General features: G+C 43.3%; 1 protein-coding gene across 3 annotated transcripts; it reads left to right on the top strand.

Annotated features, from left to right (window-relative positions):
- Window positions 1-41871: 41871 nt before the first annotated feature.
- fam53a (family with sequence similarity 53 member A) lies at window positions 41872-92182 on the top strand. 3 transcript variants are annotated; one of them, NM_001008137.1, is made up of 5 exons: window positions 41872-42019; window positions 60085-60324; window positions 66935-66989; window positions 67616-68418; window positions 89259-89888. In NM_001008137.1, the coding sequence occupies exons 2-5, from the start codon at window positions 60247-60249 to the stop codon at window positions 89562-89564; spliced, it is 1242 nt and encodes a 413-aa protein (NP_001008138.1). In that variant the 5' UTR covers window positions 41872-42019; window positions 60085-60246; the 3' UTR covers window positions 89565-89888. The 3 variants fall into 3 exon arrangements, with proteins under 3 accessions (NP_001008138.1, XP_012815950.1, XP_012815940.1); XM_012960496.3 differs by lacking the exon at window positions 41872-42019 and adding an exon at window positions 42958-43038 and having other exon boundaries at window positions 89259-92182; XM_012960486.3 differs by lacking the exon at window positions 41872-42019 and adding an exon at window positions 46354-46453 and having other exon boundaries at window positions 89259-92182.
- Window positions 92183-144179: the final 51997 nt, after the last annotated feature.

Here is a 144179-nt window from a genome sequence, read left to right as displayed (position 1 = left end):
CTATATTGTGCTCAGAAAACAGGGTCATATTTTGCAACATGATTAACTAGAGAGGTACATTTCCCGAAGAAAATGTGAGTGGTGCTTGCCGTGGCAAAACTCGTGCCCCAATATTACAATGTTTCCATCAGTTTGGTTAATTGCCTCCTGCTGGGGCAATTAACTGCCAGCCCCCTAGAAAAGTCATTGCACCCCATTCCCGAATAAGCCACACGGTTTGACACCTCATTCATGGGTCTATGACAAACGGCGGTTAATTGCCCCCTGCTGGGGCAATTAACCGCCCACCCCCGAGTAAAGTCATAGCAACTCATTCCCGAATAAGCCGCACGGTTTGACACCTCATTCATGGGTCTACGACAAACGGTTGTTAATTGCCCCCTGCTGGGGCAATTAACTGCCCACCCCTCAGAAAAGTCATAAAACCCCATTCCCGAATAAGCCGCACGGTTTGACACCTCATTCATGGGTCTGCGACAAACGGGGGTTAATTGCCCCCTGCTGGGGCAATTAACTGCCCACCCCTCAGAAAAGTCATAGCACCCCATTCCCGAATAAGCTGCACGGTTTGACACCTCATTCATGGGTCTACGACAAACGGTGGTTAATTGCCCCCAGCTGGGGCAATTAACCGCCCACCCCCGAGTAAAGTCATAGCACCTCATTCCCGAATAAGCCGCATGGTTTGACACCTCATTCATGGGTCTACGACAAACAGTGGTTAATTGCCCCCTGCTGGGGCAATTAACTGCCCACCACTCAGAAAAGTCGTAGCACTCCATTCCCGAATAAGCCGCACGGTTTGACACCTCATTCATGGGTCTACGACAAACTAGTTATTCGCCAAAATCCCCATTATAAGTCAATAGGGTAAATTTGGGGACCTCTCTTGCCCCGGGGGTAAAACTTATACCCTTGTGCGGGGTATCTTCTGACACAGGTTGCAAACCTCTTCAAATGTGGTAAATTTCACGTATCTAAAAAATTCCCTCTCTGCGCTACAATCCGTTAAAGTTGGCCTCAATGTTAAGTCAATAGGATTTTTGGCCTGCAGGGGCAATTAACCACCAACCCCTTAGAAAAGTCATAGCACCCCATTCCCGAATAGGCCGCACGTTTTGACACCTCACTCATGGGTCTACTACAAACGGTGCGGGACAAGTAGCGTGCCGAACTTTTGTACGGAAGAAGAAGAAAAAGAAGAAGAAAAAAAATAAGCCTGTGGGATAATAGTAGTGATGCTTTGCTTCGCAAGCACCACTAATTAGTAACAGAGTACTTAAAGAACTAAAGTCTATAAAAGACATGGCTAGAAATGTTGTATTTTATATACAGAACTTACTGTACCAGGCCAAGGGCTCCGCAGACCTATAACAGGCCTTTAATGTTTCCCACAGAAACTCCCTAACTTCTGATTTTGTTAGGCCAGCTTTTGTGTGTCAGTGGCACTGCACATGCTCAGTGTGCTCTGGGCTGCTGTTGAGAAGCTGAGCTTAGGGGGTCCTCAGAAATGATCAAAATATTAGTTGAAAGTTATTTCATAACTGTGATAGAAGCTGATGCTACAGGTTCAATTGTAAATCATATATGCACAGTATATAGTGAGTCGGCCCCTAAGCTCAGGTTTTTCACGGTGAGGGCAGTGAGGCTGTGGAATGTCCTTCCTAGTGATGGGGTAATGGCAGATTCTGTTAATGCCTATAAGAGGGGACTGGATGAGTTTTTGAACAAGCAGAATATCCAAGGCTATTGTGATACTAATATCTACAGTTAGTATTACTGGTTGTATATATATAGTTTATGTATGTGAGTGTATAGATTGGTAAGTATAGGTTGTGTGCTGGGTTTACTCGGATGGGTTGAACTTGATGGACAATGGTCTTTTTTCAACCCTATGTAACTATGTAACTATGTAAGTGACAGCAGCACAGAGTATGTACAGTGAGTCAACAGAAAAGAAGATGGGGGGCTACTGGGGCATCTTTGGGGGCACAGACCTTCCCTGCTAAAGGCCTGTGGGTGCCTTGGGTTGATTCAGAAACCCTAAATTGTATCTTAGTCTGGTTCTAGCAATCCAGATGAAGGTGCAATAACTTCTGGAGGTAAATCCAATTGCTGCAAGAGAAAGAACAATATGGCAGACCAATCCCAGGATCAGCAGTGTGCCAGATGTATTTCTGCCAGAAGCATTGTGTTTTCAACAGGGTCGGACTGGGGTGTGGAGGGCCCACTGGAGCCCGCGCCCATTCTTCAACCAATAAATGTATTTGTAGCTGTAATATTGGTGTGTAGGCGCCATCTCAGTGCATTGTGCCTGAGTCTGAGCTTTCTGACCCAAAGACCAGTAGTACAAGAAAAAAAGGTGGCAACCATAGGAGAGTGACCCTCCCCATGAGGTGAAGGAGGGTTCGACGACCATTGCCATTTACAACCTTTTGGCCTAGGGGTTTAAGACCTGACTCTTGTCGGCACTCCCCCTGCCCGACTGTTCCTTCCCTGACACATTAAACTTACGGGCGCTCAGGGGACGACATCGGGTGGGGGACCCTGTGGGGAGTTAGGGGGGCCCTGTGGGGGGGGTTCAGGGACGCAGCCGGCGAGGGCAACTGCAGGGCCCCTGGGGCGGGAGCCACAGTGGGCCCTGCACCCCCTGGTCCGACCCTGTTTCCTCCTACGCTCTATAAATATACAGGCAGGTCAATAGGCTCATGATGAAACTGACCCTAGTCTTATAGGGACCTTAGACTGCAAGCTCCACCGGGGAGCCCCATGTATGATGGGAAATCTCTCACTAATAACCATTTTATACCCATTACTACAACTTTAATTTTATGTATTTACTCCTTTTCCCCTTCCCTTTTCCCCTTGTTTTGCTCACAGAGTGGCTGGGAGCAGTAAGTCATTGTAGGTCAGCGGAATGTTATTTGAAGCAAAGCCTTCTAATGAGTTACACAGAAGTACAAAGAATTTTCAGGCCCAGTAGGAGCTTAAATCATTTTCCCCAGTTTATGGAGGCAGCTGTACTGTTTTTTTAGCAGCATGACTAAATTAAAGGAGATGTTTCTGATTTTCTATGCGGCATTGTGTGCTCCTGCATGCTCCACCAGAGCGCGGCGCGATCCCTTTAGAGGCCGCCAAGCGTGTCCTCCTACCAACGCTTGTATTCACAGCAAATTAAGGATGGTAGAAAATTCCTGGTTGTTTGTAGAAGAAACACTGACATATCTGTGATTGTGTTTTCTGGTAAAATAGGTGTTATCAATCAAGGGCAAGAAAAATCATATCTTGACAGCCCTTACGTAAGTGCAAACACATGTAACGGACGCAGGCGGGACAAACTCATAAGAAAATAGAAAATAACCTCATGCACATTGGGTCTATACATGGATTAATCACCTTTTGTATTTATTAAAGTCAAAATAAATGCACGGAACCTACGGAAGCACTGGGCTTTACAGCATTTGGGTTTTGCATTTCTCACTTCCTGTTACTGTATTCTGCTGCATTCTACTATGGCAAGAAACATCAGGAAGCAGGAAGTTTTTAGAGTATCGCCCCTGTATTTCACATTTACAGGTATGGGATCCCTTATCCGGAAAACCATTATCCAGTTCCGAATTACGGAAAGGCCATCTCCCATAGACTCCATTATAAGCAAATAATTCTAACTTTTAAAAATGATTGCCTTTTTCTCTGTAATAATAAAACAGTACCTGTACTTGATCCCAACTAAGATATAATTACCCCTTATTGGGGGCAGAACAGCCCTATTGGGTTTATTTAATGGTTAAATGATTCCCTTTTCTCTGTAATAATAAAACAGTACCTGTACTTGATCCCAACTAAGATATAATTACCCCTTATTGGGGGCAGAACAGCCCTATTGGGTTTATTTCATGGTTAAATGATTCCCTTTTCTCTGTAATAATAAAACAGTACCTGTACTTGATCCCAACTAAGATATAATTACCCCTTATTGGGGGCAGAACAGCCCTATTGGGTTTATTTAATGGTTAAATGATTCCCTTTTCTCTGTAATAATAAAACAGTACCTGTACTTGATCCCAACTAAGATATAATTACCCCTTATTGGGGGCAGAACAGCCCTATTGGGTTTATTTAATGGTTAAATGATTCCCTTTTCTCTGTAATAATAAAACAGTACCTGTACTTGATCCCAACTAAGATATAATTACCCCTTATTGGGGGCAGAACAGCCCTATTGGGTTTATTTCATGGTTAAATGATTCCCTTTTCTCTGTAATAATAAAACAGTACCTGTACTTGATCCCAACTAAGATATAATTACCCCTTATTGGAGGCAAAACAATCCTATTGGGTTTAATTAATGTTTCAATAATGTTTTAGCAGACTTAAGGTATGGTGATCCAAATCAGAGAAAGATTCATTATTCAGAAATCCCCATGGTCCCGAGCATTCTGGATAACAGGTCTCATACTAGAGAACTAAACAGCTCATTAGAGTGCTGTCTCAGATTAAACTCTGAGCGCCCAGGCAAAAAATGGAGCAGACCGAGTCTTGGGCTGAACAGAATTTCTGATTTCAAACACATAATCAGCATAGAGCATTATAAGAGGTGTTGGGTTGGCAGAACCCCTGGGATCATCCCAAGCAAGACTCTGGGATCTACAACCCTCTAAGAACAAGAAGTAATTGTATTCCCTTATGACATAGTTCCAGTATGGTAGTGTTTGATGGAAGATTAATCCGAGATGAAGCATTCCCACAGCTGGACATATGCCATTAAACCCTTATACATTCACGTTACCTCATGTCTTCTTCCAACAATGGACTCTTCTTTCTATCACTGGAAATGGCAAATTACTCTGTGTTTTCACTAAAAATGCTCAACACGAGTTGGTTGAACTTGTTCCTATCATGTAGGATTCCTTGTGTATTTGAGCCAGATACTCCCCCAGTGTACGAAGAGGTTTTAATTATGTATCTCACAGACGTATAAGGCGTTCTTGGCTCAGAAACAATAATACATAGGTCCATATGGAAAACATCGGGCTAATGATCACCTAATTATTAAATTGCTCCCAGGTGCCAGGTCCACCTTGAAGTTAAAATGTACAATTCCATCCCTCCCTGAAGATCTTGGGGGGGTTGGAGTGGGTAGGCTGAAAGTAAACATTATGTACTCATTTAGATTCGCAGCGAGGATTATTTTCGTTCCTGATTAACAGAATTGCATGTTGTTTGTGTAGTCAGGTAGGGTAACTGCTCAACAGCCAGCGCTGGGCTGCAAACAGAAAGCAATTCTATAGATAGGAAACACAATTAGCCCTTGTGTGTAAAGGGTCATTGTTCTTACAAAACTCAAAATAATTAAAATGAATTTCATAAAACTTCCGAGATGATATTCTAGAACCAGAGGAACAGACCTCATATCCTTCTGTATGGTCTATTGCCTTCCAGTAAATGTACAACTACTGCACTGCCCCTAGGCGATACCATATTATAAACACAGATTGTATTAAAACACCCTTTCAGACTCTAATAGTAACACAAATGAGCAATGGCAATGTCATAACTAGCAATGGGTGAAATAATTTGGAAGTTATGGATTTGTGGCGAATTGGCCCTGTCACATTTTGAAACAAATTCCAGTTTTTACTGGTGTATCGTTGGCTTTGGAACAGGAAAGCATGGTTGTCTCATCAAAACGCTCCCCACAGGATAATTCTCTGGAAATAAGTGGTGTAGGCTGTTGACTGGGCCCCATGGCAGTTTTCTGATTCCATTATACTAGTGATCCCCAACCAGTGGCTCAGGGGAAACATGTTGCTCCCCAACCCCTTTGATGTTGCTCCGGGTGGCCTCAAAGTTGGTGCCCATTTTTGTATTTCTGACTTGCTAAACAGAGCCTCTAGTAGTCTCCCAGTCCACATTGGGCTACTAATTAACCAATCTACATCCTTATTGGTCACCTACTAGGAAAGTTTTTGTGCCTGTGTTGGTCCCCAGCTATTTTTTCACTGAAATGTTGCTCACAGGTAAAAAAGCTTTGGGATCCCTGCATTATACCATATGGCCCATTTAAACAGATAAAAGTGAGTGGGACCTGTTATAAATAGCTTACAGGAGGTGGTCCTGCTATCTAGAAGGACCACTACCTACATGGTCTGATAAGATGCCAATTAACCAACCAGATTTAACTGGCCCCTGTACCCTTAGCTTTATACCATGTGATACACAGGCCCAGATTTGTGGAGAGGCCACAAAGGCCCGGGCCTAGGGCGGCAGAAATCTGGGGGCGGCATGCCGCCCCGCTGCACAAAGATCTAAAAATTTGGGTTCCCATACGGAGCAATGGGGACTTCTCCCCACTGCTCCGTATGCAAGTTTGGCCTATGGCGCATGCGCGCTTGCAACCCCCCCTCTCCCCCGCTATTCGTGCATGCGCGCTCGCACCACCCCCTTCGTGCACGCACGCATGCGCACTCGGGGGGGGCGTGCGACCGGAGACGGCCTCGGGCGGCAAATTTGTAAATCCAGCCCTGGTGATACATACAAACAGAATCACATGGGAAGGGGCAGGGCCTGTAGTAATAAGTAGTAGTGGTGGCGTTCTGTCATCCCGTGTTCAGCGTTTTGTTGACATCTGAATACAATAATGTCATGTACGTGAACGGTGTCCCCTCATTAGGAAGCTGCTGATTGAAAAGGATTTTTCTAAGTCAACAGGTGGTTTTGTGCCTCTGGCAAAAAAAGTTTTCAGTCAGAGAACAGCACAACGTCTCGCATATATTCACATATTTCACCGGCCTCTGAATATAATGCTTGGAATGAAAATATGCAATAAATGTCATTTTGACGTGTCACAATTTATCACTGTGACAGCGTTTTACTGCTCCTGAGCCAAATGATGGCGCCTTTGCTGTAGTATCACACTTAGGGGCACATTTACTAACCCACGAATCCGAACCGAATTGGAAAAATTCCGATTGGAAAACGAACATTTTGCGACTTTTTCGTATTTTTTGCGATTTTTTCGGCGCCTTTACGACTTTTCGGAAATTGTCGCGACTTTTTCGTTACCAATACGATTTGCGCAAAAAAAGTGAGTTTTTCGTAGCCATTACGATGCGCTCGTATCTTGTTGCAACTTTTTCGTATTGAGCGCTCATAAGCGGCGGGCGAAACTTTCAGACTTAGCATGATTTTGGAAGCCTCCCATAGGACTCAATGGCACTCTGCAGCTCCAACCTGGCCCAAGGAAAGCCTCCCATAGGGCTCAATGGCACTCTGCAGCTCCAACCCGGCCCAAGGAAAGTCTCCCATAGGGCTCAATGGCACTCTGCAGCTCCAACCCGGCCCAAGGAAAGTCTCCCATAGGGCTCAATGGCACTCTGCAGCTCCAACCCGGCCCAAGGAAAGTCTCCCATAGGGCTCAATGGCACTCTGCAGCTCCAACCCGGCCCAAGGAAAGCCTCCCATAGGGCTCAATGGCACTCTGCAGCTCCAACCCGGCCCAAGGAAAGTCTCCCATAGGGCTCAATGGCACTCTGCAGCTCCAACCCGGCCCAAGGAAAGTCTCCCATAGGGCTCAATGGCACTCTGCAGCTCCAACCTGGCCCAAGGAAAGTCTCCCATAGGGCTCAATGGCCCTCTGCAGCTCCAACCCGGCCCAAGGAAAGTCTCCCATAGGGCTCAATGGCACTCTGCAGCTCCAACCCGGCCCAAGGAAAGTCTCCCTTAGGGCTCAATGGCACTCTGCAGCTCCAACCCGACCCAAGGAAAGTCTCCCATAGGGCTCAATGGCACTCTGCAGCTCCAACCCGGCCCAAGGAAAGTCTCCCATAGGGCTCAATGGCACTCTGCCGCTCCAACCTGGCCCAAGGAAAGTCTCCCATAGGGCTCAATGGCACTCTGCAGCTCCAACCCGGCCCAAGGAAAGTCTCCCATAGGGCTCAATGGCACTCTGCAGCTCCAACCCGGCCCAAGGAAAGTCTCCCATAGGGCTCAATGGCACTCTGCAGCTCCAACCCGGCCCAAGGAAAGTCTCCCATAGGGCTCAATGGCACTCTGCAGCTCCAACCTGGCCCAAGGAAAGCCTCCCATAGGGCTCAATGGCACTCTGCAGCTCCAACCCGGCCCAAGGAAAGTCTCCCATAGGGCTCAATGGCACTCTGCAGCTCCAACCCGGCCCAAGGAAAGTCTCCCATAGGACTCAATGGCACTCTGCAGCTCCAACCCGGCCCGAGGAAAGTCTCCCATAGGACTCAATGGCACTCTGCAGCTCCAACCCGGCCCAAGGAAAGTCTCCCATAGGGCTCAATGGCACTGCAGCTCCAACCTGGCCCAAGGAAAGTCTCCCATAGGGCTCAATGGCACTGCAGCTCCAACCTGGCCCAAGAAAAGTCTCCCATAGGGCTCAATGGCACTCTGCAGCTCCAACCCGGCCCAAGGAAAGTCTCCCATAGGGCTCAATGGCACTCTGCAGCTCCAACCCGGCCCAAGGAAAGTCTCCCATAGGGCTCAATGGCACTCTGCAGCTCCAACCCAGCCCAAGGAAAGTCTCCCATAGGGCTCAATGGCACTCTGCAGCTCCAACCTGGCCCAAGGAAAGTCTCCCATAGGGCTCAATGGCACTCTGCAGCTCCAACCCGGCCCAAGGAAAGTCTCCCATAGGGCTCAATGGCACTCTGCAGCTCCAACCCGGCCCAAGGAAAGTCTCCCATAGGGCTCAATGGCACTGCAGCTCCAACCTGGCCCAAGAAAAGTCACCATACTGAAACTTGAATGAATCCGAATCTTTCGTACTCGGCGCGAAGGCTACGAAAAAGTCGCGACTTTTCGCGCAAGTTTTAATGCTTACGAAAAAATCGCCAGATTTTGCACAACATTCGGAATGGCAACGAAAAAGTCGCGACAATTTTCCGAAAAATCGCAAAATACCGATCATTATGAAAAAAACGCAAACGGACGCCATCAGAACGATCGTGAGTAAGTAATTGTGCCCCTTAGTGATGAAATACTGGGACCAGGGGCAGTTTCAGATTAGGGGAGAAAAAACATTGGTCTTGACTCCTTAAAGGGGTACACATTATAATAACCCAGTGTTGGAACTGTTGGAAATATGGAACCCTCCGTGTTAATAGTGGAAGATACTGGGAAACCTGTTACCTCTATCTCTCTACCTTGGGTCCCAAGGGACAAGCGTTAAAGGAGAACTATAACCCAAGATAGAATACTTAACCAATGGATAGTTTATATAATAATAAGCGAAGGGAAACTGTACCACCAGAACTTAACCAACAGATGGTTTATATCATATTACGTGACTTATTCAAGTATCTTGAATAGTATCAGTAAATATTGCTCTTTTACATCTTTAACCCTGAGCCGCCATTTAGTGATGGGCTGTGTGCTCCCTCAGAGATCAGCTGACAGGAAGTGATGCAGCTCTAACTGTAACAGGAAGTGTGGGAGTAACAGACAGAACTCTGCCTATTCATTGGCTGATGGGGCCTAGCATGTATGTGTGCCTTGGTTTGTTTGTGTGCACTGTGCATCCTATGATCCCAGGGGGCGGCCCTTAGTCCTTAAAATGGCAGTTTTCTATTTAGGATTACCCAATGGCACATACTACTAAAAAGTATATTTTTATGAAAATGGTTTATTTAGATGAAGCAGGGTTTTACAGATGAGCTGTTAAGCAATATATTTGTATAAAGACTTACATTATGTGGGGTATACTTTTCCTTTAAGCACCCTCTGCCCCTACAATATATTTTATAACCATTGTTAGATAGCGTCTGTATATGCAAGTGCAGCCCTGTAGCTGTTGTACTGAACACAGGTTGGGTATCTCTAACTTGGGTCTCACCCAGGACAGAATAAAACATGAGTATAAGGCAAAGTACCATTAATTTCCAGTTACTGGAGCCTAACCTAATTTACTTTGTATACTTTGCCTTTAACGTTTCTCAATACTTTTCCCCTGCTCATTAATCTTGAGTTTTTCTAACAAATCCGCTATGGAAATATTCTATCAGCATCCCAAATGCCATGTTTTGCTGTATTTGAGGCAAAGTACTGATAATTTATAGTACTGCTTCAAGAAAAAACACTTATTTAGTTTTTTTTTCTACAAATGACATTTGAACTTGATTCTAACGATTTACACAAGGGGCTGGCGTATAGTGATGGTAATTAGATTACCTTAGAGCTAATATTTTGATTTTCTTAGAATTTTCCCAAACGTACGTTCCACTTAGCAGGGCCTAATTAATCAAAGTGAGTTTGCTACCATGCTATGCAATCGGATTGCACTATGGCAGGACTGACATACGATTCTTTGTGGCTAAAGTAGACTGCAATTACTGGCCGCTAACTGCCCATTTGGGTGGTCTCGAGGAGAGTGCATCACTTTGCAGCATTTCTCAATCCTGCTTTGTTTCAATGTAGTGTTCTCACCCATCACAAACCCATGTAACTGAATGGTCCAGTGCAGCAGGTCCTTTGTAATCACATCCAGGGCCCTGATTTTTACATGGTTGTCATAGGCAAAAGTACAGAGTTTTGTTGGTCCTTGCACCCATTGGTGAGTCTAAATGACATGAAAGGTAGGGAATGCCAAGGTGCCTGTCCTTTATAATTACAGTAAAATGTAAAATGTAGGCAACGCTATATTCCTAAGAGGCACACAGTGGCAAAACTAATGAGTCCCCCCTGCAAATATTTTTTCTCCGGCCCTCCCCCCTCCAGTGGAAATCGTGAATGACCCACAAGCTAAAAATCACGGGTCACCCAAGATGCACAAAAACATGGATGACCCGTTTTTTTCCACATTGTGGGTCACCCGAGGGCCCCCCTTCATAGGAAGCAGACCCAAGCCCTATCCCGCAGCCACATAGTCTGCTTTTTCTCTAGGTAAGCCACAATTATGCAACTGGAAACATGCAGACCTGTGCATAGGTACCCCCAGGATCCAGCACATTCAAAAGCTCCTTCAACCAACTTGCATGTCAACCAGCATCCCCTTCCAGCTTGCACCTCACAAACACACTCCCACAATTTACAGGGCCTCCTAAAGGTTTGTTGACCTCTTTCCCCACTATGGCAGCTCTGCACATTATGTAACATAGTGGTGCAATGGTTGCCTTATGGCAATAAGCTGTTGGTTCTGCATTAAGTTTGTATGTTCTCCCCTTCTCTGTGGGGGTCTCTTCTCAACTCCTGACACATACTGGAAGGTTAACTGGCTCCTAAACTGGCCTAGGTGGGGCTGTGATTGGGAAATTATATTGGAAGGAATGATGTGAATGAGAAACTAGTCTGTAAAGGGTTGCAGGACTCTGCCATTTAGCCAGAGATGCAGTAATCCTGAATTCTGGATAGGGGTGCTAAGGCTAATGCCACATGGGGTTGGATTCTCGCCTTTGTTCAGCTGATTCACGGACATATGCTTTCTCCTGTATCTGAACCCAGAGTCACTACATCTATCGGTGCCCAAATCTGCACCCAGGCCGACGCAGTGACTCTGGGTACGGACACAGAAGAGCACGGTCATGATTGGTGGGGCTGTTTCTCAGCCTGTGCTTATATGCAGGTCGGGAAACAGCCCAGCTTGCCATAGTCTAACTATCTGCCCTGTTGCTATACCCTCAGTTAAAACAATAATTATTTCTGACAAGCCTTCTTCTCCATAAGGACCACTATCTCCAGATCAATTGGCTCTTAGTGTACCAAGAAACAAACCATTGCTTTTACTATCACACAAGTGTCACTAGGCCATACCAAATACCTGCCTAGCAGCAAAGTGGGGGATATACCAAAGTTGAGTGCTACATAGGGCACCCCAATGCCAGTAGTGTATAGGAGCCTGTCTTAAGCGTTTACCTTTATTATTCTGACTGCACAAGTGAAAGCTGCCCTCCGGTTGCTATGGGTTATGGAACCCAACTCCCATAGGTGGGGATAGTGATAAACCATATTTTTGCATCTCTCATAGCTTAGTGTAAACCTGTATTTTCACACGCCTCAAGCAATTTGGACCCCAGAGCTTTTAAAAAGAAACATCTGTGTAGCAGGCAATTAGAAGACCCTCATCTCTCGCAATTTTCCCATTGTGCACGTGGAGAAACTCCCTGACTGACTAAAGTGCTTCATCAGAGTGCAGTTCTGGTATCTATTTCCAATAAACTTTGGCGGACAATTTAGCTGTATGACATATGCTCCTCCACTTCAAACACTAGTGCAGCAGATTTCCACTTACAACTGTCTGGTTTCTCAGACCATCGAGCAGATTGTCCCAAAAATCAGGCAGATTGTCCCTTTCTGTATCCAGAGTACAGTAACACAATTATGTGTGTTCCATTATCTGCATTAGGGTGAAAGTATCTTTTGTTATGTAGAATAAAATTATCTTAGTGATTTGCAGAGCTGTCTTTGGGAAGGAGAAATAATGGTGATTGAGATGGGCCCTGCACTAAATTAGGCCCAAAAGAGTAGCATTTTCAGGTAGGCAGAGTGGATAGCAGATGCTGGAGGACAAGATGGTGACAGCAAGATAAAATGTGACAGCTGGACAAAATGGCTCTATTAGAACAAGACAAGATGGCTACTACAGAATATGATGGTAACAGCAAGTTGGTGACAGCAGAAGAAGATGGCTACAGTAGAAAAAGATGGTGACAGCAAGACAAGAGGCAACAGCAGGACATAATGGTTGCAGTAGGACAAGATGGGGGCAGAAAGGCAAGAGATGATAGCAGGACAAAGGGTTACAGTAGGACAAGATGGTGGCAGAAAGGCAAGAGATGATAGCAGGACAAAGGGTTACAGTAGGACAAGATGGTGGCAGAAAGGCAAGAGATGATAGCAGGACAAAGGGTTACAGTAGGACAAGATGGTGGCAGAAAGGCAAGAGATGATAGCAGGACAAAGGGTTACAGTAGGACAGACATCCCCAACCCTTTTTTACTCGTGAGCCACTGTCAAATGTAAAAAGACTTGGGGAGCAACACAAGCACCATAGAAGTTCATGGAGGAGCCAAATAAGAGCTGTGATTGGCTATTAGGCAGCCTCTATGCACCCTATCAGCTTACAGGGGCTTTATTTGGTAGGAAATCTTGTTTTTATTCAACCAAAACTTGCCCCCAAGTCAGGAATTAAAAAATAACTACCTGGTTTGGGGGCACTGAGAGCAACATCCAAGGGGTTGGGAAGCAATATTGTGGGTGATGGGAGTTGTAGGTCTTGGTTATATAAACAATATGGATGTCTCTTTAGTCCTGTGGCCCATTGTAACTAAAGAGGGCCCTGGATTGCCACATCCCTGCAGTATCTTTGCTGATTCATGACATTTCCTGTATGTATAGGTTTAGAATTTGCTTCTTTGTAGTCACGTCTGCAGCACATTCTGGGTTATCAGGTCCATCTACAGGCACTTGAGCCACAGCAAAAAGAAATATTTCAGCAGCTGTCAAGTTATGTCTGCATCTCTCAATTACAACAACCATAGGTGTGTCACGCGGCTCTGTGTTTAAATTTCGGGCTGTTGCATTGTGTACTCTGCTAGGCCTCTCACCCCCCCCCCGATGACTGACAAAGAATCACTGTTAATTCTTGGCAAATTTTCCTTTGCAGCAATATGTAAGGTATGTTAGTACTCCCCCGGCTGTGATGGGTGATGCATTTATGTAGGCAGCCATTGTCTGCTTGTTTTGCTTTGCACATTTATGAGGATTACACTATCGCTGCACAAACAGATCAGCAAAAACCTGTGAAAACCAAAGGTTTCCTTTTAAAAGGGATTCTCTAAACTCATAATGAACCCCCTCCCTTTTAATCTCATGGAGGGACACAGTTATATTAGTACCAGGAAATACTATTCCCCCAAACAATGTAGGTCTATATAAATGTATTGCATAAACAGCTCATATGTAAAGCCCTGCTTCATCTAAATAAACCATCTTTATGAAAATTGTTTTTTTTAGTAGTATGTGCCATTGGGTAATCCTAAATAGAAAACTGCCATTTAAGAATTAAGGGCCGCCCCCTGGGATCATAGGATTCACAGTGCACACAAACAAGCCAAGGCACACATACATGCTAGGCCCCATCAGCCAATGAATGGGCAGAGTTCTGCCTTTTGCTCCCACACTACTTCCTGTTACAGTTAGAGCTGCATTACTTCCTGTCAGCTGATCTCTGAGGGAGCACACAGCCCATCACTAAATGGCGGCTCAAGGGAAAGGATGTAAAAGGGCAATATTTACTGATATATATATTCCAGTTTGGTGAGATTCTTTAATAGGTCACTTAATATGATATAAATGATGTGTTGGTTAAGTATTCATTCTGGGGGTATAGTTTTCCTTTACACAAGGGTATGGTTGCACTCCTGGGGTGGCAGGGGGTGCAAGTGTAGCAGTATAAAGTGCACCCCTTATGTCCTATGCAGAGAAGGTGAACCCATGACAATAGTCAACACAGACTGCAAACTGCTTCTTAAACCCAACGAAAAATCCTCTGCAAAGGACAAAGATAGTCAGTGAGACTATGGCACCTTGCTGCCCCTGGCACCTTCTGAATAATGCAGCAATGTGATAATAGCGTGGCATGATTAGTTCCACTCCTTTTTCAGGGACATATTTAATACTAAGCTGCCCTAGGCACAGATCCTCTCACTTTGCCAATCAGTGCCAATCACAGAAGTGGGAGGTTCCCCTTCCTTTTTGTTAGCTCCGCCCAAGTGTCTACCAGCAGACTGGGGGGTATTTTTTTTTAAGCTTTTATTGCCTCTCTCTGCATAGGCCATATATAAAAGGATGGCCCTGTACATTTTAGGAATGCAAAGAGCATTGCTACTACTGGGGTGCCAAGGGCCCACCAGAAAACCTTAGACCTTAGGCCCAATCTCCCCTTCTCTGTTCACTCACTTTCTTTAATTTCTCAATTACTTCTTTTTACATACTATTATCTATCCTTTCCTCCATTTCTTCTCATATAGAATTGAGTAATGGCCATGGTATAGGCATACAAGGCATATGGTAGGGTGAGCAGGAGGGCCCACTGACCCCTGGGCCCCCCGGGAGTTTTCCTGGTATCCTGATGGGCCAGTCCGACACTGGCTACTACCTGTGGTGGGACAATCGGCAAAGTGCATAGAACCAGAGAACTCTTTGGTAAAGGAGGCATGGAAGTAGGCTGGAATCAGATATAGGTATTGGCTGCCGTATCTTACTCACACGTGGACGATTGTGAATACGTGCCGAAATGTGGGTCAAATGTCACTTGAAAACTGTGAGAAAAAACACAAAGATGTCGGGTTCCTGGGGCCTTCAGCTTCAGAAAACAAAAAAGCAGTATTCCTGCAATATTCCTGTAAATGCAGAGAATGGGTGGTAACCTGCTGACAATGGCGGGCTCGTGCATTGTGCCCCGGCGCAGTCACGTTTATGGTACAGGAGGGAGAGTGAATAGGGCTCGTTCACATGAGTTAAAAAAAAAAAAGCAATTGTAGGGCAAGTCCAGTGTAGTAAATTCCTTGAAAGTTGTTCCTCCGGTTAATTACATTTATGGGTTTGCCCCTTTGAACATGGATTTTTTGGCTCTCACACTGGTACCTGTTTGTAAGCTGGCACTGAATTCTAGTTCAAATCATTTCCCCTATTTGCCATTGTGCCCACCCAGTCTGTCTGATGAATCGGTAAGTATACCTACGGCACAGGGTCGGACTGAGCCACCGGGCCACCGGGAAAAAACCTGGTGGGCCCCAGCAGCCCAGACCCGACCCTTGGGGGCGCTCCCAGGCCGGCTGTTTTTCTCCCCTCACGCATTAAACTGACGTGCTCAGGGGAGGACATCTGGTGGGGGCCCCTGCGGGGGGGTTAGGGAGGCTCAGCGGGGGCCCCTGCAGGTGGTTAGGGGGTTCAGTGGGGGACCCTTAGGACTGCGGGGGACGCAGCTGGCGGGGGCACCTACAGGGACCCTGGGGGGCGGCCCCAGCGGGCCCTGTACCCCCTAGTCTGACCCTGCTATGGCATAGGGAACAAGAAGGGGTGCGCGGCAGGGGCCTGGGTTGCAAGGGATAAGTGGGGGAAGCGGGACCTTGTGAGCAACCGACAGCATGGAAGGGGGGGGATTGCCGCACATTGGGCATTGGGCACAGTAGCGCTCCGGACTCTGGGGTCTCTCTTAAAACCAAATCTTTATTGTTTCATTAACGCCTTAGAGATTTGGTTTTAAGAGAGACCCCAGAGTCCGGAGCGCTTGGTGTTCATCGCGTTTGAAATTGGTTTTCCCCTCAGCTACAGGTTCGGGGCCCCGAGCACCCGGACCACCCAGGGATTCCGGTGAGCTATTTTGACTTGTACTGACTATGCTTAACTTCTGTGTTCCTTAATAGCACTTGTGAAGAGTCCGGGGTTTTTACACCCGGACCCAACTATTTGGATTGGTACGGATTCCATTCTTATAAATTGGAGCATTCATTATTATATACAAAAATCTTTTTTATTCATATCAATATCATTATTATTTAGGATATTGTTTTTTCTGATCTTATTGGGCACAGTAGAACTTGGCCTGGCGCTGCCCTGCAGCTACCGCTACTATCTACCTGGCAGTATTTCCAGGGTTCCCTCTGCGGGCTGCATCAATAGGCGACTAACTCAAACGCAAATATCATTTTAACGTTGAGAAGTGCAAATGACGCAATTCCTACCTACAAATTTGCATTTATTTTGATGGAATTAAATAATCTGCAACTCAGAACTTGGCCGCAATGATTCTCTAACTGTGAGAAAAAAAATTGCATTGTGGGTCAGTTTTGCAATTTGCACTTTGCCCACTGCACTTGCTATCATAAATGTGTCCATTAAATACCCAACTGGCGAAAGGGAGAAGAGAACAACTTCTCGGCACCTACCGTGGGTGTAAGGAACTATTAATGCAACTTTGCACCTATCAGCTCGCCAGATATCTGTAAATAAGCCCTCCAAGATTATTGCTTGCTAAAGCTAAAGAAGGATTATATCATAATTTTACCCCTTGGGGAGTCATTATAATGTATTAGCTTGGCAGGAATGCAGCATGGCAGCTTCTCCTCCTAGCAATAACTACTGTATGTAAGTAAATAACACCTAGCCGTACTGAGCCCAGTAACGCACCCTTCTATGGGAATATAACAAAAAGCTCAGCCTTTTAGTTAAAAGGGTGAGGCCTAAAAGAGGATTACATTCTGTGTGTGTTTATTTAATTGGTACTATTTATATTTGTCCTCAAGAAAAGCGACATTCCTGGCTGTACTGTATCTTTTGCTTCACAGCATTGTGGATAAATAGAATAAAGATGCTTTCTGCTCGCTATGTAAGCACACAGCTTGCTATTCTGGCTGGGGACAGAACTCTTTCAGTCACTATAACAAGAGGTGTGATAATAAGCCTCATTAACAAAGTACAGCTTTCAGATGGAAAGTGCCATGTTTTTTTCCCACAATTCAGTGCTTCCCCCCAGAATTCCAGAGCCAAGTTGTTGCACACATCGCAATTCTGGCAATGCATTAAAATGAACGCTATTGTGCATGCATGTTTTTGTGAATGAGATGCAATCTACGACCTTTTCCAAATGGGAATTGTGTCACATTCATTGTACCAGCTCACTTATAGTCCTCTGCAGAAAGATCTTTTGGGAGGGACCAGTGTGATCAGTCCCTCCTCCCCTGCCCCCCCTCCCGGCTCTGACCGCGTTGGTATATTTAAGGTAGGAAAGGAGCCAGGGAGGAGGGACTAATGTACAGCAGACCCCATGATCCGGGCCCCCTGTAACCACGGAGTGTGCTGTATATATATAATTACGCCACAGATGGGCCCCTGATCACACACTATAGCCTAGGTAAGCCTATGCATGAATTCGCACCTGGGCCAAACACCTTTAGATCTGCTCCTTTGGCAGTTCAAAGCACAAACAGTCTGTTCAACAATATAGGCCAATTTGCTAAAAGTTGTAAAGTTTCCAGCAGGTCTAGTAACCCATAGCAACAAATCAGTTGAGATACTTCAACTAACCTTTCTTATCTACCCTAAATGTTTTTGTCACACTATAGGGTTGATTCACTAAAGTGCGTTAAAACGTGCGCTATTTATAGCGTGCGGTAAAAATTTTATCACGTGTAAATTTTCACAACTTAACGCACAATTCACTATAAGCATACTTGCGTTAATTTACGCGCAATACTGAATGCGGTATTGGACGGTACATGCGCTAATAAATGCCCGCGTATAAATAGTCGCCGCATATAAATGGTAGCATATAAATGGTAGCATATAAATAGTCGCCGCATATAAATGGTAGCATATAAATAGTAGCATATAAATAGTAGCCACATATAAATGGTAGCATATAAATAGTAGCATATAAATAGTAGCCACATATAAATGGTAGCATATAAATAGTAGCATATAAATAGTAGCCACATATAAATGGTAGCATATAAATAGTAGCATATAAATAGTAGCCACATATAAATGGTAGCATATAAATAGTAGCATATAAATAGTCGCCGCATATAAATGGTAGCATATAAATAGTAGCATATAAATAGTAGCGTATAAATAGTAGCCTCTAGTGATGAGCGCATCTGTTCCGTTTTGCTTCGCCGGAAAATTCGCAAATCTTTCAAAAGATCCACGAAGCGGCGAAAATGTCGTGCAGCAAAAAAATTTGTCCCCCACGACTATTCTTTTTTGATGCCTGCGTCAAATTTTGGACGTGCGGCAAATTTTTCGCCGTTTCGCGGATCTTTTGAAAGATACTGTAGTGAATCACACGCTAATTGTCGCGTCTATTTTAACGCAAAAAAGCATGCGATAATAATTAACGCACTTTAGTGAATCAACCCTTATGTTTCTTCCTGCAACTTCGGAAAAATGAAGCAACGAGTATGCTTTTCCACTGCCGATTCACCTGCGGTAGCCAAGATTAAACCACAGGCAACTAATCTCTCTGTGGGGCATTAGCCTTAGTCTTCTGATGTTTTACAAGATTATTGCTCTTGCTGGGAGTTTTTTTCAAGGCTTATTCTATGTTGAGAGAATTATGATGGTTTTCCTTCTCATACTGGATGACAGAAATCTGCTGCTGGACCTCCAGAACTTCCCGTGTAGACGGAAGAAGACAGAGAGGGGCTACATTCTTTATAAGCTTTTCCTGATTCTCCATGGGAGGCAAAGCCAACAGGAAGACATGGATGCAAAAACACTTATCTGCAGCCTTGCCTCAAGCCTGTACCACTGTGATAGTAGAGCTTTGTGTCCCTAATGGCAGGGGAGAAATATAGGCATAATAAAACCCAACACAGATATTCAGCTCTAGCAGAACTTTAAAGGGGGTTGTTCACCTTGAAATGATGTAGAGTTTGATATTCTGAGACAGTTTGCAATTGGTCTTCACTTTTTTTTGTTTTTTTTTAACTATTTAGCTTTTTTTTCAACAGCTCTCCAGTTTGGAATGACCTTAGCAACCAGGCAGTGGTTTAAATGGGAAACTGGAATATAAATAGGAGAGTGGTTAAATATAAAGATAATCTGACGATGTCTGATGAAAACATTACACGGGTTACAACTAATAAAATAGCCGCTCATTGTGCCAGTATGTTGGCACATTTTTGAATAGAAAGATAAGTAATTAAAAGTAGTAATAACAATAAAATTGTAGCCTCACGGAGCAAAGGTTTTTGCTGCTGGGGTCAGTGACCCCCTTTTGAATGCTGGAAGAAGAAAAAGGCAAAACATTTTAAAACTATAAGAAATAAAAAATGAAAACCAACCCGAAAAGTTGCTAAGAATTGGCCATTCTATAACATACTAAAAGTTACCGTAAAGGCAGACCATAGGGCTGATTCACTAGTGCGTTAAAACGAGCGCTGTTTATAGCATGCGTTAAAAATGTTATTGCGTCTTATTTTTCGCGTCTTAACGCACGATTCACTAAAAGCATACTTGCGTTAATTTAGACGCGATGCTGTGTGAGTTATTTAAGTGGCAAAGACTATTTTCGTGCGGTTTATGACGCAACGCACGCTACTTGTCCCGCGCGCTAATTAACGCACGAGCGCTACTTGTCGCACGCACGCCATATTAGCCATACACAGCATTACGCTTGTTAAAGTACTTTTATGAAAATGCCCATTTCCCTGCAAACTGGCGGCTGCGTCACTCTGGGGCCAACACAGACTTGAATAAATCCCACTGCAAAGTCCATATTGTGTTGCCAAAAGCTCATTAACTGTACTTTTCTATAATTACCGCCTGCCCCAAGTAGGGGTTCATTTTCGCACAGACAAATGCGATATTTAGCGCATTTAACGCTTCATATGTATTTGTGAATCATGCGTTACTATTCTTTTCATTTGCTAATTTATGCAATGCGTTAAAATTAACGCATTTGGTTGCGTGCTATTTAACGCATGCGATATGCAACTTAACGCATGCAACAAAACTTTAGCGAATTGTGCGTTTTTTTTCCGCGTCAATTTTAAAGCATAAAAGCATGCGATATGCGTTATTGCACCTTAGTGAATCAACCCTCATGTATCCATATAACATCAGGATAATTTAGTCTCCATGGTTAGTTTCTAGTGAGGGTCATGTATAACCTTTCTGTACCAACTAGTATCTAACTCAGTGATCCCCAACCAGTGGCTCGGGGGCAACATGTTGCTCACCAACCCCTTTGATGTTACTCCCAGTGGCCTCAAAGTAGGTGCCATTTATACGTTTCTGACCCTGAGACAAGTTTTTGAAGTTTTACTCCAAGCAGAGCCTCCTGCAGGCCAGCAGTCACATGGGGCTACCAAATAGCCAATCACAGCCCTTATATTGCACCCCCAAATACAACAGGTGGTTTCCTTTCATGTCAGTGCCAGGCAACAGAAGGGTATAGAGCGTTTCTCAACCAGCTGAAATACTCTATACGTGCCTCAAGCTAAAAAAAAATAATCTGTTTTCTCCAGTGCTTATCTGCACTTCTCCATGTTCGTCATTTGTTTTCCAACCCAAATATAAACCTTTTCATGTTACTCAGAGTCGCAATGGACCCTGTGGAAGAGAAAGTGGAGTAATGGCACGTAACGTATTTTTAAACTGTATAATTCTTGGAAAATGAGATGTTTATAAAATACTACAACACCCCTGAAGATCCAAACACTGGGTAAATAGGTTAAGTAACCATTTTTGTTTGCTATTTATAAAATAACATACAGGGGTTTTTTTTTTCCATGGAAAGAAAATGGTTCATTAGCAGTGCTGGTTTAGGAAGCGCGTGTACGGCTCTATACAAAGGTTAGCAGTGTAGCAGGGAATAAAGATAGCATTATTGTCTGTATCAGGAACAGGCTCTGGTGTCTTTCATCTTCAGACAAACAATCAACCAATCGCCAGCTTATTTTCCCAATTTCCAACATACAAACCCATTTATAGTGGACGCTCTGTCTCAAATTAGGCAAAAATCTGAAGCTAACAGGAAATTAAGCGTCCCAGGGAAAAAAAAGAAGAAATCAGGAAATTCACTCAAGTGGTTAAGCCTGAGGAATGCCACCGCAATTTACACACCAAAGTCCTGATATTGACTGAGAGGTAGAGTTTCTGAGCCTCCTTTTACTGAGCACCTAATGAACATTTAATCTCCCAATTCTAAGCCGCAAGGGGAACAGTTACGTTTCTACTCAAATGCTGTTAGAAATAATATTGCATGTTCCCAGTAAATGTAAGCACGGGTAAGTATTTATTTATTGAGACAGGCATAGGTCGAGGGGGAGGTGCTCACAAATGCTTTTGATATGCTTCTGTACTAGAGCAAAAATAAATGTCTTCTTCTTCTCTCAGCTTCTAATGCAAAACAACAGGTCATGACCAAAGAGGCCTTCATAGAGCTAAGGCTTTGGGCACACGTTGTGCCTTTAGTGGTTTTGCCTGCTGTGGTTTTTCCACCTTCAAAATGCAACGTGCAAATGTCCTCTCACTGATATCTATGGGAACCATGGGAAAAGCCTGAAGCTGATGATTTTCACACAATTCAGACCTGAGAATTTGTTTGTGGGAATTTTTAGGTGGGGATCACATAAAAAATGCACATGCTGATGCTTTGACACAATTGCCATAGACATAGTAACATAATAACATAGTAACATAGTAAGTTAGGTTGAAAAAAGACATATGTCCATCACGTTCAACCATAATGCCTATATATAACCTGCCTAACTTCTGTTTAGGGGAAGTTAAAGGTGATCTTAGGTATCTGGATGACATTTGGACTCCAAATATTGTTATGAGCCATAACCTTAAGGACCCTTTATATAAAGTGACAACATTATCTCCTTTTTGGAAAAAAAAATTCTTTAAAAGCAGAAGATTTAGTAGTGTGATGTCTGGTTGACTGGTGATAGTGTAGCTTCTGATGAAGTGGCAAGAGCCATGAAACGCGTTAAGCTGGGGGGTTATATTTCTACATGTTTTTAATGGATTGATCAAATAAAGGATATATATTTTTTACTGAATAAGCAGCCCTGCGTGCTCCATCTAACAACTAAAACCTTTCTGACTGCTGATAGTACCCTGAAATGCTGTATGGAACACTTGTCAAAGCAACCTGGATCTGATACAGAGAACCCTAGCAGAACAGCCTTTGCTGCTTGACGGCTGCTGGTCCCTTGGGCTTTTAGTCTGAGTGCTGCCACCTTAAAGAGGTGGTTTAGGCCTTGGACGGCCTAGAATGAGCAGTAGGAGACTAATCCTGTAAAGAAACAGGACATACACAAAACATAGACAAGTAGGAAAAGCTCTTTTAGGGACATAGGTAACAACATCTTGGAAGAATGCAGGAGTCAGGTCTAGAAAGGTACAGTATATACAGAAAGGTGTCAATTTGGACTCCAAAAATTGTTGTCCCTTTAGGACCTTTTCCATAAATCACCAACATTGTTGGAAATACCTGTTTATTTATAAAATGCTTCTTTAAAGTCAGAAGGATGCAGTAGTATGATGCTCTGGGGGCCCCGTAATAGAACGAGGAAGGCGTTGAGGGTACGGGGCCATGACAAGGATAGGAAAAGGCCCAGGAAATTGTTTGGTGCTAGGGAGGATGGGTAATGTAGTTCTGGCAGGGATTGGCTAAAAGGGAACAGAGAAGGAGATAAGTGGGGAGGAGCATAGGGGAAAGTGGCCATTTTGCATTAACAAGCTCCCAGCGTCCCTCCCTGATTTGAAGAGAAAAAAGGAGTTGTAGTAAGGAAGAGGCGAAGTAGTCGCAGCCGAGGATTCCAGTGCCCAAGGAGAGGTAGGTGGAAGGTTAGGCCTGAGGCTAGGTATTACAGCCATAGGTCGGTGGTAAATGAGGGGGGTTATAGAAAGGGAGTTTTAACCTCAAGGAACTGATTGCAGTGGTGGGCAGGTACAGCTTCCGCAAAGCAGCCTTCAGCAGCTTATTGTTATTCTGTTATCAAGAGATTAAATATGTTATTTAATTACATTAATATGTTATTGTTAAATAGGGTTGTGTGGAATAATGGAAAATGTTATACTGTTGCAAATAAATGGGCTGTGGCCTTTTCTATCCACAAAATGTTGTCGTGTGAGTGTATTTGACAGGGGTAAAAAGGTAAAGGGTAGGTGTAATGGGTTGAAATAGAGGGCCACAAATTTGACGCTGCCCTTGTCAGGTTGACTGGTGTTAGCACCCTGAAATGTATGGAACACATGTCAAAGGAACCTTAATCTTTAATGGACCAGGAGAGCCCTAGCAGAACAGACCCTTTACCAAAGGCTGCTGGGCCCTTAGGCTTTTTGGTGCAGCACACAGTAAATACCTCACTTCAGCAAAGACTGTAGAACAGTGATCCCCAACCAGTGGCTCAGGGGCAACATGTTGCTCCCCAACCCCTTGGGTGTTGCTCTCAGTGCCCCCAAACCAGGGAGTTATTTTTGAATTCCTGACTTGGGGGCAAGTTTTGGTTGAATAAAAACAAGATTTCCTACCAAATAAAGTCCCCTGTAAGCTGTTAGGGTGCATAGAGGCCCCTAATAGCCAATCACAGCCCTTATTTGGCACCTCCATGAACTTTTATGGTGCTTGTGTTGCTCCCCAAGTCTTTTTACATTTCAGTGTGGCTCACGAGTAAGGTTGAGCAGTAAGAGACAGGGGTGCATACAACTAATAGACAAGCAGGCAAAGCTCTTGTAGGTAAATAGGTACCAGTATCTTGGAGAAACCGAGAAGGAAGCCTGAATCAGTTCTAGAAAGGTATAGTATACATAGGAAGATATTGGTTTGGCCTCCAAAAATAGTTGTGCGCCAAAATTGTTGTGTGCCCTTTCCATAAATCATCAACATCATCTCCAACAGCCACATCTACAAAGATACAGGTCATCCAGGTCTAGAAAGGTACAGTATATACAGGAAGGTGTCATAAGCAGTATGTCCACTAGTCATAAGTAAATAATAACTTGCATGAATCCAAGATGTCCAACATCATAGATGGCTTCCAATGAGAAGTAACTAGTAGCCAGTTCTAAAGACAGATGGCCAGTATAGAATGTCAGCTCTAAAAACTCTAGGGCTAAAGACAGCAAATATCCAATTATTTCAACAGCATAGTAATAATGTCAGAACGGTTAATGGGTAGTAAAATATTTAGGACTAAAAAAGATTTGCAAATGTTTACCAATTTTACTACATTAACCCTTTATAGCATGTTAATCCTTTTGGAACTATACTAAAAAGTGGCAGCATATCAGCCAAGTAATATATCTTCTAAAAAGCAACACAAGGGATACAAATCTTTCATTGCCGAGCAGAACAAGGCTACTAAAGTCACAAAGAGAAACTTAAGTCAAAGATTCTGCCAATCCCAGTCTCTAATTTGGTAATATGGTCTAATGTTTTATTAGGATCTGTTTTATTTACCCTTAATACAGGAACAGGAAGCGCCACATATTAAATAAGTAGCACTGAGCCAAATTACCCATAATGCCTGTGAGAAATAAAGTGAAAGCAAAGCCATATAAAGGGGTGAGGCTAAAACAGGGGTTTAAAGCTGATGCATTTTCTGTTATTTATATATCTCCTCAAGAATATCTACATTCCTTTCCTTTCAGAGGAATTTGCGGTTCTGAGGAGCATCTTCGTATGTAAATATCACAGAGATATGTGTGTTTTTGCTTCATACCTATTGCTTTGCTATATAAGTTAATAGGTTACTACTGTATTCAGGCTTTTGACTTCTCTTGTTCACTTTAGGGCATTGTTGCAAAAAGCATGACTATACTCCTGTAGATACAGGTATTTGTATATTCCCATTTAATTGAGGCAAATGGACCTTATTTAATGGTGCACCATTGGTGCTGCCTTAATAAAGGAGCAACAATCCATGCCTTGACTGTCTTCTTTTTTAGTCCTTTTCTTAACGGTTGAAATGCTTAGGGGCATAATTATTAACAATGGTTGCTGTGGGTAAATAAATATGAGTTTATATATATATATATATATATATATATATAATACAAAGGAAATCTGCACTCACCATTACACGAGCACTAGCCGGGTGCTGACCAAAAAATGTAGACAATAGTTTGATAGAAAGCACTCACGGCATGTAGAGATAAAACAAAAGTTTTTTGTGTTATTAGCTCATCGCATCAACGCGTTTCGATCGAAACGCGTTGATGCGATGAGCTAATAAAACAAAAAACTTTTGTTTTATCTCTACATGCCGTGAGTGCTTTCTATCAAACTATTATATATATATATATATATATATATATATATATATATATAGTATGAGTTCTGGACTGTCCCAGAAAGGCTAAAGTTAGGGATTCTCATACATTTTTAAAAGTTATCAGAAGGTAAGGGTACTTCTGTCATAGAACCTGCTGTTGCAGAACTAATTAGAGCTGTGACCATTCTAATTGGCTACCTGGCTACTGGTTGGTCTAGCACTGGAACATTCTTGTTGGCTATAGGTTGGTATAGCCCTGTAAACATTCTAAAGCTGGCCATATTTGACATGATACTGCCAATTAACTCTTGACAATTAAGCAGCTTATTGGCCCACCTTTAAGACCAAAATGATGTACTGCTCAACCAATATTGATTGAACTGGAATAAGGACTGGTTCAGATCTCTACTGAGAATGCACACACTGTGTGATCTGATAGTCAGCAATATTATCCCATAAGCCTAATTTGGGCCACCACCGGGGTGGAAATAGCAGCCAAGAATCAGCTTTTTGGTGTAGATCTTCCAGTGTCTTTGTATCTTAATTCTGACCATTACAATTGCCTAGCCCTGATAACATTTTCATGGGCTGATGTACATACTGTCTTTTCTGATGCAGTTCCTTTTCTAACATGTTTTTAAAGACATAATATTTTCTACTGTACTCTGCTGTAATATGGCCTTCAGCATCATGGTCCTGATGGGAAACCAGGTCTTACTTTAATCTACCCTTGATTTTCTCCATCTATATTTTCTTCATCGTTAGGCTTTGTTGTAATACTATCACATTTCCAGTGTTGGGTTACATTTGAATTATCACTGGTAAATATTTTTATAAACTATATTGTGGATAATAAAAGTAGGGCAGGAGGATAGTTGAAGTTAAGCGTGCCTTCATGTGAGCATGATTTCCTCCATAAAAGTTCTGCAGGTACCAGAGCCGAGGAAGCCTGCCTGGGAATCCAGCCAAAACAGGGGATTAGAGGGATGATTGTGATGAGTCTGCAGTGGGGCATGAAGACCTGGTGTGCAGAGATATTTATACTCAGAGATGCTATATCCAGCAAAAAGGTCAGCTGAGGAGAGTACTTTCCAAGGCAGACATATAAGACTGTAGCAAAGATACAATGATAGTGCGGGGAAAGTGGTATTTATAAATAAATAAGCATAAATGTAAGAAGAAGGAAGAGGGGTAAATAACTAAAGCACATGGGCATTTCTTATAGACACCCAGTAAGTTCTGTTCAGGTGTAGCATTAGGGTTGGTTATATTTTGCAAAAGGCATTTCTGGATCATTGCTATGTAAGAGCCTTTCAGGCAACAGACAACAAAAGGTACAATGGCACAAATAGACAACATGATGGATGTGAAGAGATCAATGGATAAAGTTTCTTTTATAGAGAGCACGTTTACAACATACAACACAAGGAGAGTTCTGGTGGTTTGGTTTAACAACGTAAAGGTTCTTTTTAGGTGCCTGTAGCTCAAAGTTGGCTTCCCATGGACACAATGAAAAAGACAGCAATTACAAGAACTCACAGAACAGAAGAACAATTAACACACAGGACTGTCCACCCTCTTTGATTAATTAAAAAGAGTCCCCAAGGTTGATATATACTAGGTTGACTTGTAAATCTGGATAAACTACTGGTAGCAGGCCCCAGTGACTGTGGAACATGGTATAAATGAATGGCTAAAGGCAAACACCCCTAGATATGCTGAATATCTCAACGTCTTCTTCTCATATTAGAGTTAGGTGATATGGATAAAAGTGTCATACATGTAAAGTTAAGGTATTCCCTAATATCCTTATATTACAAACACAGGGTATTATTAACTATGCATAAATATCTTCTCTAAAGTCTTTTCTTTGTATGTATTTCTTTCAAGGTCTTCACAACATTCAATCCACAATATATCTCCCGAAATCCGTAACCCTAAAGAGTTGTGCGCATAATTCTTTTATTTTTCTTCTGTTCCGAAACAGATGGTGGTTATGGGATAGAAATGCAGCGACGGAGGCTGCTTGTAACCAGATCTGTGTAATGTTCCTTTGTGCTCGGAGCCCTGGTCACTCATCAGCAGAACTTGCACAATTACTGGTTCATCAACAAATGAAACCTGGACTGTTGCCAGAACAATTATCTTTCACCCTCTGTTGGGGCCAGAGGTGGCTGAGAGAGGGGACAGAGAAGTGCCTGCCTGGGTTGGTTACTGTGGCACGATGCCACTTGTTAGCAGAGAGGCTACAATGGAGATGAAGTGCAACTTACATGAAAGTGCCACCCTTAAGTTGCCACCAGCCCTTCTTCTCTAACACAAAGCATTTGTCCAGTTAGGAGATTGTATAATTGGAACCTATGACTACTGTGGCACGATGCCACTTGTTAGCAGAGAGGCTACAATGGAGATGAAGTGCAACTGACATGAGAGTGCCACCCTTAAGTTGCCACCAGCCCGTCTTCTCTAACACAAAGCATTTGTCCAGTTAGGAGATTGTATAATTGGAACCTATGTTAAGGATTTTACAAGTTTCTGAGAGGTGGTTTCTGATTCTACCATTGAATAAACTGCCTTTGTCTCATTTTCTTTCTCATAAGCACCTTTATACCTGCGCGTCATTCGTTCGTCACTGTGATGAGCAACCCAACTCACATGCCCTGATGTCATTGAGAATGTGGCTAGACAGAAAACTGGTTGAACATGTAAAAGCAGTAATGTAAACAACTCCATTCATTTGCTCGTGGCCTGTATAAAGAGGCTCTGTATGCCAGGACATGCTTGGGCTGCCCAGTACGCCGGTTGGTATAGTTGTACATTTTGGTAATATAAACACCCAAAAGTCTTTTAGTCACAGCTGTGGTCAGTCACTGAGCATATTGTGGTGTCTTTGTCTTATATAACACAAAGTCATAACTGTTATTATTTTATATGAATGCCCAGGGATGTCAACCTGTCACCTTACAATGACCAGCATGTTTGCCATCTGCCATTTTTTCCTGTATGTACCAATCACCTGGCCTCTGTCTGGGCAGGGCACAATCTGTGGTTTCTCAGTTGGCAGGTACCACTTATATTGCCCTGTCTAGGCAGGATATATATAGATATATAGTTACTTACTGGGTACATACCACTCACTTTATCCTCTGTCTGAACAGGATACATCTGCAGTTTCTCTGTTTGTGTGTACCTCTTACATTGCCCTCTGTCCTGGCAAGTTACAACTGTGGTTTACCAGTCAGCATGGTCCACTTACATTGACCACAGTGTGAGCTGGATTCATCTGTGGTTACTCAGTCAGCATGTACCACTTAGACTAACACAGGGTACATCTGTGGTTATTCTGTATGTACCATACCCTTATTCTGTGCCTGGGTGGGATGCAGCTGTTCTTACTCTGTTGGCATGTTCTACTCACATTGTCCATTGTCTTGGCAAGTTACAACTTTAGCTTACTGGTTGGCATGAACATTGCCTTCTGTCTGAGCAGCATACATCTATAGTTACTCACATACTGATGTGCCACTTAGATTGCCATTTGTCATTCTGTATGTACCACTCACCTTATCCTCTGACTGGACAAGATTTATCTTGGGGTTCTCAATCTGTATGTACTACTCCCCATATCCTCTATTTGGGTCAGGTACAGGTATAGGATCCCTTATCTGGAAACCCATTATCCAGAAAGTTCCGAATTACGGAGAGGCCATCTCCTATAGACTCCATTATAAGCAAATCATTTTAATTGTCAAAAATTATTTGCTATTTCTCTATAATAATAAAACAGTACCTTGTACTTGATCCCAACTAAGATATAATTACCCCTTATTGGGGGCAGAACAGCCCTATTGGGTTTATTTAATGGTTAAATGATTCCCTTTTCTCTGTAATAATAAAACAGTACCTGTACTTGATCCCAACTAAGATATAATTACCCCTTATTGGGGGCAGAACAGTCCCATTGGGTTTATTTAATGGTTAAATGATTCCCTTTTCTCTGTAATAATAAAACAGTACCTGTACTTGATCCCAACTAAGATATAATTACCCCTTATTGGGGGCAGAACAGCCCTATTGGGTTTATTTAATGGTTAAATGATTCCCTTTTCTCTGTAATAATAAAACAGTACCTGTACTTGATCCCAACTAAGATATAATTACCCCTTATTGGGGCAGAACAGCCCTATTGGGTTTATTTAATGGTTAAATTATTCCCTTTTCTCTGTAATAATAAAACAGTACCTGTACTTGATCCCAACTAAGATATAATTACCCCTTATTGGGGCAGAACAGCCCTATTGGGTTTATTTCATGGTTAAATGATTCCCTTTTCTCTGTAATAATAAAACAGTACCTGTACTTGATCCCAACTAAGATATAATTACCCCTTATTGGGGCAGAACAGCCCTATTGGGTTTATTTCATGGTTAAATGATTCCCTTTTCTCTGTAATAATAAAACAGTACCTGTACTTGATCCCAACTAAGATATAATTACCCCTTATTGGAGGCAGAACAGCCCTATTGGGTTTATTTCATGGTTAAATGATTCCCTTTTCTCTGTAATAATAAAACAGTACCTGTACTTGATCCCAACTAAGATATAATTACCCCTTATTGGGGCAGAACAGCCCTATTGGGTTTATTTCATGGTTAAATGATTCCCTTTTCTCTGTAATAATAAAACAGTACCTGTACTTGATCCCAACTAAGATATAATTACCCCTTATTGGGGGCAGAACAGCCCTATTGGGTTTATTTAATGGTTAAATGATTCCCTTTTCTCTGGAATAATAAAACAGTACCTGTACTTGATCCCAACTAAGATATAATTACCCCTTATTGGGGCAGAACAGCCCTATTGGGTTTATTTCATGGTTAAATGATTCCCTTTTCTCTGTAATAATAAAACAGTACCTGTACTTGATCCCAACTAAGATATAATTACCCCTTATTGGGGGCAGAACAATCCAGTATTTAAATGATTTTTAGCAGATTTAAGTTATGGAGATCCAAATTATGGAAAGATATCCTTATCCGGAAAACCCCAGGTCCCAGGCATTCTGGATAACAGGTCCCATACCTGTACATCTATAGTTTATCATTCTGTACGTACCCCTTACCTTATCCTCTGCCTGGGCAGGGTACATCTGTGGTTACTCAGTCAGCATGTACCACTTACATTGCCCTCTGTCTGGGCAGGGTACATTTGTTTCTCATTCTGTATGTACTACTCACCTTATACTCTATTTGGGTTGGCTGGGTACATCTGTAGTTAAACATTTTGTATTTACCTTATCATCTGTCTTGACAGAGACATTTGTGGTTACTCATTCTGTATGTACCACTCACCTTCTCCTCTGCCTGGGCAGAGTACATCTGTTGTTTCTCATTAAGCATGTACCACTTATATTGCTCCCTGCTAGGGCAGGGTACATCTACGGATGTTCTTTCAGATAACAGACATGTATATGAGCAGGCAATTTCACTACGTACGTGCATTCATATCAAAAGTAACATGGTCACAGAAAAAAAACCATATCTTAAAACCAGGAAACGTAATTCCCCTTTAAGCAAAATACTCACCATAGCAATGACCCAGTTTTGAGTTTGTGGTAACACTCACCAACCATCGGTCTCTCTACAAATAGACTTTAAAAGGAAAGAAAAAACTAATTTAAAAGCAGTGGCTATCTAAAAAAACAAAAGAATAAAAGCCTATTGAGTACGAGGGTACGTGCAGGACAGTAGGTGCGCTAAGTATTGCTAGTTATGCACGTGGGCGGGAGGTGCCATGTTGCTCAGCAGTATACCCCCTAAATTGCAGTTCTCAGGGAGTTGTGCTTTATGTTGTGCTTAATAACAACCGCCGAGCCCATTCAGTAGGTTATAAATTCATATATTTTATTGACAGTTTTCTGCAAACATTCACATTCCCCCCCCCCCCACATATTTCAGCACATGGCTAGAAAGATATAAGTTATTTTGTGCCGGGTATGCGTTTCATGCCAATGTCAGGGGCCCTATGCAAATGGCTAGCAATGCACATCTAATATTACACCCACGCACAATCTCCTCTTTCTCTGAATCACTAGAAAACCCCCCGATGCCTAATAAACCTTGTAGGCCTTGGGTACACTAACACCTTCCCTTTTTATTCTGCCGGCCGACCTGGACCCTTTGAAGTCGTACAGAGCAGTGCCTGTCTCCCTGCTCCAATGCTGCTGCTACACCTCTGTGAATGGCCTTGCTGATGAGAGGCCTAGCTCTGCTTCTCTGGAAACTTTCATTGCATTACTGGGGGGGGCCGCTTGTGATCAAATTTCTTTCCCTCGTAAAATACTGAAAAACTGAAGAGCGTTTCTGTTTCTCAATTAAAAAATCTTAAGGGGCTCACTCATCAGAAAATAGTCAAGCCTGTTTTTGTGCCCGAAAATAATCAGAAATGTTTAGGGAGGTGTAAGACGTGCATTTACAGATTTGAGCTTGCACGGGGAAATTTAATAAAACAGGGTAAGCAGTAGTTATGACATGCTTTATGGTAAAGATTCTAGCTATCTTTATAATAGTGCCTTTTGTCACAGTGGTCACAGATTATATCGGAGGTCCTTTGTTAAAACTGGACAATTATTGATTCCCTAAACAACAGCTTTCAGATTGAGGGGACCTTTTAGAAACATTGTAAAATAGTTGCACGTAGGGATACAATTCATTAAATCATTGATAAATCATTGGGTTATTTAATGCTGGGGAACCCTGGCCAATGCCATTCTGGATATGGCATTATTTCCAGGGTCCCCAATGTGGTTTGTGTCAACAGGTGCAACAGACTTGCAGCCAAAAAGACACTAATGGCATTTTAACATCAAACCGGAAATTTCACAATCCCACTATGTCTATGACACTATGGGCCCGATTCACTAAAGTCCGAAATAAGGAGTGCTATTTATAGCATGCGTTAAAAATCTTATCACTTCTTATTTTTCGCTCGATTCACTAAAAGGACACTTGTCATAATTAAGAAGCGATGTTCTTGCCGTTATTTATCTTACAATGACATATTTTAATGAAAAAAACTATGCGATAAGCGTTATAGGGGCCGATTCACTAAAGGTCAATAACGCTTATCGCATAGTTTTTTTCATTAAAAAGCATGCAATAATTAAGTACCGATTCATCAAGGGTGAATATTAACCCTACTTGGGGCAGGCGGTACTTAAAGAAAATTGCGGTTCGTGAGCTATTGGCAACACAACATGGAGTTTGCAGTCGTATTTTTTCAAGTATATGTTGGCCCTAGAGTGATGCAGCCGCCAGTTTTCAGGGAAATGGTGGTTTTCAGAAAGTAATGGTTACGTGCGTAATATATTGCGCTCTGCAAGTGTCCTTTTAGTGAATCGAGTGAAAAATAAGAAGTGATAAGATTTTTAACGCATGCTATAAATAGCACCCCTTATTTCGGACTTTAGTGAATCGGGCCCTATGACTTGTGTCTGGAAAAAAAACACAATTACATTCATTATAATGCACTGAGCACTATTGCGGTAGGTGCACATCGTTGTGTGTCTATGATTATACCGGAATTGTGGGAAAAAACAAGGCACCATGGGAAAACAAATGAGGAACTGGGTCTGAAAATTGCACTTTGCACACTGTGCAGCATTTGTAAATGACCCCTGGACTGAATGAGCCATAAAGCATTCTTAAGCTGTTGCTTTCTGGCAGGAGGGAAGATGACTGCAGCACTGTATGTAATACAAAGAATAATTTTTATAATGGTCTCATATAATGGACTCAACTACTATAGTTTGTCTTCTTCTTTCTTTTGCTTGGGGTTCTGGCCATGCTTGGATTAAACATAGTTACCCTAGTGACCCATGGAGTTTCCTGAAGCTGCCATAGTGCCAGTCTATAAGACCCTGTGGTCTTATAAAGATTTAGCCAAAAGAACACCTTTATATATTTATTTAATTTTGATTTATAAAATCGGGCTGCTGCCCATACTGCATTTAATCCACCATTTTTTGCGGCAGCTTGGAGAAAGTGCATTAAAGGAAAACTATACCCCTCAGAAAGAAGACTTTACAAACAGATAGTTTATATCATATTAAGTGGCCTATTTAAGTATCTCACCAAACTGGAATATATATATCAGTAAATATTGCCCTTTTACATCTTTTCCCTTGAGCCGCCATTTAGTGATGGGCTGTGTGCTCCCTCATAGATCAGCTGACAGGAAATAATGTAGCTCTAACTGTAACAGGAAGTAGTGTGGGACCAAAAGGCAGAACTCTGCCCATTCATTGGCTGATGGGGTCTAGCATGTATGTGTTTATTTTTGTGCACCATGAATCATATGATCCCAGCGGGCGGACCTTAGAACTTAAAATGGCAGTTCTCTATAATAGCACATACTACTAAAAAAGTATATTTTTATGAAAATGGTTTATATATGAGCTGCTTTATGAGATATATTTATATAGGGAGCATGTTGTATTGAGGAGGCAGAACCCCATATTAGCAACGCTACTTTGCATTTATCTATTGATCAACTGTAAAAAAGTTTCATCAACCATATATACAAAACATTTGTTTGGGGGGGTTTAGGATATCGTTTTCCTTTAAAGTCCATATTTTCAGCTGCACATTTGCTCTTGCTAAATACTCTGGTGTTGATTTGAGGAAAAGAACACAGAATTCTGGGCCAAAACAATAGAACATTGGGAAAAAACAGGGACAATAGTACATTCACAGACATTTTTATATGAATATTACCATTTCCCCACAGTATTCCCCAGTGCATTTCTGTTTCTGAGGGGGTTAATCCAAGGGCACACAATACTGCATATTGTTAATCCTCATTGTGATAGGTGCGCCCTCGTGCAATGGATACCCATTCACCACAAGCAACACTGTTTATTATTTTACTTTGATCTTCAGAACCTTCCTGGAAATGTTACCCGATTTCAGGGGTGTTTTGCTCCCTGTAACACTAGCCAGCCCTTGCCATTAACACAATGTGCCATAAGCCTGTAGATTCTATGCCTGTCACACAGAGCCCATTCACGTTGGTGTTGTTCCTCGCTCAGGTTCCCAACTGTAGGCTCTGCACAGCTCGTATCTGCTTTCCCTTTGTGTCCTCACACGTTTCATGCAGTTGCTCTTTACACTAAGAGCCCTAGTTATTTAGGAGTGGGTGAGTGTGAGAAGTGACTAAGCCTGAAACTCGTTTGGTGCAGTTTTAATTCCCCTTTAGTGACGAGTGAATTTTTTTGCCAGGCATGGATTTGCTGTGAAAATTCACCACAACAAAAAATTCAGTGAAAAAAAAGTTGCGGTCATGTCAAGAAAGTCACGTGCATAAAAAAAGCTGCATGGTAAGCGCATTTTGCAAATCTTTCACCGTTTCGCAAATTTTTCAGCAGTTTGCAAATTTTTTGGCAAAACGAAATGGGGCAGATTCGCTCATCACTTTCGTTTAATACTCAGTTATGAGGCTGAATACCAATAGTTCAGATGAATTTAACAATATTTATGTTGAAACCTTTAGCATTTGTGCAAAGCATGAATCTTTTAGCTATCTAGATTGCTGATAAAATAATATGACATTATGTTTTATTTTTATAGTGCTAAAATGTTCTGCAGAGGTTGTACATCAATCACATCAGTCTCTTCCCCAGTGGAGCTTACAATTTAAGGTCCCTATCACATTTATACACTATGGTCACTTCAATGAGGAGCCAGTTAACATGCCTATATATTTTGGTGTGTGGGAGGACACCAGAGTGCCCAGTAATGATGTGTGGGTATATCCAACACCCATGGAATGCATGGGTTGGGAGGGTTAAAGTCACAAAGTGGCACGGCTTTAGCGTTTGGTCTTAATGTCCTATATATATTGAAATGGGTGAGTGCAGAGGGGCTCTTGTTGTTGTCTATATGTACTTTGTGGTCACAACCTCATTGCACCCCCGCCTAATGGTTTCAAATTTAGTGGTTGAGCACAACTTTCCCTTTTTTGCTTTAGCTTTTGGTATTGCCAGAACTGCCATCTTGAGCACCTTGAGTGTTTTACCTTTTGGTAAGCCCTCCATGTTGGTTATGTCACTGAGAGCACCTCCCACTCCATGACATCCATTTGGGGTTCAGTTCAAAGTAAGGTTCACGGACTGAGGCGGATGTGGGTTCCCAAGGAGCATGTAAGGGTCTCACTAATACCTGGAGGAAACCCATACAAGCACAGGGGGGCATACAAGCTCCTTGCTACCAGTGCTCTGGCTGGATTTGCGCCACTGTGCAGAAAATGCTCCAATTTCTACATTAATGCTGCCTTAATAATAAATGTATCGTTATTGGCCCTTGTTTGGTTTTACTCACTCTGATGACAGTTTCAGCTTTATGTAATCCCCCATTCTTTACTGACTGTCTGGATGAAATTTTCACCCTTTCCATAGACTTACTGTAGTTCCACAATCATATGATAGAACCCTGTGGCTTAGCCGTCAAGAGGGGGTTTTGTTGCATAGGATATGGACAGCAGGTAATGAAAATTTGAATTATACAGACAAAGCTTCAGTAGGAACAGGCCATAAGCTGTTCATTTGAGCAAGGCTGAAACCTGGCGAAGATTTTCACTCATCACTAGGATGGCCCATGCACATCAGCTAGAATACATAGAAGCTTACGCCCACCAAGCAAGCTGTAACAGGTGATCAGGGGGTGGAATATTTGCTGTTAAAATCCTTAACAATGTGGGAGAAGGTCTTCTCTGAGTCCTTGATAAACATGGAAACTGCAGATTGCCAGTCACTGAGGCTTAGCTTGCAACAGTGGGGCTTGGCTTTTAATTTCTAATCTTTCTGTTCAGTTCCTTTCCTATTTATATTCCTGTCTCTTATTCAACCCACTGCCTGGTTGCTAAGGTGAACAAGACCCTAGCAACCAGATAGATGCTGAAATTCCAAACTGAAGAGCTGCTGAACAAAAACTTAAATAACTGAAAAAACACAAATACTAAAACATAAAAAGCAGTTGTAAGTTGACTCAGAATATCAATGTCTATTTGGCCAAGTGTGTCCAAGTCAGCCTGTGTGTGGCCACCTACACTTGGACCACTGTAATGGATTTTATATCAGCATGAAGCAAGCCATATACTTAAAGATCACCAAGCAATTTGATTTTTGCCTGTTTTGATATTGTTCTTATTTGTAAGCAAATACCAGCCATACATGGGCCATGTATGAGTGGGCCACATCAAAATATTTTTAGGGTAAACAGCACAAAACGGCACATATATGTTACACCCTACTTGGCCCCATCACAGGGTTTACCATAGAGGGCAGTTTTCTCTGTAGAAATGCCACTTTAACTTCTTACAAAACATTTGGTTGGGGGCCAGAGGCAGAATTTACAGATGGCGAATGCTTAGCTGAAATGCATATGCCTGCAAACCTCAAGAACATCAGCACTTTCTCAAAGACGCTACTGGCTTTATTTTCCAGACTAAACACTGCGGTGCTGATCTCCATTATTGGCCACGAGTCAGCACTAAACATCAGCTATACCGGTGGCAGAATGCAACCTAAGAGTTTGTAATGTGAGGCTTTCCATGACAGTTGCAGTGTCGAGCTTGCAACCCTTCCCTTCCCCTACTTCCCCTACTTACCCTACACCCTTTCCCCCTTTTCCCTCCAAAAAAATACCAACTGGCCAACCTGGTTGGAAAGAAGGCCGCAGTTATTCATTTACCATAAAACTCAAATAACATAAAACATAAATCAGTTAACATGTGTAACATTAGTAACTTGTATACCAAACTTTTACAGTAACCAACAATCCTAACTCACCTACAAGAGGACTAACCCCGAGCCCAAATATAACACCTGGTTCCTGCCTTCTATCTTCCCATACCTAAACCAAGGCTGACTACCTTCTGATCAAGACCCCAGGCCTACTGGGCTACTCGCTCTCCTCGTCAAGTACCCCCCTTTATCCACCCCCTGGGGAACGGAGTAAGGTACCCTCTGTTAACTGCATCAGCAGGTAGCATTTACTGGTCACCTTTTAAAAGCAAACATCTCATCGGTTGCTATGGGTTACTGCTCCTGGGCAAACTTAGTGCCTTTTATTACATATGGGGGAAAGAACCCACCTCTTTGGGGGATGGCAGGCCATTGCTAGCTGCTGAACTTCCTGTCGTACGAAGCCAACTGAAGGAAAGATTACGTGCCTTCCGTGACCCATCCCCTTACCCTGCCCGGAGGCTGCCCTCCTAAACCTGTCATGCCCTGCTTCCCTACGCTGTGCTTCGGGTCACTGAGCCCCAGGATCTCAGCAGTAATATCACAATGGCTTATCCAGCAGTTTCTGCCAGCCCACCCCCTGCCTGACCAATTTTGGCCATATAAGCTCACTTTTATAAACGTTATTACCCATGAAGCCCTGGCCTTTAGGCTGATGGCAGACGTGGCAGTAGGGCGGATATTTTCAGCAAGCGGAAAAACGCTTGCCGAAAATCCACCCCGCTACTGTAAAAATCACCACCACAAAAAGTGGCAAAGTAAATGTGCTCTGGTAACAGGCACCCTGCCTCAACAGAATGGAATATGAGAGCAGTTATGAGGCAAGAGAACAATATAACTGCCAATGATGTACCTGCTATTTTGTTCTACTAAAGGAAAATAATACTTGCAACGGCTGTAATGAGTGAATGAATCTGAATGTGTTTGTCTTGCTGTCTATACACATATAGATATATACAAGAGGCTGTGTGCACTTTGTGTTGGAATTCCTGTCTGCTTCCTTGCAGAGCACTAACACTGAAATGTAGAAGAGCATTTTCTGTCTGTCACAGAACAACATGGAAGGTGACTTCCTCCCCATCCCCCTCCCTGTCAGCTTAGCTCACCCCTGGCAGCCATCTTAGTATCCCAGAGACTGACTGAGGGATACTCTGGGAAAGAACGTCAGGCTATTTGAGTTTAAGCTGCTTCTCCTCACATGACATACATAACCTCTGCTTTTATCCATAAATTAAACTATGTTGAAAAAGTTTGAATTTTGCTGTCCTCCATTCATTTGGCCTCTTATTTACAGAAATAAAAATCTGAATTGCATTAAAATTGCCGCAGAATACGTTCCGGTCAGATCACAAGCAGCAGCTGGAGGACTTTGACCTACAAAATTGCCAGAGGATCAGTCATTTGGTGCATAATGAGTTGAGGGGATTTCCTGTGTTTAACAGCAAAATAGTTGTTTTTCAACCTGTGTAATTGCAGCAGTACCAGAACAACACAAAGGCCGACATTTGAAAACAATTTTCAGGGACATTTGCTGCTGGCCAAAGTGGGCACGGCCTATAATACTTACCATATACGCCTGGCATTATGGGCACGAAAAGAAACAAAATGAATGCTGCCACTGAATTTCAGCATCTCACGTTCATTTCAGTTTCTGTCCTAAAGGGGAAATAAAGGCCCCATGCAAAGTTTAGGGATTCTGTTAGAAGCTCTTATAAGAAGCAAGTTAGGACCTCTTATCTGGAAATCTGATATCCAGAAAGCTCTCATTATGGCCATTTCCCAGAGGCAATTATTTTTAAAAATAATCATACTCTGTAATGATACCTTGCATTTGATCATAACCAAGCTAGCATACAGGCTGCATGAGAAATCAGTATGAATGAAGCCTAATCATTACGTCATTTTTTTTTTTACTGCCCTCAGGCCCTGTGTACCCAATTTCAATTGGCTCATTTTGCAGAGAGATGACAGCATGGCCATTGATGAATTGATTTCTAGTGAATAGGTAGCCAGGGGCACTAATGGAAAAAAAACTATGTTGTAAAACTTCCAACTTTTAATGGATTTTCACAGAATCCCTTAACTTGTTGGGAAGAATTTTACTTTCCCTTTATTTTATAGAATGCTCTATTCTTTTTAATTGATCTTCATTTTTTTATATATTAATAATTTGTCTTTCTTTTCTGCCTCTTTCCAGTTTTTAGGGGATGTCATTAAAAAAATACCTTATTTTCACTTTTTACTACTTTTCATTTCAATGAAAAAAAATCTGGGGAGCAACACAAGCACATAAACTTTCTTAGTAGGTGACTAATAAGGACTCAGATTGGTTAATTAGTAGCACAATGCGGACCCTAGCCTAAAGGTGACCATACATGCACCGATAATATCGTACGAAACCTCGTTTCGTACGATATTCGGTGCGTGTATGGTATGTCGGCGAGTCGACCGATATCACAGGAAGCTGCTGATATCGCCCGACTCGCCGATCGGACCAGTTGGAAAATTTTGATCGGGCGCCATATAAGGCGCCTGACCAAAATCTCCCTTCAGCGCTGAATCGGCAGAAGGAGGTAGAAATCCTATTGTTTCTACCTCCTTACCTGCCGATTCAGCCCTGAATGGTGTGTGGCGGATCTGACGATGTTTTGTGCGACCGATGGTCCAAGGAAAGTCTCCCATAGGGCTCAATGGCACTCTGCAGCTCCAACCTGGCCCAAGGAAAGTCTCCCATAGGGCTCAATGGCACTCTGCAGCTCCAACCTGGCGACCGATGGCCCAAGGAAAGTCTCCCATAGGGCTCAATGGCACTCTGCAGCTCCAACCTGGCCCAAGGAAAGTCTCCCATAGGGCTCAATGGCACTCTGCAGCTCCAACCTGGCCCAAGGAAAGCCTCCCATAGGGCTCAATGGCACTCTGCAGCTCCAACCCGGCCCAAGGAAAGTCTCCCATAGGGCTCAATGGCACTCTGCTGCTCCAACCCGGCCCAAGGAAAGTCTCCCATAGGGCTCAATGGCACTCTGCAGCTCCAACCCAGCCCAAGGAAAGTCTCCCATAGGGCTCAATGGCACTCTGCAGCTCCAACCTGGCCCAAGGAAAGTCTCCCATAGGGCTCAATGGCACTCTGCAGCTCCAACCCGGCCCAAGGAAAGTCTCCCATAGGGCTCAATGGCTCTCTGCAGCTCCAACCCGGCCCAAGGAAAGTCTCCCATAGGGCTCAATGGCACTCTGCAGCTCCAACCCGGCCCAAGGAAAGTCTCCCATAGGGCTCAATGGCACTCTGCAGCTCCAACCCGGCCCAAGGAAAGTCTCCCATAGGGCTCAATGGCACTCTGCAGCTCCAACCCGGCCCAAGGAAAGTCTCCCATAGGGCTCAATGGCACTCTGCAGCTCCAACCCGGCCCAAGGAAAGTCTCCCATAGGGCTCAATGGCACTCTGCAGCTCCAACCCGGCCCAAGGAAAGTCTCCCATAGGGCTCAATGGCACTCTGCAGCTCCAACCTGGCCCAAGGAAAGTCACCATACCGAAGCTTGAATGGATCCGAAACTTTCATACTCAGCGCGTCAAATACGATTTTGTTGCACAAATTGTCGCAAAGTATGAAAAAGTTGTGCAAATTAACGAAAATATTGCTGTAAAAAAAGTTGCAAAAATATGATTTTTTTTTGTAATCGGATCTGTCGTACTTTGATAAATGTTGCCCCATAGCATATTTATTTTTTATTTGTTTTATCAGTTTATTTTTAGATGAACTTTCCCTTTAAATATGTTTCCATATATTGCTGTGTAGAGTAGAAATTATGTGTTTAGGAAACACATGGTGGTTGTAAAAGTCCATGAATAAATATAAAAAAACAAAACAAAAGGCAAAGTGGGTTACTGATTACACATTCCAGGTTCCACCCGTAGTATCAGTAACCCCACTAGGCCCATAGAGGGCAGCACTAGGTTGCAGGCAGCCCCATTGCCAGACAGCGTGTGTCTCTGGTTCCCACGAGGTTCTTTGTTTATAATTTGTAAACTAACCGGAGCAGTTCAATTCTCTGATAAAAGGGGAGGCCTGGATTCCGCGACCGATACTTAGCCGTAAAATAAAGGCAGATGCTCCTTATTACAGTGTAATAGTTCGAGTTTAGTATTATTAAACATTCCCTCTGTAAAAAAAAAATGCGCCTTTTCCGCTTTAGGCCTGTACTGGACGCGTCTTTTTTTCTGCGCTCCCCTATTTCTTCGAGTAAGATGGTATCGGCTGAATTTATATATGGCAGTGCGCTGCCTCCAGGCACTTATTGGAGCCCAAGTAGGAGAGGGCTCAGTGAGTGAAAGAGAGTGCCTTGTCGAACCAGTGCCTGTGAGCCACGGAAACAGTATATTTATTATTTTTTATTGGTGCCTACACCTTTTCTAAAAGCGTCTTGCACAAGTTCCCGGAGTTTTAATACCGGTGTGGGGGCTTAAAGGACACAGGTAACTTCCATGCTGAGTGCTTGTTTGCTGGTTGGGGCAGTGCAGTTCAACTCAAACTTCCATAAAGTTATTATTGTCAGCAGCCCAGAATGGGCCCCTTGTAGCCACTGCGCCTCCAAAAGGCATTCTCTTTTGTGCAGTGTTTCACTTATATAATTGTATATATAATATATAAGTGAATATACTATATATATATATATAATTACTCATATCTATGTTTCATTTGCTTCTGGGTGCAACAAGCCATGCATTTAACTTTTATATCTGTTATATTTAATAAGATATTGCTCCTGTATAGATATATGACCCTAATATATGAAGAACATTTTTAAATGATAGTCTCTGCTTTATTAATTTAATTTTGTTATACTGTATCTTTATTTATATATATATATATATATATATAATGATTAAAAAATTGAAGGTATGTTTAATAATGAAAGTATAGCTCCTTAATGAGGGCTGCTGCAAGTTAAGTCAGCTTTTTTAGATGCAATGTGTATTTAGATTTTTCTACTATTTTTATAAATATATATATATATTTTTTGCAATCTGATTAATGAAATGGGCTGATATTGAATTATGAAGGTAAGACTCCTTAATGGACTGCTGTAATTAAACAAGGCAGCCCTGTAAATGCGATATATTTGATATTTTGTTGATATTTTTTGCAGCCCACCATGTTGTAACAAAGGGCCGGGTTCCCATGGGTTTCCAGTGAGCCCAGTGGCAGGCACTGGCTGTAACAATGTTGCTCCCTAGGAATCAGGCGCAGGGGCTCAGGTTTCACGTTGGTGTAACTCTACGCCTCGGCAGCTGCTTTCATGCAATGCCCCTCACTCTCCTCTAGCTCTATACACTCATTCTTGGCCTATGACGCGCTGTGTTGCCTTACTTCACACGACTGGATAAGTTAGTGGCTTGCTGCTTGTGGCTTCCACTCTTACAAGCAAAAACTATTCAGCTCTGGATTGAATCACCTTGAAACGAGAGTCTGGCTGTGTTCATATTATAAATGAGTGAGTTATTAATTCTTTAACTGTAATGTTCACTAATTCCATTCGTTCGTGATTTTTGGCCTTCAGGCTAATGAGTGTTTTTCAGAAACCAGTGCTCGTTTGCCTTTTACTATCTGTACATAGATGTTTGGGAGTTGTATCTGGATTCCTACAGGTTGTAGGGAAGTTTTCAGTTCAGAATATTAGAATATCTGCAGAGGAAAATGGCTTCCCCCCCCCCTGGCTGGGACAATGATCTGCTTCTTCTTCTTCTTCAAAAAAGCACGTGGAGTATTGTTGTAGTGGAAGGATTTAATGGAGTATGGGGAATGGGATTGCTCTGCGTGTGAAGCAGGCTCCGTGCTGAATTTGTGTTCACGTTAATATTTGAAGGGCATGGACGCTCAGAAATAAAATGTTGCTTTCTCGAAAAAGTTGTAATTCAGAGCAATTTACAGTCAAATTTTCAGTTTCTTTTTTGAAAATGCAAATGAAAGCAGTTATGTGCCTTTATAAAATTATGAAGCCAGCCTTGCCCGCTGCTTCACAGGTCAGAAGTGAGACCCACCGAGGCAAAGAGTAGCCAGGGACAGAGCCGCCTTTCCGTATTACATTCACATATCACTTTAATGACACTGACAATGTGTATTGGAACATTATTAAGTCAGAATTCTATTTTATGGGTTTATATCACCTTTAATCCTACTAGTTTCAGAAAATGCTATCCTGGGGCCCATTGCAGTCAGTATTGTCAGGAATAGGTTAGTCTGCCATAGAGATTGCTGTGCAGATTATACAGAAATAAATAAAATATATTGTTGGGACACACTTGGTATCTGTTCAGGCTTGTTGGTCACCCCTAAAGTTTGTCTTAGATATGTGCAGTTTGTCCCTTTCCATTCTCTGCTTCTTTCCCTTGATACAATGTGGCAACGTTAGTTCCCCAGCCTGGGCTCCATTTCATTGCATTCGTCGAGGCCTGGTAATCGGCTTGGCTTCTGCTACATTGTTGCAAGGGCTGTGGATATAAAATGACAGACAGGCCCTGCTGTTAGTAACATTTATATTTAAGAATAACTTTAAAGCCAATGGAAACGATTAATGACTGTAGCTTAGACTAATATTTTATTTCCTTAGGCCTCATTTTAGATATGGCTTTATATCCTCTTTAAGAAAGAGTTTCACTTATGGCTGGGCTCAGATACAGTATCACTTGAAAGGCTTGTTAAAAAAAAAAGTTTTTGGACTTCCACCGTGTGGCGCTTTTAGGCCGCTGTGATATATTTATAGCCTGCATGCTATTTTCTTTCTAATCTTTAGGGCATTGGAGAAAAAAAAAGGCCGTGAGAAAGTTTTGCTTTACTAAAGAGCGTGGATTGCACAGAGCCCAAGTGGGTTTAATTCCCCTGCTCTCTGCTGCAGTGGTTATTCCTTGTGCTCTGGGGTCTACAGAGAGATAGGCTAGGTAAGTACAGATGGGTTGGGCTGTTACAGGGATCATGGGGCTAAATAGCACGGCTTATAATAAAACCTATTTCACAATACAAATCGACAGTGTAGCTGTAAATTTTAGATAATGTGCCAATTTATGCAGGTGTTAATTTTTACGACAGCTCGGGATACGATCAAACCCAGAGATAAGATGGTTATGAGAAGGGGTATATAGAGATATGGGCCGCTGTTTCGGTAATGTGTGATGGGTAGATAAGGGCGTACTTGAAGGTACTTTTATAAACTTAACTGCCTTAAAGTGCGGGGGAAGGTTTATGGCGGAAATATACCATTTATGGAGCTTCAATTGCTTGCATAATGCTTTCCCCCTACACATTAAATGCACAGTATGTGGTTAAACACGATAATAAAGTGCATTTGCCCTTAATCATTTAGTAATATAAATAATATATAATAAGTTTCATTTCTCCATGGCCCCCAGGTTAAAACTGTGTTTGGGGGTCACCCACCTGAGTTGCCTGTTCCTGACTTTTCTATGTATTCATAGCCCCCAACTCTTGATTGTGGAAATGTGTGGCAACAGATTGAAGTTTGTTTACATGTCCCCCCCCCAAGGGGACGCTGTTGTGCCCCTCGTTGAGAATAATGAAGTTTACCCCTATGCCTTATAATTCTGTTGGATTTTAATTAGGAGTAAAGGGATGAACTTCATGAAGGTGCCTATTTTATGCCTCAGCTACTAAGTTGTCTACTCAAAGGCTAGGCACCTGTGGGGCTGTCTAACCTGAGAGTCTCTTACTGCTGTTAACCTGGGGATACAGGGAGTTGTAGTTGAGCATGGGTTCCATTATAACATAACAGCTATGCAAATATATGTCTTGTAATTTTCCCTGACCAGTTTGTACCCAAATACTTTTGGGGGTGTCTGGTAGAAGAGGGAAATATGTGGCCCTTACGGAAAGGGCTGTCTGTGAGATTTGTGTGTGAGCTGTCTAGCACACGTTGGCATACAAGCCGGGACAGGAGGTAAGTGAAGCTCTCACGTGGGCGGCTGTGCAACAGATGTATGGCTGCACCGACTAAATAGTCACATACAGCCTGCTGGAAATTTCCATGAGTCCCCAGGCCTGTAATAAATATTATAGTATCGCTTTTTTCCCCCTGAAACAGAAGAATGTGTTAGCACACTTCCAGCTGATCATCCGCTTTGCCCGATCTGGTCTAACACAACAAAAATGATTACAGTCTGAGAGAGTAGTGACAGCTTTAGAACTGGCTGTACAACTTCTCATCTGTTTGCCCCCAGGGTGCAAATCTTTCCCACGAGGTGCAAAACACAAGTTCCACCCAGTATGGATTATACTGCAGGCTTAGCCCACGTCTTTTCATTTACAGTTTATCATTATTCATTAAAAGGGTATATTTCCCCTTTAAAACTGATGCTGAATTCTTTGCATGTAGTGGGCTCCATAATCCTGGCTAAAAGAATCTGTTCTATACATCCTGATCTCCGTTGTCCTGAATACACAGAGAATATGATTTGTTGTTCCCTGCACTGCTGAGAGTTGCAGTTCAGCAGCAGACTGCATGGCTCTGTAGATAAAAGGAAAAATTAGAATATACTCAGCATTTTTTAATAGAGTTAAAGATTTTAGCAAATGTAATTACTATTTGAGTCCTTATTTCTACTCTTTGGATCGCTGGTTCTGACTCCTGAAGCCAACACATTAACAGATCTTTCAGTAGCAGGTTGTGATCTTTATATATTTTTTTTTGTTCGTGGTTCGCTTTGCCATGTTTGAATAAAGCTTGAGAAAAAAGAGAAAAAAAAATGTGGGGTTAGTGGCCAATCAGCATGAGGTGGGCAGGGCTAGGCTGAGGAGGCGTGTCTGAATGTGCATTTGCTCAATGCAGTGATGCTGTTGTGGTTCATATGCAGGGAAGCAGCCAGCGAGAGCAGTCAGGAAGGCAGCGTGCTGCACAGGTACATGTGTCCCACGTATTGTCATGACACCGGCACTCCCTGCCTACTCCCGGCAGCTTCATGTAACTACTGTACATGTGAGCCACCATGATTAAGCACCTTCTTTTCCATGACTTTCCTTTAGCCTTTAAACTTTGTACTGTAGCTGCAGAATTAAAATGATCTATATAGATGTGTGTATGTGTGTGTATATATATATATATATATGATATATATTAATATATTTGCGTGTGTATATTTTTCTTTTTTCAGACTGTGACGCTTTATTTTTGTAGGAAATTTGCAGTATTGGGTGTTCTATTCCCGTTCTGTAGTGTGACGCACGCCCGCGAATCCCACACGTATGTAGTCTGTTCATGCCATCTGGGTTGGCAAAGCAAGGTGTACAACAACTTGCAAAATGCGTGGGCGCGCGTGCTGCGGTTTTTTTTTTTTTTAATTCATTTCTTTGCTTAAAGTCTAAAGTATGGGAACCAAGGAAGGGGAGGCCGTTTGTAGTGCTCGTGTTTTCTTCTTCTGGATGGGGTGCTTTTAACCCCTTGGCCTCAGAGGTGATGTGGTCAGTGGTTGTAATTGTGCGCTGGTTACGTTAATGAATAGCCATGGCCAAGACCCTAAAATGGTCTTTGAAAAAAATTATATATTGTATCTAACAGACTTTCAAAAAAATGAGTGATTGCTGGGCCACAGGTTGGTGTACCAAAAGTTCCTCGCTTTCTGCCTTGAACCACAACCCCTGGGCTTGACTGGCCAGAGCGAGTCCCCCTTAGGTGCAGCAGGAAATTTCTAGAAGGACCCATTAACCCTGGCAGGGCCTGTTCTCCTTCTGTGCCTTAGTGTTGCAGGTCACCAAAGGGAGGGTTCTGTAAGACAGGAAGGCGCAGCTGGTGTTCCGGAGGTTATGTTAGGTGAGACACGGCCTCATGGAACTGACAATACTCTGCCATCCAGTTTATTAATAGTAACTTTTTTTTTTTTTTTTTTTTTCCAAGAAAGACGCTCAGGGCCAGATTGGGCTTGCACAGCTAGGAGATAAAATGTAAAGGATAAGTGTATGGCTTTTAGGCCCAGGGTGCATTGCAAACTCTGTTACCTTCAGCTGTGTAGCCCTGTGATTTTGCGGTTTTCCTCTGTACTGTAGAACAATTGTAAGATTTTGTAAGAGGAAGGCTAATTGCACACTGGCTTTGTAATAGGGGAAATTTTGAAGAAGGAAAAAAAAAAACCTGTCTTTAAATAGTAAATTCAACTCCTGGGGGGGGGGGGGGTTTAACTTAAACCAGAGCCCTGAGCTGCCATTCAGGCGATGGGAAGTGTTTTATACTAAGGGTGCACTAGACTCAGAGTGGCTTTAATTTAAGCCTTTTTACTACATCTCGGCAGCCCAGGCATGAACATGTGTTCGCATTTACTCGTCTGCGAAATGATCGTTAACTCTAAGCTGGCTTGTTCCTAATAGGCGAGAGTTTTGTCAGCTCATTTGTTTCATCGAAACCTTTCTGCTTTTATTACATATAATAAGAGCTTTCTATTAAAGAAAAAAAAACTTTTTTTATTGTCAACTTATAAAAGTGGCTAGTAGCCTCATGTATCATGTAGCAAACATGGCATATATTGTAATTCCATCCCATAATAAAAACTCCTCCGTTCCAACAAAGATCCAATTGCATTGAATAGTTATAAGTTGGAATATTTGTGTTCAAGGCCCAAGTTACGACCTTATGTCTTCAGTTTAAGAGTCCCCAGGCATTGGTAGCACAGCGGTGCAGTGGTTAACATTGTTGCCTTGCAGCACTGGGCTCTTGGGTTCAATTCCAGCCAGGGCACCATCTGGAATCTGCATGTTCTTCCCATGCCTGTTTGGGTTTCCTCTGGGTACTCCAGTTTCCTCCCACACCCTAAAAACATTCAGGCGTGTTATTTGGCTGTGTGTGAATGTGAAATGCGCCTTAGATTGTAAGCTCCACTGCACAGTGTACATAGTTTTCAGCACATCACTTGATATGAAGGAACAGATGTCCTTTAGCTCAGCAGTCGCCATTTTAATATACTGATGTGCTTGTTATATAATGTAGTAGATGGAATGCCAGGTAGTTTTAAAAAAAAGTGGCATGCAAATAAAAGCTTTTGGGCAGACCTGTGTTATTAAATAAAGGTTTTTTGTAGGCCAAGTCCATTTGGGTAGGGCAGCTCCAGTGTAACTCAAATGACAGGATTCTGCAAGAGAGATTCTCTACATACCCTATCTATTATTGTACTTGTGCCAAGCTTTGTACTACTGGGCCCATAGAGCTTCCAGTCATTTAACAATATAGCTGAGCTTGATAAATGACATAAGTCCATCTGAGCTTGCCATTTTAATGGCCCTTTTTTTATATATCAGTGTCTTAGGAGCTTAGACTTGTAGAAGTCTTTGAGGCCCTTCTGGCTAGTGTTTTTGTACATTTGCTCTAAGCAATCAATCAAAATTAGGCTTTACTGCCATGGTTATCTGCATATTTAGTTTCATATGACATGGAGTATTGTGAGAAGATAAATGGACATGAAATGAGGACCTCTGGCCTACTTTCTATAAAAATGGTGGCACGCTTGGCTTTTCAAAAGTATCATCTTGTAAACAGAGCCTACCATAGAAATGTTGTTTCCTGACCACAAAAATCCCTACTAAACAGGTGCTGTGTGCTAAATCTGTAATTTGCGCTTTAATAATGCCCCTTTTAGGGCTCGTACTGACTGGCTTCTCCAACACATTCCAATCTTCTATGTCATGGGCATTAATAAATGCCCATCTAACTTTATTTCCTGCCTGATAAAGCCATTTGATTAATTGGAAAAGTGAATCACAATAGAAGCCAGCATCAACTGCCTTCAAACCATTGAGAGGGACATATGGTGCCATGGCTTCTAACTGCTGTGATCCTGCTCTGTTTCCCAGAGCCATCGGCAAGCACAGAGTCCGTTCCACTCCATTAGCTCTGCTAAGTCAACCATATTAAGGCCAGAGACTGCTTGTTTTGGGATGACTTCAAAGCACACAGACATCATGTCAGATTTAGTTGTGTGGGTTTCTTAATTTATATTAATTGGCTTGCAGGGGTCCATGAAGCAAATATTTCATTTAACGTTTTCAAGTATAAACCCTTGGTGCAGTTGCCCTTGGGTGGATAAGGAAATTTCTGGCCTTTCGCATTTCCTGATTCATAGTAACAGAGTGTAAAGTTAAGAAAAGACACGTCCATCAGGGTCAATTCTTGTGTCCAAATCAAGCCTGCTTAACTGTAAGTTAATTGCCAGAGCAAGAATAACGCCAATCATCTCCAGTCTGTTTAAGAGGGAGGAAATAATCCTTCCTGGCACCAGGAGAGCAATTGGACCTTCTATGTGCCTGTCTCTATACCAGCAGGCCACTCCTTATTGTGGTTGGTATTAGGAAACTTCTCATTTCTAATGAAAACATTACTCAAACGGAAACTATGCCCTGCTTTTAAACAATGTTAATCTTTAATTTATCTTTATAGACATTGAAGGAGCAATATTTACTTATCATTACTTCTGTATGGGTCTGCCATAGTGTATCAGTAGGTACTATAAATAGAAAACTACCACTAAACCTCCATCCATATATGATCATTAAGAACTTCATCTACAGTTTAGGAGCCACTTGGTCTCTCATAATCAGCAGGATATTTAATACTTCTGGATATAATATGGATAGGGGAAATGAATTTGGCCTTCAAAGAGACTTCTCTACCTTCGGCAGAAATCAGAGTTGCGTTAGTGTCAGCTGAGAACACCTATTGTATTCAGTTTTCCTGTAGACCGGTCAGTGTGAAAGAATTTTAAAGGAGGAATTGGCTGCTGGAAAATGAACGTGTGAACATCATACTTAGTGCTCCAACTGTCTGAGGGGTGAGGCCCTTCTCCATGGGCCTCAGTTTGCTCATTCCTAGGCTGCTGACTAACCTAAGGAGGTCATTCTTGACCACCCATCAGTTGCCAACCAGAACTCCCAGCATCCTCAGCTAATTTGAAATTGCCTGAAAATGCAGCTGTTGATTTGGGAGAGTGACATTTGTGGCCTGGAGGAAAAGCATCTTTTCCAGCGCTGAAATTCTTGTTGACTTTGTAGTGCCCCCCTCCAACACATTCCTCTCTGCTAGCTGCGCTGATGGCAATCTCCCGGGGTGGTTGATATATTACTATATTTTCTTTGATTAAAACTTTCCTACACACACCACTCTTCCTGTTACTAAGTCATCAGCCTCATTCTTTAAACGGTTCCGTTTCAGTGTGTTTTTTCACTTATGTTTTTTTTTTTAATTTTTTCCACCCACTTAACAATGAAGCAATACGCAGCTATTTGATGCTATTGCTATTTGATGCTGCTAATTTATTTGTATTGTTACTTTTTATTCCTTATATTTTCTGTCCCTCTTCTATTCATTTTCCAGTATCTTGCTCACAAGTCTGCCTTGTTGCCTGGGTAAACTGGACCCTAGGAACCAGATAGCTGCTGCAGTTCGAAATTGGATTGCTGCTGAATAAAAGCTAAATAGATAAAAAAAAAACTGTAAATTTTCTTAGACTATCACTGTCTAGATCATACCAAAAGTTTGGTTAAAGGTGAACTAAAACAGATAGTAACTTCAAAGGTCCATAAACAGGTTATATGGAAATATCTATGGAGATATATCTATCTATGTGTGTATTTGTATCCGTTTGACTTCTTTGGTCTGACTTCTCTGCAAAGCAGATGTGCACAAGGCATAATATGATATTAATGCAACAGAACATTCTACTGCATCTGAGCTGTTTTAACTTGCTTTTCTTGCTTCTAAGCTTTTATCTATGTGGATACGGAAGTTTATGCCTACGCATAGTTACACACAGAATTAAAGGGATATTGCCTTCTTAATATATCCTGATAATCTCGTCGACTCTTCTGTGCCGTTACTGAACACATGTCTTCAATGTTCTTATGACTGATGAGAAACTGCTTCTTTCTTATCAGCGTGTGAATTTCTGATAAACCTTTGTTTTTGATAACTGAAAATCATCAACACGAGTCTTTGGGAAACAGGCCCTGCTTTTGAAAATCTGTATCAAAGGAACTCTGTAACAAATAAACCTAGAACTTTCAAATTCATTGAGCACAGAATATCTGACAAATAAGTGGCCTTGTTTTGTTATAAAAATCTATATAAAAGAGGTAAAGGCAGAGTATGGCAGACACAGGCAGCATAGAGCAGGCAGGGTAGGGCAGGCAGAGTATGGCACACGCAGGCAGGGTAGGGCAGGCAGAGTATGGCACAGGCAGCATAGGGCAGGCAAAGTAGTAACTGATCATGACCAAGATGAATAGTTTGTACTGCAGTACATACAGTGACAATGCTGGCACTGCTCCTAAGTCTGAGGTGTGAACAATGTGGGGTCTTACAGGTGTGAACAACGCAGGGGATTGATTCTGAGGTGTGAATAATGCAAAGACTCGGTAGTGATACCATTTAAAGGTTGCACAAAGGAAGCAAAGGAAACAGCAGTCACAGCAGCCAGAGAGATGGGCGGCCACAGAGAATGAATTCTCTATATCAGGGGCTAGCACTAATATGTAAGTATAATAAGCAAGCCAACACCTGTCTGGCAATAAATTCCCAGTTGTCAACCCAACACAAGTTACCTGCTTGTAGGTACCCAACATTCAAAGCTAGGCAGTTTGCCAAACCAAGCTAGGCAGTCTTCCTCCCATCACCATCCCCATCCCTAGAAGGAAAATGTCACCTTCTGCATCTCGGCAATAAAACACTGTTAAGTTTCAAATTCCGATTGTACTGTCTAATCCAGCAGATTGATGTGTTACTGTGTAAGGGGAAGTTTATAGTGGGGCTGTGTTAGAGTTAATACTTGTACTCCACACTGTCAGTGTGTTTTGTTTAAGATAAACAGCATTTATCACTTACTGTAACCTATTAAATGGCTTGTGTAAGCAGTTCAGGGGCATGAGTAAGCCATAACAGACTTTAAAAACTACTTTCGGAACAAAGTTTTGGTGCCGTATTGTTTTGGTTTGGGTGGAAAAAAGTCATTAAAAAAAATGCTTGCTGGCAATCATGTGACTTTTTATTTCTATACCCCCCCCTCCTCAACTCCAGTATAGTTTTATAATGGGGCATTTGCTCAGATTTTATTAGCCTGATCAATGATTTTCTAAGGAACACTGTAAAAAGAAGGTATTTGCTTTTCTATTTGTCTCACTTTATCTAGACAGTGATAAGGGGATATAATATGTTGTCCGAACACAGACCATAGGCAGCCCAAACCCAACTGCCTTGCTTAGGGCAGCATAGCAAAGAAGCATTGTTGGTGTAAGTTTAGCCGGTGTGTTCCTTTAATAGAGGATGTGTGTTGGAGCAAACAACCACTCCTATAGCCTTACCATGCCGAGGATGATGGTCTGATGCGTTAACCTGATCCCATCCCATTGTTCCTCTTCATAGTTTCATGGTTATGTTCGTAAGCTGAGCGAATGCATAATGCAACCTTTTGAAATCAATTTTGGAAATTGTCAAAGTGCAGTTTCTGCCATGGTGTTTATACTGTTCCATGGAAATCCCCATCTGCACGGTTGCTTTGTGAAGCAGAAAGCTGGCCTATGGCTGGCAGCTGCTGAACTACAGCTTGTAGCTTGCAGTGACGGCTGATAGCTGGGAATACAGGGCTTGATCGGGGCATGAAAATATACATACAACTGAGCTTTGAATTGCAGTCAGCATTGGATAGGGAAGATCTGCTCCGTTTGCAGATGGAAGACGTATGGAGGCCAAAGATGAACATCTTATGGCACCAACCAGTGTGTGCAGCCCTGCAAATCTAAACATGGGATGGGGCACAGTTACAGCAAGTGGCAGTGAATTCTGTTAGTGAGGGGGCCAGTTGAGGTTGTTCATAGATTTGGGGGGGGCTTAGACTTAGGCCATGTTTTTTGGACACCTTTCTAGCCATGTAGCCTTCTAATCTAAGCCTCCCAGCGACTCCTGCAATGATTGTGTGCCCCTGGCGCAAGAGCCAAGCACCCGTAACAGGGATTTCCCATCTGATTAGGTTCCTTTCTATAATGAGAGTTCTGAGGAACTGTCCAAAAGAAATCATAGCAGAAAAAAAAAAAGATTAAGTGCACGATACTGTTTAGAAGTTCAGATATATCTGCGGGCATGCAGATGTTTGAGATTTTTATCATAATATCGATACTGATCTGTTTGTGTGCCGAAGGGCTCTGTGTTTCTTAAGAAAATGTGTGAACACCTTCAATATTCAATTTATGAAATACGACAAGGGAGTTTGCTGTCTGTAGCTTTAGTAATGAAATTGCCATGAAGCTGGACTCTGGGTTCTGCACAATATCAGCTGTCACTATTGCTGGCTTCCCCGACTTGTGCCCTCAAGTTTCCATGCAAGTTACCTTTAATATTGGGCCACCTAATTGCGCTGTGTTGCATAGGCCATTGCTTTTGGTTATAGGTTGCTCTAGCCCAGGGATCCCCAACCTTTTATACCTGTGAGCCGCATTCAAATGGAAAAACTGTTGGGGAGCAACACAAGCATGGAAAAGGTTCCTGGGGGTGCAAATAAGAGCTATAATTGGCTACATAATACCCCTATGTGGACTGGCAGCCTACATAAGGCTCTGTGTGACATTATACTTGTTTTTTTTTTTTTGCTTTTTGCAACCAAGTCTTGCCTATTTATTACCAAATATTAAGGCTTCCCCCTACCACAAGTAATGCCTAGAGAGAGTGGATGTTTTCTCTGGGGGTCCTGGATGCCCAGCAACATTGCTTTCATACCTCTATGAAATACTCAGATTGTAAGCTCTACGGGGCAGGGACCTCCTTCCTACTGTGTCTCATACCACATGGCATATGTTTACATATATGTATTTATTGTATTTATTTATTATATCACTTGTCCTCCCTGTGTGTAATTGTGTATTCTGTAAGACTGTACAGCGCTGCGTACCCTTGTGGCGCTTTATAAATAAAGTTATACATACATACATACATAATGCGTTATAAGCTTAGGTGGTGTAACTAATGTTTGGTCTTAAAGGGGGTATTTTTCAATAAAATCCATAAGTACCTGGTGTAGCCAAATCTTGAATTACCTCCTTTAGTACAGACCAAAATATCCTTCTGCTGTCAGTGGGATGCTGGGACTTATAGTTGAACAAGGAGGGCTGGCAGTTGCCCATGGCTGGTTTCCATATTCGCTTGTAAATGATCAGTTTGATATGTTAGCAGAATGTTAACAGGACAGGCCCTATCAGATCAGTGTAACGTAAACCAGAGAAATATCTGCTGCGTGTCACAGAGACTTGTAACAAACAGACAATCTGCCTCGAAGGAAGACATCAAATACTCGTTAGTAATGAAAGGAAATTAATTCATTACAAATACAAAAATGCTGCAGATAACCACAGGAGATAGTGTTACTTTTCCTACAAGATTATATATCCATTCAAGCCAAATGTTGCTGAACGTGGGCCCAGGGGCCCCACAGAGTGACGTTTTATTTATAAAAAAAAAAAAAAGGAAAGGCACTTGAAATTCCAATGTTCTTAAGGGAAGTAAATTTCCTCTTTACACTTCCTTTTCATCAGTCTGGAAGCATCTCCTGGCCTTTCCCTAATGCTGCTCATGTAAACGACAGCAGGACCTCTGATCTACAGGATATACTCTGACATTTTGGGTTCAGCCCCAACCCCTTTTTTTTCTATCCAGCATATGGCCAGGCCTGGTTCCGTCGCTTTGTTATGATTTCTTTAGCCCCTTACCTCTCCAAATGCCCTGTTAAATCTGTGACTTGCTGAACTACAACTCCCAGCATCCCAACATGAACAGGTTAAAGATAATTTAATGCATCTCATCTTCACTCTTCTCACCCATGAACAAGCATATGTTTAACCCTTTGCTGCCTGCACTCAGCTGGGCTGTCATGCTTCCAGCTGAACATATGTGCAGGATGTGGGGTTCTCAGAAGTGTTCTTTATTTAACCAAAAGGGTGGTACCCTGATCAGGAAATCAGCAGAGCAGCACTGCTTAGCTCATAAGGCAGCTTGAGATCTTCATCCCTTGTTGGACGCCATCCGCCATATGAACCTGGAATGAATTGAGTACAGTTCTAAATGGGTCTAAATGGCTTTTTAGACATCATAACAGTTTCATTGTTGGGCATAATAGGCAACTTGCCCAGCACAAAACAATGAAGCCTTCTGCCTACTTGTAAACAAAAGTCCCTGTTACTATCGCTCTTTGGCAGTTGCCCTATGCTTATGTGCCATAATAATTGTGGTTTCAGTAGTGTTACCTATACACAAAGGGAAGGTTGTCATAAACGCAGTGCAGGGAAGGCGAAAATATTGTACCGGTATTTGCATTAACATGGCTGGAGAGGTGTGTAGGCCTACCCTCACTCAGTAGCATGGCTGCCTTCAGAATTGGAAGATTAGAAGGCATTTTATCAATATAGTCTGTAAGGTTATGCATAACCACATGATCAACCCTAAAAAAAACATGATGATTAAGATTGAATTACACTAATATTGTTTATTTTAAATGGGAATTTTCTACTTTAAATGATCAGGTCCTTAGGGAGCACTGACCCCACAAACCAAAAACCCCCCACGCCCTGTAGGGTTGAAGTTTTGTTGTCATCGTTACATTGCTATTACTTGTCTTTCATTAGAGGAAATCTCCTGTCTGTCTTTTACTCTGGCTTTCAGACTGCTGCCTGGTTGCTAGTGTAGAAAGCCACTAAAATTCCAAACTGACAGTTTGGAACAAAATGTAATTTAAAATTACAATGGGCAATGGGCTATATATTTTCATTTCATACTAAGTTATTTTTAAAGGTCAAGTTCACCTTCTATATCTGTATTTCACTTACCTTGGAACCAAGTCTATCCTAGAACATCTAAAAAAAAAAATCACGTCTGATATCCCAGACCAGTCTTGCACAAATAATCATTGTAACTTGTGCCTGGGTTTATGGAGGTCCCTAACATCTGACTTGGGTGTAAGAGAAAAGAATAATAAACAGAAAAGGGCCAGAGGGCAGTGATATCCATCATGTTTGGCAGGCAAGCACCCCGGGTGCAGACCAAGATATTTAACATGTGCTCGGGGCACATTTCTGTCAGTGGGGCTGTGGGTTTTCTGATTGCCCGGTGGGTGGGTGGTACAGCTTGGGCTTTTGGTTACTTGAAGTCATACATTTGTATTCCAGAAACCCAGAAATAAACGTATTTTCTGAGTGGAGTGATGTCACTTGCGTCACATGACTTTTAAATGTTTATTATAAGAAATAATGTGCCCCCCTATTTTCCAATAAGGATATTAGAAGTCCTGTTACAGAATGGCTATACCTCAATCAGCAGTGTCCTGCCAACACCCCCCCCCCCCCCCCCAAAACGGAACCCAGTCAGGTCTGTGAACTCTCATCCTGCCAGCTTGCAAATGGGCTGAGCCTTGTCAGGGGCCGAGCACAATATCCCATCTGTTGGCTCTGTTTGTTCTAGCTGCCAGAGCAGCTGGATAGGTAACGTCTCCTGTCAAAGGTACAACTGGCAGGGAGCTCATCTGCCTTCGTGTTACTGTGTAATCTTTACTGCGGGGCATAAATCCCTGTAATAAGCTGGAAATTAACTGCCTGCTCTTGCCCTGACTTTATCACGACTCAAACTTCTGTTTTTTACCGATCAAAAGATAATTTAAAAGCTGCTTCTGCAATTTTTTTTTTTAGTGGTCCTTAGGAGAAAAAAAATCTCTTCACTGGAAAGTGAAAGTCTTAAGGGCAAAATAATAGTTGCATATGTAAAATGCATCTCATTTGTCATTACAGTCCTTACCATATCTTGTGTGCGGATCTAAGTCAGTTTGCAGTTGGTCATTTTCTGTGCTTCTTAAATTAGTCTTTGTCTTCAAAGTGGATCCATAGGTGAAGCATCCTTTTTGGCTTCTTATGATGAGACTATAATGTTGGAATGCTATGGAAGGTTATAATGAAGTATTGGCCAGTCATACTAAATCTGAGCCATTAAACCGCACTTGAGAGCGGCCCAAATTAATTACACATGGCTGCTGCAAGACTTTTAATGATGATTTGCCTCTTTTGGGGATACTACCCTCTCCTCCAACTTTCAGGCCTTCATAAAGTGACATTCACTGCAGCATAGGTATCGTATGCCTGTTATTTGATAGAATAACGAAGGGGTGCATAGTAAAACAATATCGCCCAAATCTTGGATAGTTAGGGCAGTGCCAGCCACACTCAGTATTTACAATGAAGTTGGCCAGTGTGTGACCCAAGGGGAGAGTGCCAGTGCGGATACGGTGACTCTGAGAAGCAGACAGGGGGGACTCTTTGAAAGCTCAGCAGATGGGCGGTAGTGGATTTCAGAGATAGCGTGCGGCTCCGGTGACTTCTAGGAAGTGTGAGAAAGAAGATCACTTGGGTGTGAGCCTGTGGGGAGATAAGAGGAGGCACGATCAGGGAACAGCTTATATAGTATGTGATGTTTGGCCAAATTACCTTAACTGCGATAAACCTAATTCTAAACAGTTAGAGAGGGATGTACCCATCTCCTTGTTGCATCATTCTCCTAATGCTGGCCTTTCCCTTTCCAAATTACCGTAGTTAAAAATAAGGCATTCAGACTTTTCATTCTTTAGAAATGGGTGCTGAGCACTTTTCCACCTGAAATGGCTTCTGTTTTAGGATTGGATGCTGCTAGTGTGAAGGCCAGAAGTACCAAATATATCTCAACATCAATAATTTGGCCCTGGCGTAATGGTATCTGAAGGGAACTGCAGATCCCCCGTGGGATTTTTACTTTCCGAGGAAGCATCAAGCACAAGTTGACTCTTGACGTGTCTGCAACAACCTTCCATCTGAGTAAACCCACAGTTAGTCTGTATATACTGTACTGTAATCCAGGCAAGCAGGCTTGGAAAAGAATCTTCCACGTACATCTGTGTGGCTGTTTCAACACGTTTATTTTGTCATAGGATCAAGTTCAGCTCTGATAATAGTCTGACTGCTTGGACGCCTGACACCAGGTCTCTGCTTCTTTGGTCTACAGCTTTCTGTCAGAGTCCCCAAGGGCTTATCTGCAAGAATGGGAAGCATCTAGTACCCACAAGGAGTGTTTACTAGGAGCAGTCTAATTTTATAATACTCAAATTTATTTTGTAAAACGACCATTAGGAAAAGAGACACACAGGCAACCCTGTTGCTGTTGTTTTATAATTGTCCCTTTTCTGAAACTCTACCTCTGCCCTGTAAGATGCCATCTTGGTTTTCTGGTCCAACCCCCTGCAGGACAAACATTCTGTAAGGGCCCAGCACGTGTCATTGAGGTGGGGCTGATATGATTTATTTTAACTAAGTCGACTGAGACACTCTGATGGCAGGCTACTAAGGCTCTAACTGTCCATAAATCAAAACCAGTTTAGAAGCATCACATCCCTTGCCCAGTGCCCTCGTTAATGCTTAGTATGCATAAAGTTCCCACCAATCAAGTAATTATAGCTCTGTGCAGAATATCATATGACATTTTCCTTCCATGCTCTGGAATAATGACCTCCGATTCATTTTTGAATGAATATGACGCATAGTATTAAATGAGCTATAATTGGCTACCGGTTGACCACCGAGTGTGGATATCCTCCTTTTTTTTTTTTTTTTAATTCTTGATCGGTCAATTCCATTGAGATTCCCAGCCATCTCCCAGTTGGAAAAGTCTTTAGGTCTCTGGAATACGACTGCTGAGTCTCATTGCTTTATTGGAATGTCTTATACATTTCCGGAACAGAACACACAATAGTATATCTGCAGTCATCTCCAAGCCAAAGTGGCACTAATTGCATTATTTTCCTCAAAGTTTAAACAGAGAATTTACCCTTTCAGAAAGAATAATCCATGTTTGGTTCTCACACCCTCCTCCCCAGTTTCCTAACGTTAATATAATTGTATTTGTCCAGGGATTGTTTGCTCACCCCCCACCACTAATTTTGCCACCAACTAAGGTATTTCTGTAATTACCCAGCCAGCTGTCTTAGGGGGTAGAAAGGACTAATTAAATAAGTGGCTGATAATTACTGTATTTAAAAGGATTGTTTTCTCAGGAGCTCAGGTGTTTTATTCATTTACAAACCATTACATTGGGCCTGGTCCTTAAATTAAAACTAGGTGGTAGAGTCCAGGTGAGAAACTAGGATAATATCTGTAATATCTGGCCCTTGAAAAGAAAGTGAGCCTAAGTAAGCTTAAAATCAGAAATTCCACCAGGCTCACACTTAAACGGTGGCCTAGCAAGATCCAAGATGGAGAGCTGCTGTGCATAACATACGTATGATGGTATAGGCCGTACCCATACCTGTCCTGCAAAGCCATGCAAGCTGCTTTCAGAGACAGTTTAAGTTTCAGATGTAGTTGGCACAGTATGGGTAAAGCCTTATATCAGACGAGGCTTCCTCTGTGTATTCGAATGAAGTTATTTAATACATTTCCTTTAGCAGGGTATTGGTGTCATTTTGCTACTGAACTTCTGTGGTTTAACGAGCTCTGTCTTTTGCAGATGAGAAGAATGCACTGGAACCCTGCAATGAATTAAGAAAGTCTGCATTGACAAGATGGAGGCATAAACTCCACCCCACCCGCCATGCCATCAACTAAAATGGCCAATCAGTATTAGACCAAGCTTATCCGTTTCACAAGCTAAAAAGGGGGAAAAACTACCATGGTAACATTAATAACCGAGAAGCTTCAAAACCAGAGCTTGGATGATCTGTCATGCAAAACCTACAACCTTAATCTGGTGAGTAATTGCCAGTCACACTCCCATTGTCTGATTTCTTTGGTAAGCAGAGAGGTCTGATGCTTCGGGCACAGGCGCCAGTCATTCACCAGCTTGATTCAAACAGCGGTTGCCATCAGCAATGCATATCGGATCAGACTTATGCCAGTACTTGCATGCTGAGTCTGGATATTGAACTAACTAACAATAAAACTGAATTTATTCACTTACTTGTTTGTTATAAGGTAGAACTGGGTGATTTCAATAGCAACATTGATCTAAGTTTAATCATATTCTTAGGATTTTAGGCTCATTTTCAATGATGGTGTGTGCAAGAGCACTAAATAGGCCTTGGCATTTCGAATACATAGAGGCCCAAACGGCCCCCCTGCAGCCCAATAAATAGTGACTGTCTATGGCATCTTACCATAGATTGCTAGTACACGACCCACAGATTGTCAGTCTGGGCCTGCCCCTTATTGTTCAAAAATCCGTCCCTCCCTGCAAAGCATCAGGAGATACACTCCACTTGCCTGCCTTCTCAGGAACCAATATGGCAGCCCCCTATTTTGTATAACCACTAAAATGTTGAGAAGAGATATTCTGTGCACATTAAGCCAAGCCTTTCTGTTTTTTACTGGAGAAAAATACATGGAAAATAATTCTCCCTTTAGTAATTTGTATGTTTTTACAGCTGCTTGCCCCAGCTGATATTACCTTTCCTATTATAAAAAAAAAAAATCAACGCAGACTTTAGTGGCTGCTTCATCATGTTTTCAGGATAGTGTTTTCAGACATTTCCATGGTCTATAAGTAGAGCTTGCAACCAAACACTGTCCCCCCTCCTCCTGTTGCTAAGGGCTGCCATACTGTTTGGCAATTGGGCATTCCAACTCTCTGACTCATGAATGGGGTCAGTTTGCCAGACCGTGCAAGCTCCCACAGAATAACAATTTTTACCTTGTAAAACAAATTGCTGCGGTTATCATCCTGGGATTCATAGCTGGAGTTTTCTGCAGCAGGAAAAATGGTCTGGGCCTACGACAATGACCATTGCATCGTAATATTTTGAAAAACAATTAACAGGTCCACAGGGTGACCAATAAAGGGAACATTCATGACTCTTGAATATCTACCGATCTATGAATCTTTACTTTGCAATTACGCTGCTTCTTTAACTCAGACGTTTCAATGAAGCTGTGGTAAATGCACTGCCGGATAGCAGAGCTCCGAAAATAGATTTTACATAAGTTCTTCTGTGCTGGAAAAACTGCTTGAGAATTCACTGTTTAACTACATTGGCACCAAGATGAGTGCAAGAGAAGGGTTTTTTTTTTTAATCCCAACTAAGATATAATAACCCCTTATTGGGGGCAGAACAGTCCTATTGGGTTTATTTCATGGTTAAATGATTCTCTTTTCTCTGTAATAAAACAGTACCTTGTACTTGGTCCCAACTAAGATATAATTACCCCTTATTGGGGGCAGAACAGCCCTATTGGGTTTATTTCATGTTTAAATGATTCCCTTTTCTCTGTAATAATAAAACAGTACCTGTACTTGATCCCAACTAAGATATAATTACCCCTTATTGGGGGCAGAACAGCCCTATTGGGTTTATTTAATGGTTAAATGATTCCCTTTTCTCTGTAATAATAAAACAGTACCTGTACTTGATCCCAACTAAGATATAATTACCCCTTATTGGGGGAAGAACAGCCCTATTGGGTTTATTTAATAGTTAAATGATTCCCTTTTCTCTGTAATAATAAAACAGTACCTGTACTTGATCCCAACTAAGATATAATTACCCCTTATTGGGGGCAGAACAGCCCTATTGGGTTTATTTAATGGTTAAATGATTCCCTTTTCTCTGTAATAATAAAACAGTACCTGTACTTGATCCCAACTAAGATATAATTACCCCTTATTGGGGGCAGAACAGCCCTATTGGGTTTATTTAATGGTTAAATGATTCCCTTTTCTCTGTAATAATAAAACAGTACCTGTACTTGATCCCAACTAAGATATAATAACCCCTTATTGGAGGCAAAACGAACCTATTGGGCTTATTCAATATTGAAATGATTTTTAGCAAACTTAAGTTATGGTGATCCAAATTACGGAAAGATGCCTTATCTGGAAAATTCCAGGTCCCGAGCATTCTGGATAACAGGTCCCATACCTGTACTGCACTGTGCCACCAAGTGCTTAGTACAGCATCTTACATTTAATTTTTAGTTCTTGGGGAGAAGAGCTGCTTTACAGAAGTCATTTGCCGCTTAGTGGGTAATTTTAGGATTCATACTATAAATTGTACTTTTTGCGGTTGGCACTGCATTCAGAGCGGGCAAAAGCAAAATGGGCCCATGTCACCTTTATCTAAATAGCGCATCGGTGTATGTCATGACAGGCTGATGCTGTGGGACATAAAATAGATATTCCAAAAGAGACTATGCTCTGCAAATAAGTGACAGCAGTGTAAATAAAGCGACTTATCTGCCTGTTGCAGCAAAGGCCCTTACTGAAAAGGAAGAGAGTTTTGCTGTGACATCTGCCATGCAGCTCTTGGGTTAAAAGGGAAGTATAACTATTTATAAATTGGATGTACTTTCTCTTTAGTTTCTTACAGACGTTCAGTAAATATCACACAAACCTGCATACTTCTATTCATTAATATGAGTATACTGCAGAAATGGATTTATAGGATTCTGACTGGTCACTAAAGCTCACAAGAAATAGCTGGCTAAAATTTTAGAATTTTTTTTTTCTTTTTAAATGAAATTATTTAAGTTCAGGAATGATTTGGGAGACTGCCATATATACATGTATAGTATCTGGTGATTCATCAAGGCAAAACCAACTCAAAAATGCAAACAGTTTCAGTATTTTTTATCGCATACCTGAAATAACCGAAGCGCTGCAGAAATATTTCAAATTCCCTTTGTGAAAAATAACCTATGGTTCCATCCTGTCATAAATACTTATGTAGTTACGTTTTGCTTATTATAAACTGCATCAAATATACCATCAACATGCTTGTTATACCCCATTCAGCTACAGCTGTTAAAGGAAAACTAAACAACAGTAACTTGGAGATACTGACACCAAAAATCAAACTTTAATTTTTTTACAACTGTCATAATGTGTATGGCCATCTTTAGGCTATAAATGCCACACTTTAGTATTTGGGCTTCTGTATCCGCCCAAGGCACCCACAGCCCTTTAGCAGGTAAGATCCATGCCCCTTGTTGCCCCTATCTTCATTTCTCCTGATTCACTGTACATGCTCAGTTCTGCTGTTACCTACCCGAGGCTAGGGACTGAATTACAGTATATAAAAGCAATTGTACAAGGTTGATTTGCATGCAGTATTTGTAGACCTTGTCAAGTATCCTGCCCTTTGGACTGAGGTAAGACAGCAATGCATTGTAGCTTTTAAGGGCAGCCAACGTTTATAGATTGACGGGAAGGAATCTAGGAAATGCCAGTAAGTCATTGAGTGACTGTCTAGCAGGTTTATGTGGGTGCAGTTACTTACAGATTAGAAGGTAGCCTTTATTTTTATTCTATTTATGTTCCTATTCTGCGGCCGTTTCCTGCATACTATAGCCTTGGGGAACCTAGGTCACACTGAGCCGAAGTTGCGTATTGTCTGCTAACAAGGACAAATAGCGGAACAAGCCGTGGTAGTGGGTTTGCTGTAAGCAAATGAATATGGAGAACAATGGACATGTCCTAGTGAAAAATGACTGTTGAAAGAACTACTGTGGCAGCTTCCTATATAGTGCTGTCATATTTGATGTCCAAGAGAGCTGTCTGGGTATGATGAGAAAGCAGCCTTGTAAAGGGGGATATTTCTTCCTATGTAAACATAAATCTCTTCCAGCAAATGGTATTACCCCTACACTAAGCATAGTTCTGCGGAGCATCTCACCGGGTTAGCTTATAGGTTCTACAGGGGGATACTACCAGGCTGTACCACCATTGGCATTACAGGTATGGGATCCCTTACTAAGCACTGATAGATCTGCATGGAAATGTGATGTAGCAGGCTCTAATAGAGCCAAGGGCTAATGGGAACACAGGAATATTGTCTTACAATACAATAGTTCAATAGTTTGGCATTCCAAACCAAATAATATACCTACCATAGAATATATCTATAATGTTCTTCTTGCAGATAGTCATGTATTACTGGAGTTTTGTGCGATGCATTTTACTCCTTGATAAAAAAAAAGAAGCAAGAGCACACACAAAGTGCCATCTGTTGCCCCTGTAAGGATTACTTGAAAGCAGTGAAGCTTGAAAGAGGACACACAGTATGTTTCAAGGTTCTGGTATAGGGCAAATGCCCTGCATACTATATGTACAACATAGAGAGCGTGGGAAGGAGCCGGGGCACATACTTAATGCTGAACAGCAGCCTGCGACCAGCCCCGCAGCATTGTGCACTCCTGATGCAACCAGAACTTGGCCCAATTCTACCTACAAATGTATTACTCTTGTTTACAGACTTCTGACTTGCTTTGAATGGCAAATACACCCTATGTCTTACTTTTTTGCAATTTTATCTGTTTAAAAAGCCCACTTTGTTTCAATATAGGGATTCTTTAATTACATAGGATTTCCCAGTGAGATACGTCTAGTGGATTGGCTGAACCAATAATTTTATATGTGAGGATTGTGGGAGCTGAACCTTACAGGGAGCACGTAGGCCCTGCTTGGAATGTACAGTAACCTTTGCCCATGTAATATACAACTAATATGCAGCAGCCCGGGCAGCTGGAAATTTAACTTTTTTCTTTTAACTGCTCATTTGATTTATTTCCTATGTCTGATGTATAATTTTATCCCCCTTGACTTTGTGAATGTGTGGCGAATCAGTTAATCTTGGAAATGTCACTGCCCTATGATCTGACATTTTATCAGTGGCCTTGGACCAGTTGCCAAGACCAGAGCCTTTTTTTATGTGTTTGAAACTTGCACTTTGGCAAATACACATTTTTATCAATTGACACATTCACCTAATGCCAAAATAACAGGCAGAGTTTCCTACTTTACCAAGTCCTATTGGCACTAATACACGTCCCATGAAAGGAAATGTGCTCGGTGATGACCTAAATTCCCCTTTTCATTCAGTTGTCCTATAATGCACTTCATGGGGAGACAAACCCTAAAGGGAAAGGTCCTACACCTATATATGCAGGCAAAGCAGTGTTCATTACATTAAATCTATTAGGTTTCAATAAAATAGAAACCATTGGTGATTGCAAATTGAAAAGTCCTGATTGTTTTTCGTTATCGGAGTTGTTATGGCTAAGGCTATTGCCGCGGACTCTGATACAGAGAATACTGGGTTCTTGGTGTCTGCTTATTGTGCAACCCCTGTATCTCGGCCTCTGGCACCAAAAATAATTATCTATGTCCTGGAAACATGCACTCTGCTCTGTAAAATTTAATGGCACTTTATTTGCTTTAGTTTCCATTTATTTTCCCTTAATACCCTGGCTGGCAGTGAGAAGGTTAAGGTGGCTAGCCTTTTCAGGTTTTAACCTGTATCATCTTTTGCCCAGATGGATTCCTAAACAGAACAGAGAAACAGGGGTGTTATTTTGAGGATGTTTACGTTCCAGAGGAGCAAAAGGAAAAAAAAGGATCGAGGCTATCAGGGCAGAGGAAGTGTTGGAACAATGGTATCTTTCTTGGCGACTTTCTGAAATAATCGCGCAGCAGAAAGCGTTTCTCCGAGGAAGTTTGTTAATCAAATGTGCTTTACCTCCACTTGAAAATAATAGAAAGCTCTATGGTCTATTGTCTTGTCGGGGGATCCAAAATAAGTGCTTCCAGCTGTGTGTGTGGGGGGGGGACTGAAGGGCTATACTTAAAGCTATAGGAACTGCAGAATTGAGCTATCTGGTAATGCTGGGATTTGTGGTTCAACTGGAAGGCTGCAGATTGAATAATTAGTATAAACGTGTTATGGATGTATTTTTATTTTACACAGATATACCTAATTCCTCAGACTGACAGGGGACCATGATAGTCTGCCTGTGACTTGCAGGAACCATATCTCAACAACCCCCTTAGACTTGCCAGAGTCATACCACTCCTCCCTTACTATATTCCATGTTTAAGTGGAGGATTCTGACAAATGATCGTGAGTCGTGGGAGATGCACAGGTTCTGTAGAGGGACTTCAGGTCCCATAACATATCTCTTTATTATGGGATAAGTTGAGGGGGGGGAGGTTAAATGAATCTGCCAACCTAAAGTTGTGAGAAAATGGGCCCTGTAAATCAGAGGCAAACTATGATGGTTTCCTCTCCTCCTTCCTAGGAAATGGGGCCTTCCAGGTACCAAAGACTGTAGAATGGAGGGTACCATTTTTTTTTTTTCTCCCCAAATCCATAGTTAAGCTGGCATTGTTTATCAGCTTGCACAATACAGAAAATGGGCATACTCCGCACTGGTTTTATCCGCCTGGCACAGGATAAATATACATTTAAATGCCTTTTTCCCTCTCCTGATCTCCTGCTTTGTTGTATCCATGCTAAGTTTTAAGATGAGTGTCTTTCACACCATGTTCTGATGTCTATGGTGCTGAAACCCTTCTCTCTGGTTAATTTCAGCACCCATCTGTGAAACTGAACAAAAGTGCCTGCTTGTTCCCTTACGAAATCAATGGTAAGTTTAAAAAAAAAAAAAAAAAAAAAAAAAAAACCTTAGCAGATTTATGAATTTTTTTTTTCGGTTGTTTTTAAATAAAACAAAAGGTGTCCAGCGGAGTACTAAAAAAAGCCTTTTCTGTTGCAAATCAGATGCCCTTTAAAGAGGGGCCAGGGAATTCATTTGGAGAGTCTGCTGGGTTTGGAACAATAGTGTAGAATCGCAGGCTCCTCGGGTGCTTGTAGGCTACTTTGCATTGTAAAAGCTCCCCTGCTATACAGGCACAGTGGCTGGGAGGGAAGGAACACTCATGTACGTAAGGTTTAGGGCTAGGGGGGTTCAGACAGCTGTACCGGCCTGTCATTATCTTCAAATTATACTCCCTTTACATTGTGCTGGAGGGTTAGATTGTGTGCAAAAAATTGGCTTTTAGAAAGCTACGGAAAGGATCTGCCGTACTGTTTCTCAGTAAAGCACTATGGCAGCTCCCATTATGCAATTCGGTTGAATGGTTAGGAAAAAGTATAGAGTAATTACAACGTTCCGGTTTTGAAAGTCTCTGTGTATATGATGAGGGCATGTTTCTCTGGTTGGGTTCTAATGTTCTGGGTTTTTTTTTTTTTTTTCCCTCTTCTCCCATATAGAAGACAGCCCTTGGAAAGTCCTCAACGGGACGTATCCAATCAGGAATGAGGTGAACAAGAATTCCATCTTTTCCTTCTCCACGTGCCCCTACAGTGCAGGCACATCGGGCAGCTACAGTCTGCAGTGGCAAAATGAGTCCTCCAGTGCATCCAAGGTATCTGGGTGGATAAGTGAACTGACTCTAAATGACAGCTTTGGGCAGCCCCTGGCACCCCCTACAAAAAGACACTGCAGGTCATTGTCTGAGCCAGATGAACTGTCCCGCTGTAGGTCACCCTGGAAACCTGGCAATTCCAAAGTTTGGACTCCGGTATCAAAAAGGCGATGCAACAGTGGCGGCAGCACCACTCTGCAGCGATGCAACAGTCACGGTGGTGGCAACCTTCAGAGAAGCACAAGCATCAGCCTGCCCCAAAACCCACTCACAGTCAAACACATCTTTGCAGCCTCCAACTGCGACACGTCTCCAGTCCAGAGGCCATCATCCGCCAGCAGTGGCTTCGTAGATAGTAACGAAGGAAGCGCCGCTTCAAACGTCCGCTGGAACTCTGCGGGGCCCAGCGAATTCAATCCGAGGAGACGCTTCTCCCTCTCTCAGGAGCACATTACGGAAAATGCAGATCTCTCGCCTTCAGCCAATAGCACACCCACCTCAACTCCAGAGCTCCGGCGGCGCCAGGGCTTGCTGAGATGCCGCTCCCAGCCATGTGTCCTCAACGAGAGGAAAACGAGGCTAAAACGCAGGCGTGACGAAGATGTCCGATGGACTCGGCCTTCATTAGATTTTTTTAAAATGACACGGGTAAGCCTTTCTTAACCAGCTATATTCTAGAATATAATGATGCCTTGATCAAAGCAAGACACGTTAGAATAAGTGACATCTTTATTGGCCAATTTCGTCCTGCAAGCTTGCATTTTGTAATCTACTAAATTAGCCAATAAATAGATATCACTTAATCTACATGTAAAATGTCAGGCCAGCATTGGGCAAGTTGCAGTATTTGATTATTTCACTCCTTGTGATTGCACTGGGGCTTGCCTTTCCTGGTAGCCAAGTGACTATCTGCTTCCCTCCTGGCAATGCAATGTGGCCTTGTCTTGCGTTAACGAATATTCTCCATATCACACCAGAGTATAGCTTCTTAGCACTCACAGCACGATCATTTATCATAATGACTCAGGAATGCTATTGTTTGCACTTACAGCAATGCTGCCTGGAGATACTTTAATAGATTTAAGTAGAATTGCAGGAAAGGATAAGGAAAGCTCACTGAAGCTGAGCACACCTCCAGACTTTTAGATATCTGAATATTTTATTCGGTTTTTGGATGATATGAATGAATTGGATTTTGTATGTGTAGAAAGTTCCCTACAGTTTTATCATAAGTTCCTGGGGTGGGGTGGGAAATAAATGCCTATCAAATAAGTGTACAGTGAGTGGTGACATTTTCCCTTGCAATATATGGCTCCCTGTCAAGATAGCCGGGTATCTCTGCCAACAGTCCGTTCCTGCTGTAGATACCTAGGGGTCAGACCCACAGGGAGCTCTCCCACTGAACTCTTACAGCGTTGCTTTGCCCACTGAAAAAAAGTGTTATACTTATTTATTTTTTTTAAGTAGCTTCAGTAGCATTGCTGTATAACTCAGCCACACCCTTCCCTATGATTGGGAAACAAATGTTTTGTACTGAATAAACAATGTGACAGGCTTTAGCAATCCATATTATATAAATGTGCGTTTCTCAGAAAGACCTTTCCCTCCAGCTGTTGCACTACAGGGGCCCCCAACACCCTCCGACCCCCTTCCCTGAGCACTCATAAATGAAACTTACCTGCCTTGCATCGGGGGAGTGAGACTGGGGGTTCATAGGAATGCCCTGGGGGGGATCGGATCCGACGTTTTTCCCTAGCAGAGAGTAATATACTGAGACAATTTGGAATTGATCTTCGTTTTTTTTATATGTAGTTTTCCAGTTATTTAAATTTTTATTCAGCAGCTATCTGGTTGCCAGGGTCCAAATTACCTTAGCAATCAAGCAGTGGTTTGAATGAGAGACTGGTAGGAGAGGACCTAAATAGCATACAACATGAATGCAGTGTCTGTCCCTTTCTGCACTGCTGGTTCGGTCTCTTGAAACAATGTAACAAAAGGCAGCCCTGCATGTTTCATTGCAGTGCTACTAATCAGCCGGCTTTTGCTACATTATTACAGTAGTCGGAACCACAAGAGCAGAGAATGGAAGGGCGCAGGCATTTTGTGCTTATGTCCCCTTTAACATGCTGTTCTTCAGAACTGGAAGCTGCAGTAGCAGTATAATAGCCCCCAAACAAGGGGATCTAGTCGGGGGCGCCTAACCCTGCTCTCAGGCAAAGCCTTTATTTAGCCTTGTGCCCAGGCAGCTGATATAAGGGAGTTCACCTGCTGGAAACCACTCTCATTCTTACCGACTTGTTGAAACTTGACTCCCCATCTCTGGTTCAATATTTATTTATTGAGAGAACAGTGGCAGCAGCAAGTCCAAACCTTTGTTTTACAGCTCATTTCCAAGGTATTAGGGGCTTATTTGTATTGTATTGCTTAGGTACACTGTTTGCCTTTAGGGGTGAGCGAGCGCTGTGGCGTACATGTAAAATCTGTATGTAGGGAAATGAAACTGGTCTGGGGGAGGACTGAGTGTCCTTTTTGGTCTGCTGCTAGTAGTGGGGGCTCAGTGGTTTGTAGGCATGAAGCTCAGTATTGTGCCCCACACTACTCATTGTGTATGGCAGGGGCAGGAATAGCCCATGGGACTAAAGGAGAAAGCAGAAAGTGCTAACCGGAAAACAAACATTTCAGCCATAAAGCGTGACTGAACTGCTGTTCTGACCTGCAACTTAATTAGCTCCTTTTTTTTGTATAGGAAAACCAACATTATATCCACAATAAATAACAATAGTTGCTACAACGGTGTATAAAATACACATTTATATTTAATATAGTAGTTTTAGTTCAGCTTTTCCATTATGTGAGTTGTGACTTTGAGACACTAAAGAATAGGAGCTTTCCTGTTTATCATTGCACTGGGTATTCTAGCAAGTTGTCAGGGATCTGCTCAGGTGAAGGCTTATTTCCCCTAACACCGCACCTGGCAACCGGTGCCCAGAGACCCGAGAGGTCCTTATCAGCTGGCTCTTGCTAACAGCTGTTTCCGTCACTTTGCCATGGCATTAGCCTCAAACACAGAACATATAAACAACGTGGCACTGAAACCAACAATATTTCCCTGGGGCGTGCATTTATATTAAAGGGGCTTCTGAACCAAAATTTATTAAACAGCCCCACACAACACAGAAACCCCTAATACACTTATCACTGTAATCCGTTCCTTAAAATAGTAGGAATAAATACCATTTTTATATGCTGAAATCCAGTTCTTCTCTTTCTGCATCATTTGAAATCCTGGCAGGGGAGGAGGGACTAAAACACTGATGTTACACATTGTAACAACATCTCCACAGCTTACAGACAGCATGCAGGAACTACATAACCCACAATGCATAGCACTGTGTTGTTCCTTAGTGACATCACTTGTGCAGGGAATTGTGGGATTGGGAAGATGCAGGCTAAGGCAGGCGACTACTGTTACATTTTGATTCACAAAGTAGTCCGGCAGATCAACAGGGGGCGGGGCTTAAGGAACTGTCCCAAACCATATTATTACATTAACAATCTTGAAAAGGCTGTAGTTGCTTGAAATTATGTTTACTGTATTTTTAAAAAAGCTCAAGTTGTGTTTGGGTGGAGTTTCCCTTTAATAGGTGCCCTATAATAATGGGTAAATTAATGGACGCACTGTTTAAAATATGCTGCTTTTGTGGTATGGTTCAGTCTAGGAATATCAGTCTGTTCCACCCTGCTAGAAACTACAACTCCCAGCTGTACTTTATAATGGGTGCCACACCAACAACAGGAGTCAGGCCAAGTTACTTAAACTGAGTTATGGTTTTACCTCTTTTGCCCTTTATTAACGACCGACTCCTGACTTTCCATGTTTCTGTCCAACCTACGATGGATATTGCATGCTATCTGGCAGCGAGGTCAAAGAACCCTGGCAGGCAACAGCTTAAAATCATTGCCCATTGGCATGCCACTTGGTCACTCCTTGGGGCAATATTATTGAAGATGAACTCCTATATGTTTGCCCGGGAGCAGTAACCCATAGCAACCAATAAGATGTTTGCTTTTAAACAGGTTATCGGTAAATGCTTCCTGCTGATTGGTTGCTATGGGTTACTGCTCCTGGGCAAACAGTCTTTTATTACATAACCCCATAAGGCTAGGGGCCAGTAGGATCACTTTACACCTTGTTAAAGTGGACTAACAGAGCCATGCCATTGTGACTACCCAGAAGGGCGCCTTGTCTTTCCCAGCATTCTCTTGGGATGTGTTCTAAATAAATGTTCCCCTGGCACACTGCGCTGGTCCCGCGGCCTAGGCAACGCTGCAGAGGGTTTGCCCAGCTGCCACTCATCACCTTTTATCAGAAAAAGTGAAAATGTCAGCCAAGGAACATCTAGTGTTTCAGCCCCGGCACACAAACTCTGCCTTATGAATACTTCAGTTTTTAAGACAGCTGCTCGATCTTGCCGGGAAATCTGTAGTCCCACTGAGGTTTGAGGCATTGTATGACAATCTGGGCTCAGGTTCGGCTATTGAGCTCTCTGCCCAACTCAGGTTAATTCTCATTTTCTCCTCTATCAGGCAATGTTATCTCTGGGGCAGAATCCAGCCCTGATGGCACTCGGCAAAAAAGCCTTTATTCAGTGGCTTAATCACGCCCAAGTAAATAGCAGCCTATCCCCCATATTTAATAAAAGGCACTAAGTTTGCCCAGGAGCAGTAACCCATAGCAACCAATAAGATGTGTACTTTTAAACAAGTGACCAGTAAATGCTTCCTGCTGATTGGTTGCTATGGGTTACTGCTCCTGGGCAAACTTAGTGCCTTTTATTGCATAACCCCCCTAAGGTGGGTGAATGGCACAATTCTGCCCACAGTTGTCAGAACGCTTCAATGTGTCATTGCCGTGAAGGCACAAAAATATTCAGTATGAGAAGTGCCATTTTCCCTTCTTATGATATAATAGCTTATTAAGCACATCCGGCTCTGTGTGTGGGTGGTTCAGTGCTAAAGTGCGACCGGGTAGTTTCTAAATGACAGAGCTGTGAGATTTCAGTGATAACTTTGACATTTGTGTAAGTCGTATTTATTTTTTTTTTTACTCTGCCTGTGATTTTGCTGCAGAAAATGGTCACAACCATAAAAAAACAAAACAGCTGGATATGCTATTTTGTCTGCTGTATCGGTATTTCTTTTCTCTTAAGGCTCATAAATGCTGCTGATAGACCTGGTCGGCAGCTTATTAACTTGTACACAGGCGCCTCCCCGAACCGAAAATTGGCCAGTGTTGATTGGCCAGGTTTAAAAACTCCTGCCTGTACTGCGTTTTGATCCGATCCCAGTGGCCAAAACATTGGATCAGTCCAATGTTGCCTACCTCCAAAGTGAGCTGATCTTTACATGTATGGGCAGTTTTGGGGACAACAAATTGACAGTCAGAATAAGCGCCTATTATTATATTGATGAGGAAGGGAGTAGATTCCACTCACTTCACTATCATGAAATGAAGAAAAGAAATGGAGCACCAGGGCAGTGCAAGGAGTTTGTGTGTCCTTGCCCTGGCTGCGCTATTTGCCTCCCACACTCACAAAGGGGGTCTTGGTGAAATGGGCCTTAGCCTATGCCACAGTAGGGACCATAGATTGCCTGATATTCCTTTTAATTCAGTGGGTTCCTGATTCATCATATAATAAGTGTTCTGATTGGCAGTGTGCTTGGTGAGAGTCGTTAGATTTCAGATAAACCCCTGTATCCGTTACCTACAGTGCCGGACTGGGGTGCCAAGGGCCCACCAGAAAACCTTAGACCTTAGGCCCAATCTCTAGACTAACTTTCCTTCCATGTTCACTCACTTTCTTAGTACTTCTTTCTTTAGTTTCTTATTGCTTCTTTTTACATACTATTATCTCTCATTTCCTCCTTCTGTTACTTCTCATATAGAATTGAGTAATGGCTATAGTGGAGGCATACAAGGCAAATGATTGGTTGAGCAGAAGGGCCCACTGACACCTGGGCCCTCCGGGAGTTTTCCTGGTATCCTGTGGGCCAGTCCGACACTGATTAAAGTTACAGTATATACTATTTTCTATATACTATTTTTTTATACTATTTTCATTCCTAGTCAGTTTCTGACCTGGCAGCCAGCTGAGGAGCACCCGGGAGTGTTGGGAGTTGTACTTCTGCAACAGCACATGCCATTCTTATTGCCCAATCTAGCCGTATAGGGTACTGCCAAGACTTTTCACTTATATTCAGAAAATCATCAATCTTTGCGGGCAAAAACTTTTTTTTATTTTTTTTTCATTTTAAATTTCCTCTCGTGCTTTGCCCTTGTGCTCCCCTGTATAACTGTTTTTATCCCTAATTTCTGCCTGTGAGCCCAGGGTGCTTTCTTCTCTCCCTCTGGGAAGCACCGGAGCTATTTGTGCCTTTATGGCATCTCATTGCATTATGGGCACCACCTACCATGGCTGAATAAACCTACCCTGTCCTTTTATATTTCCTTATAAAGGGAGTTAAACACAAAATTGCAGCTTCCCTTGCATTCCACAGTAACATTCCAGCCAATCTTAGAGAGGCAGTGCTATCAGATTCAAGTGTTTATTTTTTCTTAAAGGGGTGGTTCACCTTTTAGTTAACTTTTAATCTGGTATAGAATGGCTCATTTTAAGCAACTTTTAAATTAGTCTTCATTTTTTATCTTGTATAGTTTTTTCATTATTTGCTTTCTTCTACATCTTACAGCTTTCAGATCGGGTGTTACTGACCCCGGCAGCCAAAAACTATGGCTCTGTAAAGCTACAAGTTAATTGTTATTTTTAATTTTTATTACTTTTATCTGTATGGAGCCCCTCTACTATTCAAATATCAGTCACTCTCTCTATTCACTCCCTGGTTGCTAAGGAAAATTGGACATTAGAAACCAGATAGCTGCTGAAATTCCAAATTGGAGAGCTGCACTCTGTACATCATAATAAAGGGGTTGTTCACCTTTAAATTAACTTTTAAGTGGTCCTTGTCAGCTTGCAACATATTTAGCCCTAAATGTTCCATTATAACATGGAGTGCCCCCCTAGTTGTCCAGGCACATAGAAAAAGTTTAAAAATGGTAAACATTGGTGGTGTTTCTAGGGGTGTTTTCTGGCTTGCACCCACCCCTAACCCAAACATTCTCAAGCCAGGACTGTTGGATGTCATCAGAGAGGGTTTGTCCATTACTGGGACATGACTGGAGTGGTCTGCTTAGACGTTTCTCGCCCGTACCCCATTGGCTGTGTGTGTATGTCATTTTTTTTTTTCCACTGGACCAACAAGTTAGGTAGGATTTGCTTGAGTAAGAAGTTGAACTTGATGAATGTGTATTTTTTAAAGTTCACTTACTATGTACCTCTGCCCCAGTTTAGCCTTGACCCCCAGCAATAACCTCTGTAAAACATGGTAGTTGCAACCAGTTCTACTCCTTGTGTAGACACAAATGCTGCTTGGGTATGCAGGCTCTGATATGACTACTCAGATATATATATTATCCAGTTTGATATCTGGAGTGACTAGAGCAGAAGGCCCTGCCTTTTATTTGTAGTTGTTTTGGAGAACTGAGCCTTCCCGTCCTTCTTTGAAGCCGCCTTATTGCCGGGGTTGTGGTGACTGGCCTGTTGAAATTTCTAGAAACCACATATTTCCATATTGCCATTACCTAATGCAAGTGTACAAACATGCATGCCTCAGCGATATCCATTCCAGAAAGGAAGTGCTGTAATGCTTGCTTGTGACCTGCACCCCGGCCCCCTTCCTTCTCCTTTTGCAAGCCCTCCACTAACGAATGGGCTTCTGCAATTGACTCTGAGGCCCAGTATTACTTGTACAATGTAGTACCACAAATCATAGTGCCTTTTATTTCACACATAGCGGTACCCTACAAACAAAAACCTGTTCCTATGCGGCAAGCTTTTGTTGCATTCATAAATATTAGAGGTGGTTTTACAAAGAAAGGAACAGTAAAGACTGGTTGTTCCTATATGAAAGGACAGGGTGTGCCAGTTGCAGGTAGCCTGGCTTAAGGTTCCATATACTATTCAGCAGCAATCCAGTTTGACATTTCAGGAGGTATCCGGTTGCTAGGGTTCCATGTACCCTAGCAGCCAGGTATTGGTTTGATTGACATACTGGAAAATGAATAGGAAGGTAAGTAATATTTAATTGTCGCTGCACTGAACACAATAGGCCATTCTATAACATACATAGTGTTAATGTAAAGGCAATCTATCCATTCAGTGTATTAAAGGCCTATTTGGCTATGAATATGTTTGTCTTCCCCGGTGGCATGAATTAACCTCAGATCCATGTGTGCTGCAGCTTTGCTTCAAACAGCTTTATCCGGTAGACGAGAACAGGAAAAAAAATGGAAAAAGAAAAAAATCTTTATCTGATACAGAAAAACTTCTCCTTTTCGGTTCCTTTTTAAATTTGTGCATAATCTTCTTCTTTTTTTCTCCAAGACCCAAAATATTTTAATATGTAACACTTGTTTTTGAGCAAAAGCCTGTGTTTGGGTACAACATATTCCCCCAGGCCTTTAGGTATAGAACAAATTGCTAGGTTTTATGCTTTCACTACAAAGGGAGGCAGGGGCAAGGTAATGGCAGGTTATGGCTTAACCAGATGGGGGATTTCACCACTGTAATTAAAGTGAACAAAGTGAATAGTCCCCAGTGGGACACGGAAATCTGGCAAGGAATCCGAGCAGCCGCTGGGGTGTTGCTTACACGTTGCAGATTGACTGCACCAGCAGTAGCCTGTATATAGTGGGATCTCTTATCCAGAAAGCTGCAAGATATGGCGATGTCATTTCCCATTTGTAATGGGTAGCCTTAAAAGAAAACTATACCCCCCAAACAATGTAGGTCTCCATAATAAAACAGCTCATTTGTAAAACCCTGCTTCATCTAAATAAACCATTTAGTAGTATGTGCCATTGGGTAATCCTAAATAGAAAACTGCCATTTTAAGAATTAAGGGCCGCCCCCTGGGATCATAGGATTCACAGTGCACACAAACAAGCCAAGGCACACATACATGCTAGGTCCCATCAGCCAATGAATGGGCAGAGTTCTGCCTTTTGCTCCCACACTACTTCCTGTTACAGTTAGAGCTGCATTATTTCCTGTCAGCTGATCTCTGAGGGAGCACACAGCCCATCACTAAATGGCGGCTCAAGGGAAAGGATGTAAAAGGGCAATATTTACTGATATATATATTCCAGTTTGGCGAGATTCTTTAATAGGCCACTTAACATAAAATAAACTGTCTATTGGTTAAGTATTCATCCTGGGGGTATATGTTTTGTCTGATGCACCTGGAGGACAGACCTGCTCCATGTTTCATTAGCTCCACTTAACAAAAAGACCCCCTATCATGTCAAACTGTCCTGGGAGATCAGCCGCAGGGTCCCAGGGCTTGTCTAGAACCTGCGCATATATACCACCTAGTCACATGATACAAAGTTGGCATTTAGTGGCCCCAGCTACTACTACTCATGTCTGTTGGCTTATATTGCCTGAATAGAGACCTTACACAAAGCTTATGGAAATCCTGCATTATTCAGCAGCTGTATTTAAATGGGTCTTTTCATTCTGGAACACCATGCAAACCTTTATGCATGAGCAGCTAGTACATTTGAGTTCCATGTTACAAGGCGTTACATGAGATAAATACAGGGTTAACGTGTGTTCATAATCCAAGCAAAACTGTTTATGCTGTGCATTGCAGTGAAATATCATCCTGCCTCCAGAGCAGTTTGTAGCCGCTGTTTGTTTCTCCACTCCTTTGACCTCAGAGTTATGCAGCCTGGGCTTTTCTTTACTCAGAACTCGCACTATACACCATCCTCGTCTGCCCTTGTAACGGCAGAGCCCCTCCTGAGTACACAGACTGTAATGCGAGCCCGGCTACATCCCACGGGCACGGCCTTTAGACTTGGTTGCTGCGAAATTCTAGTTGGTCTGGCTTGGGTCTGCCTCAGGATTTGGTGGCCACGTGCTCAGTGTCAGTGAAAAACAAAGTCACGTTGAATTCTATAAAATTCCTCTCATGGTCTTGTTACAGGAAGTAATAGGGTCAAAAATGGCTGCCTCCAGTCTGAGAAGGAACAGTTTTTTTTGCAGTGAGTAAACTGAATTGTTTAGCATATGGACACCCACACATCTGCTGGTTTGTATCAAAGTCTCCAGCCCCCTCCCCTGGCACGGGAATATATTCCACTGCTACAGCCTTCAAGTGTCTGCAATGAAGCTGGCTTTAAGTATAACCTCAGTGAACTTAGCCTTGGCTCCCTCAGCCGTATCAATGACTTGCTGGTGCTCCATTCCTGCTTTGCTGCTTGAGAGGTTTATGAAAGTTTTTAGTCAGCCAGGGGCAGCCATTTTGCCCCTATTACTTCCTGTCTCCTTATGTTGCTGTTTTATTGCTGAGACCTATATCTGCACCCTTTCACAATGTGTATTCTACCATGATTGGGGGTAATATAATAAAGAGGTGCAATATTTAACTCCAGTCTAATCACCGATGGCAGCCTGTAGGCAGGTAGCATTGTAACCTGTTTATAAACAAACATCCTGTTGGTTGCTAAGGGTTACTGTGCCTGGTCAAACTTTGCACCTTTTATTACTTATGTGACCCATTCTGTAAAGGGGCAATGGCAAAATTAAAATGTTTTTTAGTGTTTGAAATGGAGCGGCATTTAAATGGAGCGGGTGGAACTGGGGAAATGTATTGTGTGTGGGGGAGATCAAAATGACAATAAATGATCAACAAGGTGGTAGTGCAGAGACCCCAGAACCAGCAAGCACTCTTGGAACAGCAGGCCCAAATTGCAGCCCAAACTGTTAGTGCAAACTGTCAGCTTAAATGTTGCTGTAGGTTATACCATGGATGCCGGGGTCAGGGCTCAGATATCATCCCAAGGGCTTAGCTCTTTTCTGTTTTCTGGCATTCGACCTCCTCACCCCTTGTTTCCTGAGCTTGAGTCTTGTTTGAGACTCTCCTATGGGCTCCAAGATAGGAAAACATGCATTTCCAGTCCCTCCCCTGTTGTCTGACAGACACAAAATGTAGGAATAAACAGACAATGTAAGGCATGCTGAACTTGGGGAGAATGCTGCTGGTTACCCCCTCAGTCCCTGCCCATCTAGAATCAACATGACAGTGAGGGGGACTCAGGAATGTTATGTCTCCTGTGTCACAGCCCCAGAGCCCTCTGTCTATGTGTATTATAGGCTGGCTTTTGGCAATTCACAACAACGGCATACATACAACTGTTGCTCTGAATAGCTACAGAGGCAAATGTAGATTTGCTCTCCAAGTCAATTTTGCTGTAAAACCTTATAAATAATGAAGACGATGAATTCATGTAGCAGTTTTTAGACTGCCTGTATCAATCGAGCACTTCTACTGTTTAACCCGGGCAAAGCAAAGCAGAAAAAAAAATTACTGGAGCAGGAAGCATCTTCTGCTGCTTCCCTGCTCAGTTCTGTCACTTAGTAGTGATATATAATTGAGCAGAGGGGCATCAGGCAACGCTTCTTGCTCTGTATATAAAACTGTTAGTATATAAATTGCAAAAGTGCTCAGGAGAGAATTTGTTAGTGTATATTGGGGTATATTTTCTTTTTAATATTTAGCTAATTACAACAAAAACCATCAAAAAAAGTTTTGTTTTGATAATGATTTTGTTGTTACAGGCTGTTCCCAAGCAGTTTTGGCCTCTGCTGTTAATAACCCTAAATCCGCACTGGTTTATAGCTGCAATTATCCAATTTACTGTCTGCAGAATCGACTGTTCGATGTGAACTTTCAATTTGATAGGCAAATCTGCAATCACAGTAAAAAATCCTAAGACTTCAAATAGCTGTGTAATTAATGCCTAATAATTCCCATGTTTGATAAGTGCTAGTAATTCTCTTGCATGGAGACATGTAAATCTGGGAGTGGGTATCTGGCACTGCACCCAAAACTCAGGCTCAAAGGCTAGAAAGAGTTTTGTGCAATCATCCTCACCAGTCCCAAATACCATGCGGCGGCCATCTTTCTTTTTTTTTTTAACCAAGTAAATGTTGAGTATGCTCTGGTATATATCAGTGCTGTCTAACTCTTTACATGTAGCAGGCTGATAGTTCTTGAACTAATAGGTTTCTTTGCATTCTAAAAATATCTGTGGGCCATAAAAATCCCTTGGAGGACCACATATGCTCCATGGGCTTCCAGTTGGGGCAATTAATGGCCGCAGTGGGCCACTCTCCTTTGCAGTCATGGCTGCACTCTATTAATAGTACAGGTGGACAGTAGGCCCAAATCCTCGTTACAGCTCCTAATGACAAGGCCCCTGCTCTCTCCTGTAACAAAACCACCAGAGAGCCTGCTTCTTTAGGGTGAAGACACACAGAGCTACTAGTAGCAGCTACTTGTCGTGGCTACTAAAATAGACAATGCTGATCATTTACTGATAATTTTCTCTGTGTGTTTTAGCAGAGGCAATTCTCAGTATTGTCTATGGCGGGGTATTTTCTGGAGTTTAGTAACCTTGAAAAAGTAGCTGCTACTAGTAGCCCAGTGTGTCTTCACCCTTAGGGCCTCATCACTAATGTCACCAGAGGGGGTTTCTGAAACCCTTTCTCCACCTTGGGCTGGGTTGAGACAGGTCAGCTAGGGCTCAGGAGGTTCTGCTGCACAGGTATCTGGTACATTTGTGATATTATTGAGATTTCTCACACACTTGCCGGCTTGCTTGCCGGGTTGCTTACTGGCTTGCTTACTGGCTTGCTTGGCACAAACTGCATTTTTAGATGGAAGTGTACTTAAATTGGAGTTAAGTCAGTCTTGCAGGGACAGCAGCTGATTGGTAGAGCCGTGTAAGAGTGCTGGAAGATGAGAAGGTGTGAGTGCCTTAGCAGATGGCGGCTCCTCTCCTCCCAGCATGGACTCTGCACACTCTGGTTTCACGGCCTGACAGCCCTGCTTTTAAATTATCATGACTAAACAGAAACACCATAGTCATTATGTGCATTAACGATCAGCCCGAAACGACATGTCAGTACAGTGCGATACAGTATCACCCGCTGGAGACCTTGGCCGGGGAAGCCGTTGCCATAACAGTGAGCAAAACACAACTGCTGACACACATGCCTGGGAGTGCGGCGGGATATTGACAGAGCGGCCTGGGGTTTTATGACCGGAGCTGGATTTGATGTCATGCGTTGGTGGGAAGCCGAAGAGCCCAGTGAAACTCAGGAGAGGAAATAAGAAATATTTTGGCCTCTGCTCACGTTTAATACTCTCTTCCCAGTATTTTACTTTTTAAAGAGAAGCAGTGCTGTGGGGCCAGTTTTTAAAATTCTGAGACACACACACATACACACACACACACATACACACACACACACGCATACACACACGCACTTGTGGGTTTTTTTTCTTTCCGGTTGGGCTGCTCATATCCCCTCCAATCTGGGTCCTAAATCTGAATCTCTGTCAAACTGAATTGTTGCTTAGGAAACAGCGGTTGCAAGTCATACTAATATATGTTTATTATATCTACTACTTATCATACTGAATAGTTAACCCTTCTATACCAGATATCCCACAGCCCCAGTCCCTTCCCAGAGGCTATTATCCCCCCTACTGCTACTATAGGCACCATCTCTCCCTACTATACCTGCTATCCCACAGCCCCAGTCCCTTCCCAGAGGCTATTATCCCCCCTACTGCTACTATAGGCACCATCTCTCCCTACTATACCTGCTATCCCACAGCCCCAGTCCCTTCCCAGAGGCTATTATCCCATTGCTACTATAGGCACCATCTCTCCCTACTATACCTGCTATCCCACAGCCCCAGTCCCTTCCCAGAGGCTATTATCCCCACTGCTACTATAGGCACCATCTCTCCCTACTATACCTGCTATCCCACAGCCCCAGTCCCTTCCCAGAGGCTATTATCCCCCACTGCTACTATAGGCACCATCTCTCCCTACTATACCTGCTATCCCACAGCCCCAGTCCCTTCCCAGAGGCTATTATCCCCCCACTGCTACTATAGGCACCATCTCTCCCTACTATACCTGCTATCCCACAGCCCCAGTCCCTTCCCAGAGGCTATTATCCCCCCACTGCTACTATAGGCACCATCTCTCCCTACTATACCTGCTATCCCACAGCCCCAGTCCCTTCCCAGAGGCTATTATCCCCCCACTGCTACTATAGGCACCATCTCTCCCTACTATACCTGCTATCCCACAGCCCCAGTCCCTTCCCAGAGGCTATTATCCCCCACTGCTACTATAGGCACCATCTCTCCCTACTATACCTGCTATCCCACAGCCCCAGTCCCTTCCCAGAGGCTATTATCCCCCCACTGCTACTATAGGCACCATCTCTCCCTACTATACCTGCTATCCCACAGCCCCAGTCCCTTCCTAGAGGCTATTATCCCCCCACTGCTACTATAGGCACCATCTCTCCCTACTATACCTGCTATCCCACAGCCCCAGTCCCTTCCCAGAGGCTATTATCCCCCCACTGCTACTATAGGCACCATCTCTCGCTTCTATATCTGATACCCAGAAGCAGTTATCCCTGACTGCCCTAATGCAAGCAAGTCAATATTCCTGCTTAAAAAGTCACTATTTAGTAAATGGTCTGTATAGGGTGGGGTAGTGAGCACACCAGGACAGTGCTTGATCCAAAACAAACAGACCTTACATTTAGTTGGCATTGCCTATATTTGATAGATTGAATTCTGAGTGCCAGTCTGTCTCCTGTTCTTCAGTTGGTGAGCAGATACATGATTAGATTGACAATCATGGTGTTTACCAAGCAGGTGTGTTTTATTGTTCTACATTTTATTATCACATTTACAAGGGAAGAGTCTTGGGCAGTCTGTAATGTTAGGCAGCACCCTTGATTTGTTGGCTAGAGTTTCTGGGTAATCATTTATATATCAATACATTACTGTGGGTTTATAAGCAGACCTTCTCCATTGTTGGATATGGAGCAGTCCAAATAGCAATTTATGTTGCACACTGCCATTTTCAAAAGGCAAAAAACTTGCTTTTAAAATTTGGGTTTTATTTTTCCATTTGTAATTTTTTGAGAGGGGTTTGACTTATATTTACCTTAATAATAATTCTTACATATAAAGTTGTCCCTTCTGGGTTATTTCTCCAGCATGTAAGTTGTATTCACTTTTATCTGTCAATTTAGTCTCAGCATTTAGAGTGCAATATAGTAACAGGTGCAAAAAATATTGGTCATATCCACTGAAGTACATAGGTTTAATTAGTGCATCTTCTAGTTTTAGTAGATCAGGTTCTAACTGAACAGTAACCGCTGGCTTTCCAGTCTTCATTAGTATGCAGGTAGTCTGGCCCGTTAATCAGAATTCAAAGGACTCTCCGCTCCTCAGTTCGTACCCCCTCTTATCATGCTGAAGAGGCCACCAATGTCGTTTCCAAATGCAAATAGCGGAATATAAATGTGAGTTTGAAGAGTTAATTTGAGGGGGACGTAGGACCCCATGCCTGCAAGGCAGCTGCCCTTTCATCTACTGTCTGAATCAAGGTGCCTGCTGCCCAGCTGCTTCCACTTGTCAGCCCCCTCCTAGCGGCTATAAGGGGGTGCGGCTCGACAGAATGGACCTGTTACAAAATATCTATGGGTTTAATGAGGTTGAAAGCTGGCAGGTTCCTTCCAAATGCAGGCGGGATGGGGGGCCCGGGCAACTGACAGTTCTTTAGAAGCCAGTGCATTAATTGTGCTCTTTTTCCTTCTTAAGGAATCATTATGCGCTTTAGTTCTAATAGTGCATGAGAGCCGGATGGATAATGAGAGTCTGTGAAATAGATTTGTAGACCCTAAAAGAAAGCTTCTTCTGGTATTGTGCTGGGTTTCCAGACAGGATACTTATATCTCCAGCTTTACTGTGAATAGGCTTCATCCTACCTTGTACTTGGAATATGGTTCGTCCCTACTTGATACTTTGAATAGGGTCGTCTCTACCTAGTACTTTGAATAGGGGTCGTCTCTACCTAGTACTTTGAATATGGGCCGTCTTTACCTAGTACTTTGAATAGGGGTCGTCTCTACCTAGTACTTTGAATATGGGTCATCTCTACCTAGTACTTTGAATATGGGCCGTCTTTACCTAGTACTTTGAATATGGGCCGTCTTTACCTAATACTTTGAATAGGGGTCGTCTCTACCTAGTTCTTTGAATAGGGGTCGTCTCTACCTAGTACTTTGAATATGGCTCGTCCCTACCTAATACTTTGAATATAACTCGTCCCTACCTAGTATTTTGGCTGTTAATGGATGCTTTTGTGCTAAGGTTTTTTTCTTTCACTTTTTTTCTTTTCACTTTTCCTTTGTTTACTTGTATGTATGAAGGGCCAACTTTTTGCTGCCACATTCAGGAGCTTTTCACTTTGCTTCGAGAAGTTGATGTAGTTAGTTTTTCCTTTGTGTTCCTAGTTCATTTTGTGAGCTTTGAAGTGGGCAAAGCTAGACTCAACGTGTAGCCATAATACCGGTTTAAAAATGTAGCACTTCAATATATTTATGTAAAGTTGGGTGGGGTGCCTCAAAATGGTTCCGCTTTTATAATTTCTGTCTTTGTAAGTCCCGTTTTACTTCCAAAAATATTTTTAGGGCTTAATTTTGTTTTTTGGCAGGTTTGGGTTCCATGGGCAGCCAGCTTTGGAGATAGAGCCAAGTAGTAGCCTATCAAAACATTAACTGAAATATTAATGGCACCATAATATTAAATTATTCAGGGGCTTAAGCAAAGTTTGTGCAACTTCTTTTCTGTGTGCTTGTGTTTGCCTGAGCCCTTCCATTGTACATGTTTAGTAGTTTTCTTGATGCACTAACAGGCGGTGTAGGGCCAGTTGAGCACTTTAATTATATTTCAGTTTCAACTAGACTGCATAATATGATGAATGTCCCACCATTACAAAGAGCCACATGGATGTAAATGTTTCTGAATGTTACCCCTCGGCTCAACACAACAAAATGCCCTATCAGGTTGATTGTTGATATTATTGTATCATCCCATTCTTTATAGGGTTGGAATATAATTCATGAACTTGAGATTCCATAGTTCACTTCACGGATATTTCTTTGCATCATTAGGCAGGCTGAACGGATTGGCTGGGTTTGGGCAAAGATGGCATGTTAGTTCCTGTGAAACAAAGACCCGACGGCGCACATAACAGATGGCTTGTGCCAGTAATGATCTTCTCCGTCGGCCCCAGATACAGCCTTCTTTTCTTCCCCACTGTTTCTACGGATAATGTTGCCATAAATCTTGCCCTCTAATTTAGATCTGACTAGCGGTACTTTTTCATTGTTTTCCAAGCTTAGCAGTGCCCCCCAATCACAGGGGCCAACCTTTAGGTTCTTAAGGAACCTGAGGAATTCATCCTGCTTTTGAATAAAAGAGCAGACACGGGGAGTATGAATGGGCGGCTATAGGCGAGGAAGGCGTACTGGAATGGGGAGGCAGCCGTTCTTGAAGAGATTTTACCAGGTCACAGCCAGGATGAATCCTCGGGCCTTTTCTTTTCAGCATTGCATGAACAATCAAAGGCCCCCTTTTTATCTATTGTTGCCCAGGAGGATACCCATTTAAAGTTCAGATTCCAGCAGGCTTGGGAAGAAGGAAAGGCGATAGCAGTAGGCAGTGCTAGAAGATGATAATCAGGCATCAAAAGCAAGCTGAAGACAAGCCACTACTTTGTCTTCTGACAGGAGAGAACAGACTGGAGTGCTTAGTTCTCAATGGGATCTTGAAGCTTTTTTGGAGCAGTGAATTAAACGCTATGGAGGTGGAAGGCACAGAGAGCATCTGGCCCTTTCCTGCTTTTGGATCCACAAAAAAAAAAAATCACAATGTGAAATTAGGCCCAAAATGTCATAATGAAGTGAGCCTCTGTGCTCTCTGCTTTCAGGGCGTTCACAGCCGGCTAAAAGGATTGTTATTTGCAAAAAGACCCAAAGGAGAACAGTTGTGCCGGCTATAGACTTAACATACATCGCCCCTTGCCTTTTGTTTCATCTGTACCCAGTCAACTATGGCCAGCAGATGGTTAGAAATATTAGGAGACTGACTGTGTCTTAAGAGAATAGTACCTCCAATTATAATATATGACACTATTGAGGTTTTCCTTGTGAAAGGGCTAGTGAACCGTAAGTGTCATTAATGGTGCAATGTTTGCTTCAGTTTAATAGCGACCAGCGAATATTGTTTATTCGCAGCAAAAATCTAATGGTTACTATGGGTAACTAGACCTGAATCACTTTATACCTGTTACTATGTTACCCCCACTGGATACACACATACCAACATTTTTTGGGCATTCGGCTCACCCACCCACCCTAAACATGCCACTTATCTGTTCACCCTTTTCCTAGTGGGTTTGGACTGTCCCATTAAAAATGCTTGGTTTGAGGGATATGCTTGGACTGGTGCTTTATAAACAGCAATAATGGATATGTTCAGTCTTTTTGTGTGGGATTCCACTTGCCATGAATGTAAGGGTCACATCTCCCTATGCCCAGACCATTTATTTTCTTTACTGATGGAGAACATCTGTTCATTTCTTCCCTGCTAGTTATTACATCCTCTCGTCTGTTCTCAACTAGTTATTACATCCGTTCATCTGCTCTCAGCTAGTCATTTAGTGATGTTTCAGCTTTCTCCCTTTGCACGCCCACTCCGGTTTCCATCAGAAACCAGTCAACTCCTTTCATAGCTATTCCCATGTGTAATTTCTGTGTCTTTAAAGGGGAACTTGACCAGTCGGCAAGTTTTGGTTTATCATTGATTTGCTTTCAGCGTATTCTTCCCATTCTGTTTCTGGTGTTCAACTTCTGTCTGGTTATTGAGTGGAAAGCAGCATTGGTAACCTGAGATGCTTCTCCATGGGTGGAACATGCCCACCACGTGCCATCAGCCTAAGGGAAAAGAAATGAATGTTTAGCCCTGCTTCTAAATTGTGTATATTTGCCCCATTAATTGCAGACACCAGTCATTCTCATATTTTCCTAACCACAAAGAGCCAAACAACTGCCAGCATGAAGTGAAGTTTTGAGTTGCTATAAATCACATTTATCTTTACTGAGTGCACCTTTTAACCTACGCATTCCACAAAATGCAATCCGTGGATGAACTTGTAATCTGCTGTCACGATGAAAAATGCCCCCCAAGCTCATCGATAGGGTGTTTTGTGCCTGTAGAAGATTAATGGGCCGGTGACAAGTTGTGCATCTGGCCGTGTTCTGAGAGAGAATGTGCAGGGAGTTTGTTTGGATTCCAGGCTTGCTCTTCATGTAGCAATCTTTACCCTGTAGCTGTCTAATTACTGCTGAACTTCAGCTCCCAGTACCCCCCTGCTGGGTATATTTTTTTGGATGTCTTTAGTCAGACTATAAGAATAGAAATTCTATCTCCACCTGGCGATTCAGCCCTGAGCGTAGATTTTGCTCAGGCGCCTTCAATGGCGCCCGATCGAAGTCTCTTAACCTGGCCGATCAACGAGTCAACCGATATTTGCAGCTTCGAGCAGCCATACACGCACCAAATATCGATATTATTGGTGCGTGTATCGCCGGCTTTAGACAGTGCTTCTGCTGCACTTTCTCCTTTTTTTATTTTTTCAGCTGACCATCCTTCTAATGACGTCAGGCAGGAAACATAGCACAATAGGAGGATTATGGGAGGCCAGAGTGCCTGAAGGCTTAGACAAGGCTAAAACTGTGTGCAAATATATTAACGCCCTACAGACATTTGGGTGGGTTGGTGCGATGGGGCAGGGGGAAGGAACAATAACTGTACATTCTCTTCTTAATACTTTCATTAGACACGTACAAAGAGAAAAAATGCCATTATAATGGCCCTTTAAGTGCACTACGGTGGCTCATACCAACAACTGTCAGCTTCTAGTTACAGGAGGCGCCTCACCCCTAGCAATCTTAAGAATGTCTTCTGTCCACTTAATAAAACACTGTTCAGTCCGGGTTTCCTTTGAACTGGAGCCTGCAGCTCAGTTGGCCGTATTCCCCTCAGCCCGAGGTATGTGCACACTCCCAACTTTGTGCACACAGGTGAACAATAAGCCATTCTGTAGGATATGTAGGCCGCCAACTGTAACTGTAAGGAGTCAATAAACACCTATTCAGTCACTCACATTTAGCTTCCGACAGGGGAGCTTGGCAGCCCGACATACACTTGGATGACAATGGCCAAACAAGCCCAAAACATCATTGTGTGCCTTATTGGGATTAGCAGGTCTTTAATGTAAAGGGAAAGTAGAATCAAAAAGTGAAATGACTATTGCTTCATACAGGCAGGTTAAACTTTAGATTGTAAGCTCCACTGATGTGATTCATGTATAATCTCTGCTAAAGAGTATGTTGGTGTGATCTAATAAACTGCAAGTCACCTTTAGGTGGCCATACACGTTAAGATCCGCTCGCCTGGCGAGGTCACTATGTGGCTGATTTCAGGCCAGATATGGGTCGGGCAGGCCCGTCGTTAGTGCCCCTACACAGGCTGATAAGCAGCCGAATCAGTCTAAGGGACCAATATCGGCAGCTACAATCTGCCCGTGTATGGCCACCTTTAGCCACAGTGTAGATCTGTCCCAGTGAGAACAAGAGAAGTGCCAGTGTAATAACACTGAGCATGTCCGAGCATGTTACATTCAGGCTTATCTATTGAGAGAATAAGCGCTCTCTGTGTAAACAACACTTATCACGGGCTCCTGCAATTCATTATCTGCCTCTGTTTCCAAGTGAGCTCTTATAATCTTTGTGTAAAAATATATATAATAAAATACATATATAATACGATTACAGTTCCCTTTGTTGCCGGTGGAAAGGCATTTCAGAGAGATTAGTAAGCCCCGTGCGGCTAAATCGTTCCATGGGACATTAGCCTTAAGAGTCTGATCCTATACTAATCTTGTAGAGCATCTTGAAGGGAAACTATACCCCCAGAATTAATTCTTAACCAACAGATCGTTTATATCATATTAAATGCCCTATTAAAGAATCTTACCAAAGTGGACTTTTCCCTTGAGCCGCCATTTAGTGATGGGCTGTGTGCTCCCTCAGAGATCAGCTGACAGGAAATAATGCCGCTCTAACTGTAACAGGAAGTAGTGTGGGAGCAAAAGGCAGAACTCTGCCCATTCATTGGCTGATGGGGCCTAGCATGTTTGTGTGCCTTGGCTTGTTTGTGTGCACTGTGAATCGTATGATCCCAGGGGGCGGCCCTTAGTACTTAAAAATGGCAGTTTTCTATTTGGGATTACCCAATGGCACATACTACTAAAAAAGTATATCTTTATGATTTTATTTTAATTCTGAAATATTAGCTACAACATTATAACATTGTTGCCTAACTGACTGTTCTATATCTGTCTTGTTTTACAGACTTTAAAAAATTCTAAAAGCCTTTGCTCTCTTGATTATGAAGAGGACGAGGATCCTCACATGAAGACTATTGTCTCCTCTCCGTGTGATTCTGACGACCTCATGAGTAGCATCACTCCTGGTTCCAGCCCTGCAAAGGAGTCATTTGCGGATGCTGGCAGTCAGGGGCCCTTCCGCGCCGCCCACACAAGGGAACCGCCATTGAGCGAAAGCGAAGAGGACACCAGTGACTGCGAGAGCTCAGAAGGAAGTAGTTTTCCCACAGACTGCGGCGACTTGGATCTGGAGCAGATTGAAAACAATTAAGTCCCAAAGCTTCCGTTGGGTGCCTGTGTCTGGGCAAGCGCTAATGGTGGCGTCTATGCAGCGTCATGCATGATCCGTCACGGAGTTTCTGTGCCTGCCTTTGGTATCTCTTATTTTTATTTTATTTTTTTGGAAAGCTCAGTCGGAGCAGTTGACAATGTGGAACATTTTCATCTATTTAGTTTGTTATTCATTAAATGGACAAGATAGAGTTTGGATATGACTGAGCATTAAAGCTTATTTTCCACCTGGGCAGTGTTCGCTTAGTGCCTAAGTATGTGGGACCTTGCTTGCAAAGTCCGCAGAAATATACCTTCTTACAAATATGGCTTATCTTCCCATGTCATTTCCTTTTATCCATGAGTGAAGCGTGAGGGTGGAGCTTATAGTGTGCCCAGATGCATCGCCTTTGTATATGCATTTCTACCTAATGAGTGGGAGCTGCTATTTTTATTACCTCCTCAGGTGCCTGATCTGTAGACTTGAGTTAAATGTTTCGACCTTTAGGATTAATATTACAGGTAACTGCAACATGAAATGCACAAATTGGAAGCTATGCCATAGGCTCCCAGACTGTGGGGCCGACTCATGGGGTTTCAAAGCATGTGATGGGGGCAGTCTGTAGGCCATCAATTAAATCTGAAATATGTGCCTCTATACAAATATACGAATATTCCCAGTCCAGTAAAAAAAATTTAGGTGAATTTTGGGGGTGAATGGTTATTTTCTGCCCTGGAATTTCTTGGACTTAGCGTAGTAATTGGTAGTAAGCTAAGGAGGGCCTTGGACATATTAAGGAGGGTTTAAGCTAAAAACACAGGTTTATGCACTGATAGGACTAAACTTTTACATCTTCTGATATATTGGTTACAGTACTGAAAGCCAACATCTGATTGGTTCCTGTGTATATTACTTAGAGAAAACCCAATAACCCGGGCCTCTTGTTGACTTTATACCCCATATATTTAGCACAGGTTAGTAGATGGCTACTGTAGGAGCTCTTTGGGAATATGAGCTTTCTCAAAGTTCACCACAATTGGCTTCACTACACTAAGCATTGCAGGGCAGTGATTGCTAACCGGATGCCCCGCTCTCACTATAGGCTAACAGTGTAGCAGGGGAACTTTTGTCTGCAGTATTTTATGTAGAATGTCTAAGTTGCAGAATGCTCTTCAGGGCATTTCAAGATGTTCTTCTAGGGCTTTAGCACTGTGTTAAGTGGCCTCTTTAAAAGGATGATCCATGGCAACCTGACCATGTAGCACCATGACCATGTTCACTCCCTAGATAGATATTTGCACTATGCTTTAGACAGCATCGACTGCCCTTAGATGGTGGTGCCTTTCCCTCATTGTAAGGTCCCCATGAACTGTTCTTGACTCCTCTAGCTAAAATGCTACTCTTTTGCAGTCTTTGATATAGCTTCCTTTAGCCATAGTAACCAAAATTTTGGGCAGCTGGGTCTGCCTGACCTTTTTATGCATACAACCCTAAGCATGATGGGATGTTTAGCTACTCAGGAGCCACACCTATCTAGAAGTACCTAGACTTTGTATTCTTTGCTCAAGTGTTTCCTTCTCTCTATGGAGAGCGTCTGCCAGTTCCTCCTCCCTTTGTATAAATGCACATACCGAGAGCCGGAATGTCCTGGGACACAATAAGCTGCACCTTCTCTTCATGATCGTTAATGGGAGATAAAGCCTACTTATAACTGGAGTATATTTCCCCTTTAAGTTGAAGAGTATGTACTCAGTTTGCCGTTGGATGAAAAGTAAGCTCTTCTGCTCGCAGATCGTCGGAGGACTATTACGGCCTCACTTTTGAGGGGGCAAGTCGTATGCTGAGTACAAGTTTAGTTTTGTAAACATCTCCCATACTTGGCTTCGTATAAAAAAACGAAAAAATTAAATATATGAAAAAAAAAAAAATCTTGATAAATTGTCAGGTGGATTTATAATAATAAATTTCTAACAGATTTCTTCTTCCACTTCTCTGGCTTTTTCTAGTTCTGGAAGAATTCAGCATCTCTATTTTGAAAGGAATTTTTCAGCAGGGCATTCTGTAAAAACGTCTGTCTGCCGCGATTCTGGCGCAGGAAATGCGTATTTTTTTTTGGGGGGGGGGGGAGGTTTTTTTATTCAAGAGTTTAAAGAAAAGAAAACCTATTTCAATACACAGATGGTATTTCTGGTCCAATAATAACTGCTCCCCTATATATGTTTTTGTCATAGCGAGTGGTTATCAAACTTGAGGACATGTACAAATGTGCTATTTTTTCATAGATTTCAATTTTGATCAAAAATGTTCTAGCAGCCGTCGAAAAAGCTAAGGAGAAAGAGAGAGAGTCCGTGATTTTACTACTTGAATATTTTTCTATCCTGAACAAAGCAGTTGTCATTTACATTGTGAGCATTGCGAGTGCGATTAGGCACCGACGTAGGTCATTATTTTCCTTTTTTTTTTTTTTTTTTCTTGCTCCTGTTGTTCAGAATGTATCAGAGCACTTGAACTTTACACAGGGACGTTGTCTTGTAACAATCGATTCCACGGGAGGTGATTCCTTCAGCAATACGTAGGATTATTTCTCCTTGAAATAAATCAAATTGCTTTGCATAAAATGTTTGTTTCGTTTATTTCAGAGGGGGGGACTGGGGTGGAATTGGGACATATGGACAAACTAGGGGTTGGGTATTTATTTTCTTAATGGGGCCATTACTATCCTTTATATAGTCCTGACATTCTATTACCCTACTATAGGCACCATCTCTCCCTACTATACCTGCTATCCCAGAGCCCCAGTCCCTTCCCAGAGGCTATTATCCCCCCACTGCTACTATAGGCACCATCTCTCCCTACTATACCTGCTATCCCACAGCCCCAGTCCCTTCCCAGAGGCTATTATCCCACTGCTACTATAGGCACCATCTCTCCCTACTATACCTGCTATCCCACAGCCCCAGTCCCTTCCCAGAGGCTATTATCCCACTGCTACTATAGGCACCATCTCTCCCTACTATACCTGCTATCCCACAGCCCCAGTCCCTTCCCAGAGGCTATTATCCCCCCCACTGCTACTATAGGCACCATCTCTCCCTACTATACCTGCTATCCCACAGCCCCAGTCCCTTCCCAGAGGCTATTATCCCACTGCTACTATAGGCACCATCTCTCCCTACTATACCTGCTATCCCACAGCCCCAGTCCCTTCCCAGAGGCTATTATCCCACTGCTACTATAGGCACCATCTCTCCCTACTATACCTGCTATCCCACAGCCCCAGTCCCTTCCCAGAGGCTATTATCCCCCCACTGCTACTATAGGCACCATCTCTCCCTACTATACCTGCTATCCCACAGCCCCAGTCCCTTCCCAGAGGCTATTATCCCACTGCTACTATAGGCACCATCTCTCCCTACTATACCTGCTATCCCACAGCCACAGTCCCTTCCCAGAGGCTATTATCCCCCCACTGCTACTATAGGCACCATCTCTCCCTACTATACCTGCTATCCCTCAGCCACAGTCCCTTCCCAGAGGCTATTATCCCCCCCACTGCTACTATAGGCACCATCTCTCCCTACTATACCTGCTATCCCACAGCCCCAGTCCCTTCCCAGAGGCTATTATCCCACTGCTACTATAGGCACCATCTCTCCCTACTATACCTGCTATCCCACAGCCCCAGTCCCTTCCCAGAGGCTATTATCCCCCCACTGCTACTATAGGCACCATCTCTCCCTACTATACCTGCTATCCCACAGCCCCAGTCCCTTCCCAGAGGCTATTATCCCACTGCTACTATAGGCACCATCTCTCCCTACTATACCTGCTATCCCACAGCCCCAGTCCCTTCACAGAGGCTATTATCCCCCCACTGCTACTATAGGCACCATCTCTCCCTACTATACCTGCTATCCCACAGCCCCAGTCCCTTCCCAGAGACTATTATCCCCCCACTGCTACTATAGGCACCATCTCTCCCTACTATACCTGCTATCCCACAGCCCCAGTCCCTTCCCAGAGGCTATTATCCCCCCACTGCTACTATAGGCACCATCTCTCCCTACTATACCTGCTATCCCACAGCCCCAGTCCCTTCACAGAGGCTATTATCCCCCCACTGCTACTATAGGCACCATCTCTCCCTACTATACCTGCTATCCCACAGCCCCAGTCCCTTCCCAGAGGCTATTATCCCACTGCTACTATAGGCACCATCTCTCCCTACTATACCTGCTATCAAAGTCAATATCTACTACAATAATGTCTTTAGCAATATCAAACTCTGCTTATTGCTGCAAGGAATAACTTGTGGCCTGAACAAGATAAATTGGAACCGTTCAGGGCAAAACCAATCATCGCCATATTCATCACCTAAAGAAAACAGCGTTATGTTCCTTGGCAGGAATGGGTGCTTTTTGTGATACAAGGAAAATGATACTCTAATTGGGTAGAACCAAGTTGTTATTTTTTGGTATTTTATTGCAATGGGTTAGTGCACAAAGTTCACAAGCGAGGGCCATTATGTTGTTACCTTGCCGCCTTCTGAGTGATTCTGCCCCATGCTCTTGTCATTCTGCCCCTACACTGGGGACATACACATGTAAATGAACGTGCTCGCGAGGGCACCCTTTGCTGTTTGATTAAACCGTTGATGGAAAGGGCTCCATTATTCACCCAGCCAGCTGTTTCAGACCTACAAGGGAAGGACTCTTTCTGCTCTTTTGTATTAATAAAATATATGCAAATCTCTCATGAGAGAAAGCCAGCTGGTTGGGAAAGCCGGGTTTAGCATTATGCTAGAGACTATACAGAACAGGGGACGTGTTATTCCTGCCTCTCACTTTAGATGAATGTTTGTGTCGGAGCAGGGTGCTCTAATGTGCTCAGCTGCCTCCTGTAGAATGGCGGGGTGCAATGCAATTAATACTCGTGGCATGTAACGGCGGTGTGCAATTAAACTTCACCGGGTCACTAAGCAGGAGGAGCAGCAGAGGGGCCCATGAATTTGTAAGAGAAGATACAAATGATGGGAGGTGGATTCCATTTCCCCCAGGTTATACAATTTATCACAAACCTAGTTATGAAGCTCTGTATCCAAGCTCCCCAACTGGAGGACCAGAATTTTAGTGAAGTAGTCGCCAAGCTTTTTCCATTCAAGCCCTTCTTGGAAGTCCAAACTTTGTTCAGGGCCCTCACTCAGCTAATAACAAGGGAACAGATACAGGGGAACTTTGGTGTGTCACTCACTTTGTCATAGTTCCAAGAATATCTAGGGCAGTAAATAATTCTCAGCTCAAAGCTAATCCCAACTGACCTTCAAGATGGTCTACCAAGTCTAGAAGACATAACTATGTCCCTTCCCCCACCCCCACCATTACTCAAAGCCAACCAGGGGCCAGCCCTACAGTTTAGACCAATCATACATATGCCAAAATAAGCTGCTAATTTAGCCCCTCCAGACTGAGTATGCAGCGTATTGACTTGTGTATGGGGGCCTTCCAAGGGCCTGCCCGATCAATATCCAGCTGAGAATTGGGGTGATATCTGTCAGGCATTTTAAAAGTGAAGGGTCTGAGATCCTATTATTGTCCCCCAGGCCAATGACTTGGCCATCATGGGTGGTCAAATCAGGCAGAGATCTGCTTGTTTGGCAACTAGCAAATCTTAAGATGGACAGCTTAAGTCATTTGCCCATTCCAAACAATCCTTTGTTGACTTTACATTGCTGAGGTCCAGGGTTTGACCAGGACACCACCTGTATGGAGTTTAAATGTTCTCTTCAAATTTGTGTGGGTTTTCAGCTACAGAAATAACTGGATAATAATAGTAGCACCAGCTACTCTACTAGACCTAAAAAACAAGTTTAAGTAGTTGAACTTGTTATTAAGAAAAACATTCATAGAAGCATTAGGAGTTTGGTAGGTTTCACAAAATATCTACTTTAGCATTTAAGGCCTCTGCAGCGATATGTTAACTATGTACAGGTATCGGACCCCTTATCCGGAAACCCATTATCTAAAAAATTCCGAATTATGGAAAGGCCATCTGCCATAAGCTCCATTTTAATCAAACAATTCACATTTTTAAAAGTAATAAAACAGTACCTGTACTTGATCCCAACTAAGATATAATTACCCCTTATTGGGGCAGAACAGCCCTATTGGGTTTATTTAATGGTTAAATGATTCCCTTTCCTCTGTAATAATAAAACAGTACCTGTACTTGATCCCAACTAAGATATAATTACCCCTTATTGGGGGCAGAACAGCCCTATTGGGTTTATTTAATGGTTAAATGATTCCCTTTTCTCTGTAATAATAAAACAGTACCTGTACTTGATCCCAACTAAGATATAATTACCCCTTATTGGGGCAGAACAGCCCTATTGGGTTTATTTAATGGTTAAATGATTCCCTTTTCTCTGTAATAATAAAACAGTACCTGTACTTGATCCCAACTAAGATATAATTACCCCTTATTGGGGGCAGAACAGCCCTATTGGGTTTATTTAATGGTTAAATGATTCCCTTTTCTCTGTAATAATAAAACAGTACCTGTACTTGATCCCAACTAAGATATAATTACCCCTTATTGGGGGCAGAACAGCCCTATTGGGTTTATTTCATGGTTAAATGATTCCCTTTTCTCTGTAATAATAAAACAGTACCTGTACTTGATCCCAACTAAGATATAATTACCCCTTATTGGGGCAGAACAGCCCTATTGGGTTTATTTCATGGTTAAATGATTCCCTTTTCTCTGTAATAATAAAACAGTACCTGTACTTGATCCCAACTAAGATATAATTAATCTGTATTGGAGGCAAAGCAATCCTGTTGGGTTTAATTTATGTTTAAATAATGTTTTTAGCAGACTTTAGGTAGGAGATCCGAATTACAGAAAGACCCCTTGTCCTGAACATTCTGGATAATGGGTCCCATACCTGTATTTAGAAAGGTCTAGGGCTATGCCTGAAACTAACTATGGCTTTAGATAGCAATCATATATCCCAATGCTTTACATTATCCCATGTCCACATCAGACGTTCTAGGTTCTGTTAGGGTTCTACCGATTATTAGGACCAACTTGGACAGAGACAGGATGGTCAAGGTAATCATAACAACTGAAGTAGCACATACACAGACCTTCTTAGAATTGTGCATACATATGTTAACCCTTCAGGTTCCAGACTGAAGGTGCCATACATGGGCTGACTTTATGAGTTAGATATTTGCCAATCCATATAGATATACAAATAACTTTGACTCCTCTGAGGGAGATGGAGTAAATGAGTAGAATGGTAGAATGAGAATTCTACCTACTGAGAAAGGCCATTGGCAGAACCTGATAAACCAACCGCCTTTCAGTAATTGTAGGATGATACAACCAGCTCCTGGTCCAGATGGTCAAGCCAAACTGCCCAGCCATATCTGGCCACGTGTGACCAACCTAAATAAGGTCCATGTTGATCAGAAGTTCATATGAGGACTGCAGGAGGAACCCACACAGGGAGAACATAGAAACCCCGCACAGTTTGGAACTGAACCCAGCGCTGCGAGGCAGCAATACAAACCGCCACTATTGTCTCGCCTCAGAGAATGGGATGACTTCTCGTTTCTTTGCAAAATTGCACCTTAGTACTCAAAATTGTTTTGACATTGAAATATTGAAGAGAGCTTTAATAAAGTGCCAAGGGCTGGTTCAGCCGCACCCTCGTCCTGATGGAGGCAGGGAACTCCTACAGTCAGAGATACCCCGGGGCTTGTCTGTGGCAGCCCTCTGCATACTTCATTAATGATCATTTAATAATCGCTGTAACATTCAGCAACTGCAAGACTCATATTGCCTCCTTTCCCAAAGCCAGGAGAAGAATTTATGAAATACAATGTATTTAAACTCTGCTATTTTGACGCTGCTTTCTCCTACTATAAGAGTACAGGTATGGGATCCCTTATCCTGAAACCCGTTATCCAGAAAGCTCCGAATTACGGAAAGCCTGTCTCCCATAAACTCCATTTTAATCAAATAATTCAGAATTTTAAAACTTATTTCCTTTTTCTCTGTAATAATAAAACAGCACCTTGTACTTGATCCCAACTAAGATATAATTACCCCTTATTGGGGCAGAACAGCCCTATTGGGTTTATTTAATGGTTAAATGATTCCCTTTTCTCTGTAATAATAAAACAGTACCTGTACTTGATCCCAACTAAGATATAATTACCCCTTATTGGGGGCAGAACAATCCTATTGGGTTTATTTCATGGTTAAATGATTCCCTTTTCTCTGTAATAATAAAACAGTACCTGTAATTGATCTCAACTAAGATATAATTACCCCTTATTGGGGGCAGAACAGCCCTATTGGGTTTATTTAATGGTTAAATGATTCCCTTTTCTCTGTAATAATAAAACAGTACCTGTACTTGATCCCAACTAAGATATAATTACCCCTTATTGGGGGCAGAACAGCCCTATTGGGTTTATTTAATGGTTAAATGATTCCCTTTTCTCTGTAATAATAAAACAGTACCTGTACTTGATCCCAACTAAGATATAATTACCCCTTATTGGGGGCAGAACAGCCCTATTGGGTTTATTTAATGGTTAAATGATTCCCTTTTCTCTGTAATAATAAAACAGTACCTGTACTTGATCCCAACTAAGATATAATTACCCCTTATTGGGGGCAGAACAGCCCTATTGGGTTTATTTCATGGTTAAATGATTCCCTTTTCTCTGTAATAATAAAACAGTACCTGTACTTGATCCCAACTAAGATATAATTACCCCTTATTGGGGGCAGAACAGCCCTATTGGGTTTATTTAATGGTTAAATGATTCCCTTTTCTCTGTAATAATAAAACAGTACCTGTACTTGATCCCAACTAAGATATAATTACCCCTTATTGATGCAGAACAGCCCTATTGGGTTTATTTAATGGTTAAATGATTCCTTTTTCTCTGTAATAATAAAACAGTACCTGTACTTGATCCCAACTAAGATATAATTACCCCTTATTGGGGCAGAACAGCCCTATTGGGTTTATTTAATGGTTAAATGATTCCCTTTTCTCTGTAATAATAAAACAGTACCTGTACTTGATCCCAACTAAGATATAATTACCCCTTATTGGGGCAGAACAGCCCTATTGGGTTTATTTCATGGTTAAATGGTTCCCTTTTCTCTGTAATAATAAAACAGTACCTGTACTTGATCCCAACTAAGATATAATTACCCCTTATTGGGGGCAGAACATTCATATTGGGTTTAATTAACGTTTTATTGATTTTTTAGTAGACTTAAGGTATGGAAATCCAAATTACGGAAAGACCCCTTATCTGGAATACCCTTGGTCCCGAGCATTCTTGATAATGGGTCCCATACCTGTACTGAGTAACAATGCTGTAAAGGAGTAGTAGTATGTTTAAAGGGACCTTTGGGAAAAGCACATTGCTTTTTGTGGAGTAATTAAACTAAGAGACTTGGGGGCCCATTCATTAAACCACAATTTTTTTGTGGTTCGAATCACGATTGGAAAAAATTCGAAGTAACCACGATAATTTCAGATGTTCAAAAATGTAATGAAAATTCTTTTATTGGTCGTACTGAAGGCTGTTGGGGGATGGTGGGCAGGGCCAAAGCTAGGTGTGGGCCGGAGAGGCAACAGGAAAGGGGTCACAGTTGGAGGATGAGAGGGGAGGAGAAAGGAGACCAGCAGCTAAGCGAGCAGCAGAGGTTGTTTTTTTGCGAGGAAGTTGAGCAAGTGGGTGGGGCATACAAGCGGGCCCAAGGCCTAGTATAGGCCACAGCCTTATTGCACCCCCGCCTAATGGTTTAAAATTTAGTGGTGAGCACAACTTACTCTTTTTTTTGCTCTATGACTAGTAGTTTGCCTAGTACTTGGCCTGGCTTTAATTCTGTAGAGTAGCCACCTGGGTAGTATATTACTAGCCCATCCAATATGAATCCTGAGATATTGTAGCACTGCTTAGGGCCACTGCATGATCCCCTAGGCTTCTATCTGTACAATCCCAGTCCTGCACCCATTCAAATGTATACTAATATAACAGCAATTGGATTTATTCCATTTATGGAGTTCCTTGCTTCCTTATAAACTGAATCTATCATGTGTGTCTCATGTGTATATCTCATTTAATAACAGACTCTCACTGTATTATGTGTGTGTGTTTATTCTGTACACGTTCCATTCATATGGCTGGCTGCCTTTGGGACAGTATTTCACAGTACAGACCTGCTTTCCTGTGTGGGGATACAGGCCCGGACTGGCAATCTGTGGGTTCTGGCAAATGCCAGAGGGGCTGCTGTAAGATGCCATAGACACTCACTATTTATTGGGCTGGTGGGGGGCTGTTTGGGCCTCTGGGTACTGGGAATGCTGGGGCCCAGGCCCGGACTGGCAATCTGTGGGTTCTGGCAAATGCCAGAGGGGCTGCTGTAAGATGCCATAGTCACTCACTATTTATTGGGCTGCTGGGGGCTGTTTGGGCCTCTGTGTATGTGCCAAGGACTATTCTGAATCCCAGTCCAGACCTGGCATCCAGGGTCGGACTGGAGGATGCAGGGCCCACCGGGGCTGCCACCCCAGGGGCCCCGCACCCCCCCAAGGTGCCTCCTCCGGCCGCATCCCCCGCAGGGGCCCCTGCTGCGCACCCCTAAACCCCCCCCCCCCGCAGGAGCCTCCCCTTAATGTGTATGTGAAACGTGTCAGGGGAGGACATTGGAGGCCAGAGAAAGCAGCAATAGGGTCGGGTCTGGGCCGCTGGGGCCCACCGGGACTTTTCCCGGCGGCCCAGTCCGACCCTGCTGGCATCAGATAAGTTCCAGAGCCAGGCAGGCTGTATGACTTATAGCAGTCAGCCTTCAGAAGAACAATTACTTAACCCGGTAAGCCCCTCGGAGGAAAGTTCAGTTTGAGGGGGGCCACTGTGAGTTAGAGCTGATCCCATATGTAATAAACAGGCATGAAATAAATGTATAAATAAATGTATAAAATAATATATAAATAGAATGCTTGTACTCATTTTCTTGTAGAGTCCTAACATGTTGGGAAAGTCTGTTATAGAGATTACAAAGAGCAGACGGAAATTCTCAAAGTAGGAGACGCTCCAACTGGATTCACGGTCACATCGTTTACGGTATTAAATCTCCGTCTCTGCGAGCGTGCATCAATGGCGTGATTATTTCCTTACGCAGATTAAGGGGAAAAACAGGCAACAATGGAGCACCTTATGCCAAATGGCCGAAGCCCATTGACAGGGCCTAATCCAGCTGCTGCTGCTGGGAATTAATCTGGCATATGGCTTGACCCGTAGAGTAAGAAGACACGCAACCGCACTTCTACATTTATTCAGGTTTGTAATTATGTTCTGATAATGCTCTTAGTTTATTGGATTTGTGTGTCACTGTCGCGCGGCCAAAATCAGGCCCTGAATGGGCTAACGGGCAATTAAAAGAGAAACATATTGGGATTTAGCAGAACCTTAATTATTCTCCTGTCCTCAAGTTTTACTGGGAACTAGAACAAGAGCAGCTTGTACTTGCGCTGTAGGACCCCCTGCTGTAGGGTAAAAGGGGGAATAAGTTTATACAAAAATCATTTTAGATAAATTTACTAATGTGTGCAAAAAAATCTTCTGAGGGGCCCGGTGCACAGAGATCCCTACCAGGGCCCCAAACTGCCCACCCTCAATAGACCGATTCTTGCCCCCACCGGCATCTTCCAACCCCCTGTGTCTTCCCTCCCCGCTCGCAATTAGGAGAGCAGCTGGGGCGGAAGGAGTTATTCACTGCCATAGAGCAAGCAGATCCAGAGCACTGCTTTTACTCTAGCACATTGTATAATGGCATAGCATCCAAAGCACATGATACAGTGAGAGCAGTGTGTAATCAATTGGCATCTCCAGCACATTATATAACAAGACAATTTGGTAATGGTTTTTCCTGCACAGTGAGAACAATAGATAGTAGCATCCAAAGCACATGATACAGTGAGAGCAGTGTGTAATCGATTGGCATCTCCAGCACATTATATATCATAGAGAGGTGTAACTGCCCTATATAATTGAAGCTCTGGTAAAAACGATCTATTTGCTCACCCTAGGGGCAGAATTCCATGTAGAAATGGTGTTTCAGTAGCGACTCTGGGCCTACACGTAACATGAAGGCACGGCCATGGGGATCTGTCAATGATATAAATAATAATATTTAATGTATATTCTACTATTCCCATTGACTTTGTTCTTTGTAGCACAAATCTGTGCAGAATAAATAGCCCTCGGCCCAAGGCAATACCCAAATCCCGAAAAACTGCCTCTCCCTCGCTCACATTTGGCAATTGCTCTGTGAATAGGGAACGGCGGGGTACGGGCAGCACAAAAGGCCGATTTACAGAGCAGAAAGCAGTGTGTAAATGAGGATTGTGTTGCAATTATTTGCCCAGTCAGTTTGTTTTAAGCATCACCTTAAATTTGGAACAAAGGCATCTCCTCGTTTACCTTGGAGAGTTCTGTATATATTTGATGACATGGGCAAGGGCAAAATGTTTTATTGCTTTTATTTGTCTCTGTGGCTAATGTATTTCATCTTCTTTATTGGCTCACACTAACCTTGTGGCACTCCTTGGCGTAACTACCTATACAGCATACCCCCCAACTGTCCCACTTTCTGCAGGACTGTCCCGGTTTTTATAGCGCATCCCGCTGTCCCGGATGTCTATGGGGTCAATTGGGGGCACTGTCTATGGGGTCAATTGGGGGCACTGTGTATGGGGGTACTGTCTATGGGGGCACTGTGTATGGGGGGTACTGTGTATGGAGGCAATTGGGGGCACTGTGTATGGGGGTACTGTGTATGGAGGCAATTGGGGGCACTGTGTATGGGGGGTACTGTGTATGGAGGCAGTTGGGGTCACTGTGTATGGGGGGCACTGTGTATGGAGGCAATTGGGGGCACTGTGTATGGGGGGTACTGTGTATGGAGGCAATTGGGGTCACTGTGTATGGGGGGCACTGTGTATGGAGGCAATTGGGGGCACTGTGTATGGGGGGTACTGTGTATGGAGGCAATTGGGGTCACTGTGTATGGGGGGCACTGTGTATGGAGGCAATTGGGGGCACTGTGTATGGGGGGTACTGTGTATGGAGGCAATTGGGGGCACTGTGTATGGGGGGTACTGTGTATGGAGGCAATTGGGGGCACTGTGTATGGGGGGTACTGTGTATGCGTACTATTCGGGGCGCTTTCCTGTATGGTTGTGTTTGGGTGACTGGGGGGTCTGGGGCTTCCACCTCACAGGAGGTCCACCAACAACAGCGCCCCCTACTACTGTCTATGAGGGCACTGTGTATGCGGGGTACTGTCTGTTGGGCCATTGGGGGCACTGTGTACGGGGAGGCAAAACTGGTACATAGTTATAACTCACTTATAACTGACTGCCTTCTCTCTATATTTGTATTTTATATGTAGGAGTTGCTATTTTGTTTTCCTTAGGTAGTACAGTATGAGGGTATAGCACATTTGCGTCTGATCCCACCATTTCATCTATATAAAAGGAGTATTTTTTTTTTAAAAAAATGGGGTGTGACAATTAGGGCGTGGCCATAAAGTGAGTGTGGCCACACATTTGCCGTGCTGCACGCCAAATCTTTTTGTCCCTCTTTTCATTTTTCAAATGTTAGGAGGTATGATACTCTACAGTTGTGGGAGGGCCCCAGGGCGACGGGGGGGGGGGGGGGGGGACTGCTGTTTTGTAGTCCCTCCTCCCTGGCCCCTCTTCAGCGCGGGCTGGGGCATCTGGCAGGGAGCCAGCTGGAGGAGGGGGCAGGGGAGAAGGGACTTTCTTTGCAGGGGGGCCCGGCGCGACCAAGTTACACCACTGGTGACACTATTCACTTTAGTGGGAAATAAGGCTGTATTCGGGGCGCTTTCCTGTGTGGTTGTGTTTGGGTGACTGGGGGGTCTGGGGCTTCCACCTCACAGGAGGTCCACCAACAACAGCGCCCCCTGCATGTACCTTGTATTCTGCCTGGGGGAAAAGGTCATAGAGGAACGTGCCCAGTGTTTAACCCAAGGAGTGGATCTGGGGGCCTGGGTCCACCAGGTTTTTCCCAGCATCCCGCTGGCCCAGCCCGATCCTGAACCTAGGCCTCTGCTATGATCTGCTTATGGTTCTGCTGGCACGGGAGCCTGGAAGCAACGTAGGCAATGCGTCCGCTCCATTGTTTGCGCTGTGAGTGCTGGGAAATCAGCCAGTTTGCTAAATGCCCAATTAATAAGGGCAGCAGTGCCGGAGATGCTCCCATTGTCTCCCAATTGCAGCTCCTCTGTGTGGCCCCCCAGCCCTTCGCTCGGAGCAGCGTTCCCCTTTGAAACGACAATGAACTGTGACCCCGCTGCCCCGCTCGTTATTGTCCCTCTCGTGCTTACTACTTGGGATGCGGATTTTAATGGAATGCCTATCACAAGGCTTAATTAAAAGGAAAAAAGATGGAGTTGGATAATTGTGTCCTCCGCTAAATATGCAGAGCGTTTATCAAACAGATGGGGGCACGTGGCCAACGGATGCAGCTTGTCCTCAGAAACAGGTGGCTGTGGCTCGGGGGGGCAACTAGCTGCCTGCCCTTTTAATTACAGATACATGGCATACTTTATCCTTATGCTGCTTGTGGGCCCCCCTCAGGGCTCCAGATCTGTATATGGGCATGGGGTGATTAGTGGGTTTGTGATAAATGGTATTAGTTATACAGGGAACTCTGAGTATCACTCATGTATTATAAAGGGATAATGTACCCCCTACTGTAAATGATAAGGATATTAGCAGTCACTGAGGGGTTCTGTGCCCATATAAAGGCACAAGGCTGCAGGCTGAGTTATACAGGGAACTCTGAGTATCACTCATGTATTATAAGGGATAATGTACCCCCTACTGTAAATGATAAGGATATTAGCAGTCACTGAGGGGTTCTGTGCCCATATAAAGGCACAAGGCTTCAGGCTGAGTTATACAGGGAACTCTGAGTATCACTCATGTATTATAAGGGATAATGTACCCCCTACTGTAAATGATAAGGATATTAGCAGTCACTGAGGGGTTCCGTGCCCATATAAAGGCACAAGGCTGCAGGCTGAGTTATACAGGGAACTCTGAGTACCACTCATGTATTATAAGGGATAATGTGCCCCCTACTGTAAATGATAAGGATATTAGCAGTCACTGAGGGGTTCTGTGCCCATATAAAGGCACAAGGCTGCAGGCTGAGTTATACAGGGAACTCTGAGTATCACTCATGTATTATAAGGGATAGTGTACCCCCTACTGTAAATGATAAGGATATTAGCAGTCACTGAGGGGTTCTGTGACCATATAAAGGCACAAGGCTGCAGGCTGAGTTATACAGGGAACTCTGAGTATCACTCATGTATTATAATAGGTAATACAGTGAATACTAAGGATATTAGAAGTCACTGAGTTCAGTGTCGCTATCAATGAACAAGGTTGCTGGGACTTTTATCCCTGTAACAGCTGATTTACTTACTATATTTGCACCACCCTTTATATCAGCAGCACACAACTACTGCATGCATGGGTGTCCACAGAATATATTACAGGGGTGGGTGGAAAGTTATCTATGAAAAGCAACCTGTTATCCAGACTAGGTGCTACGGTAATGTCGATCTGTAGGAAATGTATTTATTGGCAAATCCCAGAAAGTCACTAACATTTTCCACAATTGTGTAACTAGGGGCGCTTAATTAGAGAGTATGTACTGGATCAACTAGCAGTTAGGCAGGTTATATATAGGCATTATGGTTGAACGTGATGGACGTATGTCTTTTTTCAACCCAACTTACTATGTTACTATGTTATTATATATTTTGAGCATAACAGAATAATAGGGGATATAATTTGGGCATAAAGGTTCAATGCTAATACCCCAGTCCCAGGTTCAATACCTGTATATTGGGAGCTCCTCTGAGTACTGCCTACACATACTGGTACTGACTGGGAGAAATCCACAGGACTTGCCCTTTGTATTGTCAGGGAGCAGGGAAACAAAAATAAATTTAATTCCATTTCGGTGCAGAAAAAAACACAAATAATTCAGTTTCCAGTGGTTGGTTGCTTCTGGGGTCTCAGACTTTGCCCCCCTCTGCTGTGTTTGCCTATGGTTGCGGGTATTTCTGTTCTAGTCAGTCTGACTACTGGTTTTCTCCTGTTTAGGCCTCATCACCCTTTGAGATTTGCATGTGGCCTGCACAGCAGATTTGCAAGAGAAATGTGTGGCTTACAGGGAAGTAACCTTCTGCACCCCCAGTGCAGCACTCTCTGCAGCCCATGCTAAATGCTCTGCAAATGGAAGTGCTGCCTTGTGTTCTCTATGGGGCAAACCTCACAGAAGGCAAACTTTATGGAGAGAAGGGACTGTTCGTGCCGGACCCCCTTAGAAGATTTGTTTGCAGGGGAACCCGGCGTGACCAAGTTTTTGTGCACATTTTTATTATTCGTATTGGCTGTTTTATCCATAGCCATCATTGCTGTCACTGGTGCCACTACATCAGACAAGGACATTTTGGAAACAACAGTTTTGGGGGATGAACTTTCAGAACAAGAATGCCCCCATGCACAAAGTAAAGTCCATACGGAATGGGTTTGCCAAGATGGGAGTGGAAGCACCTGAGTGGTCTGAGTCCTGTGGGACTGGACCCACCCCTGTGGGATGAACTGGGGTGCCAAGTGTCAGCCAGACCTGATCCCCAACATCACTGCCCAACCTCTTTCACATTAATAAAAAGCAAATCCCACCAGCATGTTCCAATATGTAGTAGAAACCTTCCCAGAAGAAAAAAGGCCAAAGGCACCAAGTTCATGCCAAAACCCTTGGTTAAGTTGTTGGATAGAAGGGTGTTGTATAGACGGGTGTTGGATGGAAGGGTGTTGTATAGACAGGTGTTGTATAGACGGGTGTTGGATGGAAGAGTGTTGTATAGACGGGTGTTATATAGACGGGTGTTGGATGGAAGAGTGTTGTATAGACGGGTGTTGGATGGAAGAGTGTTGTATAGACGGGTGTTGTATAGACGGGTGTTGGATGGAAGAGTGTTGTATAGACGGGTGTTGTATAGACGGGTGTTGGATGGAAGAGTGTTGTATAGATGGGTGTTGGATGGAAGAGTGTTGTATAGACGGATGGACACTTTTGGCCTTGTAGTGTACATATGTAGACTTAAGGTGGCCATACATGCTGCGATCCACCAGGGCCAAATGATCTAATTAAAATGGTGGGCTTTAGCGCCGTTGGACTGAGGAACGCATCAACAACCCAATGCAGTCCCTGATCTAATGGAAAATCTAACTTGCCCAATCGAGATCTGCCCTCACTGGATAGTGTGCACCATATTGGAAATGTAGACGACAAGCATATTTATTATTGTGTGTATGCCAACATCACCAGTAAGGATGCCCATAGCAATTAGATTTGAACAGTCACCTACAACTTAGATATCAAAAGTAAAGATCTGATTGGTTGCTATGGGCAACATCACCAGTAATGTAAGGGGGGGGAGTAGGAAGCAGCACTTTATGATACAGAAAGGTTCTTGTCAATGGATAAAGCGTGAATGAGACCCGCTCTCTTTCAGTAGGTGTTTAATGCGCAGTTTGTATGCAGAGCAAATACTCACGTTCCTGTAGAAAAATAATTCCGACATTCCACTCCGGGCGTTTTATTTGGGAAAAAAATAAATATTTGAGCTTGGGTTTCAGCTAGCATACATGGGCTTGTGACTTTAAAGGGGAAGCAGAGCAAGCTTAATTCATTCATTCTGAAGCAGGGTGGCCTGGATTCATTCCCCGTATGGCTACTCTATGAATTGGCCATGTCAGCACCACTGTATCTGAGTATAACCCATAGCAACCAATCAGAAATCTGTTTACATTGCAAACATCTTACTGGTTGCTATAGGTTGCTGCTCCTGGGCAAATGCTTTGCCTTTTATTACACATGGGGGTAAGAATACAACATAAAGGGACAGCTTTTCGTGAGCCATTTATTTTCCATTTATTCAATTTCCTTGCCTTCCTGAGCCCTTTACCATAGACATCAATGCAACAGCACCTCTAGAGGTCATCTTTAAACTGTGATTTTCCAAGACCCTCTAGCAGTGCATTCGACTGCTCTAGTGCATCCTGGGTACCGCAGCCCTAATACCCACAATGCCCCGGCACAGGTAGTACAGTTCTTGGTCCAATCCCATCTCCACTCTTGTTCCTTCTATGGTGTAGCAAGTGGGTTTTCATTTTTCTAATTTAAGTTGTTGCTCTGTAACTCTTCAGCTTGATGTTTAAATTGTTATCTGATTGCTAGGGACCCCCTTATCCCTAGCAACCAGGTAGTGGGTGTGAATGACAGACTTGAAAACAACAGGAGAGGGGGCTCCTTATGAGTCCGTACTTTTGGGCAGCCTGTTGTGCCTACTAGCAAGGAAAATGATCAAGGCCCCACAAATATAAAAAACAAAAGCCGTAAATGATTCACAATATCAGCAGGTACATGCAATTAAAGTTCTAAGATTGATACCCCCTTCAAACTGCATAGCCTATGGCATATAACACAGTATAAAGGCTTTACTTCCCCTTTAATAAAAGATATGATAGGAGGATAAGGGGCCTGCTTGATATTTCTACATATTCCCATGAGGCACGTGCAGCCTGTGAGCCCTGACGTGAGTGCCTGTGCTGCCCGAGTGCCCGGCGAGATAATGTGGCCCTTCCCAGCCTGAGGCATTACAGTGCGTTTGATAAGGGAAATGATTGTTTTTTCCACTCCGCACAGCCCTGCCCTATCTCTGCCATATTGTGGCCTGACTACGCACATTCTCTCTCTCTCTCTCGGCAGTTTCAGGCCTTTCATAAGCTGTTTTCGAGTGGGTGGCATGTTGGTTAAATAACTCTGTTTCCCTGTTTTGCAGCAAAGCCCTTTATTCTGGGCCTCCCCTTACACTAACGTTCTGCTTCTGTAATTACAGCACTGGGGAATGGCAGGGTCTCTCCTTGGTGTTGCTCCATACTCCCTTCTCCAACAGTACCAGCACCATACCCTCCTACCAAACAACCCAAGCACCATACTCCCTTCTCCAACAGTACCAGCACCATACCCTCCTACCAAACAACCCAAGCACCATACTCCCTTCTCCAACAGTACCAGCACCATACCCTCCTACCAAACAACCCAAGCACCATACTCCCTGCTCTAACAGTACCAGCACCATACCCTCCTACCAAACAACCCAAGCACCATACTCCCTTTTCCAACAGTACCAGCACCATACCCTCCTACCAAACAACCCAAGCACCATACTCCCTGCTCTAACAGTACCAGCACCATACCCTCCTACCAAACAACCCAAGCACCATACTCCCTGCTCCAACAGTACCAGCACCATACCCTCCTACCAAACAACCCAAGCACCATACTCCCTGCTCCAACAGTACCAGCACCATACCCTCCTACCAAACAACCCAAGCACCATACTCCCTGCTCCAACAGTACCAGCACCATACCCTCCTACCAAACAACCCAAGCACCATACTCCCTGCTCCAACAGTACCAGCACCATACCCTCCTATCAAACAACCCAAGCACCATACTCCCTGCTCCAACAGTACCAGCACCATACCCTCCTACCAAACAACCCAAGCACCATACTCCCTGCTCCAACAGTACCAGCACCATACCCTCCTACCAAACAACCCAAGCACCATACTCCCTGCTCCAACAGTACCAGCACCATACCCTCCTATCAAACAACCCAAGCACCATACTCCCTGCTCCAACAGTACCAGCACCATACCCTCCTACCAAACAACCCAAGCACCATACTCCCTGCTCCAACAGTACCAGCACCATACCCTCCTACCAAACAACCCAAGCACCATACTCCCTGCTCTAACAGTACCAGCACCATACCCTCCTTCCAAACAACCCAAGCACCATACTCCCTGCTCCAACAGTACCAGCACCATACCCTCCTATCAAACAACCCAAGCACCATACTCCCTGCTCCAACAGTACCAGCACCATACCCTCCTACCAAACAACCCAAGCACCATACTCCCTGCTCTAACAGTACCAGCACCATACCCTCCTTCCAAACAACCCAAGCACCATACTCCCTGCTCCAACAGTACCAGCACCATACCCTCCTATCAAACAACCCAAGCACCATACTCCCTGCTCCAACAGTACCAGCACCATACCCTCCTACCAAACAACCCAAGCACCATACTCCCTGCTCCAACAGTATCAGCACCATACCCTCCTACCAAACAACCCAAGCACCATACTCCCTGCTCCAACAGTACCAGCACCATACCCTCCTACCAAACAACCCAAGCACCATACTCCCTGCTCCAACAGTACCAGCACCATACCCTCCTACCAAACAACCCAAGCACCATACTCCCTGCTCTAACAGTACCAGCACCATACCCTCCTATCAAACAACCCAAGCACCCAGGGGTGGGCCAAGCCGACCGGGCGCCCTAGGCAACCCGGTCGGCCACCTTGCCCCTGCACCTTCCCCCCCCCTCGCTTTTCAGCGCGCATGCGCAGTTCGGGGGGGGGGAGGCGGCTACGCGATAGTTCACTGCCCCCACCGCGTATCGACAAGTGGCGGGGGCAATAACAAAGGAGCTAGGGGTAGGCAGTAGAGGCTCCTGTCTGGCGCCCCCCAGTCGTTGCGCCCTAGGCAGCTGCCTCTTCTGCCTACCCCTAGTTCCGGCCCTGCAAGCACCATACTCCCTGCTCTAACAGCACCAGCACCATACCCTCATTCCATACACAGGCCAATAAGTTGCCTACCCTAGGAGTGGCCAAGCAATATCTGCCCATGTGTAGGGATTTGAATGTCAAATGGCCCATGATAAAAGCTTATACATTTACAGTTGTTTGTACTTGTTCATAGTAGAGTGACCCAGTTTTGGCTGGCACTACGGCTATTTCCTGAGCTTAGTGTTACCTCCCCTGTGCCTGTACTCTATCACGTGTTTATATTACTATTTAGAAGGTCTCATAAAAAGTCCTAATAGCTTAGTGCAGCTTCTCTCCCACAATGACTCTACATCTGGAATTCCTATACTAGGCACATAGGCACATCTCCTTTGCCTTTATTTTGTACCTTGGCTAGTATTGCCTATCGTATATACATCTTTATTTTCCACGTTGCTAACTGCCTCCTTGCTACTCTTTCCTGACGCTCAATACCTTCTCTCTGCTTCCTTTTACCCATTTCTGTTGTCCATTGAACCCCCTTTTTCCCTCTTTCCAGTAGCCCCCTCACATTCCTGCCGCTTGGTAGACTCTCATCTAAGCCTTCTTTTTTAACTTCCAACTTCCTTTAGTTTTTTTAATTTCTACCCCATTATTTTTGGTGCAATAACTTACTTTGCCTGAAAATGTAGTTAGGAGTACAGAAGGAGCAAACTCATGAGATGCAGAACTAGAATTCCATAGCCCAACCCTTCCATTGTTACCAACAGAACCATCTTAGGACAACAGAAAGCTGGAGTAGACGTGCATTTACTCAAGTACATATTTACACTGCTGTGTATTTAGATACAGACAGTACATCTGAAAAGGGCTAGTTTTGCAACACTGGGCTGGACTGTTTGTGAAACGGCTCATTGAGCACCCATTAAATCCATGGTCTCCTTAGTCCTCTGTGCCCACAATGCACACCCTGATGCCCACCCATGCCATGTGAGATTTGGAGAGGGATACCCATAGTGCACCAGTTTTACAGCATTGTGATACAAACAAAATGTTGGAATGTATGCAAAGACACTGGAATTCTGGGAACAAGGAATGCACTGTGGGTAAAAAACATGGAAGCTCATTCTGCAGGTAGAGAAACACTGATATTCTGTAGAATTACTGCCTCCATCTTGTTCTCCTGTCTCCACCTTGCATAACTATACCCGATAACCACATCTTTTCCTTCCTTCGGCCTCTCTGCCCCATTTATACAGGGCCAGAAACAGTTGGTAAGGAGCTCAGAGCAGTCACCCCTATGTGGACCCCTGAAAGAAAAGTCTGCTATAATAAACAGAGCACAGTGCTTCTCCAATAGGAGGCAGCTCAGCCTTCTGATAATGAACAGAACCTTAACTGACAAGAACAAAGCAGTTGGATCTAAGTTTACATGTAATTCCCTATATCAAGTGTGAAATTCAGTTTCCCTACTCTGGATGTTGTTTTGAAGAAACAACCTTATTTTTTTTATTACACATTATTTATCTAATGGATATATTAAGAGCTGAGGAGCCCTACTATTTGTTCTAATCCCCAAAAAAGAAATGCATAGAAGACATGGCTTAGCGTTCCTGGGGGCAGGTAAATGCGCTGCTGGGGGGGCGGGGGGGTTGGCCTGAGAACATAGTACTTTCTATAGCAGGGAAAACTCTATAGGTGTTGTTATGGTTCTACAGAAAGATACCATAAAACCAGGCCAATGTAGGAGTTACCCCATACTAAGCTTTTTTTCTATAGGGATATTTGAGATTATAGTGGTTCTTCAATGGAAGGATTTCAGACAGGCCAAGCTGTGGGGCCATATCCTCTGGGCTAATGTATCCAGTGCACTCATTTGCTAGAAACTATTACATCTGTATTTCAGACAACAATTTCCATGCTGCCGCCATTCTTAAAGAGACCTTGGCTGGAACATTCAACCACACAGTAGTCAGTCAGCTGCTCCTTGGCCCTACAGTTGCATCTATACATGTTCCAGGACTTCCCCCCAAGCCATGATGAACACAGGTTCTCTCCTCCCTACACTCCACCTGGGGTCTTGACTTACTGTAGTTGGGTGTCACTCCCCTAACTGGACACCAGCCAAGCCTTTTCTTTCCCTTGCCCCCTTCTCTTTTGGTCTTCCTCCCCATTGTGCCCCACAGTAGTTGGAAAGCTGCCTGACTGGTTGCTATGTTAGATGACATCCCCTTCAACTATGTAGCCAGGTAACCCAATGGGGCCATTTACAACCATGACTATGAACGCAAGCTGCTGTGGGTACCATGAAATTACCCCCTTATTATTATGGTGGTGGTAGCTCCAGGGCTCTTCAGCCTCAACAGGCACTTTGGGCCACGATCAGAGCAGACTGGATGGAAGCAATGGCGCTTAATGCAACTATAGGGAAATGCCAGGAGCACGTTGGATGCAAGGTCCTTGGCATCACTATGTGCAGAGTTTACATCCATTTTAGTGCAACTGTGCTTGCACTTGTAGTTGTAGCTGAGTCCTCTCTTTGCACTAAATACATCAGAATGGCAAAAGGCTGAACTGGACTTTAAAAGTAGGACAGGACTGTTGCTTTATCAGGAAAAGGCAACAGAAATAATCAGCTGATTGGCCTTCTCTATGCCAGCACTTAACTTTAATCAATAATTTGCCAAAACTACTCCCCATTGCAAAAAATGTATTTACTTACTAAAATATACATTAATAAAGCATTCTCAGCGGTGATACAGTTACTGACAAATGTATTCATTAGCAGAAGCAACAGATTTGTGGCTCTTTATATCCCCTGCACTGCTGGTTCTAACTCCGGAACAATAATAAAAAATAAACAGTTTTTGGGTGGAGTTCCCCTTTATGATTGTGTAACAATACAAAGTAAAGAAAGATGCTGCTGTAGTGATCTTTACAAGTGCACGGACACTTTGCAGATACTTTTGTAAAGGGGTAACCACAACCCCCAGCGCTAAGGGGACAGTGTGGCTGCTTATGTACATTTGCACAGAACCTGCACGGAACCCAATATGACTCAGCGCCGCACTGGCATTTATATTCTGGCTGCTGTTGCTTCTAGAACCTGCACTATATATATATTTATATTTATATATTTATATTTATATATAGTGTATGAGCCCAGAAAGGAACCAAGGCTATACATGGCTGATACATAGCTACACATGTGGTTAAAGCTTCTATGTTACCTGCAGAGCATCGCGGCCACAGGGAAGCAACTTATGTTTGATATTAAAATAGAAAGGAAGTTTGGCCAAAACATGAACTTTCAGCAGGTTGCAGATAATATCAGTGTCAGTTACTCTGCAGGTTGTCTTTATTTTTGTTTCTTTAGCATTTATCGAATGGTTTTGCCTTTCTATTAAAGTGGCATTGCAAAGATTGTTATATTAAAATAAATTCCTTTGATTTATTGCATATGGAGGATACATATACATACATTCCTGTTATGTCTAAACTTATCATGCACAATAGCCATGAATATCCTGTAAAATATAATATCCTTACAAATTGTGTTGAGTCAAGCAATTCTGCTCCATGACTCACTGAATCATCTGGATTATAAAAGGTAATGTAAACCCTGTTGTAAAATATGAGCATGTTGGAAGTCACCTTGGAGTTCCCTGTATAACTCAGTTTATAATACATGAGTGATACTCAGAGTTCCCTGTATAACTCAGCCTGCAGCCTTGTGCCTTTATATGGGCACAGAACCCCTCAGTGACTGCTAATATCCTTATCATTTACAGTAGGGGGTACATTATCCCTTATAATACATGAGTGATACTCAGAGTTCCCTGTATAACTCAGCCTGCAGCCTTGTGCCTTTATATGGTCACAGAACCCCTCAGTGACTGCTAATATCCTTATCATTTACAGTAGGGGGTACATTATCCCGTATAATACATGAGTGATACTCAGAGTTCCCTGTATAACTCAGCCTGCAGCCTTGTGCCTTTATATGGGCACAGAACCCCTCAGTGACTGCTAATATCCTTATCATTTACAGTAGGGGGTACATTATCCCTTATAATACATGAGTGATACTCAGAGTTCCCTGTATAACTCAGCCTGCAGCCTTGTGCCTTTATATGGGCACAGAACCCCTCAGTGACTGCTAATATCCTTATCATTTACAGTAGGGGGTACATTATCCCTTATAATACATGAGTGATACTCAGAGTTCCCTGTATAACTCAGCCTGCAGCCTTGTGCCTTTATATGGGCACAGAACCCCTCAGTGACTGCTAATATCCTTATCATTTACAGTAGGGGGTACATTATCCCTTATAATACATGAGTGATACTCAGAGTTCCCTGTATAACTCAGTTTATAATACATGAGTGATACTCAGAGTTCCCTGTATAACTCAGCCTGCAGCCTTGTGCCTTTATATGGTCCCAGAACCCCTCAGTGACTGCTAATATCCTTATCATTTACAGTAGGGGGTACATTATCCCTTATAATACATGAGTGATACTCAGAGTTCCCTGTATAACTCAGCCTGCAGCCTTGTGCCTTTATATGGGCACAGAACCCCTCAGTGACTGCTAATATCCTTATCATTTACAGTAGGGGGTACATTATCCCTACACACTCGGTACCAAATGCTACCCGAGGCCGGGTTATTTATTGATATAGCCAGAGCACACATAAGGACAAATGGATGTACATTATTATACACTATGCTATAATTAAACCCACACAGCAAACTGTTTGTGCCGTACGACTGAGCATTGAGCTCGGCAGTTTGGACAAAGGGTCACGTTCCTGCGCGCAGAAGTATTTGTGTTTCCCACTAAGTCATTAGATAATTACCCCGTTACATCATGCTCAATTATCGAGGCGCTTGTAATTTTAATGGCGCTGAATGATTCACTGAGAGTAGCACAGTGCGGAGCATGTGAATCCTTGCAATGTAAAGTCATGGAGTATTAGGCGTTCCTGCCCTAGAATTTCTTCCCTTACCCTATATACCATTAATTGTATTTCATAGTACTTATTAGTGTCAAATAGCCAAAGCCCTATTATATCCCACAGGCAAGCCTGGACTGGGACTCAAAATATTCCCTGGCATTATAACTACACAGAGGCCCAAACAGCCCCCCAATAAATAGTGAGTGTCTATGGCATCTTACAGCAGCCCCTCTGGCATTCCCAGTACCCAGAGGCCCAAACAGCCCCCCAGCAGCCCAATAAATAGTGAGTGTCTATGGCATCTTACAGCAGCCCCTCTGGCATTCCCAGTACCCAGAGGCCCAAACAGCCCCCATAAGCCCAATAAATAGTGAGTGTCTATGGCACCTTACAGCAGCCCCTCTGGCATTAGCCTGAACCCACAGATTGCCAGTCTGGATCTGCCCATTGGGAATCTATAGACTTCAGGACCCTATTTTTTGTGGGAACATTATGTGATGTGTGAATTAAACAGACTGTATGACCTCACATATTTATATTATCTTATTGTGTATGGTAAAAAAAACCCAATTAAGGTCCTGTACAACTGGTCACATCTCTAAATCCCTCCTCATAGATTGCTCCGTGGCTCTCTTATGGCCACCCCACCTTCTAGCTAGTGATGAGCTAATCTGTCCCATTTTGCTTTGCCATAAAATTTGCGAAATGGCAAGAAAATTCGCAAAACGGCGAAACATTCGCGAAACGCATTTGTCGCACAATTGTTTTGTCGCCCACATCTATTTTTTTGTCGCCTGCGTCTATTTTGATTCTACCACGCCCAATTTTGACGCGACTGCGCCTTCTTTTGCCACGACCGTGCCCAATTTTACACGCGACAAAAAAATTCTGCGCTACAAATTGCAAATTGTCACGGAAGTTTCACAAAACAATTCGCCAGTGACAAACTGTGGAAATTCGCTGCGAATCCATGCCTGCCCAAAAAATTTGCTCATCACTGCTTCTAGCTTCTTATAATGGGCTTATCACACAATAGCACAATAGGAGGGCAATGGGAACCAGCTCATATTCATTGCTCTTCCTACTGCTTCGGTTAAAGAGGCGGCTTCCCCTTCTAATAAAGTGAGGTGGTTCTAGGCCCACATTTTATTTTAAAGAGACCTTCTGTGAGATTTCTGAGATAACACATTGCACCCCAGTAGTAGTAGCATCATTCCCTCTCAGGCTAAGGACAGTGTGTTTATGGCAGTGATATGGCAGACATATCTAGCCATCATGGTAGCTTTGGTAGATAAGACTTTGGGTTGTCTTTGAACTTTAGGGTTCTGTTCAGTATATAAGAACAAATGCTCCCTAAATGGGCACAGGACTCCTAAGCACCCGCTAATACTCTTATATTCCTTATATTTTTTACCCTGCCCCATTACACCGAGTTCATATCACACCATCTATATCACCTTTTCCAGTCTATCCCAGTTCTCTCACTTCTCAGTGAGCCCCATGACTTTTCTTGCATGTGGTTTATTATGGCAGTATCTGTATCACACATCTTTCATTTAGTTTTCTGGGCCAAACTACCTCTGGGTGTTCTGACTGAGGATCATTTTCACTGAATGGGCTGAACTTTGTGCAACTTGCTGCCCTTTAGACAATAATCTGCTTTTTGCTTGTTCTGACTCAGCACTGGCCGGGCCGTGCTGTACGCCCTTCTGGTTGTCACTTCATACAAGAGTTTCAAGGTGAATAGAAACTTTAGAAGCTAAATGTGATATTTCCTGAAAAGGAACGGCGTGTTTGCACCTACAGTACGATACTGGGTGAGGCGCCAATTGCTGGCTCTGCTCTTCCCACTCGTCTTTGTGAAACCACATACCAAGGCGCATCTTGTCTGCTGAGCATAAATCTTGCTTCCTTGCAGTCTGTATCTTTGCTTGGGTAAGATGCCTCATTGTCGGTTTATGTTTGCATAACTCTTATCCACAGACCGCTGCTTTTTATTTCTTTTTTTGTTATAGGTTTTTTTTAGTCTCTAGTCAAGGCCTACACAGTAAGAGATTGCCAGAGTACTATCCAACTACTTTTATACGATGTAGTGAGATGAGTGAGTGTTATGTGAGATGCTTGTAAGGGAACCATGTATTTCCTGAGCTCCATGCTTAGCCATGTCATCTCTTTATGGTCCTATGGACATCTCCCAACTGTGGTGGCCACGAAGCATGCAGTTTGGCTGCACAGTGATACCTGGTGGTGAAGCCAAATTTTATGAATATTATTGTGATGCAATTGTTGATCACTCACCCATCTATCCCAGGTTATTACCGTGTCGGCAATATAGCAAGATTCTACAGTAACTGCTAAGGTCAAGAGAGAATGCAATGTGGGGTGAGAAAGTGGCAGAAGGGGTTTCCTATCAACCTGCTGAAGATGGTCCAAAATATGGATACGATCTGGCATGGAAATCCTTCCAAGCAATGATCTGACTCCTCTATGGCTCTTATGATCAGGTAGGGGAGCAGAAGGGGTTTCCTATTATATTTCTGAAGATGGTCCAAAAGATGGATAAGATCTGGCGTGGAAATCCTTCCAAGTAATGATCTGGCTCCTCCATGGCTCTTAAGATCAGGTAGGGGAGCAAAAGGGGTTTCCTATTGTCCTACTGAAGATGGTCCAAAAGATGGATAAGATCTGGCGTGGAAATCCTTCCAAGTAATGATCTGGCTCCTCTATGGCTCTTAAGATCAGGTAGGGGAGCAGAAGGGGTTTCCTATTGTATTTCTGAAGATGGTCCAAAAGATGGATAAGATCTGGCATGGAAATCCTTCCAAGTAATGATTTGGCTCCTCTATGGCTCTTATGATCAGGTAGGGGGCAAAAAGTGTTTCCTATTGTCCTACTGAAGATGGTCCAAAATATGAATTAGATCTGGCATGGAAATCCTTCCAAGTAATGATCTGACTCCTTTATGGCTCTTATGATCAGATAGGGGAGCAGAAGGCGTTTCCTATTGTACTACTGAAGATGGTCCAAAAGATGAATTAGATCTGGCATGGAAATCCTTCCAAGTAATGATCTGACTCCTTTATGGCTCTTATGATCAGGTAGGGGAGCAGAAGGCGTTTCCTATTGTACTACTGAAGATGGTCCAAAAGATGAATTAGATCTGGCATGGAAATCCTTCCAAGTAATGATCTGACTTCTCTATGGCTCTTATGATCAGGTAGGTGAGCAAAAGGGGTTTCCTATTGTCCTACTGAAGATGGTCCAAAAGATGGATAAGATCTGGCATGGAAATACTTTCAAGTAATGATTTGGCTCCTCTATAGCTCCTATGATCAGGTAGGGGAGCAAAAGGGGTTTCATATTGTCTTTCTGAAGATGGTCCAAAAGATGGATAAGATCTGGCATGGAAATCTTTCCAAGTAATGATCTGACTCCTTTATGGCTCTTATAATCAGATAGGGGAGCAGAAGGGGTTTCCTATTGTACTACTGAAGATGGTCCAAAAGATGGATAAGATCTGGCATGGAAATCCTTCCAAGTAATGATTTGGCTCCTATGGCTCTTATGATCAGGTAGGGGAGCAAAAGGGGTTCTTATTGTGAGTTATTTGTGCCCAGGCAGTGCAGGCACCCCAAAATGTTAGCCCGGTTCCACAACCTGGAATTTATACATAAAGTATATATAAAGTATATATTAACCCAGGGATTACGTTAGAACTCAGAAGGAGGTGGAAAATGATCTATGGGACCTTGGCACCTTTTATCATCACACAAACTAAAGCAGCCTGTCTGGCCCTGAAGTGCAAAGAAGTCTCCTGTGCTGGAATTAACAGTAAATTAGGCATATGTTTGTGAGCGTTGGCAATAGTGAAGGATTAAAGGGCCAAGTCTATTTGAGAGTAGTTCAGAAGAGTGTGTAGGTGCCTGTACATGCTCAGACATTCAGGGGTTCAGTGCTATAATAAAGCAAGGCTTGGATGCTGGAGAGAAGCACAAACCTCATGACATCATTTACAGTTTATTGGTGTTTTCCAAAATGCTAATTCAGCTCATGCATTTTTAAAGGAGGGGAGGGAGGTGTTACCCCTTATACCTTTTTCCAAGGGGATTTACTGTAGTGTAAAGCTGAGGTTGTTTGCTTAGTGACATGGGGTTAGTTCAGGTAACGCTTCTCGCCAGTCTTGCCCAGAGGCACATCTCTTACATAGACTGTAATGGAACAGCGCCACTGGCTGTCGTTTCATCTAAACTGTAGGTGGGGGTCCTGGCCTATTCTGGATATTAGGCTTATTTGCTCTCCCAAATATATGTAAAAGCCCAGCAAGAAAGCTGAGACCATGAACATTTATAGTTCTTGTTGCATGACTAGATGTTACTGGGCTCCACAGCAAATTTAATTTAATTTAGGGCCCCAAAACATTGGTATGTTGACCTTTTCTACCAAGATATATTAAAACTGCTAATTAATTAGGGCTTTAATGGACTCTCTACACTCCTTCTACCCCCCCCCCCCGCTTCCTCTATAGTTACATCACGTGTGCAGGCAGGGTCGGACTGGGGGGTGAAGGGCCCACCGTGGCTCCCGTCTCAAGGGCCCTGCAGGTGCCCACACCGCGCCCCCCCCCCACGTAGGGGCCCCCCAAACCCCCCTCGCAGGGCCCCCCCACCCAACGTCCTCCCCATAGCGTGTAAATTTTACGCGTCAGGGGAGGAGCTGTCAGGCAGGTAAGGGACGGGTCTGGGCCGCCGCACAGTCCGACCCTGTGTGCAGGGAATTGTGGGATTGGGGGGAGGCAGGTTGAAGGCAGGCTGAGGGCAGGCAACTACTGTTACATTTTATTTGAGTCCCAAAGTAGTCAGCCAGATCAGCAGGGGAACAGGGGGCGGGGCTTAGGGAACTGTTCCAAACCACATTATTACATTAAGAATCATGAAAAGGCTGCATATTTTTTAACTGATGTATATTGCAAAGTTGTTGAAATTGTTTACTTTTCAAAAAGCTCAAGTGGTGTTTGGGTGGAGTTTCCCTTGAAACTTATACTCTACTGAGCATGTTGCAATAGGGAAGCTTATATGGGCTAATGAGAACATTAGGGGTTATATTTCTGACCCGATGAAGCCAAATGACATTGGAGATAATGCAGATGGGGTGTTTAGACACCGAATGGAATGCTGGGAGACCAAACACTAAGGAACCTCGGCAGCAATGTATAGAAATGCCTTTTGCTTGAGACAAACCTGATGGCTCTACTGTGGCTCTGCTCTTCCTTCTTAAGGAGAATTAGTCGAGTAAATACATCAGGGAACGCATACGGTCTTGCTCAGAGAGAGAACATCCAAATACGGAAGAGACCAGGTCTGGGTCTCTCCAAATGAAAAGCCCAGGGCACGGATTCCCAAACAACCATAAGTCCTGCAGGAACTAAATGTTCAACAACCCCGTAGCTGAAATAATCAGACTGTATATACAGCCTCCTGCCATGTCAGCTACACTATGGGCCCGGGGAACTGGAGGAGAGACCTTGGATATAACAAAGATCCAGTGCTCAAGAGCCAAGCTGGGCCTTTACAATATGATGGTTATGGGCCACCATTTCTCTTTGCTGATTATTGTTTATATTGAAGGAGGAATACTATTTATGTTATAGAAAACTTGGCCAGATGAGCAGGAAATAACATAAATAGATTTCTTTAAATTATAAAGTGTGGTGCAATAAGTGTGTAACCACATGAGTGCCGGAACCACGGGGAGGGGGGGGGGGTGCAACTGCATCAGGGCCCCCTTGGGACCCACTGGGAGCTTTGTGGGTTGCTGTGGCGCACTGTTTGCAAAAGTACATTGACCACATTAAATATAGGCCCCCTGCATGCACCTTTATTCATCTATAAAGGTCATTGGGACATTGAGGCTAAAGTGCACAAGTGCCGTTACCTGTAGCAAAAAATTAAGTAGATGTAGTAGACTGATCAAAAATAATTGCTGATCGGGTGCTTAATATTCTTTTTTTCACTGGGCAAAAAGGGATCACCAAACAGAAGCAAAGGGAATAAAGGAAGCTACATTAGGCAATGGTCTCTGTATAAACAAATAGCAAAAGACAACATCAATATCTTGGGAGATTGGGGTGGAGAGGAAAGAGCATAGAAGGCTGGGGAAGGCCTTATAAACTCAAAAGTATCTTTAAATAACTTTATGGCCACCAGAGGAAAGAAATATGGCCGATTTATGTGCCAGATGCTAGTGACTATAGACCCAATTTACTGCTCATTGGGCAGATTTTCCATTGTTTGCTATATACGTGCCATTGAAGTAGTGGCTAAAAAAGGTGCAGTCCATGAATAAATGTGGGTGGCATTGGGACACCATTTTGAACGTTATCCTTGTATTTGTGTGGGTTTCCTCCGGGTAATTCATTTTCCTCCCATAGAGAATGCAGTTGCTGTCCAACATATAGGAGGGTAAATGTGGATCCTTTAGATAGGGCCAAGCAATCGAATTTTCCCGATATCGTCCACCTGTAGCTGGGCATATTGGGAGGAGACCTCACCATATGAGCGGATCTTACAATGTATGGCCACCTTTAGAGGCTCCCAGTGCATTTTTACCTTGTGTATATATGTTGTGTGAATGTTATAGGGAGATTGTAAGCTCCACTGGGGCAGGGACTGTGAATAATAAGCAGCCCCCATAAAGTGCTGTGTAAAACATGTTGGCTAGTGATGAGCGAATCTGTCTGGTTTTGCTTCGCCCTAAAATTCACAAAAGGGCACGAAAATTTGCGAAATGGCGAAAAATTAGCGAAACGCATTTGTTGCATTTTTTTTTGTATTCCACATCTTTTTTTTTTGGCGTCCACATTGATTTTTTGTTGCCCACGTTTTTTTTTACGCGACCGCAGCTTTTTTGACGTGACCGTGCCCGATTTGACGCGACAGCAATTTTTTTTTTGCCGCAGACACGCCCAATTTGACGTGCGACAAAATTTTTCCGCTGCAAATTTTCACTGAAGTTTCACGAAACAATACTCCAATGTTGAAATGTGGAAATTCGCTGCAAATCCATTCCTGGTTTTGCCATTTCTCAAAAATACTTGTGCCCACTAATTTATGACCAGTCAATTATGACTGGCACCCATAAAAATCTGGTGTGCCCCACCGACTGCCACTCTGCCCCCTCTCCTCTGAGCCTGCTCCGCTGCCAGGGCTGTGACCTCCAGGCCCTCCCAAACTCTCCCCCCAAACCCCTCCATGCTACATCTCTCTTACCTTGGTGGCTTTGAGCCCAATCCCCTGCCCAAGCTTCCCCCGCTCCCCTGCCTGAGCTGCCCTCTCTCTCCGAGCCGCTGCCTGAGCCGTCCCCTCTTCCTCAATAAAAGCCGGAAAACTTAAGGAGGCAAAAGAGAAGCGGCATAGAGGAGTTGGGGGCAGACATCGGAAGGAGGGCCCTGGAGGTCACAGTCCCGGGGGGCCCCAATGCTCCAGTCCATCGCTGTTTGCTATGCATTCTATTGGTCATTGCACTAGCTCCCCCTGGGTAAAAGCACTGCCCTACTTGATAAATGACCTCCCAAGTTCTCTGGTTCTCCCAGGGCTTTCTCCATGGAGCTCATTTTTCCCATGCCTACGTTTAACTTGATAGAACACATTAAAGTTGTCATCGCTGGGCAAATAAACAGCGTATAATAGGCCATGCAATAAAGGCAAGCAACAGAAAGCAGAATAATTTAGGGATTAAAGCAACATGTTCTTACAGCACCATTGTCTCTTTCACAATATTCCTTCTAGGACACGACACACAATTCCTTTCAATAAAAGCCAAACCGCTTCTGTCTCCAAATCCCAAATATATAGTACGATTGTGGGTGCTCGTTACATCATTAATCCTTTAATCGTGGATCGTGTCTGTGTTAATTGAGGCGGATTTTTCAATTTCTTTTTTTCTGATCTCCGCGCTGCACTTTCCTTCATTTCTCTTTCAACTCTTGTTCATAACATGCACTTTAGTCAGTTTGGATCAGGAGAAAATTAATGGGAATATTTCGTGAAGAATTCACCATAAAGAATTTCAACAAAACTTTGAAATGCTTTCAGCATGGACTAACTAAGTAACTGACTAACTGACTAACTAGCTGGGTGGGTGAGAGCTGATAGGCCATGCTGGGAATAGTGATTAAAAAAGAATATTCCTATCGACCTTTGCTTCTAATACACATCAAACAAATTATGCTTTTATTTAGAATATGAGCAGCCATTAAACCCTAGTGGTACAGGTATGGGACCTGTTATCCAGTATGCTCGGGAACTGGGGTTTTCCAGATAATGGATCTTTCCATAATTTGGATCTCCATAACTTAAGTCTGCGAAAAATCATTTAAATATTGAATAAACCCAATAGGCTTGTTTTGCCCCCAATAAGGGGTAATTATATCTTAGTTGGGATCAAGTACAGGTACTGTTTTATTATTACAGAGAAAAGGGAATCATTTAACCATTAAATAAACCCAATAGGGCTGTTCTGCCCCCAATAAGGGGTAATTATATCTTAGTTGGGATCAAGTACAGGTACTGTTTTATTATTACAGAGAAAAGGGAATCATTTAACCATTAAATAAACCCAATAGGGCTGTTCTGCCCCCAATAAGGGGTAATTATATCTTAGTTGGGATCAAGTACAGGTACTGTTTTATTATTACAGAGAAAAGGGAATCATTTAACCATTAAATAAACCCAATAGGGCTGTTCTGCCCCCAATAAGGGGTAATTATATCTTAGTTGGGATCAAGTACAAGTACTGTTTTATTATTACAGAGAAAAGGGAATCATTTAACCATTAAATAAACCCAATAGGGCTGTTCTGCCCCCAATAAAGGGTAATTATATCTTAGTTGGGATCCAGTACAAGTACTGTTTTATTATTACAGAGAAAAAGGAAATCATTTAAAAAAAAATATTATTTGTTATTTGTTTATAATGGAGTCTATGGGAGATGGCCTTTCCGTAATTTGGAACTTTCTGGATAACGGGTTTTCGAATAATGGATCCCATACCTGTACATTGATGACATTTAAAAAACTGAGGCCTTATTGACATTTACAATTCAAAGCCTTAACATATTGTCTCTACTGAATTGCCCATTCTAGCAGGGTCGGACTGCTCTCCCGCCTGGACCCTGCACATAAGAAGGAGGAGAGGGGTAAAAGGTAGGGGCAATCAATGCATTGGGCGGGGGGTGAGTGGTGCATTGTTTGGGCAGGCGCCTGTAGCAGGGTGTTAGGGCGTAATGTATGGGAAGGGGGCCCTTGAGTTTGACACCCCAGTCCGACCCTGCATGCCATTACCCAGCAGGTATTTTGGTTTTTGCTTTCTACCATCTAAGGGGGTGGAGGCTGTGCAATTTTGAGCTGTAAAGCTCCATGTTTTTTTTACGCATAATGCAATATTTCGGCCTATAATTGCAGCAAAATTGTGGCCACCTTCCGCCCTCATTATGCATGAATAGTTTTAAGGCGGAGTCCCCACTTCAAAGAAATAATATCCATTCATTAAAAAATATTGCATTCATCATGGGTCGGATAAACAGGGCCTGTCATGGAAATATGTTCTAGATATAATTTGGATTAAAACGCTTACAGCTTTCTTCCCTATGATAGATAAACGGCTCTGTATAAATGAGATACTCCCTACCCCAACTGCTGCCTAAAGTAGAGGCTTACAGATAAGGAGCAGTTCATTTGGCAGAAGGTTCCACTGGGGCCGGCAAACTGATTGCCAACCATCTTCATTTCTCATTAATTCTAGGATTAACCCAAAAAGCTGCAATAAAGGGTTAATAAAAGTGGTTTGTTCCATTGTTCTACTCTGGTTAGTGCAAGACATAACATGAAACATATATTTTTCTTTAATTAGGCAGAATTGGCAGAATGCATACATTCTACTCAGTTAACTTGTGTATTTTGCCCTTTAAGCTATTAAACATACTTATTCCTAGATATATTGGCCTGTGGGTGTACATAGCAAAGAAGAGACAAAAAGAGGGTGGGTACAAGATGTGAACAATGCATTTTACAGGTATACTGGGGGGGGGGGGACTAAACAGGGGCAACTGATTAAGGCCCATTGTTACCACAAAAAGCAGCAGGAATAGTATAAATGCACCTTTACAGTGCACAGCAGCACTTATTTTAGCAGTAGGGAGAGATGGTGCCTATAGTAGCAGTGGGGGGATAATAGCCTCTGGGAAGGGACTGGGGCTGTGGGATAGCAGGTATAGTAGGGAGAGATGGTGCCTATAGTAGCAGTGGGGGGATAATAGCCTCTGGGAAGGGACTGTGGCTGTGGGATAGCAGGTATAGTAGGGAGAGATGGTGCCTATAGTAGCAGTGGGGGGATAATAGCCTCTGGGAAGGGACTGTGGCTGTGGGATAGCAGGTATAGTAGGGAGAGATGGTGCCTATAGTAGCAGTGGGGGGATAATAGCCTCTGGGAAGGGACTGGGGCTGTGGGATAGCAGGTATAGTAGGGAGAGATGGTACCTATAGTAGCAGTGGGGGGATAATAGCCTCTGGGAAGGGACTGGGGCTGTGGGATAGCAGGTATAGTAGGGAGAGATGGTGCCTATAGTAGCAGTGGGATAATAGCCTCTGGGAAGGGACTGGGGCTGTGGGATAGCAGGTATAGTAGAGAGAGATGGTGCCTATAGTAGCAGTGGGATAATAGCCTCTGGGAAGGGACTGGGGCTGTGGGATAGCAGGTATAGTAGGGAGAGATGGTGCCTATAGTAGCAGTGGGGGATAATAGCCTCTGGGAAGGGACTGGGGCTGTGGGATAGCAGGTATAGTAGGGAGAGATGGTGCCTATAGTAGCAGTGGGATAATAGCCTCTGGGAAGGGACTGGGGCTGTGGGATAGCAGGTATAGTAGGGAGAGATGGTGCCTATAGTAGCAGTGGGGATAATAGCCTCTGAGAAGGGACTGGGGCTGTGGGATAGCAGGTATAGTAGGGAGAGATGGTGCCTATAGTAGCAGTGGGATAATAGCCTCTGGGAAGGGACTGGGGCTGTGGGATAGCAGGTATAGTAGGGAGAGATGGTGCCTATAGTAGCAGTGGGGGGATAATAGCCTCTGGGAAGGGACTGTGGCTGTGGGATAGCAGGTATAGTAGGGAGAGATGGTGCCTATAGTAGCAGTGGGGGGATAATATCCTCTGGGAAGGGACTGGGGCTGTGGGATAGCAGGTATAGTAGGGAGAGATGGTGCCTATAGTAGCAGTGGGGGGATAATAGCCTCTGGGAAGGGACTGGGGCTGTGGGATAGCAGGTATAGTAGGGAGAGATGGTGCCTATAGTAGCAGTGGGATAATAGCCTCTGGGAAGGGACTGGGGCTGTGGGATAGCAGGTATAGTAGGGAGAGATGGTGCCTATAGTAGCAGTGGGGGGATAATAGCCTCTGGGAAGGGACTGGGATATTGGGGTTCACTGCCTTAAGACATTTACAATCCAAGGCAGTGAACCCTGTTTGGAACCCTATAAGTCCCACGCTGATAGAAATACCCGTCTCTCTATAAATAACATGGCCTATTATGTGCCCCAGGGGCATCTGTATGTGCCTGGGGGGGGGGGGGGGGGGGGGATGAAGGCCAATGCCACAGCTCTCATGATAGATGGAAATGGGCTTTTATAAGCAATACTGAATCTTCTCGGAATCACAAGATTTCCAAATGCCATGCCAATGCAGCTGTCACATCTGTTTTCCTCACTAAATATTCCCCACAACAGGGATGTGTGACCCATTGTGCACCAAATGATGCCAGGGAACCGTTTAGAGAACATGTGTGAAGCTAGGAGCTAATATTTATGTTTAGAAGTTATTCCAGGATCCAATGTAATTTGTCCGGCCGCTCTCTCCTTCTACAAGAAAAATAAAATATTGCTTTTTGTTTATAAAGACACATATTGTTTTACTGTTTTTGTCTGTGTCAAGTCATCTTTAAAATAGGCAAAGAATAAAAGGCAAGGGAGGGTCAGCCTGCAATGGTCATCGCTTGGGCTTTCAGCTTCATGAACTGAGTAAAGTGCGTTGAGCAGCTGAATTCAATTCATTCATTTATATGGGTGTTAGAGTTCAACAGCAGCACCAAGCTCTAACCCCCTATGTCCCTGCCATAAAGCAAGACCGGGTTGCTGCTTCTTTTCCAGAAATGATATCCTGTAGCTGGGGGCATAAAAGGGGTTATTTACCTTTGAGTTAACTTTTGGTACTTTTGATGTATAGAGTACTGTTCTGCAACAATTTGCAATTGGTCTTCATTTTTTATTATTTGTGGGTTTTTGTTTTTTTAATTATTTTCCTTTTTGTTCAGCAACTTTCTAGTTTGGCATTTCAGCAGTTTGTTGGTTGCTAAGGTTCAAATTACCCCAGCAACCAGGGAGTGGTTTGAAAGAGAGACTGATATATTTATGGGAGGGGATATGAATAGACTAAAAGTAATAAAAAGTAGTAAAAACAATTAAATTGTAGCCTCGCAGAGCTATAGCTTTTTAGCTGCTGGGGTCAGTGACCCCCATTTGGAAGTTGGAAAGACTCAGAAGGCACATATTTCAAAAACTGTAAAAAAAAATAAATACTGAGGATGAATTGAAAAGTTGCTGAATAATGGACTTAACTTAAATGTGAGCCCCTGGGTGGTGGGAATGCAGGTCCCACATGTCGAGGAGGAGGGCCTAAACCTTTTCTTTCCAGGCAGCCCGAGGATGTTAGTGACTTATTGACAGACATATAGGTCTTCCTTTCCTCGTAGGTGCAAGCTGTGTCTATCTGAGTGGAATTTACCAACTAGTGCAAATCTTATGTATCATATGAAGGTATAGGACCTGTTATCCAGAATGCTTGGGACCAAGGGTATTCTGGATAAGGGGTCTTTCCATAATTTGGATCTCCATACCTTAAGTCTACTAAAAAATCAATAAAACATTAATTAAACCCAATAGGATTGTTTTGCATCCAATAAGGGGTAATTATATCTTAGTTGGGATCAAGTACAGGTACTGTTTTATTATTACAGAGAAAAGGGAATCATTTAACCATTAAATAAACCCAATAGGGCTGTTCTGCCCCCAATAAGGGGTAATTATATCTTAGTTGGGATCAAGTACAGGTACTGTTTTATTATTACAGAGAAAAGGGAATCATTTAACCATTAAATAAACCCAATAGGGCTGTTCTGCCCCAATAAGGGGTAATTATATCTTAGTTGGGATCAAGTACAGGTACTGTTTTATTATTACAGAGAAAAGGGAATCATTTAACCATTAAATAAACCCAATAGGGCTGTTCTGCCCCAATAAGGGGTAATTATATCTTAGTTGGGATCAAGTACAGGTACTGTTTTATTATTACAGAGAAAAGGGAATCATTTAACCATTAAATAAACCCAATAGGGCTGTTCTGCCCCAATAAGGGGTAATTATATCTTAGTTGGGATCAAGTACAGGTACTGTTTTATTATTACAGAGAAAAGGGAATCATTTAACCATTAAATAAACCCAATAGGACTGTTCTGCCCCAATAAGGGGTAATTATATCTTAGTTGGGATCAAGTACAGGTACTGTTTTATTATTACAGAGAAAAGGGAATCATTTAACCATGAAATAAACCCAATAGGGCTGTTCTGCCCCAATAAGGGGTAATTATATCTTAGTTGGGATCAAGTACAGGTACTGTTTTATTATTACAGAGAAAAGGGAATCATTTAACCATTAAATAAACCCAATAGGGCTGTTCTGCCCCCAATAAGGGGTAATTATATCTTAGTTGGGATCAATTACAAGGTACTGTTTTATAACTACATTTTTAAAATTCTGAATTATTTGATTAAAATTGAGTCTATGGGAGACAGGCTTTCCGTAATTCAGAGCTTTCTGGATAACGGATTTCCGGATAAGGGATCCAATACCTGTACTCCAAATGGGGTATTTTTCTCTTCACAGGGGCGTAAAGGAACCTTTGGCTTTTGCAAGCACTTGGCCACCCAGCCTGTTGGATTCCAGACTAATAAATGCACAGGGAGACTCTGCTGTTTTACTGAATGAATCAAATTAGGACCAAGACTAGAGATTCCCAGTGTGTTCTGCCTGCTGCCATGTTATCTCCCTACGGTCTCCCTACCACTGACTTTCATCCAATGGCCATAAACTTTATAGCGAAAAGCCCATGTAGTAGCTGTAAGCCACTTGGAAGCAGAGTTACTGAATAGGAGCCGCTATAGAATCTGGAAGCCCCCGGGGAGTTTTATGGCCCTAATCTGTGCAATGAGGAGGCCTTTGAAAGCAGCTGTATGTGCGGGCCCACTTCCTCTCCTGCTCCGGGTACATAAAAGCCAAATTGAAGAAAACAAATAACCATCACAGCATAGAAAGGTCTCCAGCTTTAACACAGGAAGAACAGGTTACAAGGTTGTTTACCAAAAAATAAAGAACAAAATAACGTGGGCTTTTGCAGTTAATAGCACCGAGATGGGGCAACTGTGGGCAAATGGGCACTTCGGCCTGGGACCTTTATTTGGTCATGGAAGTCATGGTGGCTTCTAATATTCTTATATTTTACAAAAGGGGATGCATTATTCCCTTTATTTAACAGCAAAGGAACATTTTATAGAAAATACGAGAAGGGATGCTAATTCCAACACATTGGTGATTCTTTTCCCAAACCCCCAACTGTACCACTGTTCTTTGATTAATGAATGTAAAAGACTCCTTGTCCCCCTTTTACCTCATAAACTCTGATCACTATATTCTTATCTAGCCCACTGCCCCCACTTCTGGATTAGTTATGAATCTGTTTGCCTACCAGATGTATTTACCTATTGTGTACAAAGCAACACAGTAAGTTAGGTTGAAAAAAGGCACATGTTCATTACTTTCAACCTTTTATGCCCATATATAACCTGCCTAACTGCTAGTTGATCCAGAGGAAGGCAAAAAACCCATCTGAAGCCTCTCTTATTTGCCGCAGAGGGGAAAAAAATCCTTCCTGACTCCAAGATGGCAATCGGACCAGTCCCTGGATCAACTTGTACTAAGAGCTATCTCCTATAACCCTGTATTCCCTCACTTGTACTGAGAGCTATCTCCCCTACCCCTGTATTCCCTCACTTGTACTGAGAGCTATCTCCCCTACCCCTGTATTCCCTCACTTGTACTGAGAGCTATCTCCCCTACCCCTGTATTCCCTCACTTGTACTGAGAGCTATCCCCTCTACCCCTGTATTCCCTCACTTGTACTGAGAGCTATCTCCCCATACCCCTGTATTCCCTCACTTGTACTGAGAGCTATCTCCCCTACCCCTGTATTCCCTCACTTGTACTGAGAGCTATCTCCCCTACCCCTGTATTCCCTCACTTGTACTGAGAGCTATCTCCCCTACCCCTGTATTCCCTCACTTGTACTGAGAGCTATCCCCCCTACCCCTGTATTCCCTCACTTGTACTGAGAGCTATCTCCCCTACCCCTGTATTCCCTCACTTGTACTGAGAGCTATCTCCCATAACCCTGTATTCCCTCACTTGTACTGAGAGCTATCTCCCCTACCCCTGTATTCCCTCACTTGTACTGAGAGCTATCTCCCCTACCCCTGTATTCCCTCACTTGTACTGAGAGCTATCTCCCCTACCCCTGTATTCCCTCACTTGTACTGAGAGCTATCTCCCCTACCCCTGTATTCCCTCACTTGTACTGAGAGCTATCCCCCTACCCCTGTATTCCCTCACTTGTACTGAGAGCTATCTCCCCTACCCCTGTATTCCCTCACTTGTACTGAGAGCTATCTCCCCTACCCCTGTATTCCCTCACTTGTACTGAGAGCTATCCCCCCTACCCCTGTATTCCCTCACTTGTACTGAGAGCTATCCCCCCTACCCCTGTATTCCCTCACTTGTACTGAGAGCTATCCCCCCTACCCCTGTATTCCCTCACTTGTACTGAGAGCTATCCCCCTACCCCTGTATTCCCTCACTTGTACTGAGAGCTATCTCCCCTACCCCTGTATTCCCTCACTTGTACTGAGAGCTATCTCCCCTACCCCTGTATTCCCTCACTTGTACTGAGAGCTATCTCCCCTACCCCTGTATTCCCTCACTTGTACTGAGAGCTATCTCCCCTACCCCTGTATTCCCTCACTTGTACTGAGAGCTATCCCCCTACCCCTGTATTCCCTCACTTGTACTGAGAGCTATCCCCCCTACCCCTGTATTCCCTCACTTGTACTGAGAGCTATCTCCCCTACCCCTGTATTCCCTCACTTGTACTGAGAGCTATCCCCCCTACCCCTGTATTCCCTCACTTGTACTGAGAGCTATCCCCCCTACCCCTGTATTCCCTCACTTGTACTGAGAGCTATCTCCCCTACCCCTGTATTCCCTCACTTGTACTGAGAGCTATCTCCCCTACCCCTGTATTCCCTCACTTGTACTGAGAGCTATCTCCCCTACCCCTGTATTCCCTCACTTGTACTGAGAGCTATCTCCCCTACCCCTGTATTCCCTCACTTGTACTGAGAGCTATCCCCCTACCCCTGTATTCCCTCACTTGTACTGAGAGCTATCTCCCCTACCCCTGTATTCCCTCACTTGTACTGAGAGCTATCTCCCCTACCCCTGTATTCCCTCACTTGTACTGAGAGCTATCCCCCCTACCCCTGTATTCCCTCACTTGTACTGAGAGCTATCCCCCCTACCCCTGTATTCCCTCACTTGTACTGAGAGCTATCCCCCCTACCCCTGTATTCCCTCACTTGTACTGAGAGCTATCTCCCCTAACCCTGTATTCCCTCACTTGTACTGAGAGCTATCTCCCCTACCCCTGTATTCCCTCACTTGTACTGAGAGCTATCCCCCCTACCCCTGTATTCCCTCACCTGTACTGAGAGCTATCTCCCATAAGCCACTTGGTAAAAAGCCATCTAACCCCTGCTTGAAGCTATCTAATGTATCAGCCAGCACGACTGATTCAGGGTTAGAATTCCACAACTTCACAGCTCTCTCTGTAACAAAACCTTTCCCAATATTTAGATGAAACCTCCTTTATTCTAATCAGAGTGGATGCCCTTGTGTTAGTTGGAAGGACCTACTGATAAAACATTAGAAAGGTTATTATATGATCCCCTTATATATTTATACATAGTTATCATGTCCCCACTTAAGCGCCTCTTCTCCAGTGTAAACAGACCCAACTTGGCCAGTCTTTCCCCATAACTGAGACTTTCCATACCCTTTACCAGCTTAGTTGCCCTTCTCTGGACCCTCTCTAACTCAATAGTGTCCCATTTGAGCACTGAAGACCAAAACGGAATGGCATATTCTAGATGGGGCCTTACCAGCGCTCTGTACAGTGGAAGAATAACCCCTTCAATCCGCAAATCTATGCCCCTTTCAATACAGCTCAAAACCTTGTGATCTATTTGGATTTTGCCAAAGCATTTGATACCGTGCCCCACAAACGACTGTTCTCTAAACCAAGGTCTTTTGTTCTTAGTGAAGTCGTTGGATAGGAAACTGGCTACAGGATCGGGTACAGAGGGTGGTTGTTAATGGTACATCCTCTACTTGGAGTAAGGTTCTCAGTGGGGTCCCTCAGGGTTCTGTGCTGGGTCCATTTTTATTTAGATATGGAAAGTATCAATGTTTGCAAATGACACAAATTCCATCCAGGATGTGGCAACAGTCAACAAAGGTGAAGTCCACCAACAGAAGCAGGTTTTTAGGCCTGGGAAGTTGTACCATATGGGGGGGGGGAACAGCCTCAACAGCTGATGGAACAGGCCAGGCTCATAGCTGAAAGCACACGTCATCATTGGGTTTATTCTAAGTTCTGAGGATTTGTGCATTTAGAGTGGTTTTATTGCCTCATTACCTTTCTCTGGAGTAATGTCTAAGCCCAGAGAAGCATAAACATTTTTTAAAGAGCCATTTAATATTCTTTATTGGTTTAGCATTTTCTCGGCAAGAGTAATAAACCACACGGCCATTTTGGGATAATTTGATTTCCTTTATTCGTTCAGAATTGTAAGTATTGTGTTGTGGATAATAGCCCGGCGTTTCAGCAATGAGATCCAGGCTGCTTCACCTGATCCCAATTGTCGTGATGGAAAGAATTTTCCTGTTAATAATTTCCAGTCATTATTTGACAGACTTGTGCCTTTCGTTTATGCTACATCTGAATAGTATTCAGTAGTATTTTCTAAAATCATAGTCCTTGACCCGAAGTAACAGTTGTGAGCTGCTTTGGCCTCTACACCCTCAGCATCAAGAACGTCAGAGGGCCTACAACAAAATGTCTAGCTATTGTCTTATTCAGGGTATTTCTCATCCTAGACCTCATCTATAGACCTCTGATGATAATATACCTTTGGATATATCCATTAATTTTTTTTAAGCCAAACACATACTTACAACTGGAAGTATTAGTGAATGATACAGAGACAGATGACCTTGCATATCTAAAGGCGGCCATACATGGGCAGATTTTAGCTGCCAATTCCTGTCCCTCAGACCGATTAAGCAGCTTATCTGCCCATGTATGGGCAGCGCCACAGGCCTACCCGACCGATATCTGACCTAAAATTGGCCAGATCTTGATTGGTCAGGTTTGATTTTCCTATGTCCACCATTGTAATTTGGCCCTAGGGCCAAACAATCGTATTAGCCCAATATCACCCACATGTGGGCATATCAGGAGAAGATACGCTCACTTGGTGACCATGCCAAAAGAGCAGATCTTCCCGTGTATGACCACCTTAAGGACCTACTAAGGAACTAACCCATGGCTAATATCCAGCACATATCCAGCACAAGATCAAGTATGCAACAATGTTAGGACTGGCTGAGATTCAAGACAGGAACCTAGAGGTTTCCGGTCGCTCTCCTTAACCATTAGGCCAGGAGAGCTGCCGGTGAGTTTATTCATCTGTGATTTACTCTAATTCCTCATTTATTTTAAGATTTTCACCTTGTCCTCCTATCACAACCCAGTAGCGTTACTGGTCAGCCAATCAGAACTGGCCAAGCCCTATTTAAACCCTTCCTTAACCTCACTTCCTGACCTGAACATTGGCCTCTGATAGCTTGAACATTAGTTATTGCTCCTCTTCCTGCTCCAGTGCTGAGTCAATGCCGCCTAATGTTGTCCATTTGCCGGCTATGCCCTGTTCCTGTCTCTTCACCCACTCAATCCTACTTGTCCTGTTCCTGACTGGCCACAATGGCTAGTCCGTGCCTTAGGGATTCACCACCCATCTAATCCCTTACAAGGGCTCATTCTGGTATTATTAAGGCGGTATCACTACATACTACTTTACTACGAGCAAGTAAACCTGAACAGATCCAAGGTGCTAGACATCTTTAAACCCAAACAGTAAGAATACAAAGAACATAAGAGATCCTGCATGGGTCCGGTCGGGCAGATTGGACTTCAGATAGGTAATAACTTATTTTCTGACCTTGGACCTGCAAAACCTAAAGCAATGTCACTGTATAGTGCAGTGCTGTCCAACTGGCGGCCCGCGACCCCCCTCTGTGTGGCCCCCCACCTGTCTGGCTGCTTTGATGGATTACTCTTGTGTAAGCTTTAAATGGTATCAGTACTGTGATTAACTGCCCCCCTGCATGGTTCTCACCTCAGATTCAGGCTGTAGTCAGGCTGTATTGTTTAAAAATGCAATCCCATGTTTTGTTCACACCTTTTAATCTCTGCATTGTTCACCCCCTGCAGTGTTCACACCTCAGGCTCAGGCTGTAATCACTCACATTGTTCCCCTGTTCACACCTCAGGAGCAGTAGAAACCCACAAATAATCCCTGCACACTACAAAAAGAACATATACTGAAGTGGTACTGCAATTAAAAAGTTTTTTAATATATAGTTATTGTGCAGACTGTAGGAGCAGTGCCAGCATTGTGTCACTGTATGCTGCCTGTGTGTGCCATACACATAGGGCAAGCAGAGTATGGCACACACAGGCAGCATAGGGCAAGCAGATTATGGCACACGAAGGCAGCATAGGTAGGGCAGGCAGACAATGGCACACACAGGCCAAGTATGGCACAAACCAGTCAAGAATGGCACACACAGTCAGGCAGGGTAGGGAAGGCAGAGTATGGCACACACAGGCAGGGTAGGGAAGGCAGAGTATGGCACACACAGGCAGGGTAGGGAAGGCAGAGTATGGCAGGTTTTTGCTGTACTACAACCATTAATATTGGTATGGTCATGTGATAACATGGGTGTGGTTTCAAGTGGGTGTGGTTTCAAAAAGGGGAGTGGTCAAAACTGGCTTCCATTATCGGCCCTCCACCACGTAGGTCGGAAAAATTCCGGCCCTCGGTATCACAGAAGTTGGACAGCACTGGTATAGTGGAAGTGACATCACTTTGGAGCCATATCCCCAGGGAGGGTGGGAGGAACCACACCCACTCCTTGCCCGCATACCAAGATGGGTCTGCAGGGTCAGAAAAACTGGGATTTTTTTCTGCCCAAAGCCCACCCACTTAGCGGGGGATGGTATCCCCAGGTACCCAACCTGATGCAGGACTCTACAAAGGCTGTGTCCCCTCCTTTACTTTACTAAAGAGGGAAATTAGCTGATTTAGTAGTAAATGACACAAATATTATCTTCTTGTTGAGCATTTTCCCATTGTGTGTTTACTAAAGGTTCTTGCAACACTGCCTTTGATAATGAAGAGAGGTGAAGAGAGATGTAAATGTATATATGCTGAAGGTATGCTTTAAAGTCCAGGGCTTGAGGTTGCTTGAGAGCTGGGCAGTTTGCTAAACCCTGTACCAGAGAGATACGTTTGATCATTGTTTGAATATTCAATGGAATGTATGTATTTTTAGCAATTAGGGGTGTTCCTTAATGTTTGACAGAGTCTGTGGTAAAAACTGTGCCTATGGGGTGGGACGTCAATGTATTTCCTTGATCTTCCACACTAACAATGTTTTTCTCCTTGAATGAAGTCCCATACCGAGTCCTCAGCTAAAAGAATCCTTTGTAGATATTGCCATGAGTCTGTACAACTTGTCTATGACAGGTCTATAAAAATGCTTGAGGTTCATTTGAAGTGCCTTCTTGATAAGTCTACCTGATTGTAGTCATTGGAAACAGCAGGGAAGAACCACGAGCTAACTGGCGTTATAACCCAAATGTGGCCCCTCTGCCTCTATACAGCAAGAAGGGGCTGGCAACTAAAGAATCTGGAGAGCGAGTCCTATTGGTTAGTACCTTTATATAAAGCTGCAAACAATACTGACGGGTCATTTATGGTTAAAAGTCTAAAGTTAATAATGGTAAAGGTTATTAAAAAGATAAAATAAACAAACTTGTTTACATAAATGCCACCTGCATCTTATTTACAGTTACTTCAATGAACTTCCCTTTTAAAGTTCCTGATAATGTGAAATTGCTTGAAACCTACGAACAAAACATAACTTAAGATAATGGGAACAGAATATGGTCATAAGACTAATAGGAACCACATTTGCTGTTTGTCATTGCAAATCTGTAGAACCAGCCTTGTTCTCACAGCGTCCGCTCCGTATATTGCACTGAAACATAACTACGTGCTGTGTTAGAGAGCCAGGGGGCTGCACAGTAGGGCCCCATCAGCTGAGAGGAAGAAGAATTCAATATGTGGTTTTAACACCTGTAAAGCACAGTGACACTAACACTATTGTGCCAGACTGAAAGGGGCGCTCTATGCACATAGGTAAAAGAGCAGCTCTGCAACCTGGTTAGTAGCTCAGAGCAGAACCCTGTGCTAAAGCCCTTTATCCTCTTAATACTCTGGGGGGAGCTGGGGGGAATCATGGCAGAAATATGTATTTGACAGTCTTTGGTGATTAGAAAGAATGTGAGATAGCAGGTATAGTAGGAAGAGATGGTGCCTATAGTAGCAGTGGGGGGATAATAGCCTCTGGGAAGGGACTGGGGCTGTGGGATAGCAGGTATAGTAGGGAGAGATGGTGCCTATAGTAGCAGTGGGGGGATAATAGCCTCTGGGAAGGGACTGGGGCTGTGGGATAGCAGGTATAGTAGGGAGAGATGGTGCCTATAGTAGCAGTGGGGGGATAATAGCCTCTGGGAAGGGACTGGGGCTGTGGGATAGCAGGTATAGTAGGGAGAGATGGTGCCTATAGTAGCAGTGGGATAATAGCCTCTGGGAAGGGACTGGGGCTGTGGGATAGCAGGTATAGTAGGGAGAGATGGTGCCTATAGTAGCAGTGGGATAATAGCCTCTGGGAAGGGACTGGGGCTGTGGGATAGCAGGTATAGTAGGGAGAGATGGTGCCTATAGTAGCAGTGGGATAATAGCCTCTGGGAAGGGACTGGGGCTGTGGGATAGCAGGTATAGTAGGGAGAGATGGTGCCTATAGTAGCAGTGGGATAGTAGCCTCTGGGAAGGGACTGGGGCTGTGGGATAGCAGGTATAGTAGGGAGAGATGGTGCCTATAGTAGCAGTGGGATAATAGCCTCTGGGAAGGGACTGGGGCTGTGGGATAGCAGGTATAGTAGGGAGAGATGGTGTCTATAGTAGCAGTGGGGGGATAATAGCCTCTGGGAAGGGACTGTGGCTGTGGGATAGCAGGTATAGTAGGGAGAGATGGTGCCTATAGTAGCAGTGGGATAATAGCCTCTGGGAAGGGACTGGGGCTGTGGGATAGCAGGTATAGTAGGGAGAGATGGTGCCTATAGTAGCAGTGGGGGATAATAGCCTCTGGGAAGGGACTGCGGCTGTGGGATAGCAGGTATAGTAGGGAGAGATGGTGCCTATAGTAGCAGTGGGATAATAGCCTCTGGGAAGGGACTGGGGCTGTGGGATAGCAGGTATAGTAGGGAGAGATGGTGCCTATAGTAGCAGTGGGGGGATAATAGCCTCTGGGAAGGGACTGGGGCTGTGGGATAGCAGGTATAGTAGGGAGTGATGGTGCCTATAGTAGCAGTGGGGGGATAATAGCCTCTGGGAAGGGACTGGGGCTGTGGGATAGCAGGTATAGTAGGGAGTGATGGTGCCTATAGTAGCAGTGGGGGGATAATAGCCTCTGGGAAGGCACAGCGGCTTTGGGATAGCAGGTAAGCTGTGGAGTAGTTACAATTTGTAACATCAATGTTTTAGTCCCTCCTCCCCCACCAGGATTTCAAATGATGCAGAAAGAGAATAACTGTTTTGCATCTGGATTTCAGCATATAAAAATGGTATTTATTCATAGCTTTTGAGGGGTTCCTGTATTGTGTGGGGCTGTAACAAATTTTGGTTCAGAAGCCCGAGTTCCCCGAGTCTACAACCAATTATAGCCACTTAAAGTCTATGGTACATTCATTCTAGAATTACAAGTCTTTCCTGGTAGTTACATGACTAAGCAAACTGCAAAACATTGTAAGGGACATCAGTGCCCTGCAGAATTGTACCCTGGGCATGGTTAATGAGAAGTTTATTTCGTGCAGGTTATAGGAATAAGAGATGCAAGTTTGATAGTAAAGGTGAACAAGGGAGTTTGACCTCAGAATGGATGAAGCAATAAAGACTGTGCAGACCAGGTCTCTGGTGCAACTGAGAGTCCCCAGAGTTGGACCCAATATGCCCGTAATTAGGTGAGTATGTTTTCCAACAAACTGCTCTTTTGTGCACTCTCCATGGGGACGTAACAGTCTAAGTGAGAGGAACCTGTGAAATTTATTGTATTTATTATAACCCTTGTCCTCCCTGTGTGTAATTGTGTATATTGTAAGATTGTACAGTAGAGATTAGTGAATCTGTCCCGTTTCGCCGAAAAATTCAAAAGATTCGCAAAACGGCGAAAATATCTCACGTCAAAAAAAAATTGTCGCACGCGACTATTTTTTTGTCGTCCATGGCTATTTTTTTGTCACAAGGCTATTCTTTTGTCGCCCACGGCTATTTTTTTGTGGCATGGCTATTCTTTTGTTGCCCATGGCTATTCTTTTGTCGCAGGCGACAATTTTTGGACCCTCGGCGAATTTTTCTGCGGCAAATTTTTTCATCCATTTTGCAAAACAATCCGCCAATGGCGAAACGCGGAAATTCGCAGCGAATCCATGCCTGGCAAAACCTTTCACCCATCACTATTGGTGCTGCGTACCCTTGTGGCGCTTTATAAATAAAGTTATACATACATACATACATACACACATTATCCATGCCCTTGTAGAAGCCCATTTTTTTGTCGTCCCTGGCTATTTTTTTGTTGCCCACGGCTATTCTTTTGTCGCCCACGGCTATTTTTTTGTCGCCCGCGGCTATTCTTTTGTCGCCCACGGCTATTCTTTTGTCGCGGGCGACAATTTTTGGACGCTCGGCGAATTTTTCTGCTGCAAATTTTTTCATCCGTTTTGCAAAACAATCCGCCAATGGCAAAATGCAGAACACGGGTCAAAAAAATGTCATTACAGAAATGATGCTTCATTGTTATTTGTGTATGATATTATTGTACAGCGCTTCGTACCTTGTGGCGCTTTATAAATAAAGTTATACATACATACATCATCCATGCCCTTGTAGAAGCCCATACCCAGGTCCGTTTCCCTCGCTGAATCTGTGTAGGCCCATATCAAAGCTTTTCCACAGCCAATTTTCTGTAGCGATAACCCAGCGAGATTTCATCTCTGATGCTGAAGGCATTTCTTGAATGAAGTGTTGGTTTCAGACTTAATTTGAACGATTATGGTTATTATGTGTTCTTGGGAATGGTTTTGCCAGGTCAGATTATTTTTAGCTGCCTTGAAACACACAGAGCGAGATAGAGAGAAAGCAGGAACTGGTCGTAAAACATGTAAGCTATTCTCTAATTGACATTTATGTCTCAAGCACTCCTTTGTTTGCCGTGGAACAAATATGTATGCCGGTTACTTAATAGCCAGCGTCACGGTACAGAGACATTTCCCACAATGATTGTAAAACTATCGTCCAAGGTTGAATGGATCATGAAAGGTGAGATATCTGCTCAGTTATAAATATAAACAGCTCCCATGTACTACAGCCCTGGTTATATCAAGGGGAAGTAGTGACCCAACAAAATTGTGAATGAGACATTGATGTGAGCTGAATGTAGTAAAAATGTTGCGGTAAAAGCACTGAAATTGCAGCCAATCACAAACACACATGGACTCATTTATCAACAATGAGCAAACTGGCACCTCGGCAGGGACCCACAGCAAACAATTAGTGCAACCAACCAGTGATTAGCTTTGTTCATCAGCCGCAAGTAGAATGCTGAAAGCAAACATGGGATGTTGCCATGGGTTACTGCCCAGCTGCAAATTTGCATAGTGTTGATAAATGAGCCCAACATACTCATGGCACATGGGGCATTTTGTTGTCTGTGGGAAATCACTCTCCATAATTTTCTGTGGGGGTCAAAGCACCCCTTGTGCCATCAACCTAAAACATTTCCACAATTCAACTCCTCAATTCAACTTATGCAGCCAATAAAAACACTCTATCCTGCCTCCTGATATACCACCCAATATTTCAGCTTTGAAAAATGGGACAATATAGGCAATGACCCCAATCCACATGGCCACAAAAATTATAACTGGGTGGTACAGGAGTTAGGTGTGCTGGGAAAGGGCTGGGAGTCCCCCCTGCTGTTTCCATTAAACTATCTTTAGGGGTACACCAATGAGACTTGGTGGCCATACATGGAAGATTTAAGCTGCCGATTTAGGTCCTTCAGGCAGCTTATCTGCCCATGTATGGGGACCCCCAACAGGCATACTGACTGATATCTGGCATACAATTGGGCAGATGTTAATTGGGCAGGTTTGATTTTCCCATTGGATCAGTGACCGCATAGGCTCATTGACGCGGCCCTCACTTTGACGGGTCCTATTCCAGTAATTGTAATTGAATATTTGGGCCAAGGGTTTTATTGTGCAGATCCATCTAATCAAAAACAGAGCTTCCCATTGTCATATGATGTCCACTAGTGCCTTGATGGCTTTGAAATAATGTTCCTCTGCTGTGCCACATCTGTGGAACCGGTGGAGTCACCTACACTAACCTGGAGGAAGCCTTGCCTTGGCTGCCAAAGCTGCTTAACCCAACTCAGTTTCCAAGGGGACCTTATTACTAGTTTATTTGTAAAAGCTTCCATACCTTTACAGAATTTGTGGTTTTTTCATTCCATCTCTGCTGAACACATTACAGTCCAGTTCCTGTTCTACAGGGCAGTTACCTGGTCATTTCCTGTTCTACGGGGCAGTTACCTGGTCACTTCCTGTTCTACAGGGCAGTTACCAGGTACTGGGCAGTTACCTGGTCATTTCATGTTCTACAGGACAGTTACCTGGTCATTTCCTGTTCTACGGGGCAGTTACCTGGTCATTTCCTGTTCTACATGGCAGTTACCTGGTCATTTCCTGTTCTACAGGGCAGTTACCTGGTACAGGGCAGTTACCTGGTCATTTCCTGTTCTACAGGACAGTTACCTGGTCATTTCCTGTTCTACGGGGCAGTTACCTGGTCATTTCCTGTTCTACGGGGCAGTTACCTGGTACAGGGCAGTTACCTGGTCATTTCCTGTTCTACAGGACAGTTACCTGGTCATTTCCTGTTCTACGGGGCAGTTACCTGGTCATTTCCTGTTCTACGGGGCAGTTACCTGGTCATTTCCTGTTCTACAGGGCAGTTACCTGGTACAGGGCAGTTACCTGGTCATTTCCTGTTCTACGGGGCAGTTACCTGGTCATTTCCTGTTCTACGGGGCAGTTACCTGGTCATTTCCTGTTCTACGAGGCAGTTACCTGGTACAGGGCAATTACCTGATCATTTCCTGTTCTACAGGACAGTTACCTGGTCATTTCCTGTTCTACGGGGCAGTTACCTGGTCATTTCCTGTTCTACAGGGCAGTTACCTGGTACAGGGCAGTTACCTGGTCATTTCCTGTTCTACGGGGCAGTTACCTGGTCATTTCCTGTTCTACAGGGCAGTTACTGGTCATTTCCTGTTCTACGGGACAGTTACCTGGTCATTTCCTGTTCTACAGGGCAGTTACTGGTCATTTCCTGTTCTACAGGGCAGTTATCTGGTCATTTCCTGTTCTACAGGACAGTTACCTGGTCATTTCCTGTTCTACGGGGCAGTTACCTGGTCATTTCCTGTTCTACAGGGCAGTTACCTGGTACAGGGCAGTTACCTGGTCATTTCCTGTTCTACGGGGCAGTTACCTGGTCATTTCCTGTTCTACGGGGCAGTTACCTGGTCATTTTCTGTTCTACGGGGCAGTTACCTGGTCATTTTCTGTTCTACGGGGCAGTTACCTGGTCATTTCCTGTTCTACAGGGCAGTTACTGGTCATTTCCTGTTCTACGGGACAGTTACCTGGTCATTTCCTGTTCTACAGAGCACCCTCTTCCTGTTTTGTACCAGAGCACCTCTCTTTTCACTTCCAGCTCCATATACTCCAGCAGATACCAGCATAATAAAATGCATGAGGAAATTATTGTGAGGGCTCATGGGGAAGGCAAAAGGAAATGTGCTCCCACACAAGCTGTTATATATATAGCGCATACATTTACAGAATGTTACACTGTGCCAAGGCAGTGAAATGTATATTTACGTATAGTAGAACAGTGCAAGGTATTCTTATACTCAGTTTAAAGGGTAAGTATCAGTTAGAATGTTTGATCTCCCCATAATAACAAACGAGGCTTAGTTATCATCAAGTACAGATAATTTTATATCATTACAGAAAGAAAAAAAAAGCTAATTTCAGAGCTTTCTGCATAACTATATATTAGATCCCATACTTTTAATTAAAGTTTTGGACTTTCTCAACAAACAGAGCTGGGGTTGTCAAACATCTGGTTTTGGAGCAGGTTTCCCAGTTTTCCAAAGGGCTGTCTGGTTCCAATCTTTCTGCCCACTCTAAAACATTGAAAAAACTGAACAGAAATCCAACCAATTGTGTTTAAGTGATGCAATAACCCCGCCCTGGTGTCATAACCCCACCCAACATCATTGTGCCCGCCCCTGAACTCATCATGCCCACCTCTAGCTTTACTGCCCCACCCCCTAATGCCATCAGCCCCACCCCCTTTTGTTTGGATTTAGCCACCGGCAAAAGTAGCAACCCTAGGTATCCGGTATTAGAAGGTTGCACTGGCAACTATAATTTAATCTAACATGGACAGTGTCGGACTGGCCCCCAGGATACCAGGAAAACTCCCAGTGGGCCCAGGTGTCAGTGGGCCCTCCTGCTCCTGACCATTTGGCCTGTTTTATGGCCATTCCCTATTTCTGAATGGGAAGAAAGAGGAGAAATAGATGGAGGAATAGATGCTAGCATGTAAATAAAAGAGACTAGGGGAATAAAGAGGTTGGGGGAGGAAAGGAGGAAAAATAGTTTGGAGAGTGGGCCTAGGGTCTAAGGTTTTCTGTGGGCCCCTGGGGTCCCAGTCCGACACTGAACGTGGATCAAAATTTATTGCACATAATACATTGAATCCCCAGCCTTGCAGCCAATTGGTTGTATAGGTAGTCAGTATTATAGGGAATGCACTGGAAACCACCATTTAATCTAGAGCATCATACAATGAATCCCCAGTCATGCAGCAAGTGGGTTTTATAGGTGGTTGATATTAGAGGGATGCGCTGGCAACCATAATTAAAGAAGTATTTACCACTGCATGGTAAATATATATTTATTTTTTGGGGTGGTAATTTACTGTACTTAATGCCATATTGTTAGCATAGCTATTTGCATATCCTATTTGTGTCTGTAAGTTACCCTCCCATATAGATTGTAAGCTCTACAGGGCAGGGACCTCCATCCTCTTGTGTCTTTGACTCTTAACTT

Source organism: Xenopus tropicalis, chromosome 1 (assembly GCF_000004195.4).
Source record: "Xenopus tropicalis strain Nigerian chromosome 1, UCB_Xtro_10.0, whole genome shotgun sequence".
NCBI classification, from domain to species: domain Eukaryota; kingdom Metazoa; phylum Chordata; class Amphibia; order Anura; family Pipidae; genus Xenopus; species Xenopus tropicalis.
Note: the sequence above shows the minus strand (reverse complement) of the source record. Positions and strands in the feature narration are given on the sequence as shown.

Excerpts from the sequence above, each read along its gene's own strand:
- fam53a (XM_012960496.3), top strand. The coding sequence starts at position 60,247 with ATGGTAACATTAATAACCGAGAAGCTTCAAAACCAGAGCTTGGATGAT. Across the intron at positions 60,325-66,934 it reads AAACCTACAACCTTAATCTG|CACCCATCTGTGAAACTGAA; the intron begins GTGAGTAATTGC and ends GGTTAATTTCAG. Across the intron at positions 68,419-89,258 it reads ATTTTTTTAAAATGACACGG|ACTTTAAAAAATTCTAAAAG; the intron begins GTAAGCCTTTCT and ends CTTGTTTTACAG.